The sequence below is a fragment of the Rhea americana genome, unplaced genomic scaffold (genome assembly GCF_003343005.1).
Source record: "Rhea americana isolate MKP2758 unplaced genomic scaffold, rheAme1 scaffold_82, whole genome shotgun sequence".
Taxonomy (NCBI): Eukaryota; Metazoa; Chordata; class Aves; order Rheiformes; family Rheidae; genus Rhea; species Rhea americana.
In genome coordinates, this window is record NW_028187001.1 from 1834541 (window position 1) to 1978719 (window position 144179).

Sequence of the window (144179 nt, forward strand, 5' to 3'; positions counted from 1 at the left end):
TTTAATGCATTATCTAGTTCTGGAATAATACAGAATGATGTCCCAGGGAGGCCAGGATGGTGGTCCTCTAGAATAAAATGATGTGTCTAATCATTTGGAAAGTAGGACGAGAGCTATAAACTAACAAATAGAATTATTTTGTTACCAACTTGGAACAGTACRTGTTTCAGTGAAGTGCTTAGAGGTTTAAAATGCTAAAAATAAATGGGGAGGGAGGCAACCTCAGTCTAGCAGTTTTTTTTTTCTCTCTCTCCTTTTTGAGTAATTATTGCCTTTAGAAGAGCATCTTACTGTTTCCTTAGATGTAGGCTGCCTTTCCTTTGCTACCTATGTGGAAGAAAATGCAAATACAAGAWGGACTATTAAATGTGCTATAAAATAGTGGCATATATGGCCATTGTCACTGAAGACAGTATAGTSTTTGATTCTCTTGATGTTGCTCTTTGATATCCTGTGTTCTTTAGCTGAATTGAGGATGAACACATGGTTTAGACACAAACAAGTAGATTCTCACTAAGTGATGCATTTCGACACATAAGGTGCAAACATGTTGGACAAAATTATAATTTTAGTTTTTTGTTTAATGATGTGGAAAGGAGAAATTTAAGCTGCTTTTACAAGCGGTGTGTTGATTGGAACTACGGTTAAGTGAGGCGGAATATGAAAGAAGGGCAAAATGTGTCTTCTACCCACACTGTATGCGATGAAGTAATCAGCTAACATGGTTATGCCTTGAGTTAAGAAATCCTATGATAAATCATCAGTCTTATAATCTCAGAACTCTCAATGAAAGAAGGTTTTAATTACTGTCATATTGAATAAGATAACTGTACAACTGAAGAGGAAATGTTTTGGACATTTGATACATTGCTTCTGAAAACACCTGCTGTAGTTGTAAGATACTATGGAAATGAACTCAAGGCATGTAAAATGTGATGAAACAGAATTGGTACAGGGAGTGTCAAGTTTTTGGGGTTGCCAATCTAGAAAATCTCATGATCATAATTGACAAAGGAAGAAAATTTTATTTTAGAAAAAATCATATGATGAAATGGAAATACAGGCTGTATTTGTTTTCTGCTTGTGGTAAAAAAAAAAATGCATCTTATGTCATAGTATCTCTCTTCTTCTGTATTAGTAAGGTCTTGTTTTGTCTGCAAAGCTGAGTGAAACTCAGAATTATAGTTTTGTGGAAAATACCAGAATTTCTTTTGGTCTTAAGGCAAAGTTGAAGCATCAGAAATGGTCACACAAGAAATTGTTGGAAATGTTAAAAAAAAATCATATGAGTTTACTGAACTAAACCAAAACACTTTGCTTTGAACAAAACTTATAGTTGGAAGATGACTAGATGTGGTGCCTGAYGTGTATCTAAGGAGGATTTGTTAGGTTTTCCATGTGTGTTCACTATCACTTCTTGGTTATGAACTGTTGCAATTTTTAGCAATTTGAAGAACTTCTTACCACTTCATGTTACATTTTTCTTTTTCTTTTTTTCTATTAATACTGTTTTAAGTATAAAAGATCGAGAGATAGTAAGTACTGAATATCAGATCTGCCATGCAGAGTTGTCCATAATTGATTCTTATCCTGAGACATCAGAAGCAAAGAAGTTTAAGTCTCTATTTCTGTCATTGATGAAGCTTTGGAAGACTTGGAGAACATTTCTAGCAACCACTGTTATCTTATTTATGCTTAGCAATGTGAACATGTCCTGTATTAACAGGAATAATCCTAACAATCCAGTCTTCTCTTCTATACACTCTGAATTCAGTATTAATAGTAGAAAGGAGTCCTCAAAAAGATTTTCCTTTGGGCCTAAAATACAGTGAGGTGGCCAGTACATGCAGTGGAGGATATCTTGTTTGATAGAAAATCAGAAGGCAAGAATAAATAAATAAAAAAAAATCCCCATTTCATTGCCAGCTGCTGCTCTCTGTTATTGAGTAATAAAGGCAGGAACCAGGAAGCTGCTTGTTTCTGTTTTTTATTAGATGCTTTAGATACCCTGGTGATGAGCATGTTATAAATATAAGTGCTTACTGCAGCTAAGACATGAAACAGACTGGAACCTGGTAACCTTTACAAAGGGATAATACAGGGTTTAAAATTATGCTGATATCTGGAGCTTCCTACAGAGTCCTTGAGCAGTGTCATGAAATGCATGTCAATAGCAAAAAATAGCAAACCCAAAAATACCTCACAGCCGAAAGCTTACCCAGTTTTCAGGCAGAGTTTTTCATGAAATGGCCAAGTTGGAAGCGAGGAGTCTCATCTTTCTGTTTTCTTGACCTGCTGTATTACGGGAGTACACCACTGCAACAAATAATACACTCGGCTTTTTTTGTATGTTTGTATTGTAACGYGGTGCTAGCCACGCTTAGCTATGGACTTTTTAAAAAACAGTGCTAAATTATTATCCTGAAGATACATTTTACTTATTAAAATAATACAATCGTGAAGTCATGTCTTTCGAAATGCATTTTGAGTGTTTTGAGAGGAAGGAACCAGGATAGGAGTCAGGATGTGGTGGTGTTTGAGAGTCTGGTAGCTCGCAGTATGACAGACCCCAGTTTAACTGGCCAGAGCAAATATTGTTTCAGGGCAAGAAAGAGCAGCCTTGAACCATACTGATGTCAGAAACAAAATAATCTTGATGTTATTTGCATTGAATTTTCAGTCATTTATTTTCCTTCTCACTGTTCTCAGCTGCATCATAACAACTATCTTTTATTGGATCTAATCTAAATCAAGACTGTTCTCCTTGACAAGAATGTTCTCCTGAGGAGTATTTCTTCTTGGGAAATATTCATTAACTCTTTTTTAAAGACCACATTATTACATGTGTTTGATTGCCGGGGATGTGTGTGAGAGATAAGACTTAAAGCTCAGTCCAGCAAGATGCTTTATTTTACTATAACTGCCAGATTTAAGCCCTACAACATGAGTAGGGCACTCTGGAATTGGGGTGAAGGTATTCTGTTCAGATACTGAAGGACAGATCTTAAAGTAAACAACTTTCCGTAGGTGAAATATCTGAAAGGGCAAAAGTAAAGGATAAGACTGTTTTTTGTGTTTTTGTTGTTGTTGTTGTTGTTTGGTTTTGTTTTTTTTTCCTCCACACTATAGAGTTTAAATTACTTGGCAATATCAGCCTACAAATATTAGTAACACAACCAAATTARTATTGAGACAGACACAGTAAGCTTTGGGTCCTTCTAGTAACTTGGTCATTCAAGTGTAAGTTTAGTTTCAAAATATGCAAGAGTTTGACATACTTTAATGAAGAGAAAGGTGAYGTGTCAAGGGCTGTAGATGTGAAGTACATTTAAAAAAAATGGATTAGCACTGCTATCTAGTTTTCCTTGTCCTCAATTTTCTTCTAATTGGAAAATTCTGTTAATATGTGATGTCTTCAATAGGTAGTTGCAGGACTGTGCTACTGTCAAATTGGCAATTGCTTCAAACAACATTCCTGCAGTCCCACAGCCCTTTCTAGGTGAGTGGCATGATTAGTATGYGACTGTACAGAGCACAGAGAAGCACCCAGTTTGTTTGGAGTAATTAAATCATTTGGACCAAATCTAAGTATTTGAAATTCTGTTTTGTTTTGGCTGTTGCAGGACACCACTTTTTTCCGAGCAATATTATATAGCAAATTTTCATTCATAGAAGAGGTAAAAGCATTAAGCCATTTCAAAATGAGTTCACCACTGCTGTATTACAGACAGGGCTATAGTTTTGTGATGAGAAAGCCTGGTAGAGCTGTGTACTTCCTAGAGAAAGGTGAGTTTGAATCATTAGCTAATAGACGTCTCCACAGTGAACCCCTTCCCAAACTTATTGTTTAAATAATTTTAATCTAAAATACTTTTCCTTCCCGTGAAATGTGAAACACAAAATGTTTTTGGTTTGCTGCTGATGCTCTTCCATTACAACTTTGCCCACCTGTGGTGTTAACGTGGGTTTATGTTTGGTCCTCTGTTGCGTTAGCCTTTTCCAGTAGTCCGTCCGTCTGGGAGGATCGCTGCGGCTGGAATTCCAGAAATGCTCGTTTGCGATCGAAATGCCCAGCTTACTCCTCCCTGGCAAAAGGAGCTCATGTATCGACAAGGCTGCAAGCAGAATGTGATAATTAGTTATATCCTTTTGTGTACATGCATCAGGCTCAYTAGATACCAACACAGACTGTCTGCGTCTCTTGGTTGATGGTTTTTAGAAGGTTAAACTGCTCGAGATGCACTTGAGTTTTTATATGTGAAACCTACGCTGGTTCTCCATTAGGAGCTTGCATAATGTGTCACCGTGCTTTTATGCAACACCAGCTTTCATCCCCTGCTGAGAATGACTTTTTTTGTCATTCAAAAACAATTTGTTGTTGTTGTTGTTATCATTATATGGCTAGCCACAGGTATATATTCCTGACAGGTCTTGCCATTTATTGCAGAACTTTATAGTTTCAGCTGAAGAGCGAGCACAAGTGAGTTTTGGTCTCCTCTGTTGCTGTTTAATCCACTTAATCTGTCTTAATCTAAAATTTGACAATTTGCCATGTCATAGTAGGGAAAATCAGTTGTGGGTTGCTTTTGGTTCTTTTTTTATTATTATTTTTGGCCTGATTTTCGAAAGAAAATGAGGCTTGTGCAATAATACTGTTAGTTCACCCCAGTGATAACTTCTGAATCTGTTAACTATTTCAACSAGACTTCACAGGGAATTGAGAAACTTTGAAGGCAGACAAAGTTCCTGACAGCTAGGTCTTTTGGATGATTCTTAGGAACTTAGTCTGTTTGTGAGTCGTTTGGTAAAGRGTGACCCTGTTAGTTTTCCTACTGAGGGCAAGTTCCTAAGGAGAGCTCAACCCATATTCAACATCAGAGAATCTGCATGGCAATATTGCCTCAAGACAAGGGTCCAAAGAAAATTCAGATTCATTGGTTTTACAGCTAACTTTACCTTAGAGCGAGTGTCGTTATTAAATAGTAATTTGGCCATGATGGAAAAGACTGTTGTAGAACAGCATTTTGAAAGTTACCTTGCTAATGAGTAGAGGGGAACGAAAGGGGAAGGTGAGTCTCTCTTATCTGYTTCATGGGGCTATTTTTATGACTCTTTTTGCCCTTCCCCCTTTCTCTTCCTATGTTGCTCCACCTGCTCTGCTCTTTTTCTTCCTTTTGATTCCAGCTGGCAATTTCAATAAGCCAAGAAAGTTGCTAGTTCAGCAGTTCTCTGCATCTGCCAGGAAATAAATAAATAGTGGGAAGAGAAACGGAAGGGATGTGTTCTTGGGCTTTTTTGTCAGCTTTACTTAGGGYTTTTTTTAATTGTGCGCATTGCAAAAATGTATTACTGTGACACAATTTCCGTCCAACTGCAGCTGAATCCCGYCACCTCCTCAGCTTCCTTAACTTTCTGGCATTAAGAAAAATACAAGTCCTTCAGCATTCAGGTGGTGGAACTGGATTGCCTTTTCTGCGTCTATTAAATATGTCATTGCCATTCAGAGGTTTAGTGTAGTCCTCTGAAGGCTTGCCAGGCGTTATTTTTTGTTTGCGTACCTCCCTTTCTCCTGGAAAGCTCCGTAAGGTGTTCTGTTCCGCGTGCGTGCGGGTAGCTGCAGCCTCRGTTTTGATCTCGGGCTGGCTTTGCAAGTTTGTCACTGGCTCCTATAAATTCTTTCCAACTGTCTTTTTGGGAAGCTGAAGATTACTTCTTTTGCTCCTTGGTGCACGGATCTTTTCTTAGGGTTTCCAGCCTCTGTGGCAGCCATCTGCCTGAGGGTTGTAGAGAACGTGYGTGTTGATTTTATTTGTTTATTTTTTAAATTGCACTTAGACTCAGGGTTCCCTGTTACCCCAAGCCTTATATCTGGGATTCAAGTGAGCRGGTGGATTATGCCTGGCACAGCATGCAGGTGAGCCCTCTACACAGGTAAGGTGCCAGCTCAGCATGTGGCCATCTGTTTTCTTTTCTTTTTTCTTTTTCTTTCTTTTTTTTTTTGAGAGAGCGAGCTGTTTTTTTTTGTGAAAGGAGACATTGATTTCTCCACTCTATTATTACTGTTATTATTTTAAACAGGCTTAGTTCATTTAGCTCAGCTTCTCTGCTGATTTCTCTTCAAAAAGTTTCATTGCTTGTGGTGCAAGCATTATCTTGGCTGCAGTGTCTCACCTGTGGGACAGACTGTCTGCCTGATTCTCCTTCCATCTCTTTCTCGTTCACCTACAGCTTAAAGCAAAATGTCTGTCTTGCCATGGATATAGCTTCTTAACCTGCATATCTATTGCATTCTTACAGAGGATCAGGACACCTTTTGAGAGTACTTACAGGCATTTATTTATAATTATCCTTCTGTAAAATTCAATAGAAATGAGTAAGAGACTTCTCATGCTGTGTTCCCCTCTCCACTCTCCATTTTTCTCAACTTGGAAGGAAAGTCTGCCTTATTTTCAAATTTTCATTGCAGAATTGTTTAGGTATAAGCACTGCAGAGAGGTATTTCCTTTTCTCAAAAACTCAAACTATTTCTAGTAGAGTTTGCAAATAACAAGCAACACCATTCATCTCATCGCAGAAGCATTTCTGCAATTCCTAAGTAGTTACTTTAACACATAATTTTTGTTGCATAATTTTTAACAAAATCTAGTTTTGAGCCAAATTTTTGCTTGACAGCATTCCTTTTGGCTTGTCAGGGTGTTCGAGGGTTTAAACTGCACAAAATGTTTGTGACGTGATTTGTTTGAAAGACTGCTTGGAAGGTAAAACAATATTTCAGCCACTTAATACGTTACTGTTAACATTCTTACATAGTGCTTTGAGGCTTGTTACTCAATAGAAATACTTTTGCTTAAGATGAGCTAGCTTTATTTTTTTTAATGAAAAATCAAAGCCATATATGAGTGAAAGGCCCTGTAAGGTACACGTTGTCGGTCTCTTTGAAAACAGTGAGATCCTACGTGCTTTTGTTTAAGCAGCTTTCCCCATCGAGAGAGCACTTTGGAAACGCCAGCGCTGAGCTCCCGTTGCTCCCGGGCAGGATGCAGCCGCCAGCCYGCTCCAGGGTTTTTGCCCATATCCCTGCTCAAGAAGGGATCCCGGGAGCAAGCGCTGGAGCAGCRTTGACTGGATTCCTGAAGGAAGCCAAAACACACCTAGCGACTGCAAGATTTTTACCGTCTGGGCAGTGAATTTCGTCCCGCATCGTTTCCTGCCTGGAGACCCCGTCCCTTGGGTGGAGAGGGCTAGCTCGAGCCTTCATAGAAGCAACATCTTATTTTCCACCTACACAGGCCTGAAGATATACTGAAACAGTGGATTATGTTGCTGGGTGTTTTACCAGATTGTGTTTAAATTCTGGCTTTAAAACCATCATTCCTACTGCCGGTGGCTCTGTCTTGTGGTCGCATGTGTCCTTTGCCCCTCCGACCCCAGTCTCGGTTGCAGCCCAGAAGAAGAGGCCTCTTATCAAAAGCCAGTTTTGGAAGGGCTCTGCTTGACAGTATTGGCGCRACTCTGTCAAACTGGCCCGTCGACGATGGAATGATTTCACGGTAATCTTGTGGAATKGGAAATGTTGCTTATTCATTCCTTGAAAAATAAGCTAAATAATTGGGCAAGATGGGGTGGGCGATTGCTGTTTTATGTGTCGGTCAAGATTTATAGAAGACAAGCAATCACTGGCRAAAATAATTTATGCAGTGCTCAATAAGGAGACTTTAAGTGTTTAACTTTTTTTTTTGTTTGTTTGTTTTGTTATCTTCCATTCTGTTCCTCTGGGACTTGTATTCTCAAAGTGTGATTGATTCCAACTTGTTCAAACTCTTTTTTTTTTTTTTTTTTTTTTTAATACTCTATGTTCTCATCAGTAGGTCATGTTGTAGGTTTAGACCTAAGTGGAATGTAAACATCTTACGCAGGAATCCAAATCTAATCCTTTCCAAAGTTTTTGTAGAAAATCAATTTCCTGTGAGGCATGTCAAGACTTTTAAGGTTAATACACTGTGGAAATGCATCCAATTTTTTCTTTTTTCTTTTGCAAGCTGGTAAGAAATCTGGTATTGTTATGCAATACAAATTAATTGGTTTTGTGAGCTTGATGTGCAGTAATTACAGTTGTGTACCTCAGTACAATTTCTTTCTTAAAAGCATGGGGGGGGGAAGTAGTTGAAACTTTCAATTTGAATTTCAGTTCCTCCTGATGTTGAAGTGTGGAGCCAATATTTTCAGCACCCTGAGAATCGTTACAAAAACAATTCTAAGGGTTCAGAAGACACTTAGGGCCTAGCATGCAGTGCCCAAATACTATGYGATTAAAAAGAAAGGTACAAAATACAAATATCTTCCATCATAAACTATAGTTTATTTGGATGATTTTTTCAAGATTTGTTCATATTACGTTTTGAAATGACTTGGAACATTTTTCACAATTTTGCCATGATCTTTTGCTCGGGAAGCTCTGAATAAGCAGTAGATTTCTACATTTCCTCACTGCTTTTTCAGAAGAAAAAGGTAGCACAGTTTGTTTGGCAGAAATTAAAATCATCCTTGTTTTATGCATACTTCAAAAAGAAAATGTGAACCCATAAGCATACAGTTTTTTTAAGTTGTACCTTTCTTATCAGCAATAAATAACTTGTTTGTGTGTGATAATAAGGTATGTACAGTGCAGAGGTTCAGAGTTATTTGTGACATTAGCCTAACCATGGTTTTGATATTTAGTGAGTTTATTCTTCTTTTCAGTGGTATGTGCACATACATTCTGAGAATAGGCTTTTTTTTCTTTTTCTACAGATAAGATACGCAATTGTACTGTCAGAATCTTTTCAACAAATTAGGAGCTTTACTTTTCTTCTCATATAATACTTAGTGTTATAGTTAATTTTATTGRTTCTAGTTAAAGCAAACAATTGTTTTAATTCAGAATTAAGCTAATAGCATAGACTATTTCAAAAATATTTTTATCTTGATGTATCATTTTCTACATTTATTTTCTATAAAACATTGAGGGTCTTTCACATAGTATATACATATTCTGCAGCAATTGCTGTTTTGCTTTGAAAAGAAAAACTACTTGTAGGTAAATGTGTTGAGCTTGTTTGTGTTCAAAATAATTGCTCTTTCTAGAAGACAAAAATGCTTTGTTCATACATTACAAAACATCCTTCATAGAAAGTTAGTGTGACTAAGAAGTTGCAAGAGGAAGAAAGAAAAAAACTGTCTTTTGCAATACTCAGCAGTGAGCCCACAACTGTGTTGAGAAGTGTGTCACAGATGGATGTACTTTTTCAGTTGGGTTAGTGCCTGTGTAAAACCAGTATTTCTTCTCTGCCCCTTTCCAAGCCCCACCAACTTGGAAGGCAAAAACCAGTGTCTTACCTCAGCTCTTCTTCCCCTGTTCCCTCTCGTCCACCTACTCCTGAAAACACTGATGCAAAAGAATCTTAATGTATTTTAACTCTTTACATATTGTGAAAACCTTTCTCTCTTCTTGACTGAAGACCTACTTTCAACAGCAAATAAAGTTAAGCCACAGTTGAAAGATTTCCAGTGAACAAATGTCGTAATGTTTTTTTTCTGTTATTTTGTTATAATTGCTTTTGTTTTATTTAGACTTCTAGTTTCAATAAACTACCAGCAATAAGACCATCTGAAACTTAACTTCCTGCTATAAAATAGTACTTGAGATATCCCAAGGCGACAGTACTTTCTGTAGCAATACTCCTGCAGTATAGTAAGAGGTAACAGATAAGTAGAACAATATTTGCTGGGTAGGACAAGAGTGAAAGGGGGAATCAGAAATAGAACTTTCTTCGTTAAACATCAGAAATAAGAAAACAAAGTAGTTGTTGAAAGTCCACTAAGCCAAGAGATTCCTGTGCAAAAACATTGAGGGAATTAAAAGCTTAATCAGTTCCTGCACTCTCAGGAGTTGAAATGGTTTACGCATGGAAAATAGGGGAAAGAGTATGTATTTGGTATGTACTAATGCTTTTGCTTATTCTCTGTTAGGCTCCAGTCTAACAAAGCATTTAAGAAACTTATGGTTTTTCAGCCCATGAGCATTCCTAGTGAATTCACATGGGGTTATTTTAATGTGAGTCTCGCAGAGAGAAATCTTATGAATTRTACAGCTCTTATATAAGAAAAGAATTGCTATTCCAGACATACAAAGAGTTCAGGCTTACTAAAATATAAATTTAAGTCTTTTGTGACTTTGCTTTTCTAAAGTTGCTGTAGTTGGCCCCCATTTGTGAATGTTACGGAGGTTTAATTGCATGCTAACTTATTTGCTCCACAGGACTTTTTGTTTCATGTAGTGCACAAATTGTGCAAAGTATAAAGCAGAGGGTTATTGGAAGAAAAAGAGGCTGCTGCCTTTAAGATACGAATTGGCACAAAAAACGAGCTCAGTTTTTTGGCATCCAGCTTTCATTTACTTTAAGCAGTAATTCACCTAGAGATTTCTGCCTAAATGTAAAATCTCCAAATGTTAAAGAATAAGAAAGAAAATAAAGGAATGGAAAGGAAAAATTCATTCRCTGTCCTGGTACATGGGTTTAATTTTCAATATTGAAACAAAGTAATGCTAAAAATGAGCAGATATTTGGAAAAGCTGCCTATGATAAGCCTTTACAAATCCTTTTTAATGTAATATGTAGTAATGTGCACAGATGTCTTTTTGTTTTTCTAGATTAATTCCAGAAAGTCCTGTGAAAGATTCATAAAAACCTCAGAAATGATATTCTAAAATGCCTGGGCTGCTGTGATATTTTGTCTTAATAGTGGAAGTATATTAAAATAAGCATGTTAGTTATTACATTAAGACCAAATGATAAGCTCTGAATAATTTAGCATTTCAAATATGTTGCAAACTCCAGCACATGCAGCCTTGCTGAGAACTCTAGAACAAATTTGGTCACTGTGGGGTTTTTTATGTAGTTGTTTGTCTGGCCTGCGCTTTACTTTGATTTTGGTTAAAAGTAGCAATGGGTGCAACTTGTACAAAGCCATTCTTTTCTAATGTATCTCTGCTGAGCTCTTTTACTTGAATGAAGGAGCAATACAGAATAATTGCTTCCTATAGCAGTTATTAAAGCAGATTGTAAATGGTAAGCATGCGACACAACAGGCTTTATAAAAAGAAACTTGAATTTGCCTTCCTAAGGTGAATGCAGATTTATGGCCCTGTTCTAGGACATTATCTGAACATGGGTAACGTTCTGTTCATGAGTTGTCCCGTTTGACTTAGTAGGATTTCTTGCAGACTTAATTAACATTGGCTCGTGTACCTTGCGTGAAGTGAGACCTACATTGCGTATCATATCTATATAAAATGTGCGTATGGAAACAAAAGGCAGAGGTRTGAGCTTTCATTTGTTCAATGCAAAAATGGCAAAATGTCATTTGTAAATGTGTAATAGGAGGAAGCAGTTACATGGGAATTATTTTTCAAGCAGTTAAATACTTTGTATAGAAACCTGTCAAAACCTTTCTTAAAAGGTGTGTGTGTGTGKGGGGGGGCTTCCCACAAGRAAAAAGTTGGTCAGGTTTTATTGGGCTTTTCCTCCCTGCTTTTCAGAGAGTAGCGTAGGTCCCCTTGCAGTGATTCATGCTTTTGGAAATATAAAAATCACTGTATGGTATGAGCCACAGTTTGCTCTCCATTTTACCTTTCTCTTCACAACCAAATAAATCAGCAATCCTCTCTATACCCCGTGTTACATCTTTCTTCATTATTTTGCTAGTTTGAGCTATAAATGTTTGTTGGGTGTTGCATGTTGCCTCGAAGACGTGCAAATTTTATAGGATTTGCATACTTACAGGAATTGTCAAAATAAACTTCAGTGTAGCTTGAAAATCTCAGCCACTGGGTGGTGGTTCCCAGTACTGTAAGTTTATGCAGTTCCCTGATGCAGTACAGCAGATGCCCTGTTCAGAGAAGGGCCAGGTATGAGAATACTTTCAGCATCGTTGAGTGAAATCTTAGAAGTCYGAAGCACTGTTTGACCGTCTGTCTCACGAGCTCAGATTATACTGTCATTTTTTGTATCTAAAGAAGGGAGGGAAAGGTTCAGCAGAGATAGCAGTAGTTGGGGTTGAGTTCTGGATCATGCAGCCTCTGTAATAAATCAGAACTAGGCTGCACCATTAGTGACTTCTGTCTTTCTGGTATGAACCTGCCTCAGCTGTTCTATATTGTAGTGGCCAAAACTGAGGAAAAAATGGTGCTAAAAGGTGAATAATATGAATTATATATTAGATTAATATTTACAAAGTGCTTTATTGTTGTTTTTCTGTATTGGAACCAAGGCACACTGAAAACAAATAGTAATCAAAATAATACTTCCAAGTCTGTCGTGCAGAAAAACCTTACTATGAACTGATCTTGTATCAAAGTAGGATGCCCTCTCCCATWCAAGTGCCAGGCTTTCTTTGGTGAAATCCTCAAACCTGCAGTTAATAACTGTGGTGCTGTATTTTTTGGCCAACACTGCAACCTATCAGTCGCCAGCTGAATCACAGCATTTCAGTGGGGTCTGGGACTGGTTCCCAGCTCCTTGACCCAGGTGTGCAGGCTGGGACGCGCTCCAGAAGCACACCTCTCTCCCTGGACCTTTGCCCTGGGCTCCCTGCCCTTGGAAGGAGCCCTGGCCGTGCCCCAGGGTGTTCAGCAGCAACCCGGGCTGCTCCGGGATGGAGCTGGTGCTCGTGAGATTCCTGTAGCAATGCAGAGTTCAGCGTGACTGCAGAAAATTCAGATGTCTGCTCTGTTTTGGATGGCTGCCTGTTCTTATTTTTAAAAGCTAGTCTGATTCTTTGGGTAATTGTTGAAGGTTACTACCATCCCTGTATTTTAAGGAGTTTGTCCCAAAAGTCATGGGAAAGCTGAATCAATCAAATGTTTGTGTAGAGCAATACTGAGCAATGCTTGACTTAACCATTTGTCTCGGTTTCTTTTTTTTTTTTTTTTTAAGAAAGGACAAAACTGTGCAGTATTTCAAGAAAAAAACCCACAAAGCTGAAACAAGTACAAACAAAATACTCTCTTCATACTGTCCAAAGCAGCACTACATTTTGCACCTGAAATAAAAATAATGGCTGCAGCTCCATGTCCGAGGTGTAACTGGTTTATTGTCTTGGACTTCTGTTTCTGTCTTTACAACAAAGAGAAGGTAATGTTATGCAAAGGGGAATACATGTGTCCAGATTTGGACAACTGATACGTCTTATTGCTTGGCCCTTGTGTAAGGTTTGACATGTCAGAGTGAATCAGTGGGTAGGACCTGAGTCCTTCTCAGTGAAGGATTTTTCCAGGGTTTTCCAGAAATCCTCCCCTCTACTCCATGAGTAGAAGGCCCGTAGCTTGGGAAAAGCTTTCCTATASTGTGTTTCTTGGTGTCTTCTGAACTGCTGCCATAATTGTAGGAGGACTTCAGAACTGGGTGAAYGGGAAAGAGAAATGTCTTCTGACTTTCGGGCGAGGATTCCGTAAAGGCTCCTGGGAGGAAACTTGAAGAATAGATCATCACACAAAAGCTGGAGTAGATACATAATCGGTGATGCTACGACTGCTTATGAGCTGAAGGAAGTTGGGCAAAATGAGATGACAATGACTGAGAGAAAAATGTTGAAYGCTGTCTCTCCCAGAGGTCTGAGTGGCTGCATCTGAGCTGTTTTTCCCTATTGCTTTTTAGTTTCGCGGACTACCTGGTTGAGATAAATTCCCATGTACTAGGTCTCAAATAGCAGAGGTTCGTGTTTATGCAGAAGCTTTAAAGCCAAAGATTCTAAATTTCTTCACAGGCTTTGTAGAATAATGATTTAAGCTGTCACTGAAATGCAGAAACGTAGACTTTAGGTRTTTTTCCATAATCATTCTGGTCAACCTTAAGTATCCTCAGTCTTTTGGCATCAAAAATTGACTTAATTCCACAGGTGTGCCGTGAATTAAATTCTGCCCCGTGAGGCTGAGTATCTGGGTTTGTTGGCCCAGCATAGAGGGAATTCGAAGTGCGTTGTTAGATGATGATACAAGGTTAAGAACCCATTTACATATAATTCAGTTGGGATATGTGCGCAAATGCATCACGGCTGTGCTGGTTGCCGGTGTGGTAATGTTCCATCAACAAGTAAAATGCACTCATTGAGGAAGAAAAGGCCATTTGCTTTCCAAAATAAGTAAGGAAACGATTTTGCCTGGATACGTAAAGATAACAGTAACTGTCATGAGGTCTACTGTCAGTTGSTCTTGGTATCCTTTCAGCTCTGAAGAAAAGCGTACAAATGGAACAGATCGTAAAGTTATTCTGGCATAGCATCTAAGAATAAAACTTGAAATATTTTCATGCTGAACTTGCAAAGAAATGTGGAAATAATAAGGCAGCTGTTGTAGAGGCTGCGGAAGTATCCTGTGGTACTATGTGAGACAGTCATGCAGTTCTCTTGATTATGACAAGGAATTAAAATAGATTTGTTTTCCAGGATTCACCCAGGGTAGCATAACYGCTGTGACGGAACGACGCCTTTATATGTTGTCATCAATGAGAAAATGAAGAAATATTTAATTGTATTGGGCTATTTTTGGGGTATCCTTGGCTTGAGTTCATCAGTGGAAAAGACTTCTGATAGCAGTTAATTTCTATACATTTGAAAAGGAAATTATCTACCTTTGTGCCCTCTTTCCTCACTGCTGTTTGATTTCAGGATTTATGCAGGAATTTTCCATTGTTTTTCCATATGTGTCAGAAGAGTCTSAAGAATCCGAGGAGATATTTTGCTTGTCTGTTCATAAAATGTGGTGGTTGTGTCCCCAGGAGACTGTCATCTCTTTACTGCTAAGTTCAAAGCTTTTCAGTTTTTTCAGCTGTTGCGAGTTACTTTTGGTATGTTAGGTGAGATTTGGCTAGCTGCTTCGTTGRTGATGGGGAGATGTTTTACAGATTGAGTGTTAGTTATACCCAAGATTTCTATGATGCTGTTTTTACGTTAGAACAAAATGATATTGTATTGCTGAACTTCGTGAGTTTGCTTATTTATTGAAGGATAGGTTACAACAAAGACTTGATGTTAGATTCTTTTGGAGAGTAAGGTAAATATTATCTAAAGAACACATTAAAATGAAACAGGAAAAAATGAAACGGATTTTTCAATAATACCCATTTGTATTGTATGAGTAATAGTCATATCTGACTACATTTTCACTTCAGCAAACAAAATTATTTGAACGGAGTCAGCTGTTTTTTTCCCCTTAAAAAACAAAAAAACCACCAACATCTCAGAAATGGTAGAGCATTATTGAGAGGCTGAAATTTGACAAAAGGTTGTTTGTTTGAATAAAGTATACTGCAAGATTCAGTCAAATGTTATTGTGCAGGCTTGAGGAGTCAGGTTATAAATAGCTTTATGCTCTATTATCAAACCTAAGTTTTTTTTGTTTGTTTTTGGTTTTTTTTTTTTTTTTAAAGCCTTAGGATGTATGTTTTAATTCATACCCCATTTCAGCAATGGAGAGACCATTTTCTTCTGTATAGAAGACTTGGACAAACTGCAGAAACTTTTCCCTAATAAGGTTTGTTCAAGTTTATAAACAATTGTCATATTTTAAATCAGTGAAAATGTAAGCTCAGGAAGAAGATATGCTAATGGAAATGCTGCTTATGCAAAATATTCCGTGAAATGTTAACAATTTATTGCTGAGGTGGTCTAAAATGATAAAACATAAGGATATAATGCCTTTCCCTAAAGTCTGTTCTTGATGATAATGTCATCCCTTAATGTTCATGTGATGGCTCAGTATTTTCATTCCAGAAGGTTATTGGTGCAGCTTTTCTGCAAAATTTGGCATTTCCACTTGAACTGAATTGGAACTCTCTGTTCRCTCTCACTAGCAGTGAGATTTACATACTATTTTCAGTTCAGCCTCCAGAAAATGGGAGTTTCACGAACTGATGCATATTTCTGTTGGTCCAATTTCATTTTGGATGTGTTTGCCTACATCAAATTCCTCTAGTAATTCCAGTTCCTTGTGGGTATGGGGGCTTTGTATAATGACCCAGCTGAGCGAGAGAGACTTGAAGGATCTGAGTTCTCTCCTCTCACGTCCCAGAGCTTTTCTGTGTTATTTCCATAGATATGTTCTTGGAAAAAAAGAGGTGAGGAGGAAGATGAATAGAAATCCTTGGAACAGCTAATGACTTTAAAGAAGTATACTTGTAATGTATAATATTAAACATCTGTTAGGTGAGATCTATGAAACTGTCTCGTATTTCATTCTCATGAACATTCTTGGCAGTTAGTTGCTTCAGAAGAAAGTCAGATAAGCTCTGTGGAAGCTTCCTGCGGTCTGCTTGTTCTGATGGGGTGACGTGACTGCTTCGTATTTCTTTTCTCATTTTACGTAGGATATTATGCTTTCTTGATTGTACAATAAGATTTGAAAAGCAGATAAAATATTCCTAACCAAATACTGTCTATTCTGCAGATTTCCATTGGATCTCAGGTCTTAATAGTGCCTTTGGCAAGGCTGAGTGTACAGCATTTCACAAAATGACCTGATGAATATGTGCATTTCCATATCCAGATGCTGAGAAACTGATTACCTATAAAGAATATGAAGCAGTTCAGTGAAAAAGTAGCATAATACTTTTAAAAATACTATATTGAGAGTTAGTATCCGTATGAAGATTTCTTAAATTCAGAGTAAACTGTTTTCAGACTTTATTTTTGTGTTCCCAGTCTAATAAGGTTAGTTAAAATTTCACTTATGATCCTATGTAAATTTATTTGTGCAAGCTGTATTTATTAACCTGGATAGATTTATAGGAATCTGATATGAGCCTAAGACAGCTAGAATAATTTCAGATGGATGAACGCTTTTTGTTTTGAACACCTTTTCTGTAGGCATTGCTATTGTGAAAATAATTTTGTCTGCTTGGGTTGTAGACTTTCAGATATTTCTCAGGAATGGTGATTCCTAAACCTCCCAKTAAGAATGACATTAGATGAGTGTCTGCTTTTTCAACATCACGTACAGATAAAGGAAGAAGAGATTCATTAGTATTTGTGTGTTAAAAACAAAAGGCTAAGCATAAGAAGCTGGATTTCTTTTATGTACAGCTYATCACTTTTAAGTATTAGGAGGTATCCTCATAAAGGCAAGCAGCCTTTATTTACTGACAGAGTCTTTCTGCCCAGCTCTCCTAATGTTTGAGATCTTTTGTTTAACAGTACTGAATTGTGTGTTGTGGTAGCTACATAATTCAGATAAATATTTTTTTTGTAACTTACAGTATGCTGGCATTGTCTGTTTTCCTCTTTAAAGTATTGCCTGTTCGTGTACTCTGGTTTCTCTAGGCATCTGCTGCTGGCTACTATAAGAATTAATGAAGCATAAATTCTGTCCCTGTGTCACCTAGGCAGAGGAATCTTTTCTGACTGAAAACATTTTTTTTTCCTTCTGCTCAGGAATTGACTTTTCTAGCATATAAAAATATTTTTGTTGTTATGCTAAAATGTGAGAATTATTTGAAAGTGTTTTTAGTATTTGTTTCCTGTAACTCTGTCCATGGTTGCACGTGCACAAACGGGGGCTGAATCACAGAGTCTGTAGTTCTCGGTGTTGGCGCACACTGTTCTGCTTGGATGGGAAGCGTTTCACCGGTTCCCGAAGTGAAGTGCCTTCCCTCTAGAAGTGCAGAGTAAGATGGTATGTGTAGCACCTGTGCAGGCAGACGTAGATGACTCTGGGTCATGCCAGGAAGAGGTATTACGGAAAAATTCTGGAGTTCCTTTCAGCAGATTTTGGATAATAGACGTGGTTGCTTTCCTCTTCTTTTAGCACCGAGTTAGCTGGAGCTGTTAAATATTAGTTATTTGTCAGCAGCTTCCCTTACAGCTTATATTGCTCTTTAGTGTAAAGCTATGATCRTGCAAAGCTTACTCAGAGAGAATATTTTGTACTTAGGCCTTTAAAAATGTACTATATACATGTTAYCTTGCATCCCATCAAGTAAGCCATTTTCAACTTCTATTGAAAATTCTTTTGCTTTAGGTGTTGGAGTCCTRTTTGCTCAGAATAGCTGGATTTTAGTAAGTACACTAGGTTATGTTTAAAAAAAGTCTAAAACAGACAAAGCATCTGTTTTTAGAAGGCAAGATGACAGAGTGAAATATGTAGTTCCTGAAATACCACTGAGACAAAGGAGCAAAACTGACAAACTAATCCATAACTGAGCGTCTTCCCCTGTGCAGTTTGATACCTAACGGCTCCAAGTATGTTCGTGCRCCTTCCCTCCTTGGCAGTGAAGTATCCTTCTGGATCCAGGATATGATGTTTCTTACTTTGCTTTAAATARTGAAGAGCGATGTAGTCCCAGGCTCCAGGTACTGTTGCAGATATTTGAACAATGATCCCTTCAGAAAGAAATATCATGTTTAAGGATGCAGCAGAGCATGTCTRTAACAAGCAGATCGAAGAATCTGTAAACATGAATTAAAATAAAAAAGCAACGTGGGTCAGATGTGTGGTACAGTTTTGAGATAAGCTGTTAATAAGCCTCCTCTGCAAATACTTGTCTTTGAGACAGTTGTTAGGATGGCTGATTTAGAAGGGAGTCTTTGGCTGCTCGACAGTTCGATTCTGAGGTGTGTTGTCACCACTGTTCTTCCATCAGAGGGCATTTCTTGAGGTGTATTTAGCATTATTGTAGGCATTCTGGGCAGATTTTATGTTCCATAAAATGCAGATAAATTGGAAAATCTTTTTGCCTAGTTTTATTTCGAGTAAGGACAAGCACTAAAAATTGTCCTTTCAAAGGTGGGCTGAGATGAAAGATGCAGCTGGAAGATATCCTTTGACCTACGAGCCAGTGTTTTCCACCTGCTTCAGTTTTCAGAACGACTTGAATATGCATTCAGCTTATATGTGTTCCTAGCAGTGTCTCAAGTGCTCACAAAGGTTTGAGCTCCTTTGGGCTGGGTTTACCTACAGATGACAGGCAGCAATAATCTTCGTGGCAGCTAGTGACAAACGGGCAGAACAGACAAAAACTGTATGCCAAGTGCATGCAGAGGATAACATAGCAGARTTAATGACGGAGCGGAAAAAAAGCAAAAATCCCAGCTGTACTTTTGCCTTGCAGGTRAAAACTTTTCTCTTAAAACTGGAGGATGGTCATCTCTGACCTGTCCGTCCACTCTAAGACTATTGAATAGTTGTTTCTGATTTCCCCCATTTCTGTGCTTAGAGAAAACAACCTTCAGCTCTAGGCTTACATTCAAATCCTGAAGTTTAGCTCTCGCAATCTAAATTAGACCTGCCCAGGGTGTTTGAGAGGTCAGTGCGTTTGGAGGCTGCTGTGGAAAGTTTTTGGAGAGAGTAGGGGAGAGCTGGAACAATGTCAGATTGTGCTGGGAAAAGCTGCTCCAYGTGGGATGTCTTCAAGGAGCAATTAAGAAAATAACACTTGCTGTCAGCCGATAGAGCAGAGCAGTGAGTGGATAATAAATACAAAAATCTACTTTTTGTTCCAGCATCTCAGATGTAAAGCTTTTGTATTAGTACTTTGCATGGAGAACAGTAATTTAAAACAGCCATTCTTCCAAACAGCTCAGAGGCCCTGGTGATACCATAGCTACATTTTAAATTTTAATGTTGATAAGTCAGAGGTCTCTTAAAAGAAAAAAAGTTGTTATGTATTTTTACAAGCATAGAAAAACAACTGGCCCATCAGAAGGGTGTGCACACATGGAGATCTTTCTCACCATCTTTCATGGCTGCATAGTAGGAAAGGTGGTGTGATTCTTGTACAGAACATATGTTTTAAGGGTATCTATTGAAATTCCAGTGAATTTGAAGGCATTGTTCCAGGACTGATTTAGAACTAGCAAGAGACGAGACATTATAGCTTTCCATACTTCTCTGAGAAATGTTGTTTTTGCATGTTGCTTGAAATGACCTTTTCTCTCTTAACTGTCAGATGACCTGTGAGTCTGTTCCAGATTAGCTGTTACACCTTGCAGAGATTTAAACTCAGTTTTAGTCTTTTCAGCATCATATTCTTGTCTCACAAACCGTCAAATAGGTCTCTCTGACTGATGTTTAGAATCCTGAGGCCAGATTTGGCAAGCAAAAGTAGTAACCTGCCACCATGAAAAATTATTCCCAACATATTCTTCATTAAACTTTCGTTCCATATTCAGCTATTGCTGAAGGGTTATGGTGAAGAATTTAAAATAATTTTACAATGAAAATTGGTTGTCAATATCTCTGTCTTAAAACCCCTTGTAGTATCAAGATGTGCAATTTGTTTTGGTTTACATGCTTACCTGTTTAGCAGTGCATGAATAGAAAATACCAGCTCTTTCCTTGCTAGCTTGCTGAAAATTATTATAACCTAAACTGACAACAGGAAAGGACAGAAAGATTTTATTTTTAAACCTCAGTTGAATGAAAGCAGAGCTGATGTTTCCCCTGTCTTTCAGGGGATATTTTCATATACCTTGGTTCCAAAATGCTCTCCGTTTTATTAGCTAGTCTGTCCAGTTTCAGCTTGAAAAATATTGTGTTGCATTCATTTACAATGCTTTTAATTCAGATGGATCTTAAAGACTCTTAATAGTATATTGCACAAACTGCTTTCACTTCAGCAATGCGTATCACTAAATGTTACCTGCCCATCAAGAGCAGGCCCTTACATGCTCTTGCCCTGCAAAGGGTAAAGCCAGCAAATAAAAAAATACAGTATTCAATTTAAGCTACTATAGAAATTTAAGCAGGCAGCATRTTCTGAGGAATTAATTTTGAATAAAGGCTAATCTGCCACCTACCTCTCTCGCTGGAGAGAGAGATTTCCACAGCTGGCAGCTCTAAGCAGGGCCCTGATTTAGACAGTAAGAATTGCTCTCTGGGAGGGAACTTGAGTACCTCGCCTTTAATTATACTGCGGACTCAGTAAGAATAAATGCTTGTGCCCACACTTAATCTGTGCGGATACCTTCAATTAATTGTGTAATAAATTTGGCTACTTTATCAGCTTGCATCTGTTGCTCTAGGCCATTAGCAAGAAATCAGGATTTTATTTGTTCAGTTTTTAATTCCAAAAACAACTTAGAGGAGATTGTGTYTAAAAATATTTTCCTGTTGTTACTACCAAAGAGCAAAATTGCAAAAATTTTCTGAATGATGATTTGTAAGGATGCTTGAGAAACAGCACATTATTTTAGTCTGCTTTATTTTGATATTAAATTTTGATGTTTTGCTATTAAACACCTATGTTACTGTGCTCAGCTTGCCCCGATATGAGTGGCATTCAGTGGCCTTAGTATTTCAAAGTATAGAAAATACTTTTCAAAAGGTAATAATTTGATAGCAGAAAAAAAGATCATAGCATTACAATGCCCTGTGTTAGTCCCAGTTACTCCATGTTCTCCTCTTTCTAGCAGCTGGTGAGAGAAGGCACAGCTTGTGCTAACACCATTGTTTTATGCCCACAAGCACAGGATAGCAGGGCAGGAAAGAAATCCCAGMGGAGAAAAATCCATCTGAAATGCATCTGGCCGACTGTCCCTGCCCTTCACGGAATCACAGAACTGTTGAGGTTGGAAGGGACCTCTGGAGATCATCTAGTCCAACCTCCCCTCCTCAAGCAGGGTCACCTAGAGCACGTTAGACAGGATCGCATGCAGGCAGGTTTTGATTATCTTCAGAGAAGGAGATTCCTGTATGAGAGATTCTGCTCATGGTCTTTGCAACACAGCAGCTGTAGTCACCTCTTCCCTGGGAGCCCTTCCCAAGTCACGGGGGACGTGACTACTCCCAGCCTTGTCACGTCGGCCTTGGGGTGCAGGCAGGGTGAGCTGTCGATCCACACGTGTCCTGTGCTTGTGCCGGCTGCCTTGGCGAGGGGCGCAGTCCTGTTATCAGCGCTAGCCTTCACTTAGAGGACTGCAATCCTAAATAAGAGCAATTGGGCATTTAGTTTCAGAGTGGTCACGGTCTAGGTGACAGCAGCAAGGTTTGCCTTTGAAAATGATTGTAGCTGTGTGTARAAAAGAAGAAAACACTGTTCTGGGCAATGGTGCTACTCCATCAGTTGTGCAGTTTGTGCAGACTTGAGCAATCACTGATGGACCACCTTGCCCAGACACAGGGACTGATTTTATCCTTACTTTACTTCTCCCCCATAACAAACTTAGTGCCATGTACCTAGATTGAATTTATGTGACTAATAGGTGTCTCTGCCCTATTAGTATTCAGAGTCTGGGTAAGTTAATCAGCCGCTTTTAGACTAGCGAGTGAGAACATGCATTAGTGGTGATGCATATATCCAAAAGGCCATGAATAAGAGTAAACCATATCATGTACAAACATATTCTGCGAGAAAATTGTTATCTTGGAGAGTGGGCAGAGGAGGGGTCATTTTGAGTGTTTTGTAAATTAAGCAGCTGAGACACTTTTCTTGCTAGTCGTACTGTAACGAAGTGGGGTGTGCGTATGCGAAAACCTTGCCGCAAYCACAGTGACTGACTTTACTAGTTTACTGAATCTGTAGATTTTTTTTTCCCCCTCCTCACCTTGGCAGACAACTCCTAAACTGGAAGCAAAGGAGCGTGCTGCTGCGGCTTTCTGCCCAGCGAGCCGTCTGCTTTGCCCCGGGTCTTGCGTCGGGTCGGGGGGTGCTGGATATTGCGCTTGCAGTTCTGCAGGAAGCCTCAGGCCGGACAGTTCCTGTGCAGCTGCCGCTCCTGGGCTGAGCTAGGACCTCTGTCTCAGCTCCTCCGGGGCCYGGCGTGCCCTAGCGATGGGCCGTGCTGGGTGCTCCTGGCCAGCTGCGCTGGCTGGCGCTGCTGGAGSTGGTTTGCTTGGCGCTGCTGGAGAAGGCAGGGCAAGGCACAGCTGGCAGGACAGGCAGTTGGCGGGRAGAGACCAACAGTGTAAGAGCTGGAGACAGGTGCACCCAAATGAGGAAATTAGGGGTTCGTCTAGAGGCAAGAGGAGGGCAGGGGAAGGGAGCAAATACCTGCTTGGGAGCTCAGGAGCTGATGCACAGCTTYACCCCAAATGATGCCGATGCCCCCGGACCCGCCGTCTCCCCTAGTGCTGCCCCTGCCTTACGCCGCAGGCAGGCAGTCTGCCGGGCACCGCTCCATCAGCAGAGAGATGCTGCAGCCTTTGGCGTTGAGTCCTGGCTCCGCACCCTGCCAAGAGATCCCAACAGCCCGGCTTAGGATTATCTGCAGGTTTGGTGGGGCTCCGTGCTGGGCAGCGTTGCTTCCTGCGGCACTGAGGAGCCCAGGGCGGGGATGAGAAGGGAGAGGGGGGCCTGGTGTCGTGTGTAGGGCCCAGGTCCCCACGCCGTGCTTTGCTGCTTCCCGTGCCCCGCCGTTTGGAGCAGAGTGTAGGTCATCGCTGTCRGAGGCCCGGAGGTTGTCCAAGCGCGAATCCTCTCCATCTGCTGCTCCCTCCTCATGGCTCTCCAGTTTTTAAACACACTTCTGCTCTGTCCCTGTTAAGTGTGTGCCAAATGCCCAGGGTTCCCACTGGAAAATAAAAGAAATAGGGCCAGCTACAAAAAGAAAACAAAAAGGAAGATATGTAGAAGAAAGGGAATGGCAAATTCCACTGGTTAATTGAAGCTACGGTCTTACCAAGACTCAATCTCCCTTTTTATCAAGCAGTAAAAGAAAAGAAAGCTGCTTGATGCATCCTGTGATCAAGGAATTAGGCTATGCATTTCGGAAACTAGCAGGAAGAGGAGAAAGCCAACACTCATTCAGTCGAAGCAGCAGCCACCTCCAGAGAAGAAAACATTCACTTGAAAATTATTTTCTTTGATTGAAATTTGATTGAAATTACCATTCCAAGATGTCCAGTTCTCAGTAATTGTTGCACGTTACATTCTGCCATAGTATATATAAAAACTTACAAAGAATTGGTTATTCATTTGTGCTTTTGGTTTATATGCATCAGATGTGAATGATTTCCTTCATGCTGTTGYAGACTGGGAGCACTGACACCTGTACCACTGGCAGGGGTTTCCAGAGAGTGGAAGTTACCCCTGGAGAAGCCGCACAGTTCTAGTGTTGCACAGCCTGCACACAGGCTACGAAACCGCAGCGCTTAGGAAGCGTTGCTAATCTGTATGTCTCTTTAAAAAAACAATTTGAAGCTCCCTTCTACATCTCAGGGCAACGTAGTTTCGTTCTAACCTGAAATCGTGACTGGAATTTGTGAGCATCTTGCAGCTCCAGGCATGGGAGAATTAGCATCCATGTTTCAAACCCACGGATAGATTTTGTTTATTTAGCTGTTGTTTCTGTATGTGAAACTGGAATGGTTTCCTCCGCAGAGGAGGTGGTTGAGATCCAGTTAAGGAGATATAGCAACAGGATGGGGGAAACTGAACTTCTCTGCTGAGACTGTGTTAATTTTTCACAAGGAGCAGTGTTCTGCTGAAGTAGTGTATTGGGATATTTCTTGTGTTATATTTATATTCTAATTACAGTAATTGAACTATTGCTGCAAGGGCTAGTAGTGATTAAGATTTTCTAGGACTATCACAGCTTCTATGATGGAAGCATTTTGTAGGACTGCATACTTACAATGATAACTTCACCTGCTACTAAAATTCAACCACTTGTAGTATGAAAACACATAAYGTGTTTTAGAATAGCAATGTCACGTGGTAATACTTCTGAAAAGGATAATAAATAACTACTTTTCTCTGCTATACGGGGAATGTGATCGGACAGGAATGTCCTGAATTGAAACAATGACACTTAAAAGAGAAATCCGAATACAGCAAGCCTTTTGCAATTTTAAAGACTTTTTTTTCTTTGCTTGTTTACTTAGTGCTGCTTACATTCCCTGTAGGAGTGAAATGCATTTTACCAAAAATATACCTCTTCTCTCTTAGATTACAGAAGTTTGTGGAGCCAAACGTGTGGGTTATTTTGGTCCTGCTCAATTTTACATTGCTTTGAAGTTAATTGCAGCAGCACAGTCAGGGTTTCCAGTACGAATTGAGAGCATTAAGAATGGTAAGTAGCAAATTTTGCTTGCAAACCTGCGCACTTGATTCTTCCTTTCTGTAATGCTTTTAAGTGGTCTGTTGTGATAAACTCTTCTTCTGACTTGTTTATGAAGCAAATCTGTGTTTTGCTCCAGTCTCCAAGTGACTGGTAGAAAATTATAGTGAATTGCCTGTATGACATAGCTGACGTTATATATTCCACTATAAAAAGCGTTACCAAAAAAATAGGGTGAAAGACAGCTGCTCAGTGTTATGGATCCATTTCTTTGTCACCTTCAGCCTCTAATCTTCAAAGCTATCCAGAGCTGGGGCGGATGGCTTCTTCTAGACTGAAGTAATGTTTTGGGGGTCATGGGGAGCTCAGGGGTCTTTCTCTGCCAGGCAGCTTGCAACAGTGACCTGTTTTAACAGATAATCCTACGGAAATAAACAGGCTATGGTGGTAAAATCATAATTTTTTGTATAGATATGTATGAAAACATGTTAAATATGATTTAATTTTTTTTTCTTCACAAAGAATTGACACTTTAATATTAAATATGCCATCCGGATAGAAAAAAATACTTCCTAAAAAAACTTATCAATATCAAGTGAACAGAGGAAGTAGGTCCCCATAGGCTGTGAAGCCTTGGTAGTGAATAAATGGCAGGAGCTAGATATTTTGCCTTGGTGATCCATACTCTGCCTCAGCAGTGCTTGGATTTCACAACAGATGGTTTTCCAGTTGTGATTCAGCCTGAATGCATACGAGTTTGAGCCCTTAGCTCGCATGTCGCAGRCAAGTACTTGAAGCATCGCATGAGGATGTGCTCTGAGTCACAGTGTTTGCCACCGTCTTGCTGAAGCCAGTAGCGCAAAGGACCATGAGATGAGAGAGAAGGTAGGAAAGGGAGGACCTACCCGTAGCCTTGAAGCCAGGGTCTTGTTTGGCAGGTCACCCCTAGCAGGGGTATTCATGTATGTTTTGAGGAGCAGGGAGCAAATTCCCAGGTCTGCCCCTTCCCAGCTGAAAGTTGGGCTTGGACACATGCAGACCCATATTAGTTAAGGTCCCTGTCTAAGCTCCCGCACTTGCAGAGCTCCTTGTGAAGCGGAGGTGATCCAATGCGCATGGTGGTCCCACAGGATGGTGAGTAACCATCGAGAGAGTTTAAACCAAGGGTAAAACARGCAGCTTGGATTTGACTGTCATAGTTTTCCTTGTAGACAGCTTGTTTTCTGTAGCATTGGTTTTCTTTTTAGGGTTGCCATTGTTAATTTGAGAAGAAACAAGCTACTCTAGAAATCTGAATTAAGTGAGATTTGCTTTGTATGTTTTGTAAGTACAGCACCTGCAAATAATGCATGAATTTGAGTGAACAAGGWTAGTACCAGTTCTTGTATTGATATCCTGCTTACTGATTGTTACTGAAGTGCTTCCAGTGCTAATTACATTTTCTCTTGAAATATATTACTGCTTTTAGAGTGGGATGAGTAACGTGCAACAGACTCAAATTGATTTCTTTTTCTTTCCATTAGTAGTTGTAGGTGTAGATGATTACGGAGGTGATGTCAGGCTTTGCTTGATTTTGGAGCCTGTGTTTTGTTAATTTTAGTTGTATTGATCTTACAGGGTGACTGTGCACAAARGTAAAGGTTTCTAATAATATAATATTTTCTCAAAATAATCCTGAATTGTCTTAAAGATGCGTTTGCTTAGAAAGTGTCATTCTTTTTGCTCTGCAGAGCAGAGGCAAAATGAGTTCTTCTGACACTCTAGACTTATCAGGCCTCAAAGTGATCTCTGAACCCTAGCATTTTTAATTTGTTCCTTTTATGATAGCTCTGTTGAGAATACTGTGATCCTGACTTAAAGAATTCATTAGTCCCACAGCTTCTGTGGGAAACTGTTCTTTTCATTTTAGCCAACATTTCCAAGACAGGAAGAACTTTGATACTTGCTTTAATAACGCACACAAGGCTTATTTCTTTCTCTTTGCATTGAGAAAAGATATATAAAGCTAGTGAATGCAGCTTTGCATAGCATTCACATTTTTCACTCAGACATAGAATAATCACAAGAGTTCCACAGTTGCAAATATTACAAAATATAAATACTATTCTTTACTCTTCCATTGGTTTTGCAATACAGTACTGCTTCAAAGACTTTTAATATACCATAGACTCAATTGAATCTTTCTTTCTTTTAATGAAGAATTGCCTCTGCCACGGTTTATGGCGCTGAAAAATGACAGTGAAATACGTTATGGGAATCCAGCAGAACTCCACGGAGTTAAATTTCAGGTTCCACATGCAACTTTGGAAAAAAATTCCTACAAAAGAACAGATGAAGGGGACAAACAGGTAACTGGCCTGTCTCCTTCAGGCCAATATATCATTATGCATACTCCTTTTGGGTCCAGTCCTGTAAATGACTAACATTGGCATGGGCTTGTTCAGTTTTGCAGTACTATACTGGAGATGATCTCCCTATTTGCAAAGAATACCCATCAGGACTGTGCACTTATTTTGATGACTTCTCATACCAGTTGTATCCCTAAAAGGATACTTGTATAATATTATCTGCCCAGGACTATTCTGTAGAAGTTTCTTCAATGCTGTCCTCGTACTTGTCTCTAGTGCTATTTCTTGGAGAAGGCAGGAGGAGGAGGAACAAATGGAAATCCATCTGTTAAAGGAGGGAGATAAACAGGAAAGCGAACAATTTCTCATAGTGAGTGTAATCTTTAGTTGCTACAGAAATACTCAATTGGAAGAGAAGTGTTGAAAGGAGGGAAAGCCCATCATGAGACACTAGTCTGGAGTGGAATAAGGCTGCGACCTTTTTTTTCTTTTTTTCCTTTTAGTAACAGCAGAGTAGCCTAGAAGAAATCTATTTTTCTTTTGTCCTTAGTGAAACATCCTGCCAGTTTCTGCTGTTCTGAATTGCCAATTTAAAAACACTGTCAAAATGAGATTTGTGTTACTTGTATTTAAGAGAGTTGAGAGTGCTTATTCAAATACAAGGGACTTCACAAGCATTATTTGCATAATTTTTTTCCCCAGGCCTGACTCCTTCTCTTCTGGTACTGTAGCAGGTCATGTTTTAAATGCCTGTGGCAGGCACTTTATCTTTCTGTATTGTGTGCATGCATTCATGGCACTGCATCAGTGAGAGTAACGACGTTCCCAGCCTGAGGTTAACCAACAGTAATGAGCTGACGACAAGATGCACAAAGGAAATAACAAGATGAGGAAGARGAGCATGTACATCTATCTGTCTGTGTGTATTGACACTGAAGCGGAATGCTGCCGTCAAACCTCTGGCTCCATCTAGGTTGTCTTTGTTGCGGTGTTTTCCTTTTGCACAGTAAACTGTTTCAGGATCGYATCCTCCTCTTAAACAATCTCTGTGAGTCAGTGGAAAGAGAACGCTCTAGGGTAGATACCCAATAACATTTGCAAATCCACAGAGTGCTTAAAATACCAATTCAGAGATTTATTTTATTTTGTATGTGTTTGTTTTATTAATATGAAAAATGCTCTTCTCAAACAAAGAATGCATTCACCCTGCTAAATGCTTCGTGCTGATATGTAAATTCAGAGATAGCCGCTAACATTAAACCTTTGACAAATACTTCAGGCATGTTTGGAAGGAAAATGTCCTAAGCTGTTAATTGTAAAGCTTTGTTATGGCCTTGCCATGCTTTACTCCTAGAAGGCTCAATAAATAAAGAGACTTACAGAGTTGCTGTGTGTTAGTGTTCTTTGCCCATCAGGCTCTATGTGTTTGGATTGTCATGCAGAATTACTTTGTCATTTTAATGTCATCTCAAAATTCCATTTTCTGTTAATGTGTTTTTGAAATAGGAACCCAAGTCTCCTCCGATGTCACCGATCTGTTCACCTCCTGCTTCTCCATCTAGTTACCAGAGAACACCCTTAAGTTATGGATACGGTAAATCAAGAAATGGACTGGAGCAGCAGCATGGAGGTAGGATAAAAACTGGGATGCACTCGTTGTATTCAATTCTTTTTGTTTCTTCTTATAAGCTTCTAAATTTCAAATGCAACTAACAGGCTAGTGGTTTCATGTTTTAATTAGGTATATATTTTGGAAAATGATCTAATCATCTAATTCTGTTTTGCATAAAAGCTTTTCTTTCTGATTGCTCAATCTTGTTTTCCTGTTTGCTTTCAGATAAATTAGGTAGATTTATATGTTACTGCTCACAGATAAATGCTAATACACAATTTTTGACAAGACTGCGTGCAGTATATTCCAATGATAGAAAGTTTGTGACTATCCTTAGAGTGCATGATGCTTCTTGTTTAATTAGAGAAGAAGAAAAGTCCACTTCTGATTTCAGTAGCTGCTATGTTACTTTTCAAATTTCCTGCAAACAAAGGTTTATTGTAAAGGATAATAATCTCTCTGGTTACATAACAAAAATAACAACAGGACACAAATACAAATACAGTATCATGATGTAACCTAGATAAAATAAACAGAAATAAAGCCTTACAAAGATGTTTTGTCCTTGATCTTGCTGCCATTAAATTTGGTGGCAAAATACTTTGACTTTAGTAGGAGGATAGTATATATCTTAGGAGGACTGAAGCTTTTGCTAACTTTAAGGGTAGAAGTCAGATTTTACCAAGGGTTTAGAGCTCCTGTTACTGGTAAGGTGCCTTTCTTCTCCTAGTTGCAACATCTGGTGACAAAGATGGTGGAGATATTAGGCATCAATATACCATCCCTTCYATCAAAGGGACTAGGAAGACAAGACGACTGCTATGAATTAGTTTGTAGTGAGTGAAGAGTGGAGTATGTTAGTCCTTTACCAGTTGTCCTTGTTTACAAATGAGCAAGTGAACAGAGCTATAAAACATTTTCAGCCATGATAAAAATGTACTTGAACACAGTCAAGTGGCCTTCTAGTTAAAAATGATATTAGTACTGATACACAGCCATTCACCTGCTGATTAGGTAAGCCAGTGTTCACTCAGATGCAGGTTTTTTTCCCATCTTGCCCTCAGCCTAACTGAAACCGTAATGTTTAACTTCTGAAGTAAGCAACAGTGGTGAGATCGGTTTCTAATACATCAGCAGCAAAGGTTCTGCTCAAATGAATGGCATCACGCTGCAGATGACATACACCTGAAGAGCAATGCACTAAGATATGGGAGGTTATCGAGAATAGTGGTCTGCRTTACTTCTAGAGCACTATGCTGGTTTTCTTTTCATGCTCTGTCAGGGTTACAGTTTTTTTGGTGTAGGGTTGTAGGAGAGGGTTTGTTGTTGTTGTGTTTGACTTCAGTGAAACTTCTTGTGGAATCAGAGGCTATGCAAAGCAAGTAGARAAAGGAGGATTCAACCCGACTGTAATGTCAGATTCTTCTAAAATTAATTATTCAACTGCTTGAATTTTAAAGGTGATAGAATCCTGCAGGATTCTAAGGCACTATGCTTATATTCCAGAAAGCACTGAGGATTTAAATTAAGAGCATAGAATTTTTCAGCTCGGCACTAGATATCTTTCTAGAGAAATGTTTCAGTCAAATGTGTGTTAATGTTTGCAACAGAAGTAACGGTGTAAAATTTAATGACTTACATATGCCATGCTAAGTGGCCTAATGGTTCTTTCTGGCTTTAAAGTTACCCTGCCAGTCTTTCTAAAGATCACTCCAAAGGGTGGGCCTGAAAACAGCTGCTTTTGTATATGTGCATGTAGTGCTGGCTTCACAAAGTTGATCTTTTTAGCCTGTTTTATATTGAAAGCGTGATTGTGAAATTAGACGATGTACCTTAAGAACATTTAAAGGTCAAACCCTTTGTACTGCCACTGTAACTGTGTACTAATGGATTTTACTTTTTTCTTGATAGCTCTTGAAGTTTGTCTTGATAGCAAACACATAGCCTTGTGGTCCTGTACTTCCATTTTCTTTTTAAATACTTCTGTATATTTCACAACTTCCTTCCTGTGTTTTTTTCTGAAATTAGAACTTATTTGTACAGGACTAAAAATAGATACCAATACAGGATAAGATCACGTAGAAGATGAGGGGGTTATGGATATAATTTTTAAGATCTTTCTGGGCTTAATAAAATTTTAAACTTTCTTGTTACCACTTTTCATCAAGAGTTTCTTAAATTGCATCAGTCTAATGCCAGTTACGTTTTTAGTGTTAAATTTTAAATATGCTGGTAGCAGAAGTTTACTGCTCTGTAAGAGAGTTTGCCAGTGAGTTGCCTTTGTGTTTGTGTACTTGATCTATTTTTAAAACATTGTTCTTAAATAGACATTATGTCACTGCTTACTGTATTTGCTGCAGTGGAATGTAAGTGACTTAGCTAAAGAAGTGATCGTAGCTTTTCTTCACTATACTTCAGATTTTGAGATGTGCTGAGCCTCTTATTTTGCTTTTCAATTGAAATTCAGGGAGAGAGGAGGAAGAGTGCATGGAAGATTGCATGGAAGATTAGTGATTTACTCTGATAACATTGTGAAAATAAGCTTGTCTGCAGCTCAGTTTGTTTATTATTATTTGCAACATGATCTCCTGCTATATAAGGCTAGAAATGTATAACATATATAAATACATAAGCAGGCTATATAARTACATTTCAACAGTAGGAACTGATTTATGTCAGCTAATAAGATAGAAGGAYGATTCCTATTAATAATGTCCAAAGAAGAATGATGTAGTATGGAAGATAAGCATGGAGCTGGGATTCTGTTGCAGAAGAMAAAATGGGCTTTCATATGATGACATTAAGTTGACTGATGCTTGAGCTTGTAATATTTAGCTTTTGYTTTAGCCTAGTAGAATAGAACCTTATTCATTATCTTTTTATTTACTTATTTTAAATGTCTGTAGCACCTTATGAAGTCAGACATTCTACTCACCAGCAAGATGGACCATCATCAGGGAGTTATGGAGCCAAATCTGCACGTGCATGTTCAACTCTTAATCGGGTAAGGAATTTCACATGTTCTTCTATAATATTACTACTAATAAAGCAATAGAGAAATTAAAAGAAAAAAAGGCAAAAGAATTCTTACTTCCAAAGTAAAATTTGTTCTCAATGGTAGTTGTTTTAGATGAGAAACTGAAGTGTRCTTTTTTGAGAACAGGAAAAAGAAAAAAGCAAAAGTAATAGGAAGGAAAGATTATAATTAACAATCCAATTAAATTGGTGAAGCTCAGTAAAATGAAAAGTACAAGCAAATAACATAGATAGAAAAAACGGTCTTGCTATCTTCAGTTCAAAAAACCTATTCTTTTGAGTAATTTTAAGGAAGATTTTTTGCACAGCCATTTTCTATTTAGGTGGCTGGGTTTGTGCCAGCCATTTTCTTCCAGATTCTCCTGTGTGGTTAACAGTGGTGAATCTCCTTCAGTACAGGCAATTTTGAAGGAATATGTGGAGATCAGATCAGCTGCTGACATTTTTAGGCATAGACTTCTCTAACAACATGAAAGGCAAGGTTGAAAGCGCTAATGATTAAAATTCTGATGTGGTTAGTGGCTTGTGCAGATAATCTCTATTCCAGGGGCAGCAGTGGTGGAGAATTTTAAGATGCAGAAATAACCAGGCTGATTAACAGAGCCGTATGCTTGTCACTGATGTTACTTTCATAGGGCTCAAAATTTCTTTTTTCCCAGTTTCATTTTACTGTTTCAAGGGTAAAAATCATGTCATATGGGTGTCGGTTCTTTTTACATTCCAGAGTTACATAAAACAACTGCAGAAAGACTAAAGAAGATAGCTATGTATTCACTGTTGTGCAAACTTTTGAAATGAAATTTTTTTAGAGCTCYCTTATAGAAAAAGGTATGACTTTCCTAATAGTTTTGAATTATTTGTATTATACTAAACAGTTTTGCCTGTTTTTAATAAGAGAGCTTTTCCTAAACAAATAAGATCCAAGGACTCAGTTCCTTTTTACTAGTGCTTAGCACCCTACACCCATAAGAAGATGTCACCTGAGCCTTGGGAAAAGATCTACAGATAATGTCACTTGATTTGTGCCAACTTGAAATGAAATTGGGTGCATTTGTTCACTACTTTGAAATAAAATTTAATTTACAGCTTTATGATGCTTGTTTCAGGGAGCTTTTGATGTATTTCAAAACCAATGTTTTGTGTTTGAGTCTTCAAAACGTTTCTCTGACAGATCTGTCAATTTTCTGAGTTGGTTGAAGCATAGTCGTTGTTCATTCTTGTCCTCCTTCTTTAAGCGTGTTTGTCATTCAGGCCAAAAACATCTTAAATATTAAATCATTCCAGTTCAACAAAGGCACTAATTACCCTGGCAGCCCAGAGTGAGCTGAGAGTCTAGCAGCGGCATASCTCCGTAACTACAGCACTACTCCTAGACTTGATATGCAGTTTTTTAGCAAAATTAATTCTTTTCTTATGCTATGCTGCATAAATGTACTTCTAGGTCCTTCAGGAGCACTATCCATTTTAAGCACACTGTGTTCARTTCAGGCTTCTTGTACATGGCATCCTGAAACCCCCAAATGAATCCAGAGGTGAGGCTTGACTTTGAGTTTCCTTTTTGCTATCAGCAGTTGTAAGATTTCCTTTTCCTTTTAGTCTGGCCAGAGGTACCTAACATCAGCCTCGGCTTTAGAAGATACGTAATGAGAYAGTATTCAGCATGGCCCTTTCTGCCAGTCATCTCTTTTAAAAACCTGTCTGCTGCTAGAGCAGAGTGAACCGGGTTTCCTGGGGTGTCCCACGCCCCGTCGGCGCTCCGGCCGCGCGGGTGCCAGCAGCTCTCCCTTCAGTCTCTTTCAGCAGAGCGGGAGCTGCCGGACAGCAGCGCCCGCTACGCGGACGACCCTTGGAGAATAACTGAGGAGCAGCGAGACTACTACGTCAACCAGTTCCGGTCCCTGCAGCCTGACTTACGCTCCTTCATTTCAGGTAGTATCCACTAAAATATCTGGGTGTCGAGTAGAGAGATGAAGCTGAAAGATATGAAGTGCTAAATAGATGAACTGATTCTTTTTTTAATTTTCTCTAGGTTATGTTTATGAAAAAGAGTTGATTGTGTTTTGTTTAAAAAGGGCAAACCACTAAACACCAACTAGTACTGTAGGCATTATGTATGTATGTTTGTTTGCTAAATATTCATGTTAATTCTTTCAGAAGTGGTTCTGTTCTAAAAGCTGACTGCATGAAAAGCAAAGTGCATCACACTCGCTTTAATACTGCGGACAAAATATTTTTTCTCCTTTCACTTCAGTTCCTGGAAGTTCACTCTGCTACCTGAGAATCAGACAAGTCTCTTCTTTCTTTTCTTTGCCCCCACCTCTCATGTGCATCATCCTAAGAAATCCAAATGTTGCTTTCTCTTGCGCATTGCCATCCCGTTGCCTTCATGCGTTAATGCAGATGTAGTTGATTGGGATTAAAAAAAGAAGGCATTTGTGGTGATGCAGATCAGGTTCCTTYCCTTGGTTAAGCTTCCTGTAGAGCTAATGGGAGAAGAAATGAAAAACAGTGATTTGTCATAGAATGAAGTAATACCTATTTCCAGTGCATTATTTGGATCCGTTGAGAGAGAAAGCACCCTTGCTGTCCACACTTGAGGCAGCACTCTGAGYGTTCAGACATTGTATCAGGAAAACATTTGCATCTAAGAGAGAAGTATTGCTGTTTAATAAAAATAGAAATAAGCCCTGCCACTCTGAGGAACAGTTTTTGTGGATCACACCTGCAGTGTGCTGAGCTGAAAAAACTTAGGCTTCCCAACAGAAATGTGGCAGGACCAATGTGATTAAAGTTAAGCACATAGTTAAGTGCTCTGTGTGGTCAAGCCTGAGTGTTTACAGCTCTGAGGGCCTGAGACTTTGTTCTGTAGATGGTTAATAGCAAATCTTGGAGAGCACACACCTGGTAAAAATATTTTAACAGCATATCGAGATTGCATTTTCATCCTGAACAAGCAGATCAGACTGCTTGTGAGAAGAATCACTGTAGGTAGTGACAGTTAGTCTGGCAAGGAAGAAGTCATAGGCTTTAAACTGAGGCAGCTTTACTATGCCCTGCTGTATTATTGCTCTTCAGCACCATCTGGGTTTCAAGAGGTTCTGATCTGGCCTAAAGTTTAAATAAATTACTTGATGCCGACAGAAATTAATGCTTTGCCCGTTTTCTTGAYCCGATTCAGTCTTTTCCATATGGTTTGCCTGAGAGAGAAGAGAAAATGGTGGTTCAGTAATATTGTATTTCACCACACGTATATATGCATCTCTAACTGCGTGTGCATGTATATGTGCATTTTCATATGCATATGTAGCCCCTCTGAGCTATGCATTTTGCTTTATGATGAGCAAGATTCTCAGGCAGTCCTTGCACATCCAGAGTTACTGTTCATAAATGGTAAGTTCTAGCTTCCACAACATCCTAAAGCAATTAAACTGTTGAAATCCTTGCTGCACGGTGATAGAGATGCTGGAAGTTTGTCTAGGTTTACGAAGTGACTTAACAAATCTGTAATAGAAAAGACATCAGAAGTTAGGGAATATTTAAATATAACCTCTGGCTTGAAGTTCATGATTTACAAATAGTTGGAGGTTTTGAGGATGTTCTGGAGCTGTATTATTACAAGACTTTATCATAGTCCTGTTGCCTTCTGTAGGCACTGCAGGTTTGGCGACAAGATGATAGGCTAGATGGRCCTTGGTCATTTCCCAGTTAGTTTTTCTTGTGCACTGCAATGGGTGATCTTCAGTGCACAGGAAAAGCTGTAACTGGGAAATGACCAAGATATGAGTGTGCAAAGGAAAGAGGAGTGTAGACCTAGAAGTCTGTGGTCTGTGTGTTATGTTGCCTTACATTTTGTAAGCCTATTTCCAGGACGGCCTCCCTGGCTATAAGGAAACTTGTGCCACCATTCTAGCTTGTTTGTATGTGATAGTGAAATAGTGGATTTGTTAGCCAGGAAAAGAACGGGAGGGGATGTTAGGACAGGATGAGTGTGGATTCCTGCTAGCAGGACAGTAGCTATGTGCTCCTKAATCTTCTGTTTTTCTTTCGTGACAATTTGGCCGCTGCAAGAGAAAGTCACAGCTGAAGCAGCAGCTTGGGAGAGCAATGTAAGACACCACAGCACTGCCCTGCCACACACATGGCTTCTGGTTGAAACAGAGCCTTTAGTGTCCAGTTTCTCATTATTGGTGACATCCTAATTATGCTGGTTAGGATCAGTAGTACTGGAGCATGTTTTCYTTTATTTATTTTTCCTGTATGGAGGGAATGAAGAAATGAGGTGAACAGCTCTGTCTGGCTTTCTCTGTCACTTACTCACTGAGAGATGAATGGTCCAACAGCTGTATTAGCGTGAGGTTAATCGGAGTGTCTGTTGAATGCAAAGTAACCAGCTGCTTCTAGTTCAGCAGCCTTGGCCAAATRTAAAAAATTGGAAAATCAGTTTTAAAAAGTTGATAAGGCATGGTTTCCCAACAGGTTCTGTGGCAAAGAATTTCTTCACAAAATCAAAGCTTCCCATTCCAGAGCTTTCTCACATCTGGTAAGTACTGTAATAGCATTTGGGATGCGTGTCTTGTTTTTTAAAATATATTTAATTCAAGAGTACTTGTTACGTTTTTAAAAAACATCTTTAATTACAATTACTGCTCTTATCTCCAGAATCACTCTCTGGCCCAAGCAGCAGGGTGTGCATTGATCTTCCTGACACACTTGTTTTCTGTAGGCATGTTTGCCTGCTCAGCAGGACTGGGAGGATTTGAACAGCAATATAAATGAGAGCTGTTCTTATGTATATTATAAGCAAGATCATTAGCTCAACAAACTGACATTTTTCGTGAAATGTTGTAGAGAAAAGCACATTTGGAATGTTTTAGATGTGCTGTTGGGTTTATGTTTCTGGCTGTGTTTTGTCAGATGAGGCCTAATTAATACCTAAGTTTTAATAAGTGCAGCTACATARTTCATCGGTGTTTTTCTAATGAACAACACTTACTTTTAATGAGCTTATTTAGAAACAATTGTAGATGAAACTGTACACAGTAAAATTTGACAAGGATGCTATTAYATTTTCATAAACAACATAGTGCTTTGTAGTTCAATGTCATCCTTGTATGTGGATATGAAGAACAAACAGTTTTAAACATTGATCAAAAATGCTGATAGAGTTTTTACTCTATTTCTACATATACTTTTATGAAGGTAGATGTGAAGAAAAGCTTGCAAGAACCTAAACATCTGTTGGGGTCAAAGAATATGTCTGAAAATTTTTCAAAGCACATTGTGAGTCAAGAAAATAAACTGAAGAAACATTCTGTTGGGGGTAGTCAACATTGGAATTTAATTTAAAATTTATTCAAGAAAAATGAGTTAACCCAATACAAAACACATTTTATTTACATTGCTGACACAAATTGTTCTCTGCACAAAATTTAAAAGAAAAGCATTAAAATGTGGTGATGTGCTTTTATCAGGTTGTGTCTTTGTTAAACACTTGAAGTGTTTCAGTCTTTGTAACTATGACCTCAACAGCTTGAAAAATGCTCATTACTTTCAAAGATTAGGAAGTTATATGTTTATTTTAATCATTGGGCTAATAATAAATGCTTACTTTTTGCAAAGAGTTAGCTTATAAAACTGAATTCTTGCATTTCTGGAATCCAGTTCTGTTGTGCAAGAAGCACCCTAGAATTAAATGGAGAACAGCTTTAATGAGCAGTTTAACAATAATGTTTAAATTTGTCACAAACATTAACTTAGCTTTTCCATTTTTATGGCCAGTCAACAYCACTGATTAGAAGTTTGTTGAAGTCTGTTTTTAATTTTTTTCTGCTTGACCTGGTTTAAGATCCTGCATGAATTAGCCAAAACTGCTTCAACCCACTGAGAAGTTAATTTTGCCCTTGGAACTACAGGATATATATTTCATGCTACATGCCATCCTTTGTATGATATGATACATAACAAAAAATGTGCTTCACTAACAACAAAAAAAGCTGCAAAATGAGCTTGCTTCATTTTACTAGGGCAAATGAATAAAAATACATATTCCCATGTATTTGGGAATTGTTATAATTAGAATCGAGCGTCAGTGACTTGTCATGTACCGAAATTAGAACAACTCTTTTGAAAGTGGCATTCCTGTATCTTCTATGATTGCACACGCGTGTTTCGCTGAAGTCAGGGCTTGGGGAGTGTGTGAATGTCGTGTCTGCAGGGAACTGAGCGACGTAGACTGCGATGGAGCGCTGACGCTTGCAGAGTTTTGTGCCGCTTTCCACCTCGTCGTTGCTAGGAAGAACGGCTACCAGCTGCCCGAGACGCTGCCGGAGACGCTGCTGCCTGACTACCTGCAAGCAGGTGAGCTTGTCGTACTCCTGTGGCTGTCTCAAACTCTACATGCATGGAAAACACGTTTTTATTTCTAAGTTGCAGGTAGATTTGAAGTCTAAACTGAGTGATGACTCTCACATTACGTTTTAGAATGTGCCTGAAAAAATGTTTCCTGAAGAAGAAATGTTAAAAAACGTAAAATAGTGATGCAAAATGTAGCAGTTACCTGCCTCCTATTATCTGTTTCTTAGCTTCAGTGYGCTTCAGGTATTGTTATGGCTAAAGTGGCTGACGATTGCCTGTAGCAAAGATAATGTAACACAGTGTACATGGCTTTTAACTCTCGTGATGATTTTCCCAAATGTATCTCTCTCTTGAAGGTCTGTTGACAATCATACTGGCCTGCTTTGGAACTTACTATGCTAATTTATTTTGTTGGATGAAATTACCAGTTCTATCAAAAGTTGATTTTTTTTTATAACTTGTTTTCTTGTAATTGGCAGCTTCTACTACAAATAATTTGTAGTAATAACAAGAGTTATAATAGTTTGTATTGAACAATGATAAATTAATCCAAAATATAACATACTACAGTAACAATGTACAGTCAAAGACATGCCCTTTCATTTGTTCTCTTCAGTTACTTCTCTTGCAATTATACATGAACATTGTAATATATTTTGTTCCATTTAAAAACATGCATGACTGTCTAGGGCAAGGAACATCAATCACAGATGATAATTACAGTGCTAAGCGATAATATTTAAGACCTAATAAAATCTCCATTAAATTCGATGACACTGGATGTATTAAAAGACAGGAAAAGAGCAAATCAAGCTGTATTTAGGAAAATTAAATGTTCACCCTGTATCAGATCATTGAAGTAATTTCTGTTGGAATCAAGTTCCCTATAATCCACTGTCTTCATATCCAAGAGGAGAAGCTCCTGTAAAACCTACACCATCAAATCATTCTCGCTTTTAGCCTCTCTAATTATACTCTGCTGTCATAATTACAACTGCTCCTTCCCCTGAAAAACCACCACTTTGTTCACTAGTCTCCTTCATGTTCTCATCATAAATTACTCTGTAAGCTCTTCCATGCAGGTTCTTGCCTTCCTGTATACTTGTTCTTGTTGGTGTGTCTTCACAACAAGCCTTTTGGTATAAAACTGCAATGGAAATAAGTAGTAAGGAATCATAATATCAACAAAAGAAAGAGCATAATAAGCTGTGGCTATTCTCCACAAGCCCTCTTTTTCCTCTGTTTGACCTGTTTAGCACTATTGCCTTTWTCATTTTCTTGTGATTATCGTTTCGTGTGTTGCACACAACCAGGCATTTTGAGCTGATTTATGTGAAAGAGTTAACGGGACTACCTGCTGGTTCTAGGCACGCTATTTGCTCAACTACAGTGCTGGTTCTAATGGTTTAAGGGTTTGAAAATGCATCATGCTGAAAACGTATCATTGGCTGCCTGGTCAAGATTCAGAAATCTGTCCTTTGAAAGACTTGTTTAATAAAAAGCAGAACATCTCTACACTTTATAACACAGAATCACAAGAAGAGTCCTGGTTGAACCAACTTTTGAAATGAAAGCATCAGTAAGCAAATCAGCATGTGCTTACTTAAACAGAAGAAGGTTCTTCGTATAAGTCCTAACCATACTTTGATTTGAAACTTGGATTTTATTTGGCTGATTAGGAATATGATGAAGATTACTGGAAATTGTTTTTCTTTAGGTTGTTATATTAAGTTCTGAATAAGGCAGACTGGTTAGCGAAATATTTGCTTCTGATAAGAGTGTTAGAGCATCAAATAAAATGACTTGAAGCATAAGTCAGCATTTTAGAGTGAATTAATCTTACTAGTTTTATGGCTTGTTCTATAACTCTGTAAATGCAGGGTCAAATTTTATTCTGACAGGACTTGATTGAAAATGTGACCCATCTCTTTCTCTGAAAGTTGTTCTCAAAACAAATTTTAAAAATCTGGAAAGCTCTTTATCCTGTGCATAACTCACTGTATTTTAAATTTTGAGACAGATTTGCAAGAGCTTAATTTGTTCAGATGAACCAGATGCTAGCTAAAAACTAAATACTGGATTGAGAACTGGATATTCTGCATTTTGTTATATTGATCTGCATTTTGATATATTGATCTTAAAAGGAAAAGAGTTTCCAGATATTAAGATAGATAAGATTTGTCTCAGAGGAACTAATCACAAAGTGATATCAGGAGGAGGACCTGGTCATACAGAATAAAAACATGACTGTTGAATGTTACTGTAGAAAGTTGCAGTGTTGATTAATTTTTTTTCCCCTGCTCTTAGTCCTCTTTAGTTAAATAATATCAAAGATGATGCATACTGCAGCAACTACTRTGTTTAGTGTGTTTGGTTTGTATTGGCCTTCCATTTTAGTGTATAATATAGATTTTACTATACTTTCCAGTATTTGAAGTTCCAAAAACTGGAACTGAAGGTTTGGTAAGTTCCTTTATCATTCATGAAACAGTAAGATGTAAACTATAAAGCCAACTAAACTGATGCTGGACTGCATGGGGGAAAAGCACAAATAACATTTTATTGTTGTTTTGGAGTTAACACTTCTCCAAAATTTCACAATTACATCTACAACAGAAGTTATATATGTCATCACTTTAATGACCGCTGCTCCAAAATGCAAGATAGAAGGATTTTTTCACAATATGGTCATTCACAGCCTGTAGATCAATTTTGATATAAAGAGATGAAGGGTGAAATAATGATGGCACAGTGTTTTTAAGTGTGTATTAACCAAAGACTTGGCATGCTTCTCTGTTTCTTTTTTCTTTCCCTTCCAGCTTCTTTGAAGCCTATGCATGACTGCGTGCTATTTGATTCCTATTCTGAGTCATTGCCAGGCAGTCAACAGACTCGGGACTTTAATCGGACAGAGGTAAGAATATGTAAGAAGGATAGTTTTGTTACAGAGTTCAGAGCAACAGACACGCTTAACAAATAATGTGGTATGTGTAGCAGCGGAACTGTGAGTCTTTAAGAGGACTGTTAGTCTCTTAGTTAACCTTGAAGCCATCTCAAACCCCTCTTAGCAATTCTTTCAGTGCGTGAAAATGGCTGACAGCTATTTTCCAAAAGGTATTTCTGAGTAACAGGGTTTACACTAGTCATTTAGGGACTCTAACCTGGCATGTTGTCGAAGTTTGCCCGGAGGAATAAACCTTAACTGTTCATGTCCTGTTGTGCAGCACTCGGTGTTCCTGCTTTGGGAACCAACAATGTGAACAACAGACCATACTGCAATGGGGACACTGTAGCACAAGGGTAGTACTTTAGGTAAAGTTCTTGTGAATCTGAATTGGTCAAAAATGTTAGGCTTCAGGTGCAGAMAGGTTCTAATCAGGCAACCTGACCATCTAGCTGTTCCCTCCCTTTCCAGGAATGTTTCTGCCAATTACAGTGCTCCATTTCCGTAGTTTTTGTGCAAAACTTTGATGATGAGAAGAAAAATGTATTGGTTCACACTGGTTCTTTGTACTTTACTTATTTGGAGACTGATACTATCCCAGGTTTTGTATAGTATGGATATACATAGTTCTATGTGATTCAGTCCCCGTTTTGATAACTGGCTGTCTTTTAGACTAAGAATGTAGTGTGTAAGGATCTGGGTAGTAATTACGAGGAGCTTGGAAGGGTCTTCTGAGAACAGGGAATAAATCTTAGGGATCCATTGTAAACAAAGTCGCAACATATATTAACCTTATAAAGAAAGACCAGAAAGACCATTGYGAGCAAAGTAACTCAGTTAAGGAGAAAAGGAGTTCATTGCAAAAGTTTTAAAGATCCTGTAAACTGAATTAACTGTGGCCACCCAGTTGTGCCTGGACATTGCAACTCTGACTATATATGTTGTGGGATTTAAGAATTTGACCTTTAAGATAGTCAATGGCAAACTGATAGCAAGAACAAGTCTACTGCACAGAATTGTTAAGCCTCTGTAAACTGGCATGAATTTCTKCTGTGATTGAAGGAGAAGGCGCTTCTGATGCTACTTCCTGGTTGAAGAGTAATTGTATGTCATTACCTGCTCAGCTAGACACCAGCAAGGCTTTTCTKCAATTTCATCCTTGTCTCTTGTTCTTGGAAGCTTCCAGGTCAGAATCCAGCTTCCCCTTCATCAAATTCAGCACTGAGTAGCAGATTCTCCTAAGTTGCTGCACCTAATAAAGCTCRGTGTTATTTTCATTTTGGATGGTATTGCAGGCCATGCTTTGAGCATCTTTTTTATTTTCTGGAATTGTTAAAATGTATGTGGCCTCCCCAGTGCTTTCCCAGCTCACTTTTATTACTTTTGGTACAGCACAACTGGAGTAATATTGGCTTTTTGAAARCAGAGCTATCATTTTGGCAGTACAGGCAGAATTGCCTTGCCCTGTTAATACACCCATACACCCTCCTTCTGTGTCAGTGATCAGCACTGGGGACCAGGTTCTGCTAGTTCTGCTACAGGCCACATTGCATTAGAGCTTCTCCACTTTGTTGTAGTGTGGGAAAGCTAAGCAGTTCTTTGATGATGTGCCTCATTAGCATGTATGTTTATTGCTTTGCAATTTAAATGAGCRTAAGAGACAAAAATCAAGGTGATTTGTGCTGAAAACTCATGTTTGCTAATGTAAGCATATAGTCATACATAGCTCCACTTCCAGATTGCAGCAAATCAGCTGAGTGTGAGTTAACTCATTACATCAGCTTAAGATCTTTTTTTAAAAAATAATTTGTGTTCTGCTTAAAAATTGTTATATCCCCACTGAGATTCACTTTTTTTTTTTTGTTTTTTTTTTATCATTAGGCAAATCCCCTGAGTATCAGCTTCTCTTTTCACTTGCATTTTCACATGCACACACAAATATGTGTGGTGTATATACATGTATATGTATACATACATAAATACGTATATATACAGGCATTCYRTACACATACACACACACTATACACACACATGCACTATACAGAAACTGTACAGATCTAGATAGATCCACTTCTGTATCTCTATGGTTTCRGGTGTCCTTGTTTTGTTAGAATACTGACTTCACAAATGCTTACCTAGATAYAGAAAATAGACTTTTGTTGTTGCAGATTTGCCCCGTATGTTTGAGGAAATTTGCTCTTTAGTAGCACAGCCTTTGGGACTGTGAGATTAGAATATTTGTTTATATATTTCAGAAGGTTCAAAAATCTGGCTATCAGTGTCATCTTGTGTTTCTTATATCACTTCRGTAACCTAGCTGATGCAATTTGGTAATCTTATTAAGCACCCGACTTCAAGGATCAGCTTGCTTGTACTCCTTCAATGTACATGCAGAGTAAGGCTAAATCTAAAAGGAGATGATTTCCTAAACAATTAAATTGTATGCTGCTTTGCTTTATTTGGTGTTCTTTTTCTTCTCTAGAGAGGGTAGTAATTGGAATAGTATAATAATAAAATAGCTGCAGAGAGCATACAACACAAAATGTAAATAAATAAATAAATATTCAAGCAAGAAATTCCTCATTTTACATTTTGTTTTTCATTGGATTTTCCACAGTTTCTAACCTCCCCTGCCTTACCTCTGCTCTCTTCTTCTTAAGCTTTCTCACCATACTCACCATAACTCCCAATAGCTTATAGATTACTTGCTGCCTCTGTAGTCAGATAATGTTCTTGGGAGAACWGCTGGATATTCTGCTCCTCCATTCCTAGTTTCTGCAAGGTGGCAGGATGTTCTGTAAAATCAATGATTTTATGGATAAGTTGAAAATGAGAAAGAATCTGTAGCAGGATTTGCTTACCGGCTGGGAATAGATAGCGTTAACTAACTRTATCATAATTGTTTGACTGTTTTTGCTCCCTTTCTTCTCTGTCTGGGACCTAGACACATAGGGCTGAACTCTCAGTCAGGTTGTTGCAGGGTCTTGTTATTTTGGTCCTTTGTCATCCAAGATTAATGAACTACAAAATCTCTTCCGAAAACTGATTTGAGCATGATTTTGACTTAAATGTTTCTTTTTTTGTTCAGTTGGTGCTTTTATTTTCAGAGTTCATACACTGAATATCACTTGGAGGGCAGTAATTCATCTCCATCTGAGGGAAATACAGTATTTCACTGTTGAAATTTCAATTTGTAGACCAGCTGAGAAAATAGAGTTTAGATACTTGAGCAGTGCATTAAAGATATTATATTAGCAATGCAATCAGTTATGCATTATCTCTGTGTACTCCTTTTAGTCTATCAGGTTGTTTAAATTAGTATCGGAAGACCATTTTTATTATGGTTGCTGAGCTATGGTCCTACAGTACAATGGAGGCAGTTCTTGAATGTATCCATAAAGAAAATAATGGTAGGAGGCAGGTCACCTGAATAATAGGCTTTGCTGAACTTAAAAAAAAAAATACAGAGACTGGTCCATGATACGTTCAAGAATGGCAAGTGATTATTATTATTATTATTTAATTTGGCTCCCTTCCACAAGCTTTCTGACTGCCAAAAGCTTAAAGATAAGACACAAGATTTCTCACTATATTTATAAAATGACTGGCTGGGGTTACTCTGAACTCTCTCAGAAAYGTCAGTACTTGCAGTTCATTGAAATTTGTGAGAGTCATTCCATKGATTCGAACATACATTGAATTAGGTCCTTAGTCTGATGCTCTTTACTTAATAACTGATGAGAAGAGAAGAGAAACCACTGCAGAGTCTCATCCTCCTACTTGTTATCTCAATACCAATGGTTRCTGATTGTTTTACTCTTGAAACGTAAATCCTTAGCATCATGGCTAGCTAGAGAAGTTAAGTGATCTGTTGAAACATTTTCAGAGCACTTAGGCTGTATTTTTGATAYGTTGCTTCCTCAAAAGCATTACATAATCCTTCACACAACTTTATAAAATGGATCTCATAGCCCCTTACTCTGAACATGGCCCTTTTGAATTACTGACTTGCAGAGTTTTGTTTTTGAAAACAGTCTACAAAATCTGTGTTTCTGAATCCATTTCTCTAAGGCCCAGTGGATTTTAGCCTCTTCCAGGCCCCTGGGAAAAAGCAGCATCTCTTTGCATATGGAGATGCCTGGGTTTGCTGACATTTGTTTTATTGTTGTTCTGGCTATAGATTCTCTCATTTGTCTTACAGATAATGGTAGCAGAATTTCTTCCTGTTTGCTTCTTGGTGATCTAAGTAATAGAAGTTACATAAATAGCAAATGCTTATATTTTAAGTTACTGCTGAAATGAAAAAAAAGTTTAGGAATAAGACTGAGGCGAAGTTCCCTATTTCCCGTCAGAGGCCTGAATGGACCTGCAGAAGACATGCTCATGAAACTGCTTTTCTCATCTCTGTGGTTACCTCTTGAAAGGGAAGAGTAGATGAAGGTTACCTTAGCTAGAACACTTTAAATCCAGAACTGTTGAACTTTGCAGTATGACCATCGTTTTGAGTAAAGAGGCTGCTGTGTTGGAGAGGAGTTTGTTACTCATGTGAAGAGATCATAGAAGGTTTCCTCAACTCTAACACAGCTGTTATACATAAAGAAAAAATAAAACACAGAATGACATTGCTCCATTTTGAGAAATCTCTCCTTGCATATAGTCCTTAGTCCCTCATGATTCGTGGTTGAAGTGCTGCTCTAACTGATTTCTGGTATGGAACTGGTGTAGGCTGAAAAGCAGAATTATGGTTGCCTTGTTCAAAGTGTTTGTTTCTTTTTCTCACAAAGCAAGTCTTGATGCAGGAAAGACTATCACCTTATTTCTGTTAGTCTGTATTAAGTATTTAACTGTGGAAATGTATGTGTGTGTGTCTGCCATACCAATCAGCATAATAAATCAATCTTCTCTCCTGAAGAAGACATCAGCTGAAGAGGTATCTGACAACTCTGCCCTGATACAAGATGCAAAGAAAGATGATAAACAAGGTATTGAAGTAAATAGCATTGTTTTTTTCCATTAAGCTCTGTTTGTTAAATAGTAATCCATGTGTTTGCCAACAGAATCAGTGGTGTGTTTAATTTCTGAGCTGGCCATGTGTTCCTAGAGATATGAAGAGATAACTCACTGACTGCAGCTGAATTAAAGAAAAATATCTGAATGATATAAAATATACCTTCTAAAGTATATCCAATCCTAAAACAACTAATGTTGCACTCAGAGTTTACCCATGTATGTTTTATCTGGTAGAGACATATGGAGGCAAGAGATTTCATTTCAAGTGGTAATTTATAGTGGATTATACTGCATTGAAATATGCTACAGTGCATTGAGAATGTCTTGCTATAAGTTGTTCATAAAGGATGTACGCCCTTCTTGGAAGTGGAATAAGCACAAAGAATTGGGATTTACTACATTTTTAGCCTGGCTCTGTCAATGCTGTATGACATTCCCTGGGGCAAGTTGCTTAGGCTTCAGTTGCCAAAAGCAGTCAGTCTTTTGTGTGCCCTCGGTTTCTGGGTTTATAGTTTCAGGCAGATAAGTCTAGCTCTGCCAGTTGTTGCTGGCTGCATGTTCCACTGCTGTCTTTCTGAAAGCATTGTCGTTGAAACAGGAGCCCTTGGTTTTAGGGGATTATTTGGCAARTTGGGTGTAGGCCTTTCTATTCTTGACTTTTTCACTCTGAAAAATAGTTACTTTTTGGATGTTTGGGTATTCTGAGGGTATTTGGTTAGTGCTGYTTTTTTTGTGGGGGGTTGGGGCATGTTTGGTGTTATTGGATGTCTTAATTGGTRTTGCTTTAGATATTTCTTTCTCAGAGCTGATTTTACCTCTACATATTTAAAGTAATTTTCATTATTTTGTTTTTTTATTAAGTTCTTAAAACAAGCATTGCTATCAAACCAATACCAAAGGAATTTCAGCACTTGACTGTGAAAACAGGTAAGAAGAGAAAAAGTCATGTGACACTTCCATTATAATTTCAATCAAATGTTTTTCTATCACAATAARCCTAAATTAATGTAACCTAACTTTTCAAGATCCTTTTACTCTGGTAATATTTTATTACTGAAATAGATCTTTTAAGTCATAATGACTGCTGCTAGCAAAATTAGCCTTAATTAGTACTTAAAGTTGTCAAAAGGTTCTCTTGCTTTCTTTCTCTTATTTTTAGCAGATGAGGTGTTCTTCCTATGTGGAAAATMCATTAACATAGCTTTTTATAAGGAGTTGGAATTTTATTTTTTTGTACTATAAATGAGATTTGAGAGTAAGAATATTGCATCTGGTGATAAAAAGCCCTTCTCAARTATAAAATAAATTATTTACTGTTTCAGTAACTATTGATCTGATTTTTTATAGAAACTGAACTTTCATATTTTCCACTAGGGAAATCAAGGATGGATAGCCATTTGGAGATACAGGCCTGGTGGCACTGACACAAGCTTTTTATTCAGGGGTGTTTCTTTTGTGAAACCATCCCTGATTTTTCTCTCTTCAACTTGAAGATACCCTTCTTGTTCCTATCATCCCAGAAAAATTTATTTGTGGAATGGCGTATCTAAAAGTTGCTTAATTGYTCCAGAAACTTCCCATGTGTTCAATTCAATTACCAGAACTCCCTGGCCTTCCTCTTTTTTAATCTCTTTCCTAGAGTGGTAAGAGTGTTTGCAAGTTCTTCTTGGTCCCAAAGAATACAAAATCTGGACTTTTCTTCTGTTTTTATATAAATGTCTTTAGTCATGAAGATGTCCTTGATCAAGAAAACTGACCCAAGCATCTGTCCTAGCAGTTTTGTCTTACAGCTCAATTTATGCATGGCCACTCAGCAGCTGCATGCCTCATTTCCKAACACTTTTTTTTTCCCCTGACTTCTTCCCAAATGCTTGACAGCTGCCAGACTTCTTATCTTCAGCTCCTCTTCTTGATTGATTGCTGATTCTCCTTCATACATCCATCTAAAGGAGAGAGTTTGTGATGGGAGCTCAGTTGTCTTCTCCTCCCCAGTTTTGTCCAGGAACTCCCTTGGAAGGGAGTTGTATTTTCAGTTCAGCAATTCCATCTTTGGTATGCTTAGGAAAAACCTATAGTCACCTGCATATCTCCTTTGCCACTATCATTTTCCTCCCTTGTCCTTCATCTCCTAGTCAGGGAGTCTTCGGGATGTTGCTGTGCTGCTTTAGCAATGTTGCTGTGTTTGTGTACTGAGGAAGATGGTGGCAGAGTTTTGCCCCATTATGCTGACTCTTGTCACTTTAGGAACTTCACCCTTGCTGTTCTGGACACTAAGGATTTGAGCAGGTTGTGTCGTAAGATTCATTTGAGAAGTCAAAATGTCTGTCTGTCCAGTGTGCCAGCTACAGCACAATAATTGAGGGATTCTTTCAAAATTGATCATCGTTCTGAAAGGTCATCATCATCATTGACCTTCAGGATGCAAATTGGGATGAAGTTGGAGATGAAGTTGGGATGAAGCAGGAGAAAAATTACATTTGTTTTGGTTATTGATTCAAGCTATTTATGTAAATTTAGGGAAGGTGATACTGTTGTAGTTCACGACRGGAAAGTTTTCTTTGCTGTCAGGAGAACTAGCAATTGGAAGTCAATAAAAACTTTATATGCTCCAAAAAACCTTTATATGTCAGAAAATCTGGCCACTTTAGGCTCATAAAGATCATTGTTGGCCTTAGATTGTTCAGGGATTAAGGGCCAGTACTGTGAATGTTTAAAGTCTACATTTCTGCCTAGGTCATCAGTAAGAGGTARGAGTTGAGTGAGTGCACAGGTGATCGAAATGAGTGGCAAATTCTTTTGTTTTCCTCCTTAGCACTGTAGTCTGCTTGCACCATTCATAGTTCAACTTTCCAGCCAGTCTTCCAGCCTTTAAAGCAGACAAGGAGCAGTTGAGTGTAACCCACTAGGCTACAGCCAGAAGTTACCCAGTCTGTGTCTTTAGGAATGGTAGAATGAAGTTGTATTAATTCAGGGGTGCAGGGGCTGTAGAGGTGTTAGGAGCAGTTAAACACCCAAAATAGGAACCTTTGTGCTTTCCTGTGGTGTGAATGAATAAAAGTTCATCATCGTATATGAATTTAATGAGTCCAAACAAAGCTGTTCAGTCCATCTAGCCATGCTACTTCAGGAACTATATAAACTTCTAAATAAAAAATGTAATTAATTTACTCAGCAGCTTTACAAATCTTTTTTATCAATTCCATGCAAGTTTAGTTTACCTATACATAACAGGAATATGAAAAACTCATGAATGCAGTAAATAGGTTTGTATCATTCTGAGTGTATTGTGTGTGTATGTGTATAAACCTGCATCTCACACAAAGTATGCACAAACTGAGCATACCAAAATATCTGCACACTTTATAAAAAATGTTGTGACAGTAATTATTTGCATGTTCAAATAATGAACTGTTTTATTGTACTTCGTATCATATACTTTATTTTATGAAAAGTTCAAACTAGGGCTAAGTCTGCAGCCTTAAATTTCCTGATTTTTTTTTCCCAGTACCTGAAAAGAAAATTCTTGGCAGCAGTATCGTATTACTGTAATTTTTTATTACTAGCCATTTCAAGATTCTCTCTTCCATTTGTGTTTTCCTGTTTACCTCAACCAGATGTCCTCAGAGTGTTATAATGCCAGTTTTACCTGCAGTTCTGTGAGGTGTTCTAAAAAAGTATGAACAGAATTACTGTCTCCATAGAAGAAGGAAAATTTGAAGTTTCTTAAATGTGGCTTAGCTTGGAGAAGATTATGCTTCCTATTTCTAGATGACATATTTAATAATTGTGTAGGTAATTTAATAATCAGCAATTTCAGCATTGGAAAAATTGGGTCATATGGCTGTAGGGAAGCAGTTTCTAAAGTTGTATTCTCTGAGAGTTTGACACAGAAAGAGGGGGATTATCACCACTGCATATTTTAATAATAAGTCCCTCTCCTCCTCTTTAGTGCTGTTAAGACTTTGTTATACAAAAATCTGGAATGACTGCGAGTCAGTTTGTTGATGACAGTAATCTAGTAGAAATTAGTTTATAAGTGGTGGGGTTTTTTTTGGTATCTCCACCAGTTATGTTTGGATTTATTCCATCCATAGTACCAGCTAGCACTATGCAGCCCTAAAAGCAGCTTCTTTTACCAAGAAAGAGTGTGTAGCCATGCTTATGGTGCATGCTATTGTTTTCCGTGTTTCTGAAGCCTCCTATATGGGGTCCATGCAGTGATACAATGCAAGGTATTAGAAAGTCAGTATTTCCCAAGTACTACCACAGGCATCTCCTGCTCTACATTTTGAAGAACTCTTTAGTAATGTCAGGTAATGTCAGGTGGTGCTGTATAGTAGCTCATGATAAATGTCTGACCTGGAAGTAGGGATATCTCTGAAGGAAGCAAGAAAAACTGAGTTAATTTTTTATTCCCAGTCTATTTGCTCCCCTATAACATTGTGCCCTAACTAACAGAATAATGGGAAAAGTGCAAGAATTCATCTTTTATGCGTTGGGATCATTTATGCTGCTGTAATACCTTGAGGATATCCCTTTTAGTGAGTGGAATTTTAAAGCAATCAAACAGATACATTTTATCAAGATTATTTTATGTTGGTAAGGAGAGTAACAGAAAAGTTATGAAAAGGCTATATAAACCAAGGAACAACCCAGAGGAGGTAATTCAGCACTGTTGTTTTCCTATCACATAAAAGCTAGATGTGGCATGGCATTCAGAATTCATCTAGATAAAAAAGCAGGTTTTTCCATTGATAGACATTTTTTATCAACACAACCTGTAAAACTTTCTACCTTAAAATATYATTCCTCTGCAATGTCAAAATTAGTCTCAGTTAGATATACAAAAGGATTATATGTGTGGCTGGAACATATACGTTTGTGATAACTAGTTAAAATATTTGGGAAGTACATAGATTTTCATGCCTTGGGATGCAGAACTACTACTTGATATCTAGACTAGGAATAAGGTGTTCTGTGTAGGAAGCTTATGCTCTTCCTGTGTTCCTTGGTGGCACTGTTCCATCGTAACTACATCCTGGACTGCAGGTCAGAGCTATCAGATCTATTGCAGTTCCTGCTCTCTGGTAACCAAATTAAAGGGTAAGGTTCTGACTACACTTGAGTTTTTGAACTCTTAGGACATTTATACACCACAGAAACCAAGGGGAAGTGAAAATAATTAAATCCTCATTGCCCGTGTGGGAGTGCACTCTCACATCCACGTTTACAACACTGACATTTTTAATAATCACTGATCCTGCAACTGAAGACAGTTATTTAAAATATTATGTTTTAATGGTTCTTTTTTCTTTTCTTTTTTTTTTCAGTTGCTCAGGAATCTAATGCACTTAAAGCCAGACCAAGATCCAGGTACTGCTTTCATTTCTATTTCAGAAGACATATGCCTCTGATCTTAAACACACGGTCTAAGACCTGATGTTCTGACTGTGATGCAATTTTTATTGGTGGTCTTGTGCTAGAAGTACTGATCAGATCAAAGACGGGTTTATCCAGTGGGATCTGTAAGCTACAGACCTTTCTTAGGTACTGCCTGGGGCCCTGCAACTCTAGTCATATGGTGCTGGGACGTTTGCCTATCTGCCCAGCCCCACTGCCTCGTCAGGGTGGTGACTGCCTCCAGACCTGCCTATCGGTGCCGTGGCAGGATAGCAGACACCACCCATTTTGGGGGGAATATTCTGAACAATTTCTGCAGTTGAAACCTGCATGGTGGTTACATATGGAGGGAGACACTGCACAGTCTCAGAGAAACGGCAGTAATAGCTCGACTCGCAGGCGTGGGTGAGTGTCTAGTGTATGCTTTTGTCGATGAGTGTGTACTTAACTATGGTTGGTGTATGATAGGAGGACTTAGTGGACTTGCACAGTTGTSCACTAAAAATGACATGCTGAGTTGRATACTTGAAAGACAAAAAAGTGAGGTCTGTGTCAGAAAATACTGTATACAAGTGGATTATTAAGTATAGTTTTTGGCAGCTCACCATACTAGTATGCCAATATCATCCATGGCAACTTAAAACTTTTTCTTTAAGCTAGTCAGATGGCTTCATTTCTTTTTCTTAGGTAATGAAAGTATAATCAGGAGCTCCTTCCTTATAAGCTTGTCAAATTCTGCTAATAAGAGAAGCATGATGAATTAAGATGGAAAACTTCTATTCTTAGGATCTATGTTCAGGAAGACTGAACACCCTGTGTGCCATTTTTATGTTGCTATCCAAAGCTTTTACTTTTTATGTTATTTTAAATTATTTTGTTGTGTTACTGATGAAGAAATGCTTAAACGAGTTTGAAAAAATTGCTCGAATGAAGTACTTTGATTCAAAAATTTAGACTAAAGATGCCGAAGAACATTCTTCAGCCCAGACCTTCTGGTTAGCAGGTACCTAAGTAAGACGTACGACCTGAAGAGTATAGAACCCCCTAGGCCCCCTAGCTTGAGACTTGGAGCTAAGCTATGACTTAGGGGGCTCTATAACCTTGAGGCCTTAGGTCTTCACCTGTGCCTGGTCAACCTASGATATGATACGAGTTGATTGCAGCGCTCTCCTCAGGAGCTTGGCTTTCTAGCACAAACTGTGGGGGCTCTTGGCTCTGAAGGTGCCCAGGTCTGCCTGTAGCAGCAGCAGTGGTTCTTTGTGACAGGGCTCTGTGTTAGTGCTGCTGGACCAGGCAGACTTCTACCTGGGAGCTGCTATCTTACTCTCCTTTTAAAAACAAACCAAAAAAAAACAAAAAAAAAAAAAAAAAAAAAAAACAACAGCAAGAACAAATGTGAAACTGTTAAATTRAAAAATTTTAATACAAGCGACGAAACGTGCAGCACACATTATGGAAAGTAAAGATACAAAACTACGGTTCGAATCAGGTCTTAAATTATATGGTTATGGAATTCAAAGCCCTACCAAGGCACAAATTCAGCAGCAGCAGAGGTTATTGTGTTACATGCAAACTGTGAAGCAGTTATGGCTTTCACTCCTGTATTTGTTAAAGTTTACATCAGAAACATAGGATGAGCTTTGCCAAATGTCTGTCCTGCTGAGGAGCTGTGTTCTAACAACAGCCTGCTTGGCAAAAAGCGGATCCGTTTCCCATTAGTGGGAGTTATTTCTGTTCCACTTGAACGTGTTTTTGGTCTTGCCTGTCACGCATAATGTATTACAGTGACTGTAACATCTCACATTGTCAGTGCTTGATTTGAACAAAGCTCTTGGTCTTGCAGAAAGGATGGTAACTACAACAGCTGAAAAATATTGCACACTTCAGCAAAATGAAAATTCCTAGCAAGTACAGTGCGTTGGATTAATGTGATATGGAATTGTCCAGAACAGTGTAGAACAGTGTGCCGAGACACCTATTTGACCACTATTGGTCAGTTTTTCCCAATTTTGTGGAATCTGGCTGCTTTCTATGAAAAATTCGCTCTAATAGTTAGAATGATAAATTATAACATGCGTATTTGCAAGAGGCAAATTGAAGTTATAAATGCATAAACCTTTACCTTGCTGATAGGAAAGGCAAGCAATAGAAASAGGGAAAATTACATTTTTTTCCCCTCATATTTATTCAAAATTGAATAAATAATTATCAGTGAGTTGATTACCAACTGCCTGACTGACAGCTGAAGCCACATGRGAAGAGCCTGAAGCTATAATATAAAAGGCCTTTAAAAAAAAAGAGAAAGAAAGAAAAGGAAGTATTAGCCCTGTAAGTGTAACCCTTTCATTTCCCTAGGTATATAATTCCTCTGTTTGTTGCCAGATAAGTTGTCTTGTTGCAAAGGGGAACTTTAGTCAGTGGGGCAAGGAACTTCTACCAAATATTTGAGTTCTGGTCAGTATATTTTTGGATATTATTCACTGTATTTGTTTAAAATGAATTTCTGAAATAAGAAGATATTTTTCTGTTTGTTTCTGTTATTCCTTAGGTCTTATTCCAGCACATCAATAGAAGATGCCATGAAAAAGGGAGAAGAGCCCCCTACTCCACCTCCAAGGCCACAGAAATCCCATTCCAGAGCTTCCTCTTTGGATCTGAACAAAATATTTCAACAAAATTCACAAGGTAAAACTTGTTTTCTTAGATCAGTTAGATCAATGTTTACATCTTTACTTCCCATTCTTTTGAGATCAGTTAGAGCAGATGTGTATTTGGCAACTTGATCTGTTTGCACAAATGCTTAACAGGATGTGCATATGCTTGTCTTTGCTATAGACAGGAATATGCTACAGAACTGAAGAAGTTGCACTTCATTGCATTACAGCTCCACTGAGGAGAAAAAGCTTTCTGTTGCTATAATTAAGGTGATCATAATGTTTTCTAGCATGTTAATGGGAATTTAACATATAGTAGTCTGTCATCAGTTACTGTTTATAACTAGACTTGCTGTTTAGGCAATTCTCATAAGTAGTGATAAAAATCAAATGCATYGTAGCTATTGATTAAGTGCAGGGTTGGGCTAATGTTTAAACTGCAGYAAGTGAAATTTTTAACATACAAATATTTTTCAGGTTAAATCTTCCAGATGTATGTRGGCAATTAAAACCAATCTTTGAGTTAAAAAAGGAAAAAAAAAAAGAGTATTTTCCTTAGACGTGGATGCATGCTGAGGGGAGAGAAAGGAGATGTAGGTAGTAGCTGGATGGAAATGAAAGAGCACTCTTCAGCGCTTACAATTTCAGTGTTCCTTTTGCCTCGCACAGTGAGCTGTAGAAAGCAAAGTTGTTTGTTCAGTTATAGCAGTCACTCAGCATGGATAGAAGTGCGTTGTACTTTGGCAGCATCCTTGAACCAGACTGGAGTTTTACTCAGCACACACCAATCACCTGATTCTAGGACTAGGTTAAACATGGTCATGTTTATGCTTCACAAGAAAGCCAAGGTTTAACTGTGTCAAGGGATGTTTTAACTGGATTTTCTAATGTGGTTGGTGGAAGAGAAAAGAAAGCGCTTCRCCTCTTGCTATACAGAATGTTTTTTGTGTAAACACTAGACAAAATACAAGAGTCCTGTTATGTATGCTCAACCCTGAAACCAATAGAAATAAACAGCGTGTTTTTTTTGCCTCACACAGAAAAGCAATTCCTGATCTTTGACTGTGGTTCCTGTTTAGGAATCTGGTGCCACCAGTTTTAATTTCAGTATACTCTTACCGGGGGAAAAAAAAAAAAAAAAAAAAAAAAGGCATATTTTCTAAAGCAACAAATCCTCTCAGAAGCCTGGTAAAATGTATAACTGGATGGAAGTAAACTTGGATTAAGATTTTTTTCTTGGAACACAAATGAAAGGAGAATGTAAATTCTCAAAGAATCTTACTTTGAAATGGATCATTTTGAGAGTCACCATTACATTTTAAGTACCATAATGATTTCTTTTGAACAATGTAAATTGGAAGAGTTGTAGAATTTGAGGAAAGGATAGCTCATCCTATTGATACATTTTGAAAAGTTTCATCACTGGAAATGGGAAAAATAATTAAAGACCARAAATTGATTGTTTGCATAAAAAGAAAGTGCTTTGGTCACCCTAGAATTCTTTGTCGTATTGAATTCAAATTCACAGATAGTTATACTTGGGACAAAAACTAACTGTAGATTGATAAACATGGTGTCAATTTGTTGGTTTACTATCAAACTGAGGAAATGTGAAGTGGGTCCCAGAAGTTCAGTCTTCTCCTTTACCTGTAGSGTCTTTTGCCTGACAGTTTTTGCTCTCTTGAAAGTCCTCTGGTGGCATTGCTAAGTATTCTCTGTGGTCTTCTTTCAGTCTCTGTTAATAGAGCTGTTCTATTTTGTGTCAAAAATGTAAATACTCACCTTGTAAGAATAATGGGGAATTCATAACCTTAAAGGATTTATGGAAGAATTTGTATTTTCATAGCCCACTGCTAAGTAGGGTTCCAATCTGAATAAATTTGTATCATCAGAAGAAGGGAAATGCATCAAACCATCACAGAATGGCCAAGTACCATGATGCGCTTACTTTGCTTTATTTTCATTAAAAATGTCTGCATTAGAAGGGATATTTTCAGTTCTTCGTTCTGTGAAGAAACCTGGACACTTTCTTTCCTCTACCCCCTCAGTATTTGTTACTTTGTAACGTCCTATTCACAGTAGGACTTCATACAGCTGCTTTCTTTCCTTCCACCTCTTGTCTTGATYGTCTCACCTTTTTCGTTCTTTCCCTGCTGAACTTACTTCTCAGTAGAAATTCCTGCCTCGTGATTTTGTGTATTCCGATGCCTTTGCCATCTAGAGGCAGTCGTTCCTCATGAGGTGGCAGTGCTTAGGAAGCAAACGCTTTAATGAGGTATGCTTTCTACAGAAAATGTTTCTAATAGAGCAGAGAGTGAGAATTGACTCCTCAGACCRGAGAGTCCTGCAGAAAGGAGAGTGTGTGTCCGTATTTGTGTGAAGAAAATTGCAGAGGCTTTTTTAATAACAAGCTGTGTTTTATTTCTGCTGACAGTATAAAAATGAAGTTGAATTATTTTCCATCTGCCATCAGAAGGTAAAATTACSGATTCACAATATAGATGAGGTGGTGGTAGTGTACTGTTTTGGTTAAGTATCTAACACGATGTGTTTCTATTAATAGTTTAGTTTATTACTTTCTGTCCTAAGGTACCCTTGACTGAATTTTTGTTTTATGCTGTCTGGCTTCCCTTCTAGCTTTTCAAACATAATTTCGTTGTTATAGCTGAGCCACAAAAAGAAGCAACTGGAATGACCAGTACCTTCTAGCAGTGCTGTGTTGCTGAGTTTCTGTACAGAAAACTAGATTGTTGAATCAGCCATTGTAAGAGCTTTTAGGATATATCCTATGTGATTACAATAAACCCATTTCTGTATATTATCTTTTATCCTACTAATTCTTGTTCAGAATAATAYTTCTTGTGAATTCAGTGGATAATGTGCTCCCATACTTTCAAAGGAGCTCAACTGTATTGAGATTTATTTTCAGTCCCCAACTGATTGTGTTGATCTATAGATATCACATCTTCAATTATAAAGCCATCAATGGTTTAGGATGTTGGGTTTTTTTTGTTTGTTTGTTTGTTTGTTTTGATTTTAAAGGGCAGAAAAAGAAATGCCTATTTTCTTCAGTAAAATTCAGCTAACATCTATGGTAGTTCCCTGCTGTGGGCACTAGTGGGTTTTTTTGTTTGTTTTTGTTTTTGTTTTTTTTCACTTACTGTGTATGTTATGTCATGTTTACCCCCTATCTTATCGTAACCCTCACCTGGCAAGTAAACGAGGAGAACCTTTGTGCTTGTTGACTGGAATGCCCAGTAACGCACCAGCCATGGAAACTGTGCTTTTAGTTGCTGATTTGGGACAAAACTGTACTTGAGAGGATGCTTAATTCATGTTGCACTGGGAATATCCACTCTTCTAGGATACTGTATCTGGTATTATCCAGGAAAAACACACAAATAGAAGAAAACATATTGAAAGACCCCACTTCTGAAATGAGCTGTAGAAACACTGAAATTCAAATTTGTGTCCTAGATATTTTTAAAGTGCATGGAAAGAATTAACTTTTTCAAATCTACTATAATTATTGAACTACTCTTAGGTAGACAATGTATAATGTACACAGTAATGTTATTGATATATAACTATATATATTTATATGGATATATAAAATATAAGTATGAAACCTTTGATTCAGGAAAATGCTTGAATTTGGGAGGGCGTTGTAGRTGTGTGATCCGTAGGGATGTATTCAATCATACACTGAGCTGTGTTTCTCAMTTGTAGCCCAGGAATAATTTCTCAGGTAAAATGGTGTGGCTGAGAAAGCCTGTGTGGTAGTATGGCAACGTTTAACRTTAAACAGAGCCCAAGCAGTTCAGTTTTGGCATTAGTGAAGCGCTGTGCCTGTTGCCAGAACTGTTTTTCTTCTCCTGGAACTGTTCAGRGATGCCTATGCTTTTTGTGTAGTTATGAAGGCTACGTGTTTCCTCAGTGGAAGYTTGATTGTCTTAATGCAAAGTATTTTCAAAATCTCACTAGCTTCAGAAGAGTTTTTACCACAGTATCAATGTTTAGTAGCRTTAGTGAATTTAACTGGAGGAAAATCATTGCATACCGATTCATCCTGTATAGTCTTTGGGTTACCATCTGACAGAAATTTAGTACAGCTAGATTCTCTGTGGTTTTTTGTTGTTGTTGGATATATAATCTCTGGCATCTGGCCTTATACATATTAAAAAATATTTGACTGGGTTCTTTGCATGCCTGAAAAGACAATTGCAGGTTTGAAGTACAGAGAGCAATGTCACTTTAAATACATCCATGAACTGATTTACATTTTTGTATCTTCTGTAGCAGTGAGATACAAGTTAAGAGTTYAGAAAGTAAGACCTATGAGCCTGTGGCCTACAAAGCTTTTCCTCCATGTTCACAGAGGGCTTATTAATTTTTGTCAGTTTTTCACAAAATGAACTGCTCACTAAGGCTACTTGTGGCTTTTTCCAGCTGCCCCTGAGTCTAGGTGATTAACTGGTTTACTGAGGGAGGCCAGAATTGCCTGCTGCTTGGAGCCCAGCGCTGCCCGCCTCAGGGGTCTGCCCACTGGACAAGAGGCATAGACGACACCTCCCAGCCACCACCACCTCCTCCCCATCTGCCCTTTATGGCAGCAATAAGCCAAGGTCCATCTTGTGGTGACTCTGTCACTGGGACTGGGATGAGTCTCAGCTTTCCAAGCTGGCCTGAGGGAGCATCAAGTCTCACAGGTGGCCCCAGTAACCTGGGGCTGGGAAGATGTAGGAGACGTGACCTGCACGGAAGGGYGTACAGGCTGGTGGGAAGGGGAGTCTGTACGTGTTGGGATGGTTGCCAGTACCTGTGTTTTGCTCTATCCCACCATGRATACAAATTTTGTTTTCTGTGAACAAAAAAGTTCAGTTGGATTTGAAGCGGAAGGGWATAGTTGCAGAGTGAGGACACAGTAGAGCAGTGCATGGTCATCTCGGGCAGCCCTCACATTTTCAGGACACTTTGATGTTGTTACCTGGGCACTAGCAATGAAGAAGCCACTTCTTGGAGCTGAGGGAATGAGTAAGGTGTGTTCCCTTACTTGTGAAAGTTTGGGAATCCTACATATTCTTTTCTCTGGGCATGGATGTATGTAAGTGGGAGTCTCTCTACTGAGAAAAATACAGCCCTGCCAGAGATAGAGACTTTTCTGTACACTCGTTCAAGCTTTAAGAATTACAACAAAACAAAAAAATRCATTCACTATCTTCAGGCATTTTATTCAATAACATTTTCTGCCCGTGAAAACTACTGAAGTATTTACATCTGAGTGATGTTCTGGGCAATCATCTGTTTATAGTCAGTGACAACAGTCCAGATCTTTTTAGACTGATACATATGCTTCTGAAATATAATTAAATATAGAGAGAGTAGAATACATTTTATTCCCCACTTAATTTCATTTCTGAATTGCAAGACTTCTTTTGATTTACAGTTCTGTAGAACAAAAGATGCTCGTTTTGAAAAGAGGGTTTGCTTTGATGAAACAACGTAGCTGTCATGAACAGCGTGGTTTCACAATGATACAGAAACTGTTTGAATGTCTCTGTATAATTCGTCAAAGCATCCATGTAACTGTTTACAAATGAATTTTTGACTGAAAGTTTAAAGTGCTCATTTGCTTTTGAAATTCATGTCCTGCTGAGGCTATTCCTGCAGTAAAGGATACATGGAAAAAAGGCACCATTTCATACATGAGTATGTAAGCAAATACTCAATGTAACTTGGATTCGTTGCTTCAAGGATGTTGGTTTCAGCCATACAAGCTAGTCACTTGAGGCTGATATATATTTTTTTCTCTCTTTCAAAATGTGAGGTTTTAAGTACCATCGTTACTTAGTAAGGGRGAAGCACACTACATTTTATCAGAAGTGCAGTGTTTTCTGTTATGGATGATGATTTTCTAATTACAGTCAGCCCTGCAGCCTCTACTTATCTCTGTCGCGGTAGTTACGGCTGCCARGCAGGAAAGTGTCTCCTCTGCTTTTCTATTCACAGAAAAGAGGCAAAGGAATAGAGTCATTGCTGGGCCTCCACCTAGAGGTGTCCCCACATCGTTTCTGTGTTCCTTCCTACGTACATTTTCCGTATAGCTTAAAGTGGTAATTTTATCAAAAGACTCAGTCAGTAGAAGCTTCTTCCTGCACCCTTTCGTTTTCATTAGTGCCAGAGGAAGACTGGTGCTGAACATTASTTTTCATATTCCTTTAATGTCTTTGAAGTGCACAATTCTTGGATTCTTTCATCAAGCCGTAAAATTAGCACAACCTTTTCTTGAGCATGCAGGCTTGGTGGGCTGTATTTGCCAAGTCTGGAGATTTCTGAATAGTGAAAGCATACTGAGATGTTTTTGGTTTGTTACATTTTCCCAAATGCAGCCAAATTGTATGCATTTCTGACCCCTTTTAGCCTGTGTATCCAATAACAGTTCTGTAATTGTGTAGGAGAAGATGCAGAGACTTAAAATGATTGCTGCTCCATTGWGATAAACATCTTGATTCAAGCCAGTCCTCTCCGCTAGTTCTCAATATCTCTTTTTCCGTATCTTACTCGCTTCTTATCCTTTTTGTAATCCCACAGCGCACCGTCAGTTTGCATTGTTGTGACTCCTGGATGAGGCAGACTTTAAGCTCAAAAACCACCATATAGAGAAGCTGAACAAATAGTTACCCCAATACTGCAGTCTGCTTTCAGCTGCATTATATTTCTAGCTCAGTGAGTGAATGCTTTCTCAAAAGTGACCTTCTGTTTTGAGCACGCAGAAGTGGGTACTAAAAAACTTGCCAAAGTTAACTTAGATAACTATGGTTACTGCACTATCATCTATATTTTTTTATGTTTGTTTGTATTTTATAGGAAATAGCTGTATATATTGAGGTTAGCTATCTGCACTTCTTAGTTAATAAGTCTTTTTTATTATTATTATTTTAAGTACTGGTTTTATGCAGTGGATTGTGTTGTTTGCATTGCCATAAATAGAGATTTCCCCAATTAACTTTTTGATTCAATGTTGAAGTGACAAGAGGAATCTGGAATAGTAATGTCCTTTATGCTGGATTTAATTGCTTTATTAAATTAATTATGATCTAATTTGCATGACCTCTTCCTCTCACTTCCTATTTGGTCTTCTATTTGGTAAAATCCAGCTACTTCCTTGGATAACAGGACAGCATTTTGTCCATGCTGTAGTACTGTGCTATCTTGCATATTACTGTGTTGTATTTATTAATCAGACCAGAAGATTAAATCAGGAAGGTGATTCTGGAGGACCTTTATTTTAGAATAACAATAGTGTARAATACCAGCTGTAAAACGTTCAATTTTGCTAAATATTTTTTGTGCAGTATACAAGAGTTCTAGTGCAGAACCAAGTTAGCATTTCTGCTTGTCAAGGTATGTAACAACAATTAAAATTAGAAGTATCTTTTACAGATAAACTAAAGCAGACAGAACACATAATTAAACTGCCATTTATACTACTTTCTTCCAGCAGTATACCACCRCAGTGAAAATACTGCAAAACTTTTGCAACAGATGTGTTGCTAAAAATTTTTTTTTAAGCATGGAATAATATTTCTTGTTTCAGAATTTTGTAGCTCTTAGAACAACTAGTTCCTGATCTGTAACTGGAGCTACARTTTCCCTCCAGTTCTGTTCCCCTTGAGAATCTATGTGATTGCTGAGCTTATTCTGAATAAAATATGAATATTTTCTCTCTGATTTGAATGGAAGAGTTCTATGGCCCTTCACCTTTTAGAATATTTTATAAAGGATATATGTATTTACAACCATGTAACTAGTCTCTTTGCCCAACTGGACAAGGACAAAATTAAGTTTGAATGGTCTGAAGAAAATGAGGAGGATGTAAATGGATGAGTGATGGTCAAATGATARGAATCTGAGTGGGTAGCTTATTTCTGCATTTTTAGACTTTTATTTTTTTTTCTATTTTTCTATTTTTTTCATATTTCTATATGCTGAGCATGGAGAGTACTTGTGTGCAGATTGGTATAAACTTTAGCAGCCTTTTAAATGCTATTCTTTGACAATATATGTATATATAAATGGATTTCTCTTAAATGAGTTTTCTTTTCCTTTTTTCCCCTTAAGCTGATTTRTAATCTATTTCCATTCTATTACAGGTTTTTAAAAGTGGGAAATACTTTCATGAAATTTTAATTCAAAAAAAGTGTTCTTCTCCTGAAAGTTGTAAAGGCTGAAAAGTTCTTAGCTGGCCCTAGCAGCTGGCTGACCTTGACTGACCTACTTTCTGGGGTCCCACTTGGCTTACTATATTCCATGAAAAATCTTAGTCCGGTGTAGAACAGCCTACAGTCCAAGTAGAAGTTTTCTGATGAAGGGTCTTCTCTTTCTGGTGTGGAAGAGATGCAAGTTGCCTTCTTGTGGGGAAGACTCGGCAGATGTAGATATCCTCGGAAAGACAAGTCTGACCCACTGATAGGACTGGAGGGATGGCGGTAGCTCATTGCTCTTCCCTGCTCCCACGCACACGTTCTGAATTGATCTATACTGAAAATAGTTGCAGCCAGAGAGTGCAGCTGCAGCCTCCTTGGGAGCCTCCAGCATTCTCACCAGGAAATTCTGCGGGTCCTCAGCAGCGAGAGAAACCCCAGCAGCATGGATCTGCCAGAGCTAGGTGGAGGGACTGTGCCTCCCTGTGGGTGGAGAATGAAGCTAAATGTGAAATAAGATGGAACAAAAGCATGAATAGCTTTCTTTTTTTTCTTTCTTTTCTTCCCTGAAAAGGAGGGAGAAACAGTCCCCAAATAGAAGTGCACAGAAAATGAAAGGGTAGAAAAAAACAATAACTAGAAAGTGAAAATAACAAGAAAATGAGGGGCAGGAGAATAGTAATACAGAAGTCATGGATGCGTAACACACAACAGAAAATAGAGATTARGAAAGTCTACTCTACAGTAAAAGCATGCTAAATTGCATAGGGCATTAAAAAAATAAGACATCATAGAAACACTCAACTGTAATGCTATTTTGCTTGTTYGCTTTGGAAGTGTCCCATCAAATATGTAAGAAGGCATTCATGTCCTAAAAGAAGTTATACACCTGGGAGTTCATGCTGCAGAAGCATTAGTAGTGCTTCATGGCTGGCTATATGTCTTTCTAATTACTTGGAAAGTATAAATAATTTTTCATGCAACTGAGATACAAATGTTGTTCTATATGATTAGCACATGAAACATCTGTAGCAAGAGCGTGACTGTGGCAGTAGATATGTGTATCAGTTGCTAAGGAGTGTGAAGCTTTATTACTGAGCAGTTTACCAAACTGTGRGAAGAGAAGGAATATTACTTAACCTGCATGCTGGATCCAATTCTGATATTGCTGGTGCCATCCTTGAACTTTCTACAACCTTTGTAACAAAATTAGTATTAAAAGTCTTAAGATCTTTTTTTCCCTTGTTACCACCTTCTGAAGATGTATTAGTGAGAATTAGTAAAACAGACCCTGGAAAACCAGATATTTCACAATCACCTTACCAGAATCCTTCATTGAATTTGCATTCCTGGCTACAGGTTTAAGTTTTTCAGTTTTTGGTTTTTTGGGTTTTTTTATGACTTAAGACATGTTAGTGAGAATTAATAAATCAGTTCTCTTGAAAAACAATTATTGCACAATCACCTTACTAAAGCTGCAGTCAGGAATGTAAATTAATGAAGGGGTACAATGACATCCGAGTGTGCCAATTTCAGTGAATAAGAAGGGAAGTTTTATAAGACAGAGGTAAACAAGAACTGGATTTCCAGTTTAGACACAAAACTTTCTGAGAAATTGCGCAGAACTTTCTTTTCTGATCTGCTTTTTGACAGCAGGAGCAGGAAAAATAACTCGGCTCTCCAAACTACCCTCAGAGATGAAGGGCAAAGATGCTGGCTTCCCAAACTACCTAAGGCATGGAAGCAGCTGGTGAGAACGCTTACTCATTAAGTATAATATTAATAATTCATTTTGTTGGCTTATCTTTTTGGAACTGCTTCCAGTATTGCAAATCCTTTGCTTTCTGATAGATTAAAATTAATTGGTTGTTCTTCTATTAAACCTGATTTGGGAGCAGATCACTCTTGAGGCAGCATAAACAGATTTAAATCTGCGATGCAGCCATTCTCTCCTCTCCCATGTCCCAGCAGTAGTGTTGTGCTGTGGGCTGCCCACCAGTATCCACCTGAAAAAGAGCCCTRCCAAAAATTAGCAGCTGAATCCTACCAGAGGAACTGTATCAGTGTTTTCTGCTAACTTCAGTCCTTGAATGGGGTCCRCTCAGTTGCAGAAGGGGATTGGAAAATGGAACAGAAATGAAAACCCGGATTCAGATCCTTTAAACGCATGGCAGCCTGGATTGACTCTGATTGTTGAAGGATTGCACTCCCAGTCTGATCAGATAAACACAGGAGTCTTCCTCCTTTTGCAAATGGAGTGGAAGGTTTGTAGTGCTGACACCCTCAGCTTACAAGCAGCTGTAAGGGCCAGTTCAGGGTTTTGACATCAGATGTGATCAGCTGCCTTTGGAAGGCAGTAATTAGTGCCACTTTGGCCAGACGGGTGTGAAATGGCTCATGACACAGGAAAATCACCCTTCTTTTAGGACATGTCTTAAATATATGTTCTATTTCAGATGAGAAAAAAGCATGTTTTTCATCTAAACAGCATTAATTTATCTGAGGTGATATCCAAGGTAAAAGGTAGGCATATAAAACCAAAAAGAAAAGCTTCAAATAAATGAAATAAATACCTGACATGGGAAAGTTTCTGGAAATAYATGTTGCTGATTCAATATTAATTAAAAAAGATAGCATGCATCCTGCAGTTGAGTGTATTGTGGCAAATTTTTTTAGTAGTAGGAAAGAAGATGATAAGTCACTGTCATTTAGTTGAAGAGCTGCAGCATGTTGGACTTATAGGTTGATCTAAAGTATCCTGAGGGCCCAAATTTATTCCAACCTAGTCTTGGCATCCTGCCCTGTGCAATGCCTAGTGAACAGAAGGTGTACTTCCTATGGGTTAGACAGGACTCTGATTTTTATATTTTCTTCAGAYTCCCCTTCCTAGACCAAATAAGTCAAATAAAGGAGCTTCTCTTGGATGGTCACCATAATTGGTCTCTTCCACTACGACGTCTAATGAAAGTAGGGAGGGCTTATTTTCCTTAGCTGCTTTCAGTAGGTGGTGTAGTGTGTTTTCTGCTAGGAAAGCTAGAAGCACAGCAACTTAGCTAGGTGGGATGGAATAGTCTGTTTTCAGAATGTAGAATTAAATCATGATGTTTTTTATTAAATGTTAATCTCTGTTGTTGTTTTAATCTAATGCGCTGTCCTGTTAGTGTTAATAAGCCTTTGTGATTACCAGAACAGAGCAGGAAAATGGTCCTGGAAACTTGCCATCCTGATAGTCCGGCATGAAGTGTAAACACACTAAGTAAAGAGCTGTGATTTTTGTACTGAAAGCATTATCGCTTTCTCTGTGGGAGTAACTAGTGCATGAAAAATGCTATCGTTTACAGTAATGCATGTGATACGGATCCTGGGTGTACTTGAACCTATTTTATTGGTACGCGTAAGCTCGTTGCACGGTAACAAGGCAAAATATGCGAGCACTTGGTCAGTAAAGGGCTAATCCTGCAGTCTGTTTTCAGTGAGGAAAATCTGCGTGGGTACAGCTTGCTCTGTACCCACCAAGTGATGTGCTCCCCCAGCACAGTCCCGTGTTTTCCTGTGATTGTTCATTACGGGTAATGTGAGGCGGTTTTTCAAAAACAGGGTGGAACGAGACAGAAGATTGGTCAGATTTGTGAATCCCTGACTTGCATCTTCAGGGTGTTTCTGATCTCGTCATCGYCAGTGGGGCTGGCGGCGGCACTTTCGGAGCAGCCGCGGGAAGGATTACTGCRTTGTCATAGTATGACTTGTAGGGCAGTAAGTAGAACAGCAACAAGCCAAACATGGATAATTACATGAAGGGAAGCTTACTTCATCTTATCCCRTGGTCCTTCTGTCCCTGATTCCTCCCACGTGCCCCTTTCCATCTGTTTTTGTGCAGGTTATGAAAACATCTTTTCAAATAGCTTATTCAAGCTTTGGGTTGTACATGCCTGAAAAATGACATTTTTCTTTTTGATGCTCCATCCCATGATACTTGTTTTCATTTTGGAAATAGACCTCCACCTGTATTTGTGTTTGCTTTCAACGTTAATGTAATGACACCATCTTTAACAGGAAGAATTGAACTGTGTAGGACAGTATCGCAAGAGGGCAAACATTCTGCAATAGTCTAACATTGCAAGTCATCTGCTGATACACATAAGTCTATGAGTATCAGTTAGTATTGCATTCTCTTAGGGTCGTGACACTGGAAAAGGCTGAAGCATATAAGTTGTGTCAATATCTTTTCTTTCCATTGGTGCTTTGGAAAAAAAATTTTTTTTAATAATAAGTTGTTATTAGTCCTCAAAATCTACTGACTTTGTATCTTGTCTAGCAATTGTGCTAGTGTAAGCATGATTTCCTTCTAACAACAGGCCAGAGATGTTCTGCAACAGCAAGAATTCTATGAATATTTCATGAGTAGCTTAAGTTAGAATTTGCAAGATTAAAAAAGAGGAAACTGGGTCAAATGCAGATGGTGTAAGCATCCAACTTCTTTAATACTAAATTCATTTATATCATATTTTGAAAGCTGAAGAAGTGATTTTCTCTTTTACTTGACCATTTTACAGAACAATTACTTTTCCCTTCTGAATTTTGTGGGGCAAACTCCAGCAGTCCTACAGGGCTTCGCACTGAAGGGCTTGGGAGACAGCCTCAGGTCATGTTTTTCCAGCAAGACTAGTCCCTTTTGGAGTAAAGACTATGCTGTTATTTTTCTAGGTATATCACTGAATTTGAACTATAGGGGAGCAGGATAGTAGGTGCTGTTTTCTGTAGAGCAACACTGAAGTTCAGGCCACTTCTCAGTTGATGAATCTGTTGCAATAATGCAAAACAGTTGCCAGAGGTAAAGCCACCAAATACAAAAATCGTAGGTGCTGGAGGAGGGCTACCATCATTGAGAAGGCCAAAGGAGCAGTCAAACCTAGTGCCTTGCCTGCGGTGCTGCTGTGCCTGGCCCTGGGTACCTGCATGCCCTTGGCCTGTCTGTTCCAGGGGGTTGCCTTTCTGATCTTCTTGCTCTTTACAGTAGTGTAGTGTACTCTGTAGCCTTGTGTTTGAGCTGCCAGGATGTATTAAGAAGTTTACATGATTCACACTACCTTCCTTAGCCATGACATTTGAGCTGCGTGGAGGAGAACAGATGATAGCATAAGCATGATAACCGGTGGGGAGAGGCAGGTAAAATGCACGCAGATGTTTCTACTGAGCTTTGAAGCACAGCTCCTGCAAGATTTCCTGAAGATAAATTTATCACTTTGAGCATATGTACTTGTCCACTTTTAAGGTATATGGCTGATATACAGAGCTCTTATGTTTGAGTTAGATTGTGTTTTCAAATACTGTCATTAGCCCTAATTGCCAAAGCACCTGCCAGTGGTCAGATAAATGAAATAATAACCTGAAGTTCAGACTAGAGGAAGGTAAGTTTTTTTATTCTGCTGTCCATTTCTAAAGAAGAGCTGGAGAATGGCTTTATAAACAGAACTAATTAAACACGGGAGAAAGRATCATAATCAATCTGTGCTTTTTTGGAATCTCTCTTACATCTGTAGGTATGATAGCGGCTCCCTTGTGTAACCTCAGCTGGGTTTTGATCATTCTTTGGCACTGTAAACAGTGATTTTTAGGCTTCATTTAAGAGGTGGTGATACACAAGATGTAAAAAACCCAATGTATTATAAGCCTCTTTGGAGCTGTTTATAGCCAATACCACTGTTGTCAATATTTCCACCYACACATTTTTACTCTGATGTCACTGTTATCCTTAATATTTATCTTTTATTTATCTTTTTTCTCCCAACCATATAGACRTTTTTAGTCTTGKCGAATAAAATATGTAAATGGCTAAGCTGTAACTAAGCCCATAGTGGTTTTTGTGGCTTTTTAAAATATGCATGGAAATAAAAAGTGTATAAATGCAATTGTTTTTGTAGCATTATTGTGATAAAAGACACTTCTAAATTTAATATTGATCTTTTTTTTCCTTTACAAATAATCATCAGTGTGAGATGGAACTGTSTTGTGTCTTTTCCAGCACAAGTGCAGGCACACAATGCAACAGGGGCCTCAGGAAGGGTAACCCACCAAAGGCTCCTGTTGGTCCCATTTGATATCTCTGCGTTACCCTTGTCCTCTTCTTTGTAGCTGCTTTTGGAAGACTTCGTCTGTCCTGTAGTTTTGTCCCGTGGTAGCTCCAGCCACTCTTATTTCTCAGTTTTCTTAAAATACCTGAAACCCATGTGGTTGTTACCCTGCATTTGTGCTGGCTCAAACTGAAAGTCTGGATAGTGCTGTGCTGAAGGAGGCCATTAGGGATTGTCTTTCTCCCCTTACTTCTCCTTCTCCCCCCAGAATATCCCCAATGAGTAATGACACTCAAATACACAAAACAAAGCTAAAGCAAACTGATTTCTTCTTGGTTCATTTAGGCTTGTGTCTTTCTAATTCCATGGCAGAATTTTTCAGGTTACCTCCCCCATYACGTAGTGTGTTTTATCTGCAGTAAGCTCTGATGTCTGCAGTAGATATTGAAGCAGCACTTTTAAAAAGAAGACTATAATGTTAATGACAAAGAACAAAGTCTCTTATCCTCCTACCAAAGGATAAGTAGACCCTGTTTCTGGGGCTCTTCAACTAGAATGAGATTGCTTTAGCTACAGTTTTGTGGCTGACTGGCTTCCAGCTTTGCTTTTTTGATAATGTTTTGGATTCTTTTTTTTATGGCAATTAAATCACTGCTTATAGAATAGTAAGCACTGRAGGAAGTTATTTCAAAGAGAGTTTGCTCCGTATCAAATTTCATTTCTTTTTAAAGTGTTGAATACTGCCTCTTTATTAGGAATTATCAGGGAAATTATTTCTAGTTATTTTCGTGAGTGAGTGAAAGTGGGTTTTGTTTCTTGTTTTTTTCCTCTCATGCTGTTTAGGTKCAAGGTCTGGCTGGCTGCCCCCACCACCACCTGCATTGCCCCCTCGACCTTCTGTAACTCAGGTAGGTACAACGTTTTAGACTGTGTATTACTCCATATTTATATTACTGTTGTGGTGGTTAAAACAAGTTAGCTTGGACTTCTAAGCTGTTTGCATTTCCTAGTTAATGCACATGTGCAGTTCACTCGGAATTTCATGCRTGTCCTTTTCCATTGGTCTGTATAGTCAATGTGTTGCAATGTCAAATTACTGACTAATAATATCTTTTTGTAATGGAGCCAGCATGCACCCACTGCATAAAATTATAAATTAAAGGCTACTAAGGCTAGTCTACTATTAGAGTTTGATGCCTAGAAGGCATGAGCTTGATACCAGCTTTTTGTTTCTTAAGCTTCAGATGTTCAGAGGTCATCTGTTAAGGGAGCCACAGCATATAAGAGTTTATTTCACCCATGAGTGTGAAAAATCACGCTGAAATGAAGTGAATTCCGTGGCAGTTGTGTTGTTGAGTTTCAAGCCATYAGTGGCACACGATTTTTGTTAGAGCATCATAACACCATAGCACGTTGAAAATAGACATAATAATGAATATCTGCGTGCAGATACTTCTTCATATTTTAGGAAGCAGTGGAGAATCAGTGTTGTTCTTTTTATGCTGTTGGCTCTGCTAAGCCTTAGGCAGCAGTACACTGTATATATTACTCGCTTAGGGTGAAATGCAAAATGGAGGACAAATCCACAGGAAAGCTAACAGCTCATTAAACACAAAACCTTGGTGAGGCACCTTTATTTGGCCAGAAGCAGTCATCACTTGAGTTTTGGATCCACTCGAAGAGTCTAATGTTAACAGCTCTTGTTGTCCAGTACTTATGATAGAATTATTAAAAGGTTTGTTGCCACCCACAGCTGCACAAAAAAACAATCTAATTTTTCTCTTTTTACCTCCAACTCTCCTGCTTTTACCAAGCAAGATTTGGTAATTGTTTTCTTGTCAAATGATAGATTCTCATTTCTTCACCAGGGCAGTGAAGAGAGCTTTTAATTTATTTATTCACATTCAGCTGCTTCCTTACTCCATCACAAATACTGAACCAACTGCTTATCCTACACTGCACCATGTAGAATACAGGACCTTTCTAAAATTATAAACACAAGATCCTTGTGTGAAATTCTTGATCCACTCCTATCCAATATAAAAGTCTGTTTTCTGAAAAAAGGAATGGCTTCTGTGTCTATTCAGTATTGAATATATAGCTGATCGTTTGCTTACATGTATTGCTTATATTTACTCAATTTAATTCTGATGATTTTTAAAGATATTTAATGAAATATCTTTCAAAATATTGTTGTCCTGACTTCTAACAAAAAAGTATATAAAAACATTTCTTGAAACCATTTAAGCTTCACCCTTGTCATGTTCTGTTTGTTTTGTCTTCAGATGTGCCTTTCTGTGATAAAGGTGTAATCAGCCATAGGGGTGTATGTGTGATGGGGCTATAATTCAGTTTAGCTGACCTTACGAATGGTATGTAGGGAGTAGTGAGCATATGGATTGCATTAGTCCAATGGGCCCTTGATTTAAAGAGCATGAAGAAATTGGAGAGAGGGATATGCTTTCAAAACAGAGACAGGATCAAGAACTGAACAAGAGCCATGATGCTGAAATGACACATTCAGCTTTTTCCTGTTTCAGGATTTACCAAGCTCTTCTTAAATTCCCGTTTTAACTTCTTTTCAACAATATTGTTGAAAATCCCTTTTATTACCTTAATATTTTACTGTATTCCTGCAGTTAAGTACTCTGAATAACAAATGTAGCTTGGAAGAGAGGTGAGCCCCACGTATTTCAGGTGATTGTGCACCATGTAAGTATGCTTGCGGTGTGATTATTTTGGCTGTGTTTTGAAAATTGGTTGATGGAGGAGGAAAGGGACATAATTTCTTCTGAAGACTATGGTTTTCTGTGGATGGCTGAGAAGCAGCTTGGACTGGTGAGCTCTTTAGTGTGAGATTAAAGGGCTCGTTGGATGTTAAGACCAAAGCGCATAGAAGTATCAAGGGATAGGTATTACATTTCAATAAAGCAGAAGTCCTTCTGTGAGCTTMATCAATAGGAATATAGAAATGACATCCTTAGTCCTTGGTTGCTGTTGTTTTTAATAACATTTATTTCACCCTTAAARAAAACATTATTTTTCCTGTCAAACCCTCCAAGGTAATCAAGCTCAACAAGCTACTGAAACACTGGTTATTCATAGTGTGCCAAACRTCTCTAGTCGTATCATAAACTTACTAAATTATATCCACATCTGAGTCTGCCTCCATAATGCAGTTAGATGAATAAGGGGGGAGAAGGACTGGATCACTGGGTAAGCATAGCACGAAGTAGAGCATAGAGCTAGTATAATTGTGGCCTGAACTCCAGGTCTGCTTCTGTTTTGACCACAGAGCACTCTGTTTTTATTGTGCAACCGAACCTCAGTTGTAACTCAGTGGATACACAGGCTTATTTTGACAAGTTCAGTTCTTGGGACCTTGGGATGACCTACCAGTTCATAAGGAAATAGCAGCTGGGCTGGCTTCTCTGGTCTGAGTTCCTTCTACCAGCCCATGCCATTTTATACCATTGAGAGGCAGACATATTTTCAGATGTGGATGGATGTGTTCTTAACTGCTATACCAGATTTTAAGGTTAATGGATTAACTGTGCATTATTTTCTTCATGATTGTCTCTAAAGAAGTATGGTAATTTCATGTCCTCAGGATTTTTTTTTCTATTGCCAAAATCAGCATAGTATCAACTTCCATCTGCATCAGTCTACAAAGTGCATCCTAATTTCCTCTAAGTTTTCACCAGATGTTTTTCTAATGCAGTGATGCTTTTGTCTGTGGTCCCTGTGATGACTATAAATAAAGATGGACAAAAGGCAAGTTGACATAATACAGAGAGGTACCATGATAAACCAGCATCTCCAATTTAGCATCTTTTTTATTCAAATTACATCCATACCGCTGCTCTGCAAGCCATTTTGAATTGATGTTTCCAGTAAGATGTTGTAAAATGCAGAATGAAATCCTTTATTAAAATCCTCAATTCTTAATGCTTCTTTCTTACTGACAGTTCAGTTTTGCCTAAATTCTATGGAAGGCACTTGGAAAGACTGTATGTGGAAAAAGGCTGATACACAGATTAGAGTTTGGTTTTGGGTAGTATGTTATTTTGAAGTATTTTCTTTTTACTACTGTGTATATGTCTGTGTATAACTTTAGCAATGAATTGCCAGTGGTACRTGTCACACTTAGCAAGTCGGTAGTACCTATGTTTATTTAAGAATAATTAGTTTATGTTTTCCTTCTCATTCTGACCATGAGTATGTAATATGCTCAAAGTTATTGCACAGACTTGAGACACTGGCAATACCCTTAACTCTTTTCCTCACCTCATGTGACAAGTTACAGCTTTTTCTTCTTCAAGAAAAAAAAGGCCACAAGTCTTTGGTTTGTTTGGCCTTGTGAGTAATGTCCTATAGAACAGACAGTTTGTAGCTGTTTGAAATATCTGCTGTGTATTGTCTGGGCTTGAAGAGAACTGGATTCAGTGTCCCAAATCATTTTTTTCTGGTCCTGTGTTCTTAACTTAATGGTAAATGTAAGTCATCAAGGAGAAATGAAATCGCTCTGGCTCCAAACTTTGTGCTGCCCCAGGGTTACATGGAAATTCTATGCAATTTACAGACGGTAGGAATCATGATAGCAAGGCAACAGCATACATAGCTGATTTTCAGTGACACAGATTTCAAGCAGAGAATAACTTTGGATGCACATGAATAACATTCCACTGAAGCTGAACTGGAACTGAACATGCAGATGCACATCCCAAATAAACCTCTGTTGTTATTTTTTCAATGGAAACCAAAATAATACTTTATTACTGTTGGCTTTTAAGCCTACAGAAGCTGTTTACCACAGCTGCTTACTATGGGAGACTTAGCGGCATATTTATGTTAATAAGAGTTATGGATGAACACTGAAGAGTAAATATAACTCTTCAGGATTTTATCCAATGTCAGCTAACTATCTGCAACATTCTGCAATTAGATCAACCTTCCTTTATTTTAATGACTCTATTTCTGTGCCTTCCTGTCCAGTAATGATGATGCATCTTCAGTCCTGCCTGTGGTATATAAGGGGATTGGAAAACAGCGAGTCTGGAAGAAAACTCTGTATATCTTGGCTGAAGAAAATGTCATTCCTAGTTTCTTCTCCTGGAGTCTAAATTTTAAGCTTGTTGGTTTTGTATATTAATACTGATTTGTTCTGGAGTTTTTTTATAGAGAATCTGGAACTTACTTTTCCTCTTGATTCCATATTGGCAGTTTTGACATGTGCTGAAAAAGCTACATACTGAAGCACAGTCTTCATGTGAAATGGAGCAGATAGGCATTTGTTGCATTTATCAAATCAAAGCATCTTGAGTGCATTGCAATTCTAAAGATTAAAATCTCACTATATTATTTGAAGTCATAGTTAGACTGTCAATTTAGTGACCATCATTAGCATTAGAAATTGTTGATTCAATGAAACCACAGAGACAGTTGTGTCTCTAAGTGCGGTGAGGGATGAGGAGTGGGTCACGCTTCTCAGCTATGGGCACCTCGTTTCGTTTGAAAACTAAAATAATATTCTTTTTAACATATTAAACGCTCAGCTCTCACAATGTTATTTGATATCTCCTAATTCTTTGAAGCTTTGTGACCATTCATCATTAAAAATTGCAAGTGAAAACTGGGACCCAGTTCAAGAAATTGTCTCTATTAGTATGCCTCCCTGTTCTCCTGAACTCTCAAAGGGGCATCAGGTACTGGGTGCGCTCAGGCAGTGTCTGTAATAGTGAATTAAATGTGCCCACGCTGATCTCTGRCACTGAGGCCAAGAAGCGTAGAGCAGCTCACGTCCGTGTTGCTCAAAAGCGTTCGCCGCCTCAACAGGGTGGCCACATGCAAGGTCTGTGTTGGGAGCCGGTCCTGGCCCATGTGCCATCTCCTACCTTTACCTGGGAATTGTTTGAGCACGTTAGTTGGTCCAGGCCAAAAGCAAGCCCTGTTCAAACACTTTAATGGAGTAGCCAGTTAAGTTCCAGTTCCCAGTAACGCTCCTCTTCTCAGAGTAGTTTACTGCTGTAAACATAGCAATGCTGTCTCAGCACCTAAGAATTTGGCACTCACTGCAGACAGCAGGAGTACAAAGCTCCAAAGGCAGCAGTGCTGTGCCTGAGCTGGAAAAAACACTGCAGCATTTATAGAGACCTTCGGGCAAAAACTTTGGATGCCAGAATATCTTRATGGTCAGGCAAAGCCCTTGCAGATTGTCTGGCCCTTGTCTTCCACRGTCAGTTCACCAAGGACTGTGCAAGACCACAGAGATATCCTATTTTCTCTAATGATCTTTGGATCAGGTGTTTTGTATATGAGGATGATGATTATTTTCATGTTTTAGTACTGTTCAGTCATAGTTAATTTGGAAATCCTGGCAAGCCTTCCTTGAGTGTTGGATATTTCACCCCCTACATTGGCCAAAGCAGCCCACACCTGCTGGTCCCCAGGATATGTTCTGTGCTCTGTCTGTTTTTACAGACATTTGGATAAAGCTTGAGATAGATGGAGGATGGGATAGGGTTTGCTTATCTCTGTTACAGGGGTTGTTTTGAGAAAGTGTTCAGCCAGCTGAGGTGACTCCTTACACTGTAAAATTATGTGAGGAATTTCAAGTGTTGACAGGACACCTGGTGCTTTATAGGAAGGAACATTTTGTTGCAGAAATTAAAAAAAAAGAAGAAGAAAAAAAGAAAAAAAATTGCTTTTGGCAGCCTTCTATTTGTATACACAATGGTCTATTTCCAGACTACCTTTTCATATTAAACCACAGAAATACTTTTTAAGCTTCTGTTTACAACTGCTGTGTAAGAAAAGTGATTTTTTAAAAATAAACTCCACTGTTTTGGCTGCAGATTAACATGTGTTGTATAAACAGTGTATTAGATACTGAAGAAGTCCATAATAAAACTGAAAGTCTTCTATAACATAAAAGATTTTGCCATCTGCCACTTTAATATAATACAAGTGGATTATCCTCCTCTGTCTTGAAAATTATRTATTAAATCTAAAATGGCCAGATGAAATAAATTATGGTTTAAGAAGTGGTGGAAACTAGTACAGTTGGAATTGAATTTGGGAGTAGCTGATGGATACCATAAACTTTCTAAAGTTTCTGGGAGGGTGGGAGAAGGGCAAATATCTTAATTAAAATATGTAATAATTTTTGAATTTGGCTTCATATTTAATAAAAAAACCCACACAATCAAGAATCCAATGCCTGTGTCACCAGTGGTATGTGCATACCCCTTTCTAGCTTATGTTAATCTGGTTTAGTGGAAGTGAGGTATTGAAACAGATTGTTAATGCTTCCATCTGGGTCCTGTTCTTTCCTTGCAAATGGGCTAAACATTGCAGCAATTCATTTATATTTACTGCTTTTTTCCTAAACCTTATCACTAGCTCTCAGACAGCTCAGGAAAAGAAAGCTTATCAAAACTTAAGGGCTGTGCAGTGCTGAGAAAGCAGTCAGCACGCTAAGACCCCGGCACCTTGTTGCATTTGCATCCCTGTGGGTTTTCTGTCTGTCTTATTATTTGTGGTTTCTCTAACAGGCAATAGAAAAGAATTGATGATTCAGTGTGGGATACACTAGAGTCACAAACTGAAATTGAGACATCTTGACTTCTTAGAAATTGCTGTTAGATACAAAAATATGAATGTTTAGAAAGGAGAAAAATAYCTCTTAAATGAACTTACGTAGAGTTGATAAAAGATTGCAATAGGCACATSCTGAGCAATAAGCCTATTTAGTATCCTACTTTTTCTTATAGATAAGCTATTCTTAATACCTTTTTCACATCTAAGCAGTGGCATTGTAAGTGATGATTATGGACTATTWCAGAGAGAATTTAATTCCTGTGAGTAGTGCCATTGACTACAATGGGACTATTTCCATGTGTAAAGTTACCGTGGAGCATAATCTGAATCCAGAATATATTCTTTCCCTCTTGCAAAAAATGGTCTTATGTAACAGAAATATGAAAGCTCCATGAAGACCACCTGTAGTGGAAGATCAGTTAGGGATTGTCTTGAAAAGTGAGYCTGAAATCTATATATAATCCAGCATTGCTAAGCAAAAAACCTAGAAATACAAGTGAGGAACTATTTGAAAGTAATTCAATGGCTTTTTCAAAAATCTCTTTAAAAATCTGAGGCTTTCAAAGCACTTTGTGCTCAAGTGATTGTTGTGTACCCTTCTAGAAAGGTCCTGGTAAGTGTTGTCATGTGGAGCAGTGAGGTTATGAATGGCTGGTCTAAGATCATACAGTGAAATAACAACCACTTGCAATTCCTAATACTTGCTTGCCATGCTCTAACCATTAGGAACTGTCTGTTCTAATGCTCAATATTGGCCATAGGCTGCGGGTTGGTCACTCCCCTGGCTATGGCCATTCTCAGAGACTTTGTTGGCCAGTTTTATCTTCTATCTGGGAGAATGTGGAGGATATGACTATTTCTAGAAAATAAAAATTCTTAGTGAAGAAAGAAAGAGAGAGCACTTATCAATAGCTAGATTTTCATCTCTGTGAACAGTGAAGCTCTTTGCAGTCTTTGAAATAGGACATAATGTTACTCTTTTCTGTAGTCATTTATTGTTCTTACCAAAATTAAGATGTTCCCAGACCTGGTTTACAAACTATCTTTTGTACTGCTGAGAGTGTTTTAACCTCTGAGCAAGATTTTCATTTCCAAACTAGTACAACTGATGCAGCCTTGGATGTGGACGCAGAAATTTACTCCATTTGATTGACATGAATTAGACTCTTCCATTTAACCACCTTTATACTGCTACAACTGAATTTTCCTTTGGAAGACCATATTGCATAAGCAATATAAGCATAATGGGGAGGTTAGATTCTGAAGTTTTATAAACCAGTGTTAAAGATTTTTAAACCCTACTGTAATGATGTGATCAGAGAAACATTTCTTTAGGACATTTACTGCTGTGCTGAAGGAAGCTTTTTTGCTGTGTTTCTGATTGAGAAATGAGCTGCTCAAAGACTATACTAAGCATGCAATAAGAACAATCAAAAAGTACAATTAAGTAAAAGGAACCCACCTTAATTGGAACACTTTCTCCTTGCACACCACTATAGAGTTCAGACAGAAATGTTTCGGAGTCGGTCTCACTCTTCCCACAAGCAGAAGGCTACAGGGACTGGTTTCACCCCTCATCCAAAGCAGAGATGGGAAGGAAATCTGTGAAGATTCCTCTGCGCCCCTCTCCCCCCACCCCCCCMAAAAAAGGTGTATTGCTCCTCCTTTTGTCAATGCCGTGTTATGTCTAAGAATATTAGACTGGTTCCCTCCCTGCAGAAGCATACTTCAAGCAGCTTCCTTCTTTGGAATATTCTCCATGTATTTTCAGTAGTCAGCAAGGTAGGAGATATTACTCTTTAAGGAGAAAGTTCAGACTCTGAAATCTCACAGTGTTACCACTGGAAATTTCCAATATCCCCTTGGAAGATTTTTCCGTTAAAATCCATGTGGGGACAGTGTGGGGAGATACCAGGTTGTAGGAGTGCTTGCAGAGCCTCTAAAGCCTTGTCTAGAGAAGATTCCTGGATTAGCTGTATCAGAAAACCCTTGCACTGATGCAGTTGCAGTTTATATATAAAGATTTTTGCCTAGGTTAAGTAGTGTCAACCCTTGAACAAAATCCGCTGCAGCAGCATACAGATTTTTCTGTATCATCAAATACTGCAAATCACTGACCAAGCTTCTACGTGAGGGAGAAGCTCCAAAGAGCTACAGCTCGCTCTGTCCKAGCGCTTGTTGTCCTCCCACCCTGTGAATGAATCTGCACCGCAGGAACAAGCGCAATTCAGTGTACAAGCACAGAATACGAACACCGCTATTTTTTTGCACTCTAAGCAAAATACACAGAAATGGCCTGTTTTGCGTGCCACTAGGTGGCACTTTAGGGACACGGCAGTCGCTTGGTTTTCCTCGTTACGGATGGGCTGCCTCACCAGAACTGGTGGGATTTTTTTTTGTTTTGTTTTTTGTTTTTTGGGTTTTTTTTGTTGTTTTTTGGTCAAATGTAGCCATTTATTTATTTCACTGTCTGCCTGCACTGTCCAGGCTGCTGGGCTTTGCATACCTGGCTGAGGTATGCACTCACTATCCTGACAGCAGGGAGTAACAGCCAGCTCCGCAGTTCCAACCTAAGCCAGCAGGTRTGAAGCCCTCTAGTAGTCACGGTTGTTAAGCTACCAGCCACATCTCCACGCTCATATAGCCAGTGAGAAATAGGTGCAGCCCCATTAGGAACTGTGCTAGTGGATTGTTGGAAGCTTTGAAATCATAGCCTTTGGGCATCAGYATCAGCACTCTGTTTTGTATTTGCTTCCAGCAGGACACAAAGTTTGCCCTTTTACCCATTTCAGTTTTCTTCAATTTAAAATAATATTCTCTCCTCCAATGAGGCCATTTTTTTGATCATGTTGGGTTCTGGTTTGTTTTTTTCCTCCTCCAGGTCCTGTTATCTTATTCTGATTTCTATTTTCCTGTTTACTTGTAATTGACAGTGTGGAGTACAAGTCTATTWGTCATTTCTGTATTACTTGCTCAGGCTGATTCTTGAAAAGTTGCATTTACCTGTGTATGAATATTCACAAGGTCCATCTCTCATTCTGTGGAATAAGGTACTGTGTTCTTGCCTTGCAGGCARGGTTTAATGTTGACTGCAACTTTGCCAGACTACTGTTACCAGTGCTTAGAAACTTGATTTCTTTCRAATATATAGAAAGTGATCCTAGAAATCAGGGAGTTTATGGGCTATTCAGCTTATTAATAAAGAAATGCTGTATTGCATAATATGCTTTTCTAAAGATCTTTGATTTTTGTAGACAGAACAGAATATTGCTGTCTTCCATTTTGCCCTCCTATATCATAGAATCAGCAAGGTTGGAAGGGACCTCTGGAGATCGTCTAGTCACTGGTTGTAATAGAAGCTTTTCAATCCATGAAGTGATTTCCAGAATTGAAATGCTAAAATCTAATAGTTATTAAAATCCAAGTATTTAAAATATTAATATTCAAAAACTCCTGGAAAATTAGAGTAGACTTATTTTCTAGCATCAGATAACACTGCAGATGTAGCACTTGGAAGAGCAGGAGAGAAATCTTGTCAGCCGAGACACATTTTCCTGCTCTCCAGAGGAATTGCGCGTGCATTTAGAAGGAGATCACAAATCGCACTCCTCTGTGCACATGTTCGACATCATATAGTTGAAGAACAGCAGTAGCCTGACAGAACTCCTTTTCCCCTGCAGCTTTTTGTTGAGYTCTTATTGTTTTTGTTATGAAAGAAATGGAAGTGGTATAAAAAAGATCTTCTTTTTTTAAAACATACCAAATTCTGTACATTCTGTCTTTTTTTAAACTTATRATTAAGCACTGTGAAACTTTTTACTGCTACAGAACTTGATGAGTCTAAGCAACAGGAGGTTAGACTCTTCAGTGCATGACAAATTATTGTTGGTAGGATTTTGGCCCCATTAAAGTTTGGGTTTTACTTTGCACTTTTTTGTTTTAGACACAAACTTTTTTTTTCTTTAAAGAAATGAGCCATTTTTGAGAAAAGATCATGATGGCAGATTGCCTATCCTGCCTGGAGGYCCTTGTCAGTTGGGCTCTGTCTTCACAGAATTGGGGAAGAGCAGAAGAGGCGGGAGCTGAGTGTCTTCCACCTTCCTGCTCCTTCCTTCCCTCCCCTTCTTGAAGAGCCACCTGATAGCTTCTYTATGGAAAATGGCCTTACCAAATTTTCGTGGTATGCCAGGGACAAATACCTCCAGATTCTGGTACCCTTCCTTAGCAGAAGTGCTGCACCATGTCCTGGTAAAGCAAACTCCAAAGGTACTGGAAGATTGGGAGGCAGCGAAAGAAAAGGGTTTGTGCTCCACTTTACACCTGTGGAAGAAAGTTATTGGAGGTGGGGTGTTTTGTTTGCCTTAAGTGTAGACCCATGTTTTAAGTCTTAACCTAGGTTTCTATTTGGGAGGAAGGAAGGAAGGAAGGAAGGAGAGAGATTATTGGCTTCTTTTATGACTTATATTTTTAGTAACTTTATAGTAATTTTTGGTATCTTTCATAGTTTTTCGTTCTAGCCTTACATATTTCAAAGGCAGAGGCTTAGTCCAATGMATTTGCATCAGTTTCAGGAGATGATAAGGTGACAAGGTGCAACCAAGATCTTTCTAGCTTTTATTTCCCACCCTGCCCCAGGCCTTAGTTTTTTCTATGAGTCTTTAGGCGATAAGGGTAACTCTAGAAGATGTCCTGGGCACTAGGTCATTTATATTCAGAGGCATGGTTCCTAATATTTCACAGAAAAAAGCTTTTCTCTTGTTTTGCTATCAAAATAAAAAGAAAGAAAATAGTGGCATTAAAAATCTACAAAAGACGTATGTCATCCATTCAGCTGTCACGCTGGATCTCTATTTCCTGCGCTGTTGAATTGTTAAGGTAACTTTTCTGTGTATAATGTTTCCTTTCACTGACTTTATTGTATGTGACTGCTAGTCATTTTCTGGGTGTAGCAATGACTGATTTGTTGTTACAGACAGAGCAAGTATCCGAGGTTGAATTACATCCTCAGTTGAATAGACCCACATCACAGACAGAAGAAAACAGTTCAACAAAGAAGGTGAGACCTGCACATGTTGTTCTATTGTCGAGTGATTTGCCTTCATCAACAAATGTCGTTGTTTTAGGTTTTAAAGCAATTAAACTGGGGGTTAGGGTTATGTTTTTACATGTTTATCTTCTCTGGAGGTCAAGGCGCTAGAGAGAACTGGGATCATGTGTGACATCAGCTCAGATAAATCATTAAGAAAGCTCTTAGTACATACACATCAGTGTATGTGCTTTAAGAAGGGCAGYTTGCCATTTGTTTCGAATCAATAGGGACTTGTGGAGCCTTAGGGAAGACAAAAGAGAATTTGATTGTTTTTGACCTCTGTTTCACAGTAAATCTTCCAAATTGTGACACACTTCTTGCTTCCGGTTATTAAAGATTCGGTTTTGATCCCATATAAACACTCCTGTTTGCTAGAGGTCAGAATCTGCTACTAAATGTGCATAGAATTTGAGACATTTCCTCGAATGCTTGCTTAAGATGTACRTTTTTCTATTATGTTTTTGCATGAGCATGTAATTTGTATAAATTAATCACTAAAATTGCAATGACAGTCTTCACAGAGCCTCACTCATGGATAGAGTGGCCTTAAGCAAACGTTTTCCTAGCTGTACTCATGCTGCCACTGCCTCCTCCTACAGATTTTTGATAGAGGGCAGCTGGAGATTGCCCCAGCCCCTACTGCAGCCAGGGGGCACCTGCAAAATCTTTGCTCAGCTCAGGCAAGAAGTGTTGGCAGGTGCTATATCTAGCATATACCTTGCCCTAGGGAGCATCAATATGCTTCATGSCCTAACGGGGAGCACTGACAAATGCCCCAGCATAATTTTTCTGTGTACAGTAGGGCTTTTCAGGCAGCGTCCTTGGTCCACTTGTGTTCACTGCCTGCTACTTTGAGCCGAGCCCCACATTTTGCTGGCTCTGCTTTGCACCTCTCCTGGGAAAATTTAAATTCTTTTGGTCCACCTGCTTCATAGTCAGTATCTTCCCAGCTCASTCCCTAACATACAGAGAAGCCACAGGCTGTGGGATGGAGGTTGTGGGTGAAGTGCTGACTGTGGCCTTTAAAGGGCTGGTGCCTCAGCAGTCTGTCAAAGAGCCCCTGTGGAAGGATCTGCTTTTAGGAACTGGTGTTTCTTCCAGTATTGTGTTTGAAGTGGGAGAGGGATTTACCCTATGAATTTTGGAGTTTTTTTGGCAGTTTAAGATAGTCATGGATTATGTATTTGGCATCCTACCTGTTTATAGTTGCAGAAGTCAGACACAGGTTCCTTGCTTGCTCTACATCATCTGTTTACAGAGAGCTACACACAAGCATAGGGTTTCTGAGCACAGTATTATCTGAGATCTGTGCAGTGCTGGTGTCCTGAGCAAAAGATCTCATAATGTTTAAAATTTTTTTTTCAAGTGATGGTGAAAGTGTTAGTAATTTGGGTATTTTAATATCAAAATTCCTTGTCCCTTACAATTCTAATTCCTCTAATAATTCTAATTCTAAATGTTGATGGATTTATGTTGTTTTCATTCCATGTCACTCGTAGTAATCTCTTCTGCTGAGCCAGGCTGAATACTTTTTTTTTTCTTATGACTGCTGGCTCAGTTCAAAGTAGGCCACCTCATTTAATTTTTTCCTATTTTATTAGCATTTGGCCAAAACATAGTAAGATAGCCTAGCCCAGCAAAAGGCACACTGCATGAGTGAAAATAAAACAGGTTCTGTTCTTGACTGTGACACTAAATACCTTTGTCATGTCATTCTATCTTTTCTTCTACCCTTAGCTTTCTCGTTCATGAAATGGGACAATAATGCTCATATCCCTTGTAAAAGAGATCTTATAAAAGTCACTGAAAAGTAGCATATTTATATTGCAGTATTGAAACATCTATAAAGTTTTAAACCACTTCCATTGTGAAAGAAAGGCTGTCTTAATTTAAAATAGTGAAAACTCTTCTTACTGTTAAAGACATAAAAATCAAAGACTTTTTGTTTTACCTATAAGTCAGACTGTCTCTTCAAGGCAAACTGTCAAGAAAAAAACCTGATCATCTACACATTCAACATGTTAATTTTGCGTGGATAATTATACACGTGTTTTTCTAGGCTAGTTTCAGTGCTGCTTCATATAAGAGTGGAGGAAAAGAAGGAAGAGAATCCATGCCAAAGAGTGAGGTATCAAGGCAGTAAACTGAGGTGCAAGTGATTGATTATCAATTCTTAGCAGACATGCACAATTAAAAGTAAATCTTACTTTGATTTAAATGCTTTTGAGCCAATTGGGAACTAGTGTATGTGTTTGTACATAGAGCTGTACAGTCCAGTTTTGAGGAGTCTGTAACCCAGGTGAAGACAAAACAGTAGTGTAATAGCTTCATTCATTAGGGGGTTGTAGGGGTTATTGTTTCTTTGAACAAAGTCAAAAAAAACTAAGAGACTTTTACCAAATTTAAATTAAGCTCTGCACCTCTTTAAATTATGAAATCTTAGATTGGACATGAGCAATTTCTGCATCTTCCCAGGCTTAGTAACTGGACATCTATTGCCTGACCTAACCTTGCTGTGCTTTTCCCTTACAGGAGGTGGTGCTCGCTCAGCCGCCCTCCAAACCTGTCCGCAGGAAGTTCCGGCCTGAGACGCAGGCACTGGAGAACCCCGAGCTTTCTCCCACCATAAATGTGACCTCTTCCTTGCCAGCAGTTAAGCCTCACCTCCCAGTCCAAAAGTAAAAACCCATACCAAGCATGTCAAACTGCACCATGAGATCTGATGTAACTGGGGTTGTTTTTTGTGTAATWCCTGTGCTTGATGTTTCCAGTTTTGCAAGTTCATCATGAGATACAGGCCTCTGAGATCTAGATTTGCCCACTCARATACAGACTAAGTCTGTACAGACTCTAAGTGGTAGTATTTGATTGATGGCCTCTTCAAAATGTACCARTTTTCCCACCTCTCTGCCTATTAAGCATGTCTGAAGATCAAGCCTCGTTGTTCAGCCAACATCTCTAGCAGAGATCTCTTTTTAACTCTATGAGTGTGTGTTTTCATTTTGCACAAGTCTTTTAATTTTACTCATTCATTTTGACAGATACAATCATTTCAATGTGCAGGAACTGGAGTTCAAGATTGCTTGGTCATATCCTTGTGGTATTTCTCCATAGCAAGGAATGGTAGAAATGAGCTCGCCATTGGTATGAGCTGAGCCGTAGACATCATGACGATCCAATAACTGCCAAGTGCAGTGTGTGTTATTTTGCTCTCCTCAGTGTAACTGCTGAAGCTGTCACGAACAARGAGTTCTAGGGACTTCAGTGTATATTTATTTGATAGCTATGTGGGAGGGGCTGTACTACTGAGGCATGGTAAGTGAAGGCACTTGAAGGCCTTTAGGGCCTATACGTCTCCCGCAGCTGAAACAGTGTGCAGACRTTATGGCTTGCCTTCACTCAAAGCCTTTCAAAGACATCTAGCTCAATCTGAAACAAAGCCACACTGCCCAAATCAGTCAAGCAGTTCTTGGCAAACTTTATCAGTAGCCTGAATCTGTGCTGCGAAATTGGAGATTAGACTGAATAATAGGACTCCTAGGATGCCCTCAAAGTGCTGTTTTGTGCTTTGGGAATGTGTGCGCCGTAGTGGTTCAAAGAAAGATAACAACATTTGTTAACTTCTCAACTTAATCCAGTCTCGTCTGCATCTTTCCTAAAATGTTTAAATGACGGTGGGGATAGATCTCTGTGTTGTTTTTTTTGTTTGTTTTGTTTTGTTTTGTTTTCCCCTATCATAATTACTCTAGAGCCTATGGAGAGTGGTTTGAAGCAAAATAGTTAAGCAGAAAAATAGCAATTTGCTGGAAGATAATAGCATAAAAACTAGCTTATTCCAGGAAACAGCAGTTCTGTTGCAAAGATCACTGCCATCAGCTCTGTTTAAAGAAAGAGCTAACGGGGTGTACCACTGTGGAGTTATTTAGGATGGGCATCTGTTTTAGACTATGTTGTCGTTAAAGAGTTGTTGATGCCTCATGTAAGACTTTTAAATAATCTATTTAGAAGAGGGGTTGCTTATTCAGCCGGTATTTTATGCTTTCTTTCCTTTTTCCTGTTGTTACTTCTGTTGGTAAGTTGATTCTTATGTACTGAACTGTCTTGTTTTCTACCTGTCTGCTTAACTGTAATTTACTCCAAACCACTTACCATGGGCTATGCAGTAATAATAACAGGAAAAAAATCGTTCTTTAAGCAGCAAAAGAGGTGAGGGAAGTCTGTAATTCACCTACCTGTTTCTCTTTGTGACATCAGATGGTTTTGTGGAAGTGACTGCTTTGAAAAAAAAAAGATTAATTTTTCAAGTAGCAGAATCAGCTGTGCTCTGAAAAATCTAAGACAATATTTTCATGCAGATGTCCTTTCTTTCCAAATAAAATGKTTTTTTATTTTCTGTTAACTGCTCATGAATCACTAAACTCTACTGTTTGAAAAAGAGCTAGAGAAAAGATTCTTCAAAAAAWACTATGCAAGGATTATTATTAGGCTGAATCAGACTCCAGTGATTTTAAAATAATTGAGACAGCCTAGAATGTTTGTCATTCAGCTTAACAAGTGTGACCATTTTACTTTCAAACAGTCCACCTGATTCAGCCATCTGACTTCAGTGTTATATTTTTGTTCCTTAGATTTGTAGTTTGTACTCCTTAAAGTGTAGTCCAGTGTGTATAGAAGCACAAAATGGATGGTTGATCTTCTGGCATCAGCTGCTATTGAGGCTCCTAATTGAAATGTTTTGTATTTATCTGTCTGGCAGACAGTCTTCCAAGCAGAAAAGGGCTATTCAGACTGCCATACGAAAAAACAAAGAAGCCAATGCTGTGCTAGCCAGGTTGAACAGTGAGCTCCAGCAGCAGCTGAAGGTAAGGAATGCATTGAAAAATCCYGATGACAGTGCTCCTGGCAATCAGTTATGTGTCACCTCCAACAGAGCATCTTGTTCCTTTTTCAGGTGAAACCTACTGCATTATTCCCTACTCTCTGGAAGAGAATAGCTAGCAGTAYGTGTGGGTAGAATGAGACTTTGTAGAAAGAGCTAAACTCTACTGTTTATGCCTGTGTGCATACAGCTGTCTTGTCAGTTAGAGCAGGTTTATGCTTCTGAAAAAATTAGATAATGTGATGGTATCACGCAGGGCAGATGAGCAACTCAAGCAGAACTTTTAATTTTTTCTGATCACTTTTGCCACATAGACACTGATTCCAGAAGTCAGGCATTCGGTATACAACAGTGTGGCTGAACTGTGCTTTAAGTGAATACCTAAGACTGATTTTTAATGTTGTCRACTGGCTTGTATTTTAAAGTATTCTCAAGGAGCTACTTTCTTATAATTATGAGCATTGTTTTTTTTTCTGGTGTCCTAAACCAAGGGTAGTACAAACCTTATCTCCTGCAGCTTTTTCTCCCTTGCATATTATCAACACACTGGTATGGAAAGAGAGGTGAACTTATGTTACAGGGTTCTTTCTAAAACTGCTGACATCAGTCACTAATCACACATTATTATTGGGGGTTGAGAGCTAAATGTGTAACTGTCCACAATACTTCCAGTTCTCAATGGTTTGGAAATGGAACATAGTGACCAGAACTGGCATTCTCTTGCCATTAAACCTACAGCRTCCCCCAGGGCTCAGTACTGGATCCCAGCCTGTTCAACATCTTCATCAATGACCTGAACGAAGGGACAGAGTGCCTCCTCAGCAAGTTTGCTGATGGTACTAAGAAGGGAGGAGTGGCTGATACACCTGAGGGCTGTGCTGCCATTCAGAGAGACATGGACAGGCTGGAGAGCTGGGCAGAGAGGAACCTCATGGGGTTCAACAAGGGCAAGTGCAAGGACCTGCACCTAGGGAAAAATAACCCTAGGGACCAGTACAAGCTGGGGGCTGACCTGCTGGAAAGCAGCTCTGCAGAGAAGGACCTGGGAGTGCTGGTGGATGACARRTTGACCATGAGCCAGCAATGTGCCCTTGTGGCCAAGAAGGCCAATGGTCTCCTGGGCTGCAWTAGGAAGAGTGTTGCCAGCAGGTCGAGGAAGGTGATCCTGCCCCTCTACTCAGCCCTGCTGAGGCATCATCTCGAGTACTGTGTCCAGTTGTGGGCTCCCCAGTCCAAGAGAGACATGGAACTACTGGAGGGAGTCCAGTGTAGGGCTATGAAGATAGTCAGAGGACTGGAGCACCTGCCCTGTGAGGAACGGCTACGAGAGCTGGGCCTGTTTAGCCGGGGGAAAAGAAGCCTGAGGGGGGATCTTATCAGTGTATATAAGTACCTGAGGGAGGGTGTCAAGGGGACGGGGCTAAACTATTTTCAGTTGTCCCATGAGACAGGAAAAAGAGGCAACAGGCACAAACTGAAACACAGGAAGTTCCAYYTGAMYATGAGGRGGAATTTCTTCAGTGTGAGAGTGACAGAGCMCYGGMMCAGGTTGCGCAGAGAGGTTGTGGAGTCTCCTTCTCTGGAGATMTTCAARRCCCKCCTGGATGCAGCCCTGTCTAACATGCTCTAAGTGACCCTGCTTGAGSAGGGAAGTTGGACTAGATGATCTCCAGAGGTCCCTTCCAACCTCACCCACTCTGTGATTCTGACTGTTGTGAAGAACAGTTGTCAGGTATTTATACAATGTTTTGAGACTACACAGAATGCCATGTAAACAGTAAAGCCTTGTGTCTAGTAAATGCTCGTGGTTTACTGCACAGCTCTTTACTAGTGCATGTGAGTGTCACAAAACTTACAGTGCATCTCTCTCCATGCTCCAGGAAGTTCATAAGGAACGAATTGCCTTGGAAACACAGTTGGAGCAGCTACGTCCTGTAACAGTCTTGTGACCTTTGGCAAGTTATTCAGCGGCAGTAAGAGAATGCTTGTGCCAAGAGTTTTGCAACGATAAGAGCACAGCACAACTGCGTAAAGCTTTCACCGAGGTGACGGCACTGGGGAAGAACAGGTTGTCAGGTCTCTTKTGTGACCTACTGTGCATGTTGGCCTTGGCAGATGAAGAAGATACAGAAAATAAATATCAAACTGTAGGATATTTCTGAGTGGGGGATGGTTTACCTTCTTCCCACCCTCTTCCCAGTCTAACATGTAAATGTGGACCACTGAAAGGAAATAGCCTAAGAGTATTTTATTTATGTAAAGAATTCCTGATTTATATGCATCCTTGGAGCACCTCTTGCCACAATTATTAAGAGGTACAATTCCAGAATTCTTGTTTAAAACTCACTCTCTGAGGTGAGTTCCTGGATGTTACTTATTCCTGTAGGAGTATATCATGGCAGAGTATCTGTGGGTTTAAAGTAAAACAAAGAATAAAACTTTCTGGACATGCAGAGTCTTTATCCACAATCACATGTCAGATAATTATTTTCTTAATACTGTTTATTATTCAATCACGGATGTATTTTAATGTTAGAGGAACTTTATTTTATAAGTATCAAATCATATGAAAGAGCAGTAAAAAATATTAAAATTTGATTATTTTGGAAATTACAAAAAAAAAATCTGTTTTTTTTTTTTGAGCTATAACTGTTTGCTACCACCAGTGTTTAATCACTTGCTTGCAACTGCTAGTGTCCTTATAAACTGTTAGCATGTTTGAGATCATTGGTTTATTGCTTTCTTGTTTGTTTTCAAATCAACAGTGTAGTTCTTCTAGGAGGTTAAAAATGCATTCTGCTCAGCACTTTTATAAAACCTATTCTATGTATGTTTGTATTAGTCTGCTTTCTTGTCTTAATAGCTGCTGAATTGTTCTAAGGATGTGTACAAGAAATGAGATTGCACAAGTCCTGTATATGAGGTTATAAAATGCTGTGATGGAAATTGCCTCCTACAGCATGCTATCATTAAGGTTCATTTGCACCTTACTGCAGGTGCTACTGATAAGGTGAAGCTGCTAATGCCCATCTGTTTTCTAAATAAGGAAGCAAAGATTAATTTTTAACCTGGGTCTGATGAAGAGCCAAATAAATTCCATGGAAATTTTTCCATAGATGCAATGGTCATTGGATTAGGTCTCAGTTCTAGCAATGGAAGCCAGCTAACTAATTTTTAATTTCTTGGTCCAATATTCAGCAGATAATTTCATAGGTAACGATGTCAGCCGTGCTGCCTTTATGAGTATGTTGCATGCTTCATTGCAATGGAATGTCACCTGCCTGTTAGCCCCCTTAAATGTGACGCTGGATGTGTTTCATATCCTATTGTTCAGTGACCTAATTTAAGTGTATGCATTTGGCTTTCAAAAAATGTGCATTATATTTCTTCCATTTCTGAGGTGATGCTTTCTCCCTGCAGCTAAAGAATGGCCCTGGGTCAGGGAGAAAGCAGAAACAGGTTTGAAATAACCAGTGGTTGCAGTTGGATATCAAACAGCTAAAAGTTTTGCTTAGAGATAAACAAGAATGACATCAACATAAATGCCTAAAAAGGTGGCTAAACAGACTACTTTTGCTGAAAGGATGTGTAATATAGATCCATAAATCCAAAGCTGGAAAAAAAAAAGCATTTGCACAATTGTTACTGAAAGTCTATTTTTGTAACATACTACTTTTAATTCAGCTAAGCATCAYTGCGTCAACAATAATAACTATTTAGCTATTTCTTTGGATTTGGGACTGCCTGTGTGACTGTTCCATAGCTTAAGGGAGATGGTCATTCATGGTCCATGACGAAATACTAGAATTGCAAACTTTGCCTCTGAGCTGCAAAAGAACTGCTAGGCTCTKGTTATTATCTGGTTATTAGTGGTAGTGTTTAGAAGTTAACATCTTTTTTTGTTTGTTTGTTTGTTTTGTTCATTACACTGAATGATTACTGAAACTTTAAGGAAGTGAAATGCTCTTTGTTTGCTTTTTAGTGTTCACACTGTCATTTGGTTAAAAAGTAACTATTGGAGGAAGGCTTTTCAATGATTACAAAGAAATGTATAAGTTGCATTTTTAAGGCTGTTGACAATTTTCTTGTGTTCGATAAGAGCTTCCTCCATTTATTTCACCTGGGTTAACCATTAAGGAGATGCTGTTCAAGGGAAGAGTTGAAAAGTCTATTTCACATAGCTTTTTTGGATGTCTCACTTATGAAGTACAATTATTTTCTGTTCATTATAAATTAGGATAGCTGGATAACTGTCAGTGCTGTATTTACTCAGTTATTACTCTACTACAGGAGTTAATAAATTTAAAATTTAACTATTACTGAAGTTATATTTTTAGAGGTGCAATCAAATGCTCTACTCGGCTTCAAGGCCTGGAATAATAGCTGATCTTATGTTCAGTTTGGTGTGGTATCAGCTGTGATGATGATATACTGCTTTATACAGAGAGGAAAGCAAAATATTCAAGGAGAAATGGTAATGTGTTATATATATGATGCATGAAATTATTCTCCTCTAGGCCTCAGTACTGCAGCAATCATGGTAATCTATATAAAATGAAAAAGTGACTCTTGTTTTGGGAGGTTGTTACCATTTTGAGAGGGAGCGGGAAGGCATAATGAAGTTACAGGTACTGCTTCTGGCAGCCAGTTGCTCAGCACAGCCATGCCCATGGCTACTATTAATGTACCCTGGCTGGTCCAAATTTACATCTAAGTCCAGTACCACTAAGTTTCTCAAGAAGTATTTTTCCACTGGAAAAACAAGGGTTCAGAGGAGTCACCACTTCTTACAGAAACATTTGCTAGATGAAATTTTGGATGGGAGACGCTCCTAGACCCAAGACAAAGCATCTGGTCAAAATGGGAGATTTCACAGCCATTTTTTTTAATATCTAAGACACTTTCTTGAGCTGCAGGAGAGCAGTGAGCTTTCAAGTCCTTGTTCTACCTGACCTAGAACAGGGACGAGAACCTGCCTGTCCAAGCTTGCAGCCCTACCAGGGGCGAGAGCGCCTTTTTGCTCCTCAGGGCTCACTCTCTTCCATTCACTGATTCTGTGGGTATTTGCACAGAGCGGAGGATCACGGTRAGGGAGGCTGCCTGGGAACAGGAGCTAAACACAGCTTCCTCGCGCCCGACAGGGTGTGCTGACCCCTAGGCTGGCAGTGCCCRTGGTCCGCTGCTGCTTCCTAAATCTTTGCTTTCCTACAGCTGTCCTGATTTGGACGACTAAATATTCTTAAACATCCCAGATAAGGATCCTCTTCAGTTTGAGTATCTTTCTTTTGATCATGCATTTCTTTGTGGACTCATTCATGTTTATTAAACCTAATACCTTTCTATGAAGTACTTATTTTGATACTTGGTAATTCACAGGTGAAAAAAGGAAAATGTCCAACAAAGTGTAGATTTTTGCCTCTGTCCTGTGACCAAGCTATCATTATTTGAGCCTTTAAATATAAATAATGACCTAGTATTAAGCAAGGTGAACAGTTTCCATTTCAGAGGCATCAGCCTAAACAAAATGCCTGTTGCAAGCACCAGTCCTTAATAATTAGGAGGAGGATGTTGATCACTAAATTAACACTAGGATGCAGCGAAAATATTACCATCTTTCCAGAGAGTTCTCATGTGACTGACATAGCACAAAAGTCAGTCATYGGTGAATACAGCCCTGTTAATGGTATGTTGACAAATATCCTTTTAACTCAAAAGATTATCTCCAAACTATTTTTATGTTTTGCTTCTGGGAATTCTTTTGCTACATCAGGGAGAGGAACTTGCTCAACTGTCATYCAGATATTACAAGTGTGATGCTATCAGGGCTAACCGGCGCGGGGAGAGGATGGCTTGTGTTGTAAAACAACCCCAGAGGGATGGCTGGGGCTCGGAACTCTTCGCAGAAAGCTTTTAGGATTGACATAATATGGAAATTACCTTTCCCTGGTGTATGAGCTGCTTTTCTCCCAGCTGAGCTCCCAGACTGGGAGAAAGAGTCCGTAAAAGTTCATTGCCAGAGTATGAGGAGTGTCAGTTTTCCACTACCATCAGCCCTTTAGCCTTCAGCACGCACAGTCCTTGACAAGAAAATTCTTGGTATTGTGAAAGTCAGAAGGAAAAGAGGTCCTCATGAAGCCACATATTTTTTGACTAAGGTGAAAAAAATAGTTTTTCAGGAAATAAAACCCAAATGATGTAATACCCYTAAGAAAAAATTATGTACTTTGAAGCTTTGTCCAGTTATCTTCATGACAATGTGCTATGAGGATGTGTGTTATGTTTTACTCTGATACTGATTTTTTTATATGAAAAATGGTATTGCAAGCATTATCCTTGTTAATCTAAAAAAAAATACCCTGGGGCTACTAAATATTTGAATTTTAAATTATAAAGCAGATAGCCAGATTTAAGCAATTTGTTTTCACAGCTGCAGAATGTCCATGTATGCGATATAAAACTGGGTGCTGCATTAAAATAAAAGTATCCAATAACTTCAAATTGCCTTGCTTTTGTGGTTTGTTTAGGATGCCGGTTGTACAGATCTAATGGGAGAGCAGAAACTGTGACTTGCTACGGAAGAAATACAGGGTTGAAAAGGCCGACCCTTCGACTATAAAAGATGGAATTACTTACGCTGAGATTGTGTGTGTGCAAGAGAGACTGAGAGAGACTCACTGAGAGTGAAATCATATCTTCTTAGATTTCAATCAAGTTGAGACTTCATCTTTTCTTTATCAGGCCTCTCTTGGTCAGAATTCAGTGCTAACTTTCATGATTACACCTTTTCCAGCCGCAGCAGTATAAACGTGAAGGAACAGGCCTTCTGGAGGGTAGTCCGGGGGTGCCCAAACAGCAGCAGTGAGAAGTCAAGTAAGTCCCCATTAGTACCCCCTCCAAATCATGGTATTTTTTCTCCCTTAGGCTGCCAGAAGAATCTGTTGGATCCTAGGGAGTGTGGGTCAGCTGCAAGAGTTAAAATTAAAGTGGGAAAAGTACAGCATATTTGAAGATCTGCCCTTTATGTGCAGGGAGCTGGAGGGAATGGTGCAGTTCTACTCTTAAACTACTGCAAATTTTTAAGAACTATGTCACAGYTATCCAAAGAGCAGGATTTTAAAATAAGGAATAATTAGTGGCAAATTAATTCTTACAGCATTAAGCAATGACAAGGGATGTTTTATTGGCCTAAAAGCATGTCTCTGATGCATGTGAGGCATAAAGCCAAGGCGCTAAAAACTTGTAAATATACTGTAGGGAACTATTCTGCTTTGGCAGCAGAATGGATTTAGATGACTATTCCATCCTTAATTTTTACAATTAGATGGTACTCTAGAGTGCCTTCCTGCACTTCTAGATTGGCTCTCCATGTTTAAATTCATGTTTCYGATAATCTTTGTTAAAGAATAAAAGATGCACCATCCCACTCCAAAAAAATAATTCTTAGTGGAAATGGGTGAGAAAAGAAATTAAAAGCTTCAAAATACCTTTTTATCCTTCCCCTGTTTTAAGATAGAGCTACTTTACAAGTTYTCCTTTTTATATAGCAGTTTTTGCTGTAGAGTTCCACTTATTCCTTCTTATTCTCCTTGAAATGTTTTGTCCGCTTTCAACATGCCAGGTGGGCTAATCCCACAGGTTATCCCTCCATCGTTGGTGCCTCTGTGCCTACTGAGACGAGATACTCATGTGGCTTCTGCAGCCAAGCTGAATAAAAGAAAACAAAYGAAAAAGCCCCCCCGTCTATCTGTAAACCATCGCTTGGCCAGAGCTCTTTCACCTGGTGGTCTCTGCATCATCACTCCTCCTGTTTGGCCCCCCCTGCCAGCCTCACAGGCACTGCATACCCTCAAGCAAATGCCTTTTGGAGGGGAAGACCTTGGGCATTTAAGATCAGATTGCAGTCAACTCTCAACTCCCCAGTATTTCCTTCAGCGCACTCCTTTTAGATACATGCCTGGAAGCAGTGAAAATAACTGTGTCCCAGCTGTGTTATCCCAGTATTCCTCTGTGATAAATGCCAGATCTGTATTCCCAGTGAAATTCTGAATTGGTTTACATTTATTGACTGTTAACTTAAATAGCTTGAGCTAGGAAGACTGTCTTATCTGAGGACATTTTTGAGCTTGCTTTATGCATTGGAAATGTGATGGGCCAGACAAGATCAAGGCTTATGTATTGCATCTATCTGGTTTTTGAAGGAGGGGGAAGAAGATGTGGAATTCTTTCCTTTTCTAGGCTTTTCCCACACATCACAAAAAATGACATTTTTTTACTTGTCTTTGGTTCATGAAAGGAACTTACGCGTCATTGTRCTGGGTGTAGTAGCTGGTAAGTGTGCAGGTAAAAGCACCCAATTTCACACTCCTGTGCAAGCMCTTCACCAGGATGTCCTCGCCCTATGGAGAAGAGCAGTAGTGGAATAGATGGTATGTCCGGCCTTGGGATAGCAAATTATAGGATCTCAGCCTCTGGCAAGGAGAAAAGAGGAAAAGGAAGGGTTGTGTCAACTCTCCAGTACTGGTAGGACCGAGATGGAGGGAAGACGTGAACTGGGAAAAGTTGATGCAAGTGTGCTTCTGAGGCAGCAGAAAAGCCACTGTATCTCCACTGTCTTGTTCCACCTAGCACAAAGGAATAATGTGCTTAAAAAAGATCTGCTGAGTACCTCGCTCTGAGGAGGTTTATACCTAGGACTGCCACTTGATATACAAATTATTTTGTTCCAAGGTCATTTAAACAATTAGGTAGTTCATGCTGTCTGTCGCAGATCTGTGGTACATTAAGTCAGCGATACTTGCCTTCGGCAGGCTGATACAAAGCTTGCATTGTTTACTATAATTTCCATGCTCTTATCTAAGAGAGAAAGGCAAGCACATGATCTCACCTGTGCTTTTCCTAAAGGACACYAAATCCTCAATGAAAAATAATGGCTTCCTATTTTATTAACGAATTCTCACAGTAATTTCCCTTTGCAGTCATCACCTTGGGTCATCGAAGTGTACATTTTCAAAAGTGATCAGTGCTTGGAGGGAACATTGCTATGAGATACCATTCTACACCAAAAGAAAAGGGTATCTCCAACTGGGCACTAAAGAAAGTGAGACTGCAAAATCTTCAGTTCTTTGAAGTATCAGCCAAAATGTTCCTGAGGATTARAAGAGCACTCCCTGGAAAAAGTTTGTTTCCAGTACTTAGTACCATACCAGATGGCAAAAAAGAGCTGTTGCTTTAAATGCCTTCCCAATACTGGAATAATTGTGTCATTTAAAGCAGTTATTTAAACTGTAATCGTGCCCCAGTTAGAGCTGCTCCACTGACCATTAATTGCACGTGGTGCTACTTCACCAGCAAGCAATGAACAGGCATGTGCGTCAAGCATGGCACGCCGAAAGGCCAGCACGGGAGCCGAGACAGAYGCAGACCGGCAATGTCTTCCTCTTTACCAGCATGGGTAAGCTCTAATCTGAGGAAGAAAAATACAGTTTGCTTTCCCCTGTCTTAGCTATGAAGCTAACTTTTTGTGGGTTGATTGCTCACTCGTACTTTCTTACTCCTCCCTCTTGTTTCGGTCATTGGTTTAGTTTTTGAACTTGWTGTGCCTCCTGCAACTGCAGTGAAGAAGCGAGGTGGCCAAGCCTGTGTGGGACCTCACAGTCTGCTCGGTACCGTAACCCAGATATCAGAGCCTAAGCCTGGGGGCATCACGCAAAAAATTAAYAGCGGTGGTTCAGCCACAGAAACGAAGGCGCTGTTACATGGAGGGTTTGAATGCTTGCTTTTGCGTGAACTGTCAAGACTGACCAGAACAGAGATGCTCATTGGCCATCCCTGCTTTCGACCCGTCACCTGGGAGGGAGACTTGGGCTGGTCTTGCTCTCGTGTGCAAAGTGTTTGGTTGGATTTACAGTTGTGTTCTGGTTTGGGAGGTGACTTTGGCTGAGGAGGCAGGAGGTGATTAAGCATTAGGTGGCTTCATCAGGTTTTGGGTGGGCTGAGTTTGTCTGAGCAGCTCACTGTGGATTTGCAAGTGTGTATTGGATTCATCTGCAAAAGCCTGCGCTGACTGCGAACTGTGACTACAGAAACGTGAGGGTGCTTGATAGAATTTGGGAGAAGTTATAGAAATAATATTTGAGAACAATAACAATACTAATGCAGAATATGCAGAACTCTTGCTCTGGACTGGCCTCTCTAATCCAGTGCATAAGCATGACATTGGGCAGTATCAAAAAGTATTGATAGAAACAGAAAAAAAACATGAAGCTAGCAAAAATGGTAAAATAAATAAGCCTTTATGACCACCACCTTGGCCAATACATTGGTATTTCTTCCAGCATCTCCGAGACTTAAAGCATGAAGTGCTACAGYCTACATTTGCTTCACTTTTGGCCATAGCAATTTCTGTCTTGCCTAAATGAACAGAGGGATACCTGTAACACACACTCAGCAGTATATATTCTATACAAATAGAACTTTTTACAGAAGTTTCTTCCTTATTCTCCATTTGCTATTGATCATTTGATACACATATATATTTAGCATTTCCTGTGTTACTTTTCTTCAGTAGAAACAGAGGCATTTCCATCTGTTCTGTCTGTCTGTTCTCAGACGTTTCTTTATTATTTTTGCTGACTCTCTCCGGATCTTTTCTTCTTCCCTACAAATAGGGTAGCCAGAACTGAAGCCAGTGTGTTGTCRCCTCATTTCTAAAGCAATGACTCTGTAAAATAAATCATGACACCCAGCAGTTTTTTTTTTTTCGCTCTAACTGACAGCTGTGTGAGAATAAGCTGGAATCCAGAAGCTGGTGTATATCTTTTCCATCAACAAGAGCAGAGGTTTGGTTAGCCCAGCTTCTGCCTCCTGTTTTTTTTTTCCTTGGAACGGAAGAGAGGTATCAAAGTTGAATGAGAATTTGCAAATAACTCTACAGTTCAGTAAAAGGAGGTGTGRATGAATCTGTCTCTCCTCAATGCTTCATTGGACCTGAGGCATCATTTTTAAACTAATGTATTTTTAAAAAAAAACATCAGAAGCTCATGGGAGCCACCCTGTCCCATGACAGRTACACACGCATTTCTTGGAGAGCTGCAGGGAAAAGTTTCTGCTTGAACTGGAGAGGAAACCTCAGGCCTTAGCTGGCTGAGAGCTCATATCTCACTGAAAAATACTGCTAAAAAAACTGTGTCTTCAGACAGATAAAGATTGTCTTCTGACCTTGTATGCTTTGATTTCTGCTCCCTCAGATAACAGCATCACTGTGTGCATCTCCTGAGAATGCAAATCCCAACCTCAGGAGCTACTCAGCAGCTTATGGTAATAGGTAAAGCTGAGCCGGGCTTGGGAAATTCTCAGAGAGAAGGACAATTTTGCAAGTAGTTTTACATCCTGAAGTATCTCATTGACAGTTTAATCTATTAGTCTTAAGAAGAAGAGGCAAGATCAAAGGCAGGAGAGGAATGAGATATCAAAATTTGCACTAATAAAATTAATAAATGTCTCAATTTTTATTTCCCTTAAATAGATGTATTTGTTGCTCCTCTTTGAATTTTGCAAAGCCTTTTGAGAGTTACTCTCATTTTTTGTCCTCAGAATCACTACACATTTTGCCTCATGTAACAGCCTTTTATCATGTGGGAAGAAATAGTAATTCAGGCCTCAAATTTAGCTTTTGTATAAAAGAAATCAGGTTGATTATTTCTTGACTGCRCAATAGCATACAGTGTAATCCTCTGATCTGTTAGAAGGCTACAGATTATTTACATTAATCCTCAGCCTAGATATGTGTGTCAGTAGTTGTCATTTTTTAACAATTTCATTAAACATCTTTTAATACAATGGGAAGTTGAGTGCTGTGTTGAATGTGCGTCTGCTTCTATGTGTGTAAGTTTGGTGTAGGCAGGTGCTAAAGGTTTAAAGCAGGATTTCTGTAGGTCACACTAGCCATGGCACTCAGAAAGACTGGTCTATATTTTAATTGTGCAAGCTGAGTGAAATATAAAAGTAAAAACACATTGTAAATGGGGAAAAGTACATTAAAGCCTGGGAGTCCTTGAGCAAGTTAAGAAGTTAGCAGGAAAATGACTTTTCTCTGGGAGATTTGATTTTTCACTTTCGTTATGTGATGTCAGCTGAAGTGGTAGAAGCCTCAGTGATTCGAGCTTATGAACCACGCTTTCAAACCGCAAGGTAGGCTTAAAAACACTGACATGTAAAAATGAAATGGGAAATCCTTTTAATTTGGTTTCTGCCTCCTGAATCTTTACTTTTTATTCAGGGCATATTTTTACTGCTTGGCCACAGATTTTTCCAAGTTAGATCTAAGCTTAGTTTTATGTAATCGCTTGCTTCAAGCAACTGGAGATTTAAGAAGTATGATCAATACTTGGAGAGAGCAAATAGGCAGGAATGCAGATGCTGATACACAAGAAACAGCATTGCTGCCATCCCAAAGCATCGTACCTAGCGTTTATGTACTAGCAGTATGGAAAAAACTCAAACAGCTTCAATATTACCCTTTTCAGTCTCAAAAACAGGTAAAAAAAGTTTCAAGCCACACTTCACTGTTGTGTGCAGTTTTTATTTGTCCAAATTCAATTATTTTAAGCATCAAAATCACTAATATTTTATTCAAGCCTATCCTCTTTTTGACAGCTAGCTGAGGTTGTACAAGTTGTCAGACCCACGTGACTGGAAATGGAGCTCCCACTTTTGTTCACRCAGGGGATGTTTCCAGTGTCTCTTCTAAACCTCCCTCCACCGGCTGATAGTCGTGACCTCAAAGGGCCCACCAGAAAAGAGAAAACGTACAGCCTCTGTATTTTCCTACGCCTCCAAGGCTTACCTTTTCTGTTAAGATTGCCGCAATGCTGGGACTGCTAGCACAAGGTCAATACTGTCCCATTAGAAATAGGAACATCACTTCCATATTTCCAACAGTATCYGGGTCTACAAAAAGGAATTAGAAGACATTCCTTGCAGTGTTTTGCTTATGARTTGTAACCTGCATATAGTTAATGTTTAGCTCCTATCGTATTTTTTACCCATCACATTTATCAACCTTGGTGTTCCTACTGGGAAAATTTGTGAAGCTGAATTCTTGCTGCTGTGTCTCGGTGTGGTTGGAGAGCCACGATCTTCATTTTGAAAGCACTGTGAGGACACATATCACWGCCCATATTTCTGACCAAGTCAGCCCGTTGCTGCAATTCCTTCTCCTCTCCCAGCCCAACAGTATTGGCCATTTGCACCAGCCTTCCTTGGGGCAAACAAGCTTGACCTCAGCCTGTAACCCACTTTCTGGAGGACTATCGGTTCAGAGAGGCTGAATTATTTAATCAGTGGTGACCTAATAATGTGCATGTGGCAGGTGCAGTAGGGCTCAGTGAACTAATGAAGTACGGCCTGCCCTGGCTCAAGAGTCTGGGAGAGGAATCAGGAAGCTAATACGGGATGAGCTCGCCAAAGAGATTATTTTCTCGCACAGGCAATGGGGAGAGCTCCATAAAACTGTCTGAAATCCTGCGCTCTTAGGAATCCGCTCCTTTAAGCTTGTAAACTGCATCCTCTGGCCCKCCAGAGGGTCCAGGACACCTTTCCCTCTTCTCTGCAACCAGCTGAGAAGGAAACGGAGCCATCTGGACTTTATCCAGCATTTGCATGAAGACAACTGGGAACCTGCGGCGATGCTCCTGGGGCAGGAGCGGAGCCCTGGACGGCRATGTGCTGTGCAGCATGCAACTGCCTGTGCTGGCGATGGCCAGCAGCTCGTAAACAGCCACGTTAATGGAATGGGTTGCCATTGCGCTAATCAAATATTATCCCAAGGAAAGAGTCTGATTAATTCTGAGAGCGAAAAGTGCTCTAGGCTGTCTTTACTGTTGTGACATTTGAGTATTTGCCACCGATGCTGCAGACAAGCCTTGCTTTCAGATGCCTGCCCCCAGAGAGAAAAGGTTGTCCGGGGGTTAGGGCATAAGCCATACAAATCTGGGTCCAAATCCACCTCTGCYGCAGCCTGCCTTGCAGCAGCCCCTGGTGCTAAGCGTGGGGTGAGGTGGACCCCGTCAGCAGCCTATCCGCGTTGCCCCCACCCCAGCGYGACACAGGGCAGGGGCTGAGGAAGGAGGAATACCCCGGCTGCAAGCTTTGTGCATGAACTGCCGTGCCCCGTCACGGCGCCCTGTGCTTCGACTCTGCAAAGAAATGTCAGGGGACATTTGCACGAGCAGAGCGCGTGTCCGGTTTTAGCCCTCTTCCCCTTCCTCCCCCCCCCCCCCGAACCGAAGCCTTTTAACCTTCTGCATTCACGGCGTACAGTGTTTCGGCAGCACACAGAAGCAGAGGTGTTCCCTGCCCRCCTATGCCTGTTTTGCAGTCATCTCGTTAGACTTGGTCTGACCTGTCCGACGCAGTGGAGAGAGGGAGGCATGCGCCCGCGGCCTTTGCACGGTGCTTTGCTGCTGCTCGCTCTCACCCCTCCTTCAAGGTAAAGGATTTTAAGCAATGCAGGTGTAGCTTCCTCTGCAGGTAACAGGCGCAGAGCTTTTATTTCCCAAAGCAGTGGCGCGGCATGAAGCGGGCGCTCGCCTTGTCAGCAGGGTTTCTGCGGGGATTTGGGGCGGCTGCCACGGCAGGCAGGACTCYGGCATTGCCACCCCTTAGGCAAGTGAGCAAGGAAACCCATACCACCTCCCACGTCGCAACTCAATAGCCAAATTGGCTCTGGACACGGTAAGAATTCACAGCTTTTGCCCGCATAAAGGCAGGACCAAATTTTAACTCAGTCCCGTAAACAGATTTATTGCAGCCCCGGGCTCAGACCCTCGCACTGCAGAGGAGCCTTTTTGCTCAGCATGTCTGCAGAGATGGAGTAACGTGGCATGAAGTCACAACGCTGCAGCACTGTGACTAATCGCCACGGCACTTGACGTGGTCCGCCAGCATGCTTCATCTGCCCCAGCCTGTTTCTCACATGGAACTGTTTTGAAAAATTGAGAAAGTTTGCTTCATTCTTGATTTTTCGTTTTTGCACAGTTCGTTCCATCTGGGCCGGGAAATCAGAGCAGTGAAATGTTGCAATCACAGCTGTGCTTGGAGAGTCCCATCCTGGCTGATAATCAAATACAGAATATCTCAAGAAAAACTCATATCTGGAGAAGACAAGCCCAGCTGTTAAAAAAAAAAATACTGAAATAAATATCTGAGTCTGTAGGTGTTCATGCCAACCAAAGTCAGTTTTGCTCTYCTCCAGTTAAGATTTAGCTGAGGTCATGATGGACTTTGCCTGTGGCTGAACCTGCTGGTGCCTGACTCCTGTGCAAATCTGCAGTTGTGTTAAGCAGCTATTGGCAGAGACACAAAGCGTCTGCAACCATGGCTGTCATTCCCAGCGTCTATCATTTAAAAACACCAATCTCTCTGGGCGCTGGCTGAACTTGATAGCTTGCACCGTAGCTGCCTCTTTCCAGCACCCAGCTGCTGAGGTAATGCGTGGGTATAGATYGGTATTTGCACTACTGCAGCTACAGGAAAAGGTAGCTCACTCAAGCCTGACCGAGATTAGGATTTCACTAAGAGCCASTTGGCCTCAGCCACGAGAGGATTGATGGTGCCTGTATGTTATCAACAGGAGAAGACTCGCTTGATTATAGATTATGTCTGTCATGTATCGCTCTGGTTTGCAAAGCAGGGAGAGCTGGGCAAAGGGTAAGCAGAGCAGAGCAGCTGAAGTAAAACAAACTGTTTAAATGAAGTGTTTATTTTTCATCTGYATTTCATTGCAACTTTTTGCTGGTTTCAATTTGCCTGTAGATGCTGGCACAGTGAMCAGTACCTAGTAACCCTGAGGTTGGCTCAGTACTGTGCAGTTCTCCTGGGRTACCGGCGAAGGGCAGGGAGTAGCAGCCAGCTCGCTTGAGTAGTTCTCATCTGGAAAGTCCTGCTCTCTCTGAGCTGTGTTTTACCTTTCATTTCCATTTTACTGCTCAAAGCAAATCTGTAAAAGCTTGATATGGCCTGGGACCTCGTTTCCTGAAAGAGCACCCAATTTTCTCGTGGGATGACASCCTAGTGTTTGAGTTTGAGAGCAGCAGTGTGGGTTTGGCTCAGAGGGGCCRGGAGATGCACCAGGCTGCTTGGGCGACCCAGACCATTGCACGTCAGGCTGCCTTCACCCTCCCACAGACAGCCCAGCTCACCAGGCAGCACCTGCCAGGCTGGAGCAGGCTCAGGGCCGGCCGACAGGGCATCTGCCAAGTAGAGGCGCTCGAGCTTCTCACCTATGGATGTAGAGAGGGCACCAAAGCGTTTTCAACATGAGGAGCCCCCTTCCCACCTTCCTCCAATAAAATCTTGTGCTATTCATTTTTGCGCTGTATTTATTCCTTCAGGCTTATGAGTAACGAGTAGAATAAAGATGATTGAAAGGGAGGAGGGCAAGTGTCTGCTCCAAGGGGACGAGAAGCATTTCAAAGGGATGCTGCACATCAGTGCTCTGGCGGCAGGTGCTGCATTGCATACACGCTTGACCTCTTAGAGAAACACATTTCATAAATCAGGAAAAAGCTTCTCTAGAAATAAAAAGTTGTTGCACACAAGGGAGGTAACGAGTAAACACTAGTGTAGTTCATGGCTACCTCGCTCTTCACAGAATTAGCCATTTACTTTGACATTAAAGTGCTTAGAAGGAATTAAAAAGTATCTGGCCTTTGTAATTGTGAAAAGCATAGAGCTAAACCTAATCCCTAAAAGGATTTTAGAAAATATGAATCAAGTGTAAACTATTACAATGTTTTCTTCCAAGGTCCACTGAKATCTTTAAAGTGAAATTTCAGAAAGGTAGTTTTGAGAAAGACAACTAACTCCGTAACCTAAAGACGTGCATTGGCGTGTAGTGGTGTTAACGGTTTCCTCACTAATCACTTCTGTGGTCTCCATCAGCTGACACACACATTCCTCAATTCCAGACAGCTTCACAGACGACCATAAGCACCAGCCCTCCTCTGACACAACATCTACAACCACACCTCCTTAACAATTTCCACATTGCACATGTTTTCTCAGTATACAAAGCTGCGGTATATTGTATTTGTGGGGGCAGCATAAAATTAATACAAAAACAACTAACATTGGATCTACCATGCTTATTTTATTACTCTGCTTTGCATTTTATTTAKTAAACTTCTTTTTATTTTCATCTATTTTTTCAGTGATTGACAAATTCCGAAGCTCTTACATTAGAGCTCTGCAGAACATAGGGAATTTGCTGGAAAATTTAGTTCTAGTTCTCAACTGTTTCAAGAGAGGGYCAAATTTCCCTTGCAGTTATAAACTGTAGATGACAGGAGACTTTAGCAAGAAGCTCAATCAGTCTGTTATCACCTCCAGTGACTCCACCTTCTCAGTGAGGCTCTGGGAGGTCGAGTGTCTCCAGAGTTAAAATAGCTTCCCCTCCCAATGCTTAACTTCTGGCAGCTGAAAAAGAAAACTTTAATGAGCAGAGAACAAGAGTGAGACCATCCTGCTTCCAAAAGTAAAAAGATCCCTGGGCTGCAGTTACTGTCTCTTGTCCCAGTTACCTCTTTGGGAAGACGTTAGCTCAGGCAATGCTTTCCCTGCAGTTGGGAAATGCTGCTGTTTTAACCAGCTCCACAGGATTTGGATACTCAGACTGGAGGATGATTGGCATTTTTCAAGGTAAACATGGGGATTTAGTCAAGAAGTAGCTGCTGCCACAAATGCTAGCCTAGCTTTCAGCACCAATGGTGATGATTGGTGTGTAATGTCAGCTCAAGAGGAGAGAGCATAACCTGCTAGGAAAAAGAAGTCTGAATGGACACAAATGAGAAATGCACTGCACACTGCTTAATCCTCCTTGATTTAGTGCTGACTGAAGGGCCAGAAAAGCTGAGTGTTTTTTCCAAATTTAAATAAAAGCATATTGATGCTGTTTTGTCCCAAAATGCAAACCATGACTGTTTTAAATCATTAGAAATATCCCCAGCTGATGAAATTATGGTTAATATTAAATTCTTAAAAAATCAGATAAATCTGGTCTAGCTTTCTCAGAAGGCTGTGGCACGGCAGGGGACAATGGTGGGGACAGCCAGGGCCTGCCGGCCCGCATCCACCGCAGCTCAGTCTGCACCTACATCCCCAAAATGCACATAGTGTTTTTGGAAAGCTGCCTGCCACCTTGTCACACCTATTGAAAGGATATTCCCGTTTGGTTCATTCCTCCTTCTTGATGCTCTTTTCTGACACTATTCAGCATTTCCCTCAGCTTGTGCAAGAACACCCACSGCTGCCACTTCCCAGCTCACCATCCGCTTCCCGCTGCTCCCAGCTCAGGATCAGCATTTACCTGTGTGCGCTGCCCTGACGCGGGACAGTGCCCCATCATTTTGCTGTCCTGGAGTTATAGATCTGTAGGGAGACTTTAGTTTTTGGACTGGAACCTGTTTGAACTGAAAACTTCAAAAACCTTGAAGCCCATAAATAACATACACTCAAAAAAAAAAAAAAAAAAAAAAGACAAGACAAGACAGGGAAAAAACAAAGAATTTGGCAACTAAGCCTAGCTGGTGTCCTTTCCATTACATCAGGACCAAGACTGAGAGGAGAAAGATCTCCAATAATCTAAGTACTGGATCCAAATCCACAGACTCAGACTTTGGCAATGCTTGAAATGTCAGCCAGCATCCTGCTCCCCACTTCATCAGTGTCTCTCATTGCTGCTCTGCCCAAAGAGAAGCAACATTCCTGTCTGCACAGCCCTGCCTGCTGCTGACCTCCAGGCAGCTGTAAAGGAGATGTACATCTGCACTGCGAACTGTGTCCCGCAGTGGCGAAGGGAGCTTAGAGCCGTCCAGGAGCTCCTGACCACATCGCTGCCTTTTTTTGGACTGACTCTAYACAAACCTCTCTGATTAGTACCAAAGTCTCATATTTGATGGTATCATTTCTTCTGGTTCTCATTTCTTCCTGCTGAGCACATTAAAGTTTCCTTGAGTTAGTCAGCTACTAACTCGGTTGGGTATTTTGGGTGTCTGGAAGGTTAGGCTAAGTTCATGTTTTCTAGCTTTGGCTATAAAAGCGGGCCTGCAGCAAAATGTGTCGCTTCTGCACAAGTTTGGTATCTCTCTCTGCCTCTCCCACAGTAGGACTTCCTTCTCAAAGAGAGAAAATGAGCCCTGAGACAGGCTTATGGGATCAGGGAAATGTCAACTGCCTGTTCAAACACACATGCATRCCCCCACATATACACTCATTTCTACAAATCTCCATCGTGTTGGGGCACCCAGCTCCTCTGAAACCACATTCTAGCTCTGAAACCAAGCGACTTTGCTCTTCGAGGAATATTCTTTGTGTTTGCATGTGTAAGGCACAGCCCAGATAAGCCACATCTCAACCTGCGCACTGCTGTTGGAATAAAGCTGTGAGATGGCCCACACCCCATGCAGATGAGGCAAACAGCAGGAGATATCCAAGCAGAGAGAGCAGCTGGCAAGGGTCCTAGGAGAAGTGCAGGTGGGCTGTAAGAGTCRAACAGTGGGCGAAGGGTGCAAAGTGGGGTCTGCAGTGGACTTCCTTGCATGTGTATGATCTCCAGCAAACTTTGTGTGTGCATTTGCAGGGTATTTTATATAGATAAGTCCTGATATATGCATGTGAAAACATCTAAGACACACCAAGAAACACCCCTTTGCAATATAGTCTGTCGTGTTGGAGGGGTTTGCTGGCACTGGCTTTACCTGGGATGATATCTCTATTCAGAGATATTCACTTGTCTTTGCTAGCATCCATTCTCTGTCTGAAGGTACCTGGCAATGGCTAAGATACATGCAATGAACAGCCAAAGTCTTCTCAATATTCAATCTGCTTGTGGGACTTCTGTCCCTGTAGTCCCTGAATACCCAGCGATCTTTAAGGTGAGTTGACTTATATCTCCTCTGTGTTACCAGCTGGGAAATGCAAGTTGCTGGATGTTGCATGCAGCCCGCATCCAGCCCTGTAGCCAGGCACCCCCCAGCTGTCCCTTGTGCAAGCTGCAGCTACGTCATCTCCTGAACCCCTGTCCCGTGGCCAGGGACAGCCTGGGCAGCCTCGACAGGGCTTGGAGCCCACCCAGCCCATCGTGGGCCACAGGGTGGCCTCAGGGCCRAAGAAAAGAGGCTCACCAGACTAATCATCCTTCCACTCTGGACAGTCTTTTCCAGGACAAATGGCACGTGGTTTTGAAGGAAATGAGAAGGATTTGTCACCAATAAACTATCTTGTTTCTATCTAATTTCTTCCCAGACAAGGTAGTTCATCCGGAGCAACCTAACTAACATAGCTGGTTCCAGTTTCTTTAAACGCATTGCCTGGTGTAATGAGAATAGCAGAGTCCTCTTGCTGCCAGGTTGTTGAGTCATGAATGCAAAAGAAACYGAAAATTAGTAAATTACTGAAGGCTTTAAGCTGGCTATTTTGGAACCATTTTGAAACAAGTTTCTAGCTGTAAGAATAATCAGCCTTAAGAKTCTGCATGTATCCTGCAAAACAGCATTTGGCATGAAAGTGGAGTCTAGTATTCAGGGTTCAAGGGATAGCTTGGATCTGGGTTTATCCTTAGATATATTGTCAGTAGCTGTTGATGTTTGCCATGCCCACAGCATTTGTGGTTGTGTAAAGCACATGAGCTCATGTTGCCCTTAAATTAAACTGGCAGCTATAGCAGCCAAAGGCTGTTCACAGCGCCATTTCACATAAACCTCACTTTCTTCCTTGAGGGCAGGCTCTTCCTAAAAGTGCAAACCCACACAGTTTGCATCCAAGTGTGAAGCACAAACCATTGCACAGTAGTTGAAACATGCTTCCCAGCTCCTTTATCAGAGGAGGAATGTGGGTTCAAACTGTCTTGGCCAAAAAATTCTATGGTGTTTGCTGAGCAAAACCTGACAGGTTTGTGAATATCCACAGAGATGCTCAGATATGACCCTAACTGAGATTTCCACACTTTAACAGAATCAGAGTTGGCGGGGAGAAACATTCAGCCCATCTCTGCTATCACAAGTTTGTTTTCACTATATTTCCTCCAGCAAATATAGTGTGAGTTGTCCTGGTTTTGATTCAAGGTGAAACTTTCCTGCCTTTGTAAGAAAATGTTGCTGTATTATCAGCAAAATGACAATACTAGCCTGCAGTGGCATCACAGATTTCATCCCCTGATGACAGGTCACATGATGGTTCAACAACCAACCTTACCTAGACCCTGGATGAGCCAAGGACCTGCTGACTGGCTTCAGACCAAGGAGCTCCCTCACRCCTGGTCTTTGCTGGGCCAAATGCCGGATCCTGCAACCAGTGTTGGGGCTGAGAAAGATCCTCATCAAATTAAAAGTGTTGACATGTAAATTGCTGCCCTTATTCTTCAGACTCAGCACGTCATTAACACATTGTAGAAGTGCCCTCTGAGGACCGCTACTTCTCCAGGCAAAGGTCAGAGACGGCCCTCTCCCTTAAAGGGGCTCTTTCGCAGAATTAACATATACTTTTTCTACTGCAAATGCCATGCACACCCTTCCCTAGACCTATTCCCTCTTGCCCAGTGGCAGAAGACTATCCTTGTCTGCACCAGACTATTTCAAACCCAAAAGGTAGCTCTGAATTCCCTCACAGGCTGCTCAAATTTCTCAAGGTAATTAAGCTTTAACTGCTGTTAAAACTCTGTCTCCCAGACTAGGGGTTTTCATGGCAGTACGGATGGCGCCAAGGGCAGTAGCCCCTGCGCTGTGCCCCTCTGGGCCCCACAGCCTCCTTGCAAGGGCTGGAGCACTGGTGTGCCTCCTTAGCCTTGACGAGSTTTTGCATTCACTGCAGGAGCAGCACTGGGCCCCGCGCGGCCCCAAAAGAGCTGCTGCCAGGCAAGATGCCGCTAAGGACTATGCGCCGGGGGCCGGCCGGACCAGGGCTTTTAGCAGCAGCACCATGTACCGTTGGCTTCAGACACCTGTCAGGCCTCATGCTTCAGTCTTTGGTTCACAGCTACTTTAATTCAGGCAAATCAAACAGGGTTAAAATGAAGTGAGAAAAAAAAATAATTTTAGCCCTGTTCCTTGCTGCAGAAAATAGCAACTGGCTTCTGGACCATACAAATTAGGTGATAATTTTGAGTAAATACACAACAGAAAAGCAGGCAGGTTTGAAAACAGGCTAAAAACAGTGTAGTGAGGATTAGCAGCACAAGAATCAGCTCTGGATCATGCAGGACACTCCTGGACTTATGCCTGGAAGACAAATAACATGTACTTAAAGGAGGATTGTGAAGATACTGGAAATACACAACCATCACTACACATTTCTTGGGCTTGTGTGAAAAACAGGAAAGCACTATGTTCACAGCAAGGTGCACTGGCTACCTGGGAAGTGTTAGCATTTTTAATGAATGTCATGGATAATTGTATTAGCATGGAAAGGAATATAATCATTTGCTCAATAAAAATTCTTTTTAGCCAGTAACCACTGCCTAGCACCAAGAGACAATTCAGATGTCTTTATCTGTCATTTCAGAAGATATATGGCAAGAATAAGATCAACCCTATATGCCTTTCATATAAGGAAAGCTTTCACATTAATTACAGGCTTGTCTTTAAAATGTATATGTTGCAGTGAAATAATTTGAGCTATGCTGTCTATTATGAGCTACTCTAGAAACAGAAGTCAGTAGAAATCTCTGAACATCTTTTCCCTTTGCCTCCCCATCCTCAGGCTCATCTTTGGAATTTCACAGCCATCCAGTGCCTGCGTTTCTCCAGCATTTCCATCCAAGACTCTGGCTGCTCATGTTTTGAAAGAATTCATAAAATATTTATCATCCTAATAAACCAACCTGCATATTTTCTTTCTCTTATTTTTTCCTTATTTTTCATAGTGTACCCATTAAATCCTGCATTCTCTTGTTGTGGGAGTCTAATACCTTTTGCCTGGTAGCAGAGCAAGTTTTGTTTTCTCCTGAGTAATTAGCCTTCCAAGCTGACACCTCCCTGGGGATGCTGTTTCAGTCCTCGCGGTGGCAGACTGAAGTATTGAGTTTGCCACGAAAGCCTTCAGGAGCTTTCTCACTGTAGAGAAGCAGAACTGACTTTGCTGTTCACAGGCCTTTGCTGTCTAACCGCTCCCTGGTCACTGAGGGATAGGTGTATGCATGGGCTGAATTAGCAACTAGCTGCAACTGGAGGAGGGGAGGTCCTGCTTCCCTCCATCCCCAGCTCCTCTCCCTGTCCTCTTCCCAGGCCCAGTCTCAGCCTCTACCACCCACTCCCCACCTCTCCTTATGCTAACTCTGGCACTTGTCTGATTGTAAGATAGGTCAATTCAGTCCATTAAAAGAGCAGAGCTGTGAGTTATTAATTCAGCTCAAGACATCTTGTGAAACCATACCCTCTGGCTAAAAGCACAGCTGTGCATTAAGCTGTAACCGGGTACAGTTCTCACTGGGACAAGGAGGTGTATACAACCTTTAATTTCTTAAAATTTGAATTATAGATTCTGGAGGCAACAAGAAAAAAAGTCAGTAGTGGATCTGAACCCATCTGCATTTGGACAGCTGTCAGGTTGTGTGGTGTCTAAGAACCTACTTCCGTGTCATTTCTCAATGGGGCTCTCATTAGTCTGCACTTCAGTGGGAAATCTTGGACAGCTACGTCAAAGTGACATGTCCCTTGCCAGCATYGGAGCTACTTTTCCTGTTGGTTTGTTCTGTAGCTGCAGATGTGTCAGCCCCTTTAGGCCTCCCGGGTCCCTGACTGCAAAGCTGCAGTCTTTGTGCACCGGGAGGCTTCACAGAGTATTCTCCAAAGCAGACTGGGCATGATGCAGAAGGCAAATTTTTAAGAGGAAGGAGTTCTAATTCTTTATCTTTTTTCACTTGCTCCTGTTGTCTCTTTTAAGCATCCTAAGTCCCCAGGAGAGAAATGCTGTGTGCTCTACGAGTCATTAGTAAGAGTGCAGCAGATAAGTGGCTGCAGTCARTCTGAGCAGCGATAACAGGGCGAAGTACAGAGATCAGAATTCGTACCTGGGAAGTTACTGAGCTACTTTTTTTAGAGTGYTTCAAAGATGAAATATGTTTTATCCCTCATTATGACAAGTTCTTCCTCCTACAAAGGAACCATGACATCTGCCACAGCTCAATACCGCCCTCTCAGTGGGCAATATCCCCATCAGACTAGGGAGTCACTTTGGAGAGGCCGTGCTGGGAACTGGTGCTTGTCGCTCTGCTCCAGCAGTACCGCTGGACTCCCGGCCATGCTGGGCAAGTCTCCTTGCATCGCCGTGTAAATGTGGAAAATGGGTACCTATGGCTTGTCTCTGTGGTCTCAAGACACCTGATTCATTACTGTTTGCAAAGTGCTCAGAGACACCCAGATAAAAGAAAGAGAGAAATGCTCAGCTTCATTATCTGAAGACCCAGATCAATAGATCCAAGAGTGGCCCCAATTTRCTGCTGGAAGTACACCTGAAAGAAAAGTCCAAGCTGAAATCAAATGCAAAGCCAATGGCAGTAAAAACAACAATGAAGGCACGAAATAAAGTTCACAGCTGTACAGCTGGAATGCAAAGAAAAAAGAAAAACCAAAAAGCTACCATTGGGTTTTTGTAAGAAAGACTTATATTTTTTTTCTCTGACACTCTTCACCCTCCCGTTGCAGAGGCTTTTCAGACAAAACAAATGCTCCACAGGGTATATTATATATTTTTAAAGAAACAAGGAACRAGAAGGCTTTTTTCCCCCCTCTCTAGTAACTGCAGCCTTTGGAGGAAGGAGGCGCTATGTAGTAAGTTAATGACTGAAAAATAGATTCCTGACTGTTAAGGAAGAGGCCAAGCACAACTCTGTCCCTGCCGCTGGTCTCTGCTATTCTGGCAGACATCAAAGATAGTGAGGCCTAAAGCCGACAATAGATTTCCCTGTTTTCCAGCAGCATGTTGTAGTCTTCGTGCCCCAGTGTCTCAGGTAAGCTTTTCCACATGGTATTATGTACATGCTGACATGTTTTATATATCCCCTCTGGTTCGTATGCACTCATGTTCCTGCAAGGTTAGGAAAGGCATTTGGCTATAAGGAAGGGAAGGGATTCGGAAAGGTGGGCTGCGTTTGTCCGAGGAACGTAGAGGCGCAATGCAATCCCTTCCAGGAGCTGCGGCCGCCCAGCCGCCGGAGCGGCCCTGGGTGCCGGGCWCTCGGCTGAGCCCGAACTCCCAAACTTCAGACATGCCTGTGTCTGGGGCTCCGCGCTCGGCCCGAACTCTCCGAGGAAGTCGTCGGTTTTCAGCTCTAACTCCATCCATCAAAACAACACAACAAGTTTCATAAATTTTAAGGTACTTCAAAGGAGACCTGATGAGCTGCTGTCTGGAAAGTGGCCACCAAAAGCCACTACAGTGGCTGCTGGTCCCATCAGACAGGAGCAATAAATTACATCTGAGTCACAGAAGGGGACTTTTCCTTGGGAGCAGCAGAGGGACACAGTCTCTCCTTACACTGTCAAATAATCAAGCTGATTTTGGCCTGTTTTAGTGCTTAGAGAGAAACYGCCAAAGGACTGTGACAGGCTCAGGAGGGTACATTAGAGAGTCTTGTAGTGAGCAGCGGAGGCAGAGTGGTAAGCAGAAAGGAAAGAGAGAGGTCAGAAAATGCGATGGATTCACTCTGCAAATCTAGAAAACCTGTTCTGATTAACTTTATAAGGAAAGACTGTAAGGAAGGGGAGAAAGAGAGACCACCAACACAGCAAATGCAAGTCAAGCTAATGGAAAAAAATAGGTTTTATTATTTCAGCAAACACTGGTGGCGATGGGATTGAAACCACACCTCCTAAACAAACTCCTCCGCATTAGGAAGCCAACCAAACTCCAAAGATCCAACCCCAAACCCTGGAGATGAACACCAGGAACATGAGGAATATCAGGAGCAGATCCAGCTCTGTGTGGCTTTGGCTCGTTTCCCAGCAGACAAAGTAAGAAGGGGGAATTCAAACCTGTGGAGACTGGAAAGGGTTGAGACATCAGTGGGGCTCCTCTCATCTTGCATAGCCGTGTAGAGTTCAGCCTGCTGTCTGGGGTCTCTTTAGCATGTCTGGAGCAGCAAATGCCTCTGAAAGAYGATTCATTCCATCAAGTTAGGGAGTGTGAGGCATGTATACTATCAAATCACTCCCCTTCCCAATTTGGACCCCAGTGCCCTCATCATCCACCCTGCTCATACAGTCATTCCTACTTAAAGCCTTTACTATAATGAGGTTCAAAAGGAAAYCTGGCTGCAGCAGATAGGTTATTTACTCCAGGATCTGCTGCAGGTGATACAGAGCTAGGCTGTCTAGCATGGCCCTGCCACCTGGGACAGTCCCCTAGCCCCAGCCTAGAGGGTCTAATACTCTCAAACATTTCTGCATTCCTCCCAGGCCTCCCTCAGCACAGTGGCCCAMTGTAAAATGTGACCATGGCAGCCTGTATTTTTTCTTCGAATTGATATTTTTCRTTACCTTCTTATCTTCCATGTTTATTTCGCTCTCTACTTCTAGTCCTCTCTAGGTGATATTTTGTGTGATACCTTTCACTAATGAGCATTTTTCTCATGGGRTGCTGTTTGCCTTTATGCTCTAGCTTTCTGTAGTAGACACTGTTTAAACATGAATAGACCTCGCTGTCCCAGCACAAGGCCAGGGACGAGCTCCTTTGGCATTCAGCTCCTGACAGCACTTGAACCAGCCTCTTCCATGCCCCCAAACTTCTGCACTTCTGGGTATTTAGCCAGAGATGGAAGAGATGGCATTTCTTTCTTGAGTCCTTATTCTCCTCCTTCAAATGAGCGTGAAATAAAATGAATCTGATCGTTCATCAAATCCGATAAGCTCTGTGTGAGTGGGATACAGATCAYCTCTGAATGAACAAATGCTGATAAAAGCAATTTTTGAAGACAATAGTAAATTCTGTTTTTTAGTGTCAGATCTCCTTTTACGTGCTTTTAACCAAYATTCAAGTAGATGAATTTTCCTATCCTTTTGCCAGAAAAAAAATCTATAAAATCACATGAAAACATATCTGACAGTGATCACATGTGGAGTCTCAGTGACAAGACCAATGGGACAAGATAGAAACCCCTTTTATGGCCTGGGAGTTGTTTGGTCAAGGAGAAAATAAATMTGACTGATATGACAATTACATAGATTTCATTTCCAGTAATAACCAAATAAAAAATAGACCCTAGTTTCTGTCTAATTAATGAATGAGAAAATAGTTGAACTGCAAAAATAAAATTGTCATTTTCTGGATTCTATCTCCAGTTTTGTTTGACAGCTCAGAAAGAGAAGTGTTGGGCTCCATTACAAGTACATGATACAGCCTGCAAGCTCAGAGCTTCTGAGCTTGGCCAGGAGTACTGATAATAGATTTTCATGGAACAGTATTTTCACTGTTAAATATTTTATCTGTTATTCATTTTAGTCTGACGTCTCATTTTTAAAATTTTCAAATAGYTTTTTTAGTGTGGAATTCCTCACTMGCAAAGAATAAGATATAAATGGCTTCTGAGGACTCCTGAAGACCTACTGCCAGATACACACACCTCTATGACAAGGATCCAATCAACATAAGCATACAGATTGCACCTACATTTTTGGCATCTAATGAAATAGTCTTCTTTAAAGTAACCAGCTCATTTCTCTAGGGAGAAGTACACGCCTTTGAAGACCTCCCAGGAAGATAATACTCTATGCGGCAGAAGTACCTGCATTTCTCTCCAACAGCTGACTTGGAAACCTTGGCATTTAAGGTGAGAATCATCTAGCCCAGATTTAGCCTTATAACACTTCAGCATCTAGCCCAGCTAGATGAAAATGTAGGTTTAATGCCAGCGAAGAGGGATGGGAATTCCCTGGAGACACCTTTGGACTGTGAGRTGGATTGAGAACTGCCTGAAAGACAGAGCTCAGAGGGTCGTCAYCAGTGGTGYGGAGTCTTGTTGGAGGTCTGTGGCTAGTGGCAGCCCCCAGGGCTCAGTACTGGGTCCCATCCTGTTCAACATCTTCATCAATGACCTGGACAAAGGGACAGAGTGCCTCCTCAGCAGATTTGCTGAGGATACCAAGCTGGGTACACTTGGATACCTGGTTGATACACRCGAGGGCTGTGCTGCCATTCAGAGARACCTGGACAGGYTGGAGAGCTGGGCGGAGAGGAAGCTCGTGAGGTTCAACAAGGGCAAGYGCAAGGACCTGCACCWAGGGAGGAATAACCCCAGGCACCAGTACAGGYTGGGGGCTGACCTGYTGGAAAGCAGCTCTGCAGAGAAGGACCTGGGAGTGCTGGTGGATGGCAAGTTGACCACGAGCCAGCAATGTGCCCTTGTGGCCAAGAAGACCAATGGTMTCCTSRGCTGCATTRGGAAGAGTGTTGCCAGCAGGTTGAGGGAAGTGATCCTGCCCCTCTGCTCAGTCCTGGTGAGGCCTCCATCTCGAGTACTGTGTCCAGTTGTGGGCTCCCCAGTCCAAGAGAGACATGGAGCTACTGGAGAGAGTCCAGCGTAGGGCTACRAAGATGATCAGAGGACTGGAGCATCTCTCTTCCAARGAACAGCGTGTACAAGTGTGTACAAGTACCTGAAGGGTGGGTGTCAAGGGGACGGGGACAAACTCTTTTCAGTTGTCCYRTGTGACAGGACAAGAGGCAACAGGCAAAAACTGAACCACAGGAAGTTCAGCCTCAATATGAGGAGGAATTTCTCTACTGYGGGMGTGCCAGAGCCCTGGCACAGATTGCCCAGAAAGGTTGTGGAGTCTCCTTCTCYGGAGATCTTCAAGGTCTGCCTGGATGCAACCCTGTCTAACATGCTCTAGGTGACCCTGCTGAGCAGGGAGGTTGGACTAGTTGATCTCCAGAGGTCCMGTACAATCTCAACCACTTTGTGATTCTGTGATTTGGCACTGGTTGGAGCCTCCTTTGGAGATGTTGCTCAGTTCACACTGACCAGGAAGCCTGAACTTTCTTTAGGAACTGCATCAGTAGTAGCCAGAAAGGCAGGCAAGAGTCAGGTATTTTCATTTATGCAGCCTGAAGCCCTCCCTAGGTGTTCACTGAAGTAATAGCATGTTTAGGATATTGCGTGATGCACCAAGATGCCAAACTTCGGCAAATGCAACATTAGTTTCGAATAAATCAAAATCTGAGTGTTGCAGAGAACACACTAAGCAATACCGTAAAGCTCATATGCAATATTGTAATATCTTTTTCTTTCACAGCCAAAAACTTAAAATACTCAAAAATTTTAAGGGAACGAGAGCGGATAAGCCTTACTGCCTTTTATGCATATAGTTGCTTATTTAAATGTCTATTTATATATTTATAGCACAAGGCAYAGCAAAATACACACATGTACACACAAACATACACACATATATGTTCATACTGGGGAAAATACACACTATGACTGGAGATCATACCAGAAACAGAACCCAGATCTCCTGATGCACAATCTTTTGCTTTAACCATTACAGAATAGGTCCCCTTAGCCTTAGAGGCTGTCAGATTAAAAYATAAGAGGAGAAAGAATCAGAGAAACTTCAAATCAGAGCATGAAATTGAAAATCTGTCAAGATCTGTAAAATAAAAATTCTCTTCGAAGGAAAATTCTGACAYGATCACATTTTCTCAGGAAACTGGAGTTGGAAACAAGGTCACTCGGAAAAAAAAAAAGACCAAACCAAGAAACCGCCCAGCATCAGCCACTTCAGTAAGAGTGTCTGAAGGGTTTTGACAGGCACTGTGTCTAAGCCAAAAAACCCCAGGGCTACATCTTCCACAAAAATCAGAAAACTTAAAGGGACATTGTCAAAGTTGGTAGACCAAACATTTGAGCTACATAAAACTCAAAGTAATACAGAAGACCTTATATATTGTTCTTTATTAAAAAGAACAGCTGAAAGATATTTATGAGGAGTAAGGTGACATAGTTTGCATATTTATTTTGTAACTAAGAATAACAGACTTTGCAACACTTTTTGCTGTATGTTAAAACCTCACTTACACTGTAAGTTGAAAGATTAATTTCTAATTAAAACTTATGTATTCTCTTTCCTGTGCTCATACTGAGAAAGCTAGGAATAAAATCCAATGGAAAAAAAGTGGAGTTAAAATGGGACACAGAGAGGGGGAAGGGGGGAAAATGTTTATTTTTATGTGCAGCATGGCATCATTCTGTTATAAAAATCTGGCACATACTGATTTTCTGAAGCGCTGAGAACCTACAGCTCCTTTGAATTCAACAGGTGATCTGAGCACTCAGCAGACTCTCTGGGAAATCAGGCCACACTTCTTTAGCTTTCCAAGACTTACCCCTGAAACAGTTTCTTCATGTGTATAATTTGGCATATGTGATTATTCCAGTTGGAGTTAATGGGACACTTCGTTGTTGTTTAAGTGGCATAAGTGCACAATTTGGTGGTTAGATATCTAACTTAGATAGCTCAGATACAATCCAGCTGACTAAGCATGAATAAAGATGAAAGTCTGCAGCGTGAGCAAGTCACACCAGGCTCCAAGTAATGAAGARAAACAGGTACCTCTAGGACACGGTTTATCCCAGTGTTCAGGAGCACACACGTGCAACACAAACTGCAGGAGGATGCAGCAGATCCCACCGACTTACTTGATTTTGTCACATTCACTGCTGAGGGTCAAAAATTATGGATGGGAAGAGTRAGGAGCGCAAAACTGCTCAGTATCTCATAGCTCACCACAAGTGGTTTTATACATTATAGTCCAGGTCTGTTCACTAGATCAAGGGCTAGTACCACATGATGGACATTGTGGTGAGACATTAGGTTTTCTGCAACATGCATGAGGACTATCAGCCACTTCAGGAGGGCTTCTCAAAAGGTAGTACGCTAAGCAAGGTGAGGTGAGGACTGTAACATGAAGACATTCCTAGGTCATCAGTAGTATGTAATTGGTCCAGAATATATTACCATTGAATATGTGAATATGCAAAACAGGATTTGTATTGGTCAATATGTTGCATATTTATCCAAGTTTCCCTTGTGCCAGGACACTGTATCTCAGCAGTGCAAGGCTGCTGTGACATTTTACCTTCCTTCCTTTGAAGAGACCAGCTTCCTAGAGGATCAGCTAGCAACATCCCTGCAAGTGAATCTTTAAATCTGGAGCTGGAGATGTAGCCAATGTCTCTAATCCCAATGGGAACTTTCTGCTAGCTATGGACCACYGACAGCAAGGTGATGTGTATGGTATGAGGAGCTTGTTTGCCTTGCTAGACACTTTGGTGAATACCAAAGTCAGGCAAAGCAGGGACCTGGAKGGGGTGGCTCCAGAGAGAGAAGGCAACTGGTGGAGGGAAAATTTAGGATAGGAAAGCTGACATTCGTAAAAAGTGGTGTGTAGCTCACCCGTCACTTTAGCAAGACAGGCACTCTAGGGTGCCCCCAAGCACTGAGAAGAAGGAGRCCTTCATCATTTCATCTCCAACTCTCATTCCTCATCCCATCAGCAGGCTACTTGGAAAGGCAACAGCGTTGCCCAGAGCTGAGATTTAAATGGTGACATGCACCAGTAGGAGCACCTTGGCCTGTAACACCTGCAGGGACACAGAAGGACWTTGCAAGCTTTGCACATGGTTCTCCACATGGAGTGGTGGAGGAGGAGTCTGAGAGGTTTCCCCTTGGTTTCCAGCCTCAAGTTTTTATCAGTAAAAGGATATACTTCTTGCCAGTGAGAAGGCTGATGGAGYGAGTCTTACACTTCGCACCTCTCAGAGACGTTTACTCGAGCCTTCAGACTGAGACTGCTCAGTCCCTCTCCCAGCATTATGTGCTGTAAACTTTTCTGAAAAACTCAAGAAAGGAACAGCTCCTTCCATCTGTGCTAGGAAATGTTTGCCTGATAGTGTGATGCTGAAACAAGATATTATTAAGGATGTGGAGCTCCTTCCTGTACCAAAGACGTRTGGACCTACAGCAGCATTCTCCAATCACTCAGTGAGAAACTAGTTTCAAGGGAAGGTCTCTCAAGATTTTCTGCTGAAGCTGTTCCACTTTGCATTCAAACATTAAATATTCATTGGCTGAGAAAGAGACAGTAAAAAAAAAAAAATAACTTCTCTTGCCATGGAGAAAGTAGACTTTTTATGAAATTTATGAATACTTTTCAAAACAGGGCCCAGTCCCTATCTTCTCTGTCCAAATAAACTTCAAATTTTCTACAGTGAGAAGATTTTCACTGRTATGGTCTATCTCATGGTAGGAGTGATTCTGAATCCCTCAGACTGAGGGACTGAATGAGACTCAATGATGACTGAATGCAGATCTCCTGAATTTTGGGGATGGTCCCTTAAAGGTGACCCACTGCGCCAGTGAATCAACTACTGTGTAAAACATTGTCATTTTCAGCAGCACAAACCGTCTGATTTTTGTGCTGATTGGATCTTATAAATTTGCATGAGGCATATTCAAAGTGTGCCTGCCAGGCTGGGCTACTCTGGAGATACAGCAAGGAAACACAAGTCTTAAAAGTGCATGAGACATTCAGTTCTGACAAGATATATGTGGCTGGGCATAAGCAGATGAAGATTTAAACCCCCATGAGGAATGAGGACTGGTAGGCTTCTATGAAGTTATATTTAAGGACATTAAGACCTACATATCACCTGAGGTGAGTATATCCCTTGGTTATCTTCTCTCCAGGCCCTATAGGAAGGGACACATTGCTTGTCAGAGGCCAGTCAAAATATCAGAAAAAAGTACTGACTCCATGTGTTAATGTGTTGTGATTTGAGTGGACTGCCTGACTTGTCCACGTGTCTTTTTTGATCATAGCAGTGTGATATGAGTGGTAAATAGCAGCTCAGAAAATTTTGTGTTCTGCTTGCACATGAAAACATAAACACTGACAGATCTGACATTTAATTGCATACACTGCATAAAACCAGGAGACAGCACTAATCTCTCATAAATCTCCTCTTTCAAATTATGTGTATGTATCACTATGTCTTCCCTATGGGTTGTTTCCCCTTTATAAACACTAATCTTGCAGTTAACTCCTGCAAATCAACCCTCCAGATATACCCAGGAAAGAGTCAGTTTTTCAGGCAGGAGAAACAACTTTAGTCCCTGCAAGTGGCTGAGGAAAGGTAGTATTTAAACTTTCACTTGAAATTAGTGTAGCTCTGCCTGTTTTATACTAATTTTTCTCACCTCTAAATTAACGCACCTCATGAATCTCTGGAATTGGCTTTATAATGTCATTTGCACTTTCACATTTCTGCAGTTTTTTTCTGTTTCAGCCCTGATTTCTGATCAAGTCTAGCAAACTTTAGTGTCTAATTCACTGTAGGGATTAGCAGCATGCCAACGTTCACGCAAGGAGTTAATCATTCTTCATGTCGGGCCTCTGATTTTTTATAAAAGAAAAGTAATTTGAAAAGAAAACCCCTACAGGGACAGCCAGGTCTCAAATAGTGAGGGTTTGTAAAGGCTCCCAGGCAGGCAAGGCTTCCTGAGAGGCACCTGGCTGTCCTGGTCCATAACAGCAGACTCCCAGTATGCCTAAAAACACCAGTCTGCCCAGGCACCACAGATAGAAAAGGCTGCCAATACCACAACTCTCTTTTCATCGATAATCTTCCTGCTTTTGTTGGTACCCTCCMTGCCATTCAACCTCATGCACTAGCTACCTTGGCACTTGCCTTTTGCAGACAAGAAGCAGCCGAGGGCAAGGTGAGGTGGTGTGCCCTGCTCAGCTGCACAGCCCTTTGCCCATCTTGGAGTTACTGCCACTGCAACAGAAACAGTGCGATTTGCACCCAAAAAGCCAAGGTATACCATGGAGCAGAGAGCTAGGTAGCTTTGGGAGCCAAAAGTTGCAGTCTTAAAGAGACTATGAGATGATGAAGGAATGATAGAAAGTGTTTTCATTTTTGCCAAGACATCCATATTTCTTTTCTGCCTCAGAAGTAAGAGTGCAGCCCGTGAAGCTGCTGTGCTTCCCTCATTGGCTTTGTTTCACTGTGGGGTTGGATTAGCAGGGACCTGAGGAGAGAGAGCGCTTCTCYGAAACAAATCCCGTTCAAAGGGCTGAAAATCCACCTTGCAGACTTTCTGTCGACAGTCACAAGAGCTAGTTAGTTAGTGAGGCCTCCATGGATGTTCACCCTGCTACAGCACTTGTTTCAGCATCTGTTCGTTTGGTATTGGGAAGGAAATTAATTTGGGGGTTTGGCTTTAATATTCCTACTTGATAAGAATAACTTAGTTTCTTACCAGATGCTAAAGGACATCGCTGTCACTCTATTCCAGCCTATAGCTGGGAGGCAACAATACAGATTTCCTCCTGCCCAAAGCAATTGTTTGTATTCTTTGCTGACTCTTGTCTCTTGGTTAGATTTACAGAAGAAAAATAGATCCAGCTGTAACCAGTGCTGATTGTTTTTCTAAAGGGTTTGGGCRAAGAGCTCTCACACACAGATTTCTGCCTATGAATTATTAACAGGTTGTTAGTGGGGAGGATTTCTTTGGTCTGTGAGTATCTGAGGAGAGCACTTGGTCACTTCTRCCTCCTGCTATGGGTTCTCTACCTCTGCTTTTACAAATAGACATTGATTCCATCTTAAATGAATTTCTTTCCTCTATGAGGAGTAAATGGCATGCTTACAATCCRAAATTTTCCCAAATGCAATTCCATCCATAGAAACATGAATGCAGATTAAGATATAGCTCACAATTCACACAACATATTGCAAATACATTTCTTGTGTTGACCTGACTCTGTAGTCAGCTTTGGAGGATAAACTATGAAATAGCACAGAGCTATTTTTCATTAGAACAGAGATTTGGTCACCTTTCTAAAACTGAAATTAACTGTTGGCACACCAACAAGCAGAGATTGACTGTGAGGTCATGGCATAAATGAAAAAATAGCCAGGCATCCATGTTTGCGTCATGCTACACTGGAAAAAAAGGGAGGAAGGTCAAGGGCAGTAGACCTGGGCCTAAGGGAATGCAGAGAAACCTGGATTTCCTAAAGCTTGAGCATGTTAGAATATACTTCAGTGATATGATGTCATATTTAAACAATGTTTAGAGTAATCCTAGTTACGGTTTTGGTTCAGGTTCATTTCTCACGGAAAGATGTGAAATAGCTAATAAAGGAGGTGCTTGAATTTTAAGAATGTCATGAATAAAAATGTCTGAGAGGGCAACAGATGCATCCCTGCTAAACTTTGAAAAATATGCTTTTTAATTTAATACTAATCTGAATCTTTTGTTTGTCCCTCATCATTTATTACTGGGGACATTTGCATGAAAATGGGACCTCTGTTCCTTAGCAGTTCCTTTGCTCCCGGTGCACATTCACTGATGCATGGCACTGTCTCTCCCACCAACCATAATCCCCTGTGGGCCCCGCTGGGTGTTTTGATTCCCAACTGACGGCAGAACAGTAGTGGAAAACTATCTGATGTCATCCACCCCACYGCAGTGTGCAGGAGAGTCATTTATGACTTATTTCTCAATACCTAAGATTATACGCCAGACACAAGAGGGTCTCAAGGATTAACAGCAAACCTCTCTTTTCAGGSTGTGTTTTAAAAGTATTTTGGTTTCTGGAACCTTACATCAGATCCCTGCATGAGGAATCTGAGTCTGCTGTCAATAGCTTTGCTTTTCTTTTCACGGCCCCCCGAGAAGCTGTTCACAGACCTTAAAGAATCTGTGCGTCATGGACTGTAATCTATTTCTTTGACGGAATATACCAAAATTGACACATTGGTCTTGACCTGGTCATGAATATTTCATTTTTAATCAGTGGAGTTACTGATTGGGGTGAGTAGGAGCAGAGCTGGCATGATGTTTTCATGCAAAATTTCTGTAGTAATAGGCTTGCCAAAAATGACCGGGCATGACTATTTTTTAAAAATGTTATGTAGCAACACAGAACACAAAACATTCCATGTTTTCGTTTTCTGAAACAAAATATGATAACATTCCTTTAAACGTTTGCTTGATTGAAAAGAGATTTGGTTCTCAGTTYACCATTAGGGTTTCACTGCCCAGGATCATAGTTCAGATGTTGTTAGTGGATCACGAAAGGAGCTTCAGCCCCACACTGCAATCAGCTGACACAATTCATTCCCCATAAAGGTTGGTTTGATTTTCTGCTCATCCAAAAACATCTTCAGACTTGCAGCTGTGGAAGCTGCCYGGCTGTTGGTCTCAGAGCGGCTCAGCCCATTTGGTACACAGCCCCTGTAGTCTACACACACTGCATTTGTTTGCAGGAAGAATTGCAGTTCAAATTTGAGGGTTACTGGGAGATTTGTCAGGCTGCCATAGGAAAACATGGACGTCTCCAACGTCTTTTTTTGCTACTCTCTGGTGTGACATTGATTGCAGGGTAGCAGCTCACTTGGTGCCCTTCTTTAGAAGTCAAGACGTTGCCACTAGGGTGAAGATGGATATAATGCACCTACAATTGCACTTGCCCTACTGCTGGTGCAGCCGTTTGCTCAATGTCCCCACTGTAATCCACACAGGGCGACCCTGAATGGAGCACGGCCAAGACAGCACTGTGGCCTACAGATACACGTAGGGGATAGCGTGGGCTGCAGAGAGCCCAGGGTTTAGCTTCCAAGAGTTTAATTTCTCTGTCCTTTAAACAGGAATTGCAGTCACTGCAAGCATAATAAAGGCTGTATATACTCCAAAATGTTAATGAATGTTAACACCACAAGCAGTCAAATGGGCCTTTCAGCATCTCTGGAAAAATAAACATGAAAACATTTTCAACTTTTCATCTTAAATTGCCACAGCTAAGGCCAAAATTGTGCCATTTGCTTTTGTGTGGGCAGACTCCTACAAATGCCAGGCAGTGAGGAGGCTTCTGCACAGATGTTGTAGGACTAAGCCGGATAGAAATACTTAAAAGATCCTGACTTGCAGTCCAGGCTCGGCTTTTCTGCCCGGAAAGCAGTTCCCATTAAGTCAAGGAGGTTGTTCACAGCAGAGGAGTTTAAGCAGGTGTGCAAACCTCTGTACCRGGTCTGAGGCTATTTGTGCAAATGTGGCTGGTACGTTATGACTARCAATTGCTAGGAAAAGGCTTTGTAGATATAAGCACAGTTTTAGCACCAAAGATTATGCAAGAAAATAGGGACAAAAGGGGATTTTTTTTTTCTTTGATTACATTTCTCAGTGCAAGGCACACTGTTTCCCCTATGAAGGGACATTGCACACATTTTTCTTCATCATTTTCCCATAGTTGTTTATAATACTCTCTTGGAAGTGTCAAACCAAAACTTGACTCTTTAAGGTGAAAACTGCCCACTCATGCGTTTGTTTTGCTCCGTACAGTCGTTCACGCGAGCTCAGACAGTGCCACCAAAGGGAGTTTGCAACTGTCTGAAAAACGGCGTCAATTAGACAGGGCTGGCATGTCACGGCCCCGCCACCCTCCTCCTCCGACGAGAGCCCCCCAGGCGCCAGGGGGGCAGGAATCAGCCCAAATCCTCCCCTGCCTCTGCCAAGCGATAACCGAACGGCAGCAGCGCGCTCCTTTGGGCAAACGCTGCCCCGATTCCTGCGCACTCGTGAGGCTGCAGGCTGGACTGCCCACGAGAAACCGCGTGGCAAAGGCGAGCGCTTCCGAGAGGCGGCTGGTTCTGGACCGCGRACTTGTATTCCAGACAGTTTGGGGTCTCCGAGGGATACGTGCAGGCCTAATTACACTGCCTTGAACCAACACACAGACGTCTGCCCCCCTCCCTCCCTCCTTTCTGTGCAGTTGCTTAAGCTTTTCTTCCTCAGTTTCAGTAGATCTGCTTTAATTCTCCCTAATGGCTCTYGGGCTCCCTGCAAAGAATTTTGCAAGTGAATGAACATAATGAAAAAGCAAGGTGTAAGGCTTCGCGACACAGACCGGATTTTGACACTTGCCACGTTAGTTTTAATACTTCTTAATGTGCCAGTCAATGTTCAGCGGTGTGGTTGTCAGAAATGGAGTTCCCCTAATGAGATCCAGCAAGCCTCACTACGAGCGGAAAGAAGACAACCGTTTTTTTTCTTTTCCTTTTTTTTTTTTTTTTTTGGTGCCAATTATGAAGGAGAACTACTCGGGTTTTCTACATGCTTTCAGAGACAAATTGCTCCTCAGATTTGAAAGGGGAGCGCTGACTTGTTGGGAGAGAGCCAGGCTGCACTGGGTGAGAATCAGAYACCTGGCTACGCAAAAAATGCAAAACTTCATGCGCGTTGACCAATGAAAAGAAAACATATAGCTAGCTTTATAGARGAATCAGCTAACACTTACAGGCTCTCTACTTCCATCCCAGATACAGATTGTCTGGAATTGGTTCCTACACTGGAAACAGCCATGGGGAGCTTTAAAGGAGGCCAAAGTAGCAACTACCTACTACTCACAAGAAATTACAGACCACAGAAAAGTGAACTGGCAAAAAAAGAAACGTTCAGTCTTCACCAGCAATCGTGGTTTCCTGGTACAACTGGTAAAATGGCAAGCATGATGAATGGAGTCGTCTCAGTATTTTACTGCACGGCAAGGACGTTAATGAGGCAGAACAACAGAAACTGTTCCTGTCTGCCTAAGAAAATAGCCTAAAGCTAGTGACGGARAAGTGCAGTAGCACGCAGGGAAAGCGAAGGGCAATACTATGATGACAACTAGCAGAATTCAGAATTTCTGGCCATAGTCAGAGGCTGTGGATGCCTCTGCTCTCTCCTGCCAACGTGGCTGTCGTGCAGGTCCCACACCTTAGACCATGCGATTTAATTGTGGCTGGATGAAGCACCAGAGGAGGCACTTGGGGGCAAGGCTCTTGCACTGTTGGGAGAGGAACTTTGATCTTTTCTCATACCAAATGTATATGATTAAAACTCATGAGGTTTTTGCTTGAACAGGTGAAGTAAGATCATCTCCACAATACATCGATGAGGCATTGCAAGGCAGGCTGCAAGCTTTACTGCCTGGCTGAGATGCCTGTCTACACACACTAGACTTCCTGGGAATTYGGATGTGCCAATGGTCCCTGTCCAGAAACTGAAACCCAGCCAGTGGCTTTTTGTTTCCTGTTTGTGGTCTGACTCTTTATCTTAAAACTATTAGGATATTCCAGTCTTGCAAAGAACCATGAGTCAGGGAGTGGCCTGGGGAGGAGGCTTGAATTCCAGCTCAGGCTGCTTTTCTCTACAACTGCTTAGTAAAGCAGCCCTGCATTTTGCAGTGTCTGCTGTAGCCACTCTCACTGTGTGCTCTGTCAGGCCAGCATGGTGAAGTTTCATTTTTCACTGGATAGAGGTAAACAACTTCATGGTGAAATTCACTGTGAATTTAGGCCCATGCCATTATTTGGGAGGAAGAAGAGTTTTCTGTGCCCCTCTGGCTTACCTCATGCCTAATTTAGTGGCTCAGAGGAACATCTTCACCTCTTCAGCAAGAAGCCACATCCTTGCACTAGCTGGGAGGTAGGCAAAATTTGGCAACAGGTGATGCTAACATTTCCCAGACCCTAGGGGAAAACATACAGTCATAGAAAAATCCCAGTAGGTTGCTTCATACTTTAACTGATGCCCCATGCAGCTGAAAGGACAGCTCTGGGGGAAATTGCAAGATGGCAGACTTTTGAAAATATGGTTAACTGATCTTAACTTTTTTAACAATTGATGTCACTGATGGATGTAGTAATACTGGACATGCCCTTTATTCAGAACTTTAGCATTTGATATTTGCAGTCATGAAGCATGTCTTTTTGTATACTGAATGTTAAAAATAAAAAAAACATCTTCTGGTGACAGTCTGCTCAGAAATGGGAGTCAAACGAGAAGAACACATCAGGTGAAATATATGTTTTAATATTTATCCTTTTTTCATTTCTTGCATTTAAACCCAGTCATCTGTACAGATGCATGATGAAAATAAATAGTAACCCTGCTGAGTGTTTCTAGTGTTTTGCTAATTGCAATGAGCACACCAAAACAATATTCCTTCTTTTAAATTTATTAAATACCACTGGGTTTCCAGTCTCACAACTTGGCCCATAAGCTGAACACTTTTGAGCTCCACTGAACCCCTGTCAGGAATATGGACAAATATTGCAACATTCTCAGGGTGGAAATCTGTCTCTTCTGCATGTGCAACTAGTCTGATCCCAATATAACATAAGCTTTGGATACTATGCTTGGGTTAGGCTGGTGAGAAAAGAACAGCTACTTTTGCGCTAAGGCATACTTGCTACTGATCAAGCTGAAACGTGACTCCCGAAAGGATCCCCTGGGAGGCATTATTGCTTCACTTTCCTGAAATATCACATACAAAGAGGTAGATTCTTCTGACGACCAAAATGGTGATCTTGTCTACAAAGAACTATTCACCATCACTAGAGGAAGGCAGAGTGGCAAGTAGGCATAAAAAGGTCCCCAGGTACAAATCATCATCATCAAGTAAAGTCCTTTTTTCTACACTTAAGAGGTGGAGAACACAGATACACTACTCAGATCTTATTTCACTGTCATACTTAATGTTTTGCAAGGATAAGTGTTAGAGATGTTTCAAAGTCAGAATATGGGAAAGGTGATGATAGTTTTGACTCTATAGATAGCTAAGCCTACTCTTCAGATCCAAGAAGTACCTCAGATACACGCAAAACCTGAAGTGTTTCTGCTGCTCCAGTGATATTGTAAGCACTCTACATGGTGCTTGTGGATAGAAAAGCACCCAAGACTCAGGTCGTGAACACAAATCCTGCTGTGTTCACATGAAGGTCAGTTCTAAAGGTTGTACAGATATACAAAAATCCTTCCCACAAACAGATGTTTAGGATCTTGAGCAATGAGCTGTGGCTCAGCATTCATTCTCGTTACATAAACATGGAAATCCCAGAAAAACTGGGAGCTGTTACCCTTCACAAGCCTCCTGGAGTGCCTGATGGAAGCACAGTGTCTGTGAGTTTCTAGTATTCTCCTAGAAAGCTTCAGGGAAAAAAAAAAAGTAATCTAATGCATACCAGAAAGTAATGGAAAGAGTGTATTTTACAGAAAATTTGTAAGAAGACCCTCAAGACTAATTGTGTGAAATAGTCAGGAACGTATAACAGCCTTCAAGGTACTGTTACTGTTTCTCAGAGAAGCCAGCATGGATTGATTAGATTTAGTATAGTGCTGTGCTCATCAGTGGGACACAAAATTGTTGCTAGCACCAGCCAAGCTGCCTGTTGCACAGAGGTTCTGTGTACAGTATGTTCTCCTGTGCAGGCCTCACTTTATGCTTTTGCAAATACAGAGCCAGCTGACGACTGCAACGCCTGACCCTGAAGACGTCACTGATGTGCTTAGCAGAGCTGTGTACAATCCCTACGCGTATTTGTTTGGCTTGGGAAGTGCTAGGATTTGAAGGGTTAAACAAAACAAAGCCCAGCACATGGATCAGGTTGAGAACCATCACCTATTTGGTCTTTTCTTTGACTATACGAGCTTTGACTGCAGTGCAAAGATCCCATTCAAATCTTCCTCCTTGTATTCCCAGTGCAGCTCAGCTTCGACCTGAACACGATACCTGCAGCAGTCAGGGCTTCTGCCCAGCTCCCAGGACACCCAAGGCCTCTCTCCTGGGTATCTCCTGTCAGTCCTTGCTTCTCTCTCCTGAAGGGGAGGTGGGAAGGGAAAAAAGAGGGGGTACACAACTGCCTTGATGGACATGTGAAAAAGCCGTTGGAAATTCCTGCCTTCAGGGTTGTTTCAATGCCCAGACTCTTTGCACAAAACTACACCCATAAGCTGTGTCTTCTCATTCATAAAACCAGRAAAATGTGAAATGTCCTTCTTCAAAAGCCATGTGCAGACCAGCCTGATGTGTGGCCATGTTCTACGTGTCTTAGCCYCGCAACTTCATTCCTAGCAAGGGCTCTTGCCTTTGTGGGTGACTGAGGGGTTTGCATAGCCACCACGTGTTTGTTTATTTGGGGGGCTTCTTACTGTTGCTGTGGTAATACTTTAAATTTACATCCTCAAACTAACCTTGTTCTAACCTGTTCTTTGTCTAGACAGCCCGAGCTGGAGGAGAGAAATTATACACGCCATTGAAACTGCAGCCTGAATTCCTGGCTTTTTTTTTTTTTTTTTTTTTAGAACCAGGCAAACAGAAAGTACTTGTCCTACTTTCTAGTCAGTAAGCTGAAATTCTGCATGTTTAATTATAAATCAAATAATTGACTACAAAGCTATTGTGGTATGGTCTTCCATGCTGTTGATGGTTTTAATTGCAAACTGTTACATGATGTGCTTCAGTAACAAAGAACAAGCCCTGAAGTAGTGGAGAAAACGTCCTACTTTGACTCTATTTTTACAGCTGGCATATAGGAAATTTTCTGGCTTCCACTCCTGTTCATGATGGACGTGAACAAAATAAGGCAAGGACTGCGAGATGCCAGAGGGGGGCCAGGCCAACGGCCCACTCAGCCCAGCGTCCATGGGGACAGCCCAGGAGCCTCCTTGCTGCAGCCCATCCCCACTGCCTCTCCACACCTTGGCTGCAAGGATCCTAATGGGCCACAAACCCCACTGTGAAACACCTTAAAATGATAGCTCGAGATGCCAGAGCCTCTAAGGGGAGTCCCTGCAGGAGTCAGGGGCTCTCCATTCCTCAGGCAGCTGCCAGGCCCAGGGCTGACAGACATTGGAGCTGCTGGGAGACAGTGGTATCCGCTTTAGCTGGACAAGGAAGGTGTCAAAAATGCATTATTTGCTTCCAGATGAGGAACAGTCCCTTGGCCCAGATCCTGAGCAGGCTATCACAGAGCTACCATGTTATTCAGGCTGGGAGGACCTTGGGAAGTCTCTCCTCCACCTGCCCAAGCAGGGCCGGATCTGAGGTTAGACTAGGTTGCTTGGGGCTGTGTTGGATTGGGTCTTGAAAACCTCCAAGAATGGAGACTGTACAACCTTGCTCCACTGCTTAATTAATCTCATAGACAGTTTTTTTTTCCACTTATAACCAGTCAGAAATTCCCCTTCTTCAGTTTGGGACCACCGTCTTCTGTTGTCCCACCATGCACCTCAGTAAAGTCCCTGGCTCCATTTTTTCAGTAACCTTCTCATAGGTGCTAGAAGGTCCCCTGAAGACTTCCCTCATCCTGGGTCCCCCAGCATCCCCTCATGGGGTGAGTACTCCAGCCTGGTGATTCTCCATGAACTTCCTCCAGGTCACTGATGTCTTTCCTGTATTGGGGGCCCAAAACTGGAATCAGCACTCTAGATGCGGTCTAACAAGTGACAAGTAAAGGAACAATTGCTTCTCTTGATCTACTGGCTATGCTACTGTTRATTACAGCCCAGTATGCTTTCTTCTCTGCAGATAAAATTGATTCATCAGAGATGATTTCTAGCCCACTGGAGAAACTGGCATTTCTGGAGCCACTGATGCGGACACTGTGTCCAGCTTTGGGCCCTCAGTTAGAGGGAGGAGTCAGCACGCTAGAGCCAGTGGAGGAGTGGAGGGTAGCCAAGAGAGTTAGGGGGCAAGACGGGGTCCCCTCTAACCTGAATTATTTTGTGATTTTATAACCTGGAAAATTCTTCACATAGCAGAGTATGGACATGTTCATGCTCCYGACTTGTGTCTCTTGGGAAGTGAGAAGGAGACTCTGTGCACCCTTCTCTTGCCTCTGTCCAGAGCRACCCATCTTACTGGAGGGGGAAGCCTGGCCAGTGAGATCCCRGGGATTTGTGTCCCTTCCCAGGTGCTCTCATGATTCTCAGCAGAGCACCACCGAGCTCTGCTTGCTGACCCCTCTGCCTTCTCCTGGGAGCTGTGGGCACCTYCAGGGTGTCCTGCTGGGTTTCCCCCGTTCTGTTGGCTCCCTGTTTGACAGTTTTTTGACCCTTATGCTCCTCCACTTACTTCAGTTGCTGTAACAGGTACCCCCTGGTTCCTGCTTGCTGTCCCCTTACATACCCTTCACAGGGAGGCTTTTGCCCTGGGAAAGCGGTAACAACGGTGGCAGCAGGGGTGCTCCTTAGGGCATCGCTGCTGTCTGCAGTCCTTTCCCTTCATCCCATGCTGGTATCCAGCATGACTATGGTACCACAGTCTGGGAATGGCAGAAAACCTCTGATAGCACAGGCCACATTTGCCTTTTCATGAAGGTGTCCCTGAAGGTCAGTAATTGCTTGCAAAGGGTGGTCCAGGGGAAGATTTTGAAATGGTGCTTGTATGGTACCTTGAGCTTGTTGAAATACTGCATTAGGAAGACAAATGGGATTTTTCCCTCGTAACCTGTACCAGACACGCTCCTCACCTGAGCCTGAGCCAGGCCCCACCAGGCGCTCGGTATGGGGAAACAAGAGCATGGGGAAAGGGCYATCGGCCCCCAGGGCTGCTGGGAGGAAGACGAGGTGGCTGGGAGGTGCTGGCAGCCAGCAGCCTCTTGGAGGCAAAAGGTAGCACCGAAGGCAGCTGCCCCTGGAAGGTAAGCACAGGTACAGCTTCAGAAGGAGGAGAGGAAAATTGTGTGTTTTCTGGCTAGAGTTGCACAGTGGCCTGCTAGCGGGGGAGAGAAGCTGCAAACCTGTCAAAGTGTTTTTTTTTTTTCCCTCCTCTCCTCTCTCTGTTCTTGCTCATTCCTGTGAACCTGTACGTGGCCGGTAGGCCCTTTCAGAAGCAGCTGTAGACTTGTTTGCTTAAACACTAAGGAAAGACAGCTTGAAGCTGCCGAGATGGACTGAAAACACTGCTTCACCCAGCGACAGGAAAATTTGGATTCAACACATTCTTTGTTGAATGCAGAGACTGAGCAGGGCCAATTACCTGCAATGACAAATAGTGCTACAGTGAGTCTTTGGACAGAATAAATGTGAAATCCTCCAAGTCAGCTATGACATCTTTCAGGCATATTTAGTCATTGAAGCTGAATATCCCCAGCTGTGTTAAACTGCTAAGCTGTTGAGTTTCTGTTTGCAAGCAGCTAACAAAAAGTAAGCTAAAATAGTCTTGCTGTGCCTGTTCTTGCCTGGCCTTGTTGCAGGAAATGAATCTTAAAGCCTGGACCAATTCAAGTTTTGTCTTGAAAAAAAAAAAAAAAAGCCTGTGTGCTTCGTGATAGTGATGTGTTCCAGCATCTTCCTGCTAGAGCAGCTTTCTTTAGCAGCGTCTAGGGCTGTGAATCTGTGCGCTGAACTCTTTAAACAGGGACAAGCAAGCTGTTTCTTTACTGTATGATGTAGTCTCTCTTGCTCTGAAAACTGTACTAAAGTGGCTCTGTGGAACAGATCAGCTCCATGCTCAGGGATTTTTGTGAGTCTTGTGTTTTTTCAAGTAACAAGATATTCCTTTTTCTTGCCTCTTCCTCTCCCCCACGTAGAACAGAAGTTTCTACACAGTATTGTCTGTTTAAAATAGGATCTTCTATTTTTATATGACTAATGATAGCAGCAAATAGTCAAGATTACTGTGAGATCCTGAAGTTTGATCTCTAACTTTGTTACGACCGAGCTGCCACATATGCTGACATAAGTGGCGTGTCTACACRACAAAAAAAATCAGAGGTCACATAGAGGAATCATCAGGACAATCCAACTAACAAACCTGCAATCCAAAGTTGATACGGGGAAGCGTAAATCTCCCCGAGCCGTTGTAGGCAGAAGGTCTTTTGGTTTTCCAGCATCAAGTATTTGCAGAGGAGAACTGAAGCCTTCTGCTGTGCTCAGCCACCTTCACCTGAGAGCCACTCTCCTGCCCTCACCTGCAGGGCACCCGCCGCATCTCACCTACAAGGGACCTGGCAGATAAAGGTATAGACAGGGTCCCTGCCCCCACYAGGGAAAAAGGGGACATACCCTTAGCATGGGTATGGCCAATTCTAACGTGAGTGCTGCGCTTGGAGAAGTTCACTCCCGCAGAGCAGCGAGGTGGGTTTTTTTCCAGTTGAATTTTTCTGCAGCCCAAAGAGCAAGAGATATTGRCTGCTGTGTTGTGTGAAGCATTTCTGTGGTCTATATAAATAATTATGGAGATCTTTGTTTATTAATCTCTGATTAAAATCCTAAGTAATTCAGATGCAAATTAACGGTTTCACTTATGGTCCTGGCTAATGGCCAGGTTGGCCCTTGGCGTGGCAAAGCTTGCTGTTGCGCTTGGCAGTTATACCACTGCCAGGCTTTCCCTACCCCCTTAAATGTTGCTAGAAACTCTTCAGTCAAGGTTAGACTGCTGCGAGGTACAGAGCAAGCCCCTGCCGGTGAGGGGTAAGGGGACTGACAGCAGACAGGGTGGGGTGAAACCTCTCGTTGCTCAGGCAGGATCAGGCACCCTGTCCCCCACCACCCAAYGGACTCCTCATTCTAGGTACCAAAGCCCACATGCCCAGCTGGTGCCTTATGAGGGCAAAAGAAGACATTTTCTAAGTATTTTATATTTATGACTAATSAGTTTAATGTAATGTTTTTTTTCTTTTTCTTTTCTTTTTTTTGGTAGCTGAAGACATTAATGCTCATAGATACTTCTCAGAGGAAAGAACAGTTTTGAATGAGGCATTATATTTCTCCATCCTTTCTGTGGCAACTAAGAACTGGAGAGAGCTGACGTGAGAGACTGAGGCAAACTTATAGTGGTGGTTGCCGTGTTTCTGTATTGCCTGTCGATTATTTTTCCTTCTGTCCCACTGCTGTGGCTCCATTTGTTATTCTACTATTTAGTAATGACATTTTTAAAGAGCATTCTCAAATTCTCCATGTAGTAAACTTCTTTTCTCTTTTTTTAATGTAAAACTGGTATTTCTCCATATGCCTATCTGAGGAAAAAGAAAGTGCATGAGAATGTATTCTTTCTTATTGTCCATAAGGAGACTATACCATCTCTACATAGCTCATTAGCAGTGTGATGCTCTGCTGGTGTTCAGCCAAAAAGCACTTAAAAACTGCTGGGACTGTCCTGTACTGTCCTCTCCCTCAGGGTGCATTGGTGGAGCCAAAAAGGCTGTGCTGCTTGGACAGCAGCCCGAGCACCAGGTTTGAAGGCCAAGTGCTGTTTTACATTGCAGATTGCAGTCTCTGCTGGGTTCATTCCTAATTAGCATCCTGTGGCATATGTGTAATAAGGCACTGTAACGAGCAACTGCTCCCAAGCTCAGCAGCACTCGGGAAACACATTTACCTATGGACTGCTGAGGTGCAGTCAATTCTTTGGTGCCTGGTGGAGGTCAAATGCCGATGGAGGGCACAGGCCATTTACGGCATTCTGACCTGAGGTTCCCCAGAGCCTGGCAGGGACCACAAAGCCTCCTCTTCAGTGGGACATTTCTAGGATGCCTCTGTCACCTGGCTGCCTGTTTTTACAGCATTAGTAGGAATGGATTTTTGACATTTCTGCTCCCTATTGGCTCCAGTGAAAGGTGCCCAGTAGGCTGAGAAGTTGAGGCAAAGGGAAAGAGGAAAGAGAAAAGATGAGCTTGGGTCTTGTTTCCTGCAGTGCTTGGCTAACATGGCTTTTCCTGGGTAATCAAACATTGCAAAGGCTCTTCTTCACCTCTGCTGGTGGGATGGAAAGGCTGTTTTAAGCAGCCTAACCAAACTGGAGCTGAAGCTGGATCTTACCTGGGAAGGTTGCATAGAAAGCCCAATGCTCAGATGAGCCCAGCCTTTTCTTGGTGTTTCTCCAGCTTCTGGCTGACGTACCAGAAGCCCTTTGCTTCAGCAAGTTAGACAAGCTTGTAACAGAATACTTCAGCAAGTTAAACAAGCTTGTAATAGAGCCTAAAAAAGGAGGATTCATTAGCTTCTAATAATGGGAATTCACTGTTGGGTCCAAAATGATAATTTTTTCATCAAAATAAAATTTGAATCAAAATAATTGTGTCCCATACTACGCTCTACAAACTTGAGATATCCAGGGTGTTGGAGAACATCACATCTGTCATTTTCAGTCTGAGGTAAGGTTCATACAGGTTAAACTTGAAGTAGCTAATCTCAACCAAGACTAGGCTTTGAAGATTCCTGCTTCTGCTTCAGACCTGCGTACCCAGAGACTCGTCTGTTTTTCCAAGGCATATCAGTAGTTCTAATAAAAGATGTTACTTTCCCTACAAAGTTCAGACTCTTAAAGCTAGAACAGTAGTCCTGTTAAAGTTTTGGTYCTTTTGCTATTTAGTGTAATAAATTTTTCAAAGAGTAAAAACTTTCCTGCATTTTTACAAAAAACATAAAGCTGGGAAATAGCAACCAGAAATATAGGCTTTCACAAATCACACAGCAAAAAATCATATTAAATCTTATAGTAAATGGGCTTGACTGTTCAGAAATTCTTTCATATACTAGACCTGTTTCCATTAAATACCCCTACTGGGCTCTTAAAAATAAATTTACAGAATTTGTGAGTGTTTGGATTTGGTCCAAATTGTGCCATTGAGATAAAATGCTTAAAAAACTCCACTACTATTTTATACTATGCTGATAATATGATCTAATTTGATTGTTGTTTTTCCCTTAACTGCATGAAGTGAATTAGCCTGACTAAAAGGGAGTTGAAAATAGATCATTGGAACAAACTGTAGCAGGTACCCGTTAAGAAAATAAGCTCTTAATTCCCTAGGTACTTCCTAGAGCTAGGAAGGAAACAGTAATACTTTGTGATGGCTGAGCTGGTGAATAAAAACATGCTTTTTCTTTTCTTTTTCTTCTTCTTCTTTTTTTTTTTTTCCCACATGAGCACTGAACTGGGAAGTTCCTGCTTAAAGCTGTGCCACCAAACTTGAGAGTGCTTTGGAAAGGCTGTTTTCAGAGCTGAATTCCTTGATTTCCCATCCTTAGCCGAGGTCAAAACCGTTCCTGGGGGTTCCAGGGCAGCTCAGTAATAATCAAATTACGCTGAATAAATCTTTCAAAAATGCTTTTTGTGGAAATATATGAGGAAAGGATACCTTCCTTTGTAAGATGTTTGCTTGTGTATTAAATACTTCCCACTGTCTCAGGAGAGCCCGGCAAGCACACACAGCCCAGTGCATATAGTTTGTCAAAACCTAATGAACTCTGCAGTGAAAGTTCTTTGTGGCTTTGTGGAGATTAAACTAGCAACCACATTTGTGCTTCATGGTGAAATGAATCACTCTCCATAGGCAACCGGACTTCCAGACTCTTTTCTTGTGAAAAATCTGTCTCAATAAAATTTGTTTTCTTCTTCCTTCCCACTCTTTCCCCTCATCCCCCACTCACGTGTACATATATACACCTTTGGCACATCTATCCAGATCTTTCACGAGTATCATAAAATTGAGAAGCAGGAGAACTTCACTCAGTAGCAAAAATATTCCACATAGGACCTCTCTTCAGCACTGGAAGGATATTATCCTGGACACTTCTGCCTCCATCTTCCCTCAAAAAGGAAGAGATGAGTCCCTGAAAAAGGAAAAAAAAAAAAAAGAAAAGAAAAAAGAAAAAACACGAGGGAAGGTTGCTCAAGCACTCAAGCATAAAACATACATCTTGTAGTAATTAGTCATTTTCTTCAAAGGTGGGGAATTACACTTCCCCTGAAAATCTTGGAAGAAAACTCAGACTGTTGCATACCCATAGACAAATCTTCCACCCTCTTCTAATCTTCATGACAGCACTGACAGTGCAGCTTCACACACTGCATGCATGCTCTTGCTTTGGCTGCTGGAAACCTGGTCCCTGTGTGGGTGTGCTTTCTGAAAATCTCCTACCGCTGCCTATGTTCATGTTTCTCCAGTCATCTTATCTGTCGCCAGAGCTACACTGGTGCTAGACAGAAAGGTAGCACTTCAGGGAAAGCTCTCCAAAACCAAAGTGCATCATCTTCCTGAAGCAGAACCAGTCTGAGACTGGTTAGAAAGTTTTTTGCTATATGCCTAGTCCTTACTGTTTGTTTCTCTGGGCAGAAATACATTGTACGGATTAGCATTACAGATGATGGAGTGAGGGACTGAGTGCATGTTCTCGGGATGTTTCAACCCCCAGCTGGGACAATGTGAAGTAATTGCTCTGCCTTTTCAAGACTAAGTTTGGGCAAATCCTGTGGGATTAGCAGGACAGGTATGGAAACACACATGTGCCTATGATGCCAGGATAGTTGAGTAGATGTTTTGCAGAAGTGTTATGGCACATGCAAGGAACAGAGGAGATGCCATAAGGCTTAGCTATTACATCTTATAGTGTGTCTTTCTACCAAGCAACTGCCCAAGTGCATGCTCCTATCACAGTAACGGTAAAATGTGTTCTTCCTCATTTGTAGGATCAGCTACATACCACAGGAAARAGTATTTGAGGTATCTTCTTCGTCTGCTCATGCCTTCAGTACCCAATGTGGCCTTTCCAAAGCTGTGCAGTAGTACCTGCAACAACTGAAGTAGTAGGATGTGTGGCATCCATAGTCTCCTTCTCTTATTCCACTTAAAAGGGATTTTAGCCTGGTAAAACTAAGGCACTYACTACAAATCCCTTCTAGAGTTTCCTTTGCTATGATGCAGGTCTCTCCACTTCCCTCCCTTGACATTTCTGCCTCCATCAMACTGCCTGTGATCTGTGTGGTCTGACCCAAATCTTTAAACCACATGAACGAACCTGAGGAGAGCACAAGTTTCTAGTGGTTCTGTTAAGTCTACCAAATCTTTTCTTTTTGTGTTTTTATAATTATGATTCAGTCTTGTACTCRAGTCTCTCTGGTTGTAGTTCTTGTTGACATACGTAACCACGTGTTTCCTGTTTTCTATTTYTCCATTTTCTTAGAGCAATCATCTTTTTTTATGAACACTGGTTATGGCTTGGCCCAAATTAGTCTGGAAAAGACTGAAAAGCAGAGATGCCTTTGAATTTTCAGGCATGATGAGGGAATGTGGGTGCCCAACAGGAGTAATTGTTTAAAAGACTGAAAACCTTTTCTTTGGCTTCCAGAGGGCAGGYGTCCATTGCGTTCCCCAGAAGCTGCAGGATCACACTGAACTTCAAAGCACTCAGAACCACCAGTGACTTCCTTAAGCTCCAGCATATGTACATACCAAAGGCTCCAAGCTATAATACACAATATATTGCGCTCTATGTGCCATAAATCTTACAAACAAGGTTTGAAAGGATTGTGAGAAATGGTCTTGCCCAGTATTTCTCCGAGTTCCTCATCCTTGCCCTCTATCCCTTAGGGATTGGGGGGGGGGCCTCACAAGCACCTCGATGGCTTGCTACAGATCTGATCCCTTCCCTGTCCAAGAGCAGGATCAGCTTGTACCTAAGCCATTCACAACAGATGTTTGCCTAAGCTGTTATTCAAAAAGAAACTAAAAATGATGGAGATGTAACAGTTTCCCCAGCCAATCTCTCTGGTGCTTGATCATCCTTACTATTAGATTTTTTTTTTCGTTTATTCTAAATCTCTTTTGCAACTATCTAAGCCCATCATTTCCCATCCCATCATCAGTGAACATGGAGAACAGAATTATTCACTCATCTTTGCAGATAACTGACGTATTTAAAGATTGTTGTTGTCTTCCTTAAGTTTTGTCTTTTTCTAGATTAAACAACCCTTTTCCTTCAGTTTTGCTTCATAAATAGTGTTTTCTAGATCTCTAATTGTTTTTGCAACTTTGGAGACATGGATTTGGGCCACATTTTTTTTTCCTAAAAAAATGAAAGATGTGTTTGAATGAAACAAAATATTGCAGCTGAGGCCTTCCTAGCATGGAACAGACCAAAGGAATGGCAAATGGCTTATAACTGATGCTCCTGGTACTGTATCCCAGCATGACGCTTGCAGTTTCTGCAGCAGCAGCTCAGCGTTGTTGGTTCACTACTYGCTTCTCACCCCATAGTCACCCCTGGATCTTTTTCTGCTTTCTGGCACTCTGTCCTGGTGTTTTATATTGGTCCCCCGTTGACATACAAGCCATTTGATATTCCAACTGACGGAATGATACTTACGGATAAAGGCAAAATTTTGCATTAACAGCATCACACCTCATCTCTTTCTGACTGCTGCAGCTCACTGAGATTGTTCCTAGTCTGTCCCTAATCCCCAGTTCTAATTCAAAGATTTTGAAGTTTGATGGGTCACAACCTCATTGGCTCAGCTTGAGGCAGAGGGGTCACCGTACATCGGCTTTAAACTTTTTCTGCTGATGATCTGTTGTCTCGTTTCCATATGCTCCCCCACGCTGCTGCCTCTTGCCGTGGGGGCTTGGCTCTCCGAAGCGAGAACGAGTCGTATGCTGTCTCTAAACACGGTGCCTAGCATGAGGGTGCCTTGATCCATGATTAAGGATCCTGAATGTAACTGCAATAAAAGTAATACTGCCTATATAACTGGGAAGCTCCTGTTTATGGCAAAATGGGAAAGGAGCAGGTTTTATGGRTGCATTACGCTTTTCTTTTGTAGCTTTAAAAAATGTAATTGAAGGCAGCTTTTAAAATTGAACTGCTGTTTCTTTAGGAAAATATTCTCCTGCCGAGGAGAATGGTACATTCTTGTCTGTAAAAATGTCACATTTTCACCTAGGGCAAATTCATGGAAATTTACAAAGATTTACAACAAGAAGCGAAGTTTTAATTTCCATGAATTTGCCCTAGGTGAAAATGTGACATTTTTACAGACAAGAATGCACCGATTCTGCTGAGAGAAGCAAAAAGGTCTCTTTATTAAAAAAAGAAAAAGAAAAAACAAGTTTCTGCTTTTGAAAATTATTTTACTGTAAAAAAAAAGGAAAATGGATTACAGCTCTTGCAGAACCTTCCGATCTGATTTTGTAACTAATAAACTGTGCTCAAAGGCTAAGAGCGAAACTTTGCCATGTGTTGAATTTACAGATGGGTTCACTGAATGTTCAGCATGTCCCGGATACAGTACAGTCAGTTGAACATTTATTTCCCAAGTTTCAAAAGGCAGAGGTGGAGGACTTGTGGGGCTTTGCCACATGGGGCTGGCCATCACTTACAGAGGAAAAAAGATGCCTATTATCGTCCATTTTTCACGATTGCAAATTAGGCACACAGAAAGCCTCGGCCAGAGCAGCCTTGCCTTCCCAGTGGCCTGCAGGGTCTCTTTGGTGGGCAATATTTACAGGCAGTTTTGGCAGACCTTCCATTCAATGTGAAGCTCCTGMAATAATAATCTCTGAAAACTTGACGGGCCAAGTCCAAACGGCTTTTATCTTCCAATCTGGGGTGAGCTGGTCTGTGGCCGTTAATTAAGCAATCCTATTCCTCAGCAGATGGTCAGGGTTTTCACGAGGYTCAGCAAGTGTCTTCCACCTCTAAGAGGTGGAATTTTGTCCTACAGCAGGAAATCTGGTTGGTCAGTTTGGCAAGGTGAGAAGGAAGATCAGCACCCACAAACCTCTGGATAGGTCCTTCCATTTACCAGTAGTTCATGAATTACCTCAGGGATCTCCAGAGAGATTTCATCATCCATTTACAGGCTGGTCTGGCCTGTAAGAAGTAGTAGGGGTGTCGAGGGCAGGTAAAAATCTTTRCTTCAGTCTTTGGCTCCCTTTCCACCCTTTCTCCCATGCTGTGCCACTCACTGATGGAAAAAAAGGTGCACACTTATTCGGGGAGCCAGGGCCATCTGTAGGCATCGTGACAGCTCATGAGCCACCACACGCAAACCTACCTTTCCTCCTCATTGGGCTGCTGTGGAAATCCTATGTCAGAGAGGGCCAGACAGAAAAGGAAAAGTGGATATTTCTGTTGCTGATGTGCTTGCTTCCATCTGCCATGGCAGGTTTCTCAACCTTCGTTTTAGCTTGCACTTTCTGTACTGTGAACTATCTCAGAGTTAAAAACCCACTGGAGAGTTAAAAGCCCACAACGAAGTTATTTGCTGTTCAAAGTCTGGCAGCAGAGTCTGGCTGTGCTATTGCAAAGCTTCTGCTTGTTGTCTGCATTTGTGAGTTTAGTAGAAGTCCCTGTGTGTCTAAGCTCTTGTTATTGCCTGCTCTGTTGTAAGGAAATGAGAGGCTGATGCTCATGCCAAAAAGAGGTTACTGAAGTATAAAAAGAAAAAAGTCCCAGCCAGCAATCTGTACACCCCAGAAAAATGGCACCCTATATTCCTAGACTGGTTATGTCCTGAAAGCTTTATTAAAACTGATAAATTTGGCAAGCAAATTTACTCTTACTCAGTGAAAATCCATGAAATTAATCAGTATAAAAATGCCCTCTATAGTGTAATGTCTCCTCATCCTAAGAATTATTTAAAAAATAAACACAATAATTACTGGTACTTTAATTCTGCGGTATGAGTCCATTCAGTATGTTCTATTAAATACCCTGCCAGGGAATAGGACTTGTGTTAACCCTTCATTACTCACAAAACGCATCTCCTATAGCATTGATGTGAGCACACGTGGTGTCCCAAATAGCCCCTCTCTTGCCATTGGGCACATGTAACATTGAGTCCAAGGGCTGCACAGCAAGACCATGAAGCCAGTGATGTTCATGGGCCTTGTGCTGTGAAAATACTCACTTGTGGCTTGGTGGATGTTGTTCACAGCTCAAGAAAGAGAAGCCACAGGCAAGGGTGACACAGGCAGGCTTTGAAAGTCTCATGGTTGCACTTTATAACAGTTTATGATCATAGGATGGCCATAAGGAGTGGGCACCAGCAATTTCCCTATCACTCCAAATCATCAACCTCTTCAGCGCTAAGAAAGCTGGGACTTTTCAGCCTGGAGAAGAGAAGACTGAGGATCTTATCAATGTGTATAAATATCTGAAGGGAGGATGTCAAGAGGATGGGGCCGAACTCATTTCAGTGCTGCCCCACGATAAGATGAGAGGCAACAGGAGCAAACTGAAACACAGGAAGGTCCAGCTGAACATGAGGAAAAACTTCTTTACAGTGAGACAGAGCACTGGCACAGGTTGCCCAGAGAGGTTGTGGAGTCTCCTTCTCTGGAGATCTTCAAGGCCCGCCTGGATGCAACCCTGTCTAACATACCCTAGGCGACCCTGCTTGAGCAAGGGGATTTGGATTGATGATCTCCAGAGGTCTCTTCCAACCTCAACCATTCTGTGATTCGGTGATAGCTGGACTGAGAAAAGTACCAAGTTAGTCCTCAGTGCTTTCTGTGAAAATTTTTTACGCTAATTTGTTTATCACCACTGTGGTAGGACACAAAGGAAAGTTCAGCCCAGATTATTTGCAGTTAAAGAGTTAACTATATTAATCACTGATTATCATCTTATTAGCACAGATCTCAAGCAGGATTTGTGTACAGACCACCAAATCAAACCAAGGGAAATCAATAATATTTAGGTGTGAAATGAAGAATTAGCTCCTTCCTTTTGAGGTCTTAGGTGTTAGTTTCTAAGCCAACCACTAAGCACGTGTTGTGTGCTCATCACTGGGGGCTAAATAAAACCAGCAAGTCCGGAAACCCGTGAGAGTGAAATATTTACAACCCATAGCCATGGTGTTCCCATAGGAACAGGAAAGCAACAAGACAAGTTTTCAGCAGGCGTTTTTATCACTGTGCCTTGCTGTGTCTGGAGAGTTAACTGATAAAGTAAGGAAAAGCCTCCTCTGCTCTGTACTTGCCACCGTTTCTCCCCATTGCCTAAGGAGTTGCACCTCTAGTTTGTTACAGGTCTTGACTTTCCCAGTGCAGATAGATGAGGCCATGGAGAAAAAGGTATTATTTTATTTAGCTAGCTTAAACTTCCCAGGACCAAATGCCCTCAGAGTCTCAACAGTTAATCTTACAACATAAGAATAGTGACCACCTAGCAGTTTACAGATAAATCTGTTAGGCAACATGCACATTCAGCCTGCCAAAAGCAGTAAATAAATGGTAGTAAATGAGCTCCAGCAGTAAATCAAAGCTAAAAGGAAAAAACCCTTTTCCCACTTGCATCTGGCGTATGTCCTCAACCTCTCCCCAAAATTGCATCTAACGAATGGCTTCTGCAATGTGACTGGAAGGTTATCAAGGCCAAGTTGTCATGGAGCTAGAGGTGATTTTGTCGAAATTGCCTTTTGGCAGGCTGAAACTGCGGGAGCAGTTCACAGGGTGCAACCCAGTCTCTGCCCAGCTGCAGGCCTTGCCTTGAGCTCCCTGCAGGGCTTCTCCAGCCCTATAGAGATCAGCTCTGGGCCTTTCATGAGTCCCCCAGAAGCTTCTTCATCCTTTTTTTTTGTAGGAGAAAACCATTTGGCCTTGTACTTGGCTTCAGCCATGAGCTGGTTGGAAACGTCCGTGGGATTCACTGCTATCACAGTGTTGTCTTTGGCAGTCCGATATTCCTTTCAAGGACTGATGGTTCACCCTATTGATCTGGCACCAGATCCCACCTCTCAAGTGTCATCACATTCTTCCTCTTGGGGAAAATGGGCTCAGGTCCAGCAGTAAATGTATAAAGTGTGAGGCATATTGAACATTTTGTATTATTATAATTATTTTAAAATTATTTATTTACCTGAAATGGCTTAGCTCATACTCAGCATCTGGGTTTTGGTGAGCTCCTGCTTTCTCTCCTTTTTTAACCCAGCTTTCCAGCTGAGTAGACAGAGGAACGAACCAAGACCAAATGACTTGCCAAGGGTCACAGAGAGAATCACAGGCTCATACAGGATTTATAGGGAGATTTGCCCTGGCTTCAGTCAGCAATTCATGTTGTCTCTGTTTGGCTTTGCTCTAACACTAGGGGTTCCTGATTATGTCTTGCCAGTTCTAAGATTTTCTCATAGTTTGTTGATATTTAGTACATCTCAGGAAGACAACTAATTGTTCAAGAATTTCAGGCTTGACTTGTAAGAATTAAGCTTCTAGCAGTGCTGTCTTTCCAGACAGCAAAGCAAAAATAAATTAGAACAAAAGAAGTTTAGCGTATCTTCACAAGGCTCAGAAACTAGACTAGAAACTCTTGTTCTTTAAAAACTCATGATTTTCTATCTCAGTTCCTGAGCTCTGGAAACTAGGCTCATATTTTGTGAATACTTGGATCTCCTGCTGCTGAGTTGCTGATACTTCTGAATTTTTTTGTAATTTTTATCCCTCGTATTGTGAACTGCCTTCCTCCACTTCCCTTTGACATCTACTTAGAGGATTTCGTTCTACTTTTCAATTTTTCTTAAATTTGGACTGTATTTTTCTTGATATATTTCAAAAAATGGGGAAAAGGATGTTCTGTCTTGAGGTTATTTTATTTCTCCTTGACTCACTGATTTCAGAAAAACCTCAATCCTAAACAAAGATGTTATCATATTTAGAGATATCAGATACTTGCTGATTCTGATTCCTTGCCATCTGTGGGATATACAGCTGCTAAAAGTGAGGCAGTGCACATGGCACATAAGACCAGACTTTTCAGTAATCTAGCAAGTCTGGCAGCTTCAGTTATCAATATGATGGAGATCCCCATGCAAAGACATAAGTTTTTGAGAAAGATAAGGGGAAAGAGTTAAAATAGAATCTTACCAGCAACACCTATTTTAATGAGGACTGCACTGATTTAGGTATAGATTTCAGCTCAGTATCTAAGCAAAATATACCAGCAAGCCTGAAACTGCCCGTTTGCCCTGTGAACATTGCATAATAACCTTCCATCCCCCTTCCTACATATACACAGACCTTAACATCCCCGCAGTGTTAACTGCCTAGTACAGCATGTAATTATATACAGAGAATTATCCCTACACTATGATTAGCCAAACGCATTCATATGCATGTGAATTACTCTTTGTGCTGACACAGTGAAAGGCTAGAGGCCATGTTTTTCTCGAGGGGATGGCAAGGAATGTGCTTGTGTGGTCCTCTGGGGTATCCTGCTAATGGGAAACGTACTTCTTGCATCTTTTCTGCCTGAAGCAGGGAGAGTCGCTGGAGCGATAGATGTGCTCTGGATATGCGCTCTCTGAGCACAGTCAGCTCTCAGACATGCTGAGCTGTAAAGGCTGCATAC

At 40.6% G+C, this 144179-nt stretch overlaps 1 protein-coding gene across 1 annotated transcript; it reads left to right on the top strand.

The window, feature by feature from the left end:
• Positions 1-22959: 22959 nt before the first annotated feature.
• Positions 22960-88799, top strand: REPS2 (RALBP1 associated Eps domain containing 2). Its single transcript, XM_085323161.1, has 18 exons — positions 22960-23175; positions 24915-25038; positions 27226-27374; positions 28881-29004; positions 31893-31990; positions 33813-33951; positions 36499-36562; positions 38237-38379; positions 41196-41290; positions 46233-46302; positions 47192-47257; positions 51661-51703; positions 54279-54415; positions 69503-69567; positions 81231-81314; positions 83880-84025; positions 86104-86209; positions 88107-88799. Exons 1-18 carry the CDS (start codon positions 22960-22962, stop codon positions 88173-88175), a joined length of 1938 nt encoding a protein of 645 aa, XP_085179287.1. The 3' UTR covers positions 88176-88799.
• Positions 88800-144179: the final 55380 nt, after the last annotated feature.